This window comes from Notolepis coatsorum, assembly GCF_963971535.1.
Source record: "Notolepis coatsorum genome assembly, chromosome: 2".
In the NCBI taxonomy this organism is placed as follows: domain Eukaryota; kingdom Metazoa; phylum Chordata; class Actinopteri; order Aulopiformes; family Paralepididae; genus Notolepis; species Notolepis coatsorum.
The window spans coordinates 223,933,417-224,040,029 of record NC_140166.1 but is presented as its reverse complement, the minus strand read 5'-3'; the positions used below and the strand labels follow the sequence as shown (position 1 = coordinate 224,040,029).

General features: G+C 42.4%; 4 protein-coding genes and 1 pseudogene across 5 annotated transcripts; all 5 read right to left on the bottom strand.

Annotated features, from left to right (window-relative positions):
- Positions 1-21,889: 21,889 nt before the first annotated feature.
- On the bottom strand, positions 21,890-32,812 carry LOC311223814 (uncharacterized protein; the record flags this gene model as incomplete). The annotated part of the gene is made up of 2 exons (XM_084308579.1): positions 21,890-23,917; positions 31,159-32,812. The coding sequence occupies 2 exons, from the start codon at positions 32,810-32,812 to the stop codon at positions 22,203-22,205; spliced, it is 3,369 nt and encodes a 1,122-aa protein (XP_084164705.1). The 3' UTR covers positions 21,890-22,202.
- Positions 32,813-46,356: 13,544 nt separating this feature from the next.
- LOC311223813 (tripartite motif-containing protein 16-like) lies at positions 46,357-48,030 on the bottom strand (the record flags this gene model as incomplete). The annotated part of the gene is made up of 1 exon (XM_084308578.1): positions 46,357-48,030. The coding sequence occupies one exon, from the start codon at positions 48,028-48,030 to the stop codon at positions 46,357-46,359; it is 1,674 nt and encodes a 557-aa protein (XP_084164704.1).
- Positions 48,031-55,403: 7,373 nt separating this feature from the next.
- On the bottom strand, positions 55,404-84,344 carry LOC311223812 (annotated as a pseudogene). The gene is made up of 2 exons: positions 82,663-84,344; positions 55,404-57,897 (listed from the first exon to the last, which is right to left on the bottom strand). The product of its transcript is annotated as an uncharacterized misc_RNA (transcript).
- Positions 70,115-72,157, bottom strand: LOC311224067 (tripartite motif-containing protein 16-like; the record flags this gene model as incomplete). The annotated part of the gene is made up of 1 exon (XM_084308882.1): positions 70,115-72,157. The coding sequence occupies one exon, from the start codon at positions 72,155-72,157 to the stop codon at positions 70,475-70,477; it is 1,683 nt and encodes a 560-aa protein (XP_084165008.1). The 3' UTR covers positions 70,115-70,474.
- Positions 84,345-93,610: 9,266 nt separating the features above from the next.
- Positions 93,611-95,582, bottom strand: LOC311224070 (tripartite motif-containing protein 16-like; the record flags this gene model as incomplete). The annotated part of the gene is made up of 1 exon (XM_084308884.1): positions 93,611-95,582. One exon carries the CDS (start codon positions 95,580-95,582, stop codon positions 93,912-93,914), a length of 1,671 nt encoding a protein of 556 aa, XP_084165010.1. The 3' UTR covers positions 93,611-93,911.
- Between the last annotated feature and the right edge of the window lie 11,031 nt (positions 95,583-106,613).

Genomic DNA, 106,613 nt, shown 5'->3' with positions numbered 1-106,613 from the left:
ACAATACAAAATCTCTTTCCATTTCTCTCTCTCTCTCGCTCTATATATACACACTGTCACACATCATTTACTGTCACTCTCTCCTCTCTTGCTTTCTTTCTCTCTCACACTTTCTCCTCTCTCTCTCTCTCTCTCTCACACACACACTTTCTCCCTCTCTCTCTCGCATTTACTCTCATTCTCTCCTCTCTTGCTTTCTCTTTCTCTCACACTCACTATTCTCTCTTGCTCTCTCTCTCTCTGTCTCTCGCTCTTTCACTGATTTGATTTACTGATTTGTTTGGAGGCTGGTTTCTTACCAGTTTCCTTTATGTCTCAGAAAGAACCCGACCTCATTGCTGGGCATTGGTGTCAAAGTAAATCTGCAGTAGTTCTCATTTCATGAGCAAAGTTATGTATATATATAATTATGAGACCCATGATTACAGTTGTTAAAAGGATATCTAGATAATAACTTGATGTTACCAAATATGCACTAGTAGGTACAGTAACTGTATGTAGCACACTCTCAGGGGCTCATACAGAAACAAGCATTTCATTATAAAGTATTCTGTATTTTGTTGTGACAAATAATAAACAAACTTGAACTTGAAAGAAAGTAGAGAACCCAGGGGAGGAAAGAAAGTACTTTTACTCTTGTATTTAAATACAGTTTTTAGGATACTTTACTTGAGTATTTCCAGTTTAGGGATCTCAGATTCAGATTCAGATTACTTTATTCGCCATTTATGTAAACACAATGGAACGTGCTACGACAGTACAGTGCATAATCTTTTTTAACAAATAAGAATAATAATCACAACAATACATTTTACTATGTACACTTCAAAGGAAGTTTCCTAATTTATTTTCCTCTACCACATTTATACAAACCCTGCCAGTTACTGTACTTTCTTTTAATCCAAAATATGTGATCAGATGGAAAACATAACATTTAATGTTTAAGTCTGTCGATGTCAAAAGGAAGGAATCACAACCAGCATAACTGGATGAACAACCAGTTTGACGTCACACAGAGGTTGATGCATTGAGAATTTAGGAGCTCCCAAGCATTATAATCCTGTAGACCACCATACAGAATGTGTATTTACTTTAGTCACTTACATTCAATATTTACTTTTATGCTATTACTTTAGTAGAATTTTTAATAGAGTCCTTTTACGTTTATCAGAGTACTATTCTATCAAATGGGGTAAAGTTGGTTTTGATATTGGATATTCACATAATCCATTTCTCTCTTCAGCACCTCTGTCACTTTGCCTGTGGGGAAGTCCACATCTTTATTTTCATAATCAACAATCAACAACCTTTTTTCATATGTATTCACCTTTTTAATTACTATTGAAATTCAATAGCGTTAGAATCAAACAAGTTAGAGTTCCAAAAGAATGCTGCTTTTAGTCTAGATATATATTACCATTGAAATGAAATAGTGTTACATTTAAATGACTTAGTGTTTGAAATCCAATGCTGGTTTAAATCTAGATATCATCCCTCAAATAATTACTTTCTAAATTGATACCATTGAAATTCAATACCGTTACCTATGCTGTTTGTTACAAAGGATCAGATTAAACCGAATATATATATTTATTTATTGATATATATTGCATAGTATTTGTATATCGTTTGATATCCCTTGTATATTCCTTGTACATATACACGGAATGTCCCTTTAGCCTAGACCAGACCATAATATTTCATTCTCCTATTGGACAGCGGTCCACCGGTGCCAGGGACCGGCCTCCGGAGCCAGGTTCAAAGTCACCGACACGACATGTCTGTGCATGCCCGGCCTTGCCCAGGGATACGGCGACAGAAATGAGATTGGCACTAGTTTGTTCACCGGGCATATAAATATAGCGCAGGTGAATACAGAAGCACTTAGCAACTAAAAGTGAAGCCTCACCCACGATACAACGTGCGGTGAAGTATGGCCTGTTTGGCCCCAGAATAGCATTGAGACCGCGTGCGAATTGATAACTGAATTGTCAGAGTTTGGCGCTATACCGTCGAGTGCGACATATTTCTATTAAGTCAATAATAGTCTATTTGTGTATAGTGTATCGTGCGGTTAGAGTTCTACAGTGACCAGTATCTCCAACGCTTCCTCGTATTAGCTAGAGTTCTTATCCAGGCTGGGCTGACCACATGGCGCTTTCACCCGAGGAGACCTAGACGAGAACCGTGTGGACATGTACACTGGATTAATCTACCCGACGACTACATAGCCCTTTGCGGCTGGAATATATTTGCTTTGGTCCTGTGATTTATGGAGCGGATAATCGCCGACGCCTGCACGTGTTGGATTTCCCCCGCGAGGAGTCAAGTCGAGTCGGCGCCTCAGAGAGTCTGAGGCCGACTAGCTTTCTTCACTGTGGAGCTACAGTCTACAGAGAACAGCTGTATTCGTCTGTGGATCAAGAGGCTATCGCACCGTCTCCTGTACTCGGAGTCTCTTTAGTCATCGTTGACCAGACGTTCTACTACCGACAGACCCCCCACCCCTGCCGGCTTACTACCGGGGGGACCCTTCCAGTACCTCCCGCTATATTACTAGTGTACCATAGATATAATTCCCTAAGATTCAGGTTGTAATTACCTCCTGCGTAACCAGAGAATGGACGTTCATTGTTGATTTGCCTACGCACATTCCTTTGCCTTACAAGTGCATTCAAAGTATAATATAAAGTGTATGATGTACCTTTTGCTCCATTAAATACTTAATAATTACTTTGTGTGGAACCGATTTCATTGTGGAAAGTGTTCATCATATTCAGATATCATGTACTGTATGGCCAGTAATTAAAGTACATAAAGCGGTAGTGGTTTAATGATACCATACTTATCAATACAGTCAGGGAATTGTACCCCTCAGTTACAATTGGTCCTTCGAGCCGGAGGGTAACTAGTGTAATATTAATATAGTGGTATTAATATTGACATGGCCTATGATGAACACTCCACAAAACGGTCCTCCTAAAGTAGATCGCCCGCAGCGTAGACGGCAGACACCTCAGTACTTAGAGGATTACGTTGCCAGTATACTACCTAGCCTTCTACAGACGGTAAACGCGGAAAAAGTAGAAAGTAAAATTATGTCCGACCCTATCAACCAGGCTACCCCGCCAACAGAGGCCCTAGTGGGTTCTAATGTAACTGACCAAGCTCACGGTAGGGACCAGGAGGGACCTGACACGACTTTACCCCCCGCCAAGACCGAAGAAGTAGTCCCCGGAGAGCTCCAGGAGAAAGACAGCCCTCCAGGGATGGAACTCTACCCGCAGCAAGAAGAGGAGAGCACCCCGGAGATGGATCTCCAGGACTCCCCACAGGAGAACAGATCTCCAACGAGTACTGCCAGGAGCGGATCACCTCAACCAGCGTCTTCCCCCAGCAAGGCGGACAAGATGCTGGCACAGGCATTCCTCGCCAGCCTAGCAGCCTCAACAGAGCGCGATCGACTCCAAGCACAGACGCTTAGTGAGCGCGAACATTCTTCCATGGAAAGAGAACGCCTTCAAGCGCAGCAACGGAGCGACGAAGATCGTATACGTCTAGAGATTAGACGCCTTCAGAGGGAAGAGAATATGGTAAGGGACCGCGCCGAAGCCCAGCGCGCCGCTGCCGGTGCCCAAAGAGAAGCCCAGCGCGCCGCAGCCGAAGCCCAGCGCGCCGCTGCCGGTGCCCAGAGAGAATCAGAGCGCGACCTCGCTCTCACCAAGCGCGAAGCCGAGCGCGACCGATTACAAGCGCAGCTAATGGAGCAGCTGATCGCCAGGGCAACACCCCCTCCCTCCGCACGGGGTTCCAGGGCCTCGTCAAGACACGGGTCAAGGGCACCCTCCCCTACCCGATCAAGCGACCCTGAGCCCGACCACCAGAGAGAGTCTATACCCCCCTCCGAACTCCTTCCCCGACCGGTCCAAGTGAGACCCAGCTACAGGGAAGAAACGGTATACACCGCGGAGAGGCTAAATAGACGACTACAGGATCTAGAGGACCTGCCAGAGGAAGAAGAAGAGGGAGAGGAGGAGAGTCAAGCCCGACAGCAGCACAGTACTCCACAGGACCAGGAGGTCCAGTACAGCCCAGGCTCTACCCCCGCGGCTCTGCGCTACAGACCCCCGACTCAATTCACGGGTGAGCTTGACGCACGACCAGCCCCGAGGAATAGCACCTGGATACGCGGGTCATGGTACCCCGCCGGTACCAGCCCACCAAGAGGCGTAAGAGGAGACTCGCCTAGCAGGCCTCTCTTCCAACGCTCACCGATGTGCCAGCCATCCACGGCATCATACATTGGCACACCGACGTTTCCGGACTTCACCCATGAGAACAGAGCACAGTACACGGAGCTACGAATGTGCTTAGAGACAATGATGGCCGATGTAGCTGATGAACGCCACAAGTATGCTATCCTATTGAAGCACCTCAAGGTGCCCCGAGCGCACAATATAGCGCTGGCCTATGCCACCTCTACTACCCCATACACAGCGGCTCTAGCAGCACTCGACCAAAGATATGGACGCATATGGGACTACGTAATACAAGAGATAAGGCATATTGACCGCCTACCCCCAGCCACAGACAATCGCTCACTAGATGACCTGTCTATCAAGGTACAATCCCTGGTAGGGATGCTGGGGGCGCAAAGAGAAAAGGGTATGCACGAACTGTACGCAAACTCTAATGTCGAGAGGATTTTAGAGAAGCTTCCGCCCGCCCGACAAGAGCGCTTCAGGCGGCAAAGAGACCACCGTGATCCTAACGGTCCCGAGCCATCCCTCCTAGACCTAGCCGACTTCCTAGCGAGAGAAGTCAACAGCCTACGGTTGGATACGTTCATGCGGAGCACACCAAGCTCCAGAGAGGGACCTAGGAGAGCAAACGATGGCAGAAGATTGGTGACTGTCATGCACCAATCAGAATCAGTACCGAGCAGCAAGAACCACAGTACCCCCTCGATGAAAGAGAAGCGGAAGATGGTGTGCCCGTACTGCGAAAAGGAACACTGGTTGTCACAATGTGACATGTTCAAGAAGATGACCGCCGACGAGGTGAGTCAATGGATAAAGTCCAACCGACGCTGTTACCGATGTGCGCGCAGTCACATGGCAGCCGATTGCCGCTTAAAGAAGAGGTGTAGTCGGTGTGACGGAGCCCACCTAGATGTCCTACACGACAGTAACAGAAGAAAGCCTGCACCCTCAAGCAGCACAAAGGCAAGTGTTATGTACATTGACCCCGCCAGCAGCGGGGGCGCCCAGGTGCTCTTAAAGGTGGTCCGCGTAACACTGAGTTACCAAGATAAGGTCATGGACACTTACGCCGTCCTTGACGACGGGTCAGAGAAGACCCTTCTCCTCGCGTCCGCTGCGGCCCAGCTGGGGCTGCGGGGGAGCGAAAACCAGATGACGATTCGGACAATAAGAAGAGATCTAAAGACGATAAAGGGCGAGAATGTCTCCTTCACTATCGCAGCAAGCGGGCAGCCAGAGAGACGGTATAGGATTACTAATGCTTTCACCAGCCAAGAAATAGGTCTGTCGCAGTACACCTACCCCATCGCCAAGCTGATGGATAAATATGTGCACCTGCGTCAACTACCTATCCCGCTCATAGACGGTGCTACCCCGACCCTGCTGATAGGCTCCGACCATGCAGACCTCATAGTCCCGATAGACCGGGTCCACACAGGACCCAGAGGCTGTCCTGCAGCAGTCGAGACCCGCCTAGGATGGACATTACAAGGCCCCCTCGCTAAGTCTCTTAACCGAACAGCAGCCACTAGCTGCCTCCACTCCAGAGTGACAGAAGAAGACACCACCCTCCTACAGCATGTCGAGAGGCTATGGACACTAGAGACAATGCCCTTTAAGAACGAAAAGAAAGACATTCGTTCCAAGGAAGACATTTACGCTATAGCCCTCCTCGAGCAAGGGACAAAGAGAGTCAAAGTCAACGGAGTGATGAGATATGCAACTCCACTTCTGAGGCGAGAGGGTATGCCTACCTTCCACGCCCCAAAAGAAGCGACGGAGCGGTATCTATTGAACACAGAGCGGCGCCTAGCCAGAGACCCCGCTCAAGAGACTGTGTACCGCGCTGAGATTAACAAGCTAATCACAGCGGGACACATAAAGAAAATTGACATTAAAGAGGCCGATCAGACGACCGAATCATGGTACGTGCCGCACCACAAAGTCCACCACAACGGCAAGGATCGTATTGTGTTCAACTGCAGCTACCAGATCGGATCACAAAATCTGAATAAAGAGCTCTTGCCCGGCCCAACACTCGGCCCCTCTCTACTAGGCGTGTTACTACGTTTCCGCCAGGACAAGGTGGCCATCAGCGGCGACATCAAAGGGATGTTCCTGCAGGTGAGACTAGTGGAGGAGGACAAGCCCCTGCTGCGGTTCCTATGGAGAGAGAGGATCGGGGATGAGCAACCAGCCATCTATCAATGGGAAGTCCTCCCTTTCGGAACCACATGCAGCCCATGCTGTGCTACGTTTGCACTGCAAAAACACGTCGCAGAGGACCCAGCAGCAGATGAAGAGGTCCGACAAAGTGTAGGAAATTGTTTCTACGTGGACAACTGTCTGCAAAGCGTCTCGACGCCAGAAGAAGCCGAGGCTCTTCTACTCAAGCTCCGCGCCTCCCTGATCAAAGGCGGCTTTGATCTCAGGCAGTGGGCCAGCAGCGACCCGCAAGTATTGCGCAGCCTCTCCCCCGAGGACAAGGCAGCAAGCAGCGAGACCTGGATGGCGACCATCCCAGGAGAAGCCCAAGAAATGACACTAGGACTGGTCTGGCGCTTCAAAACAGACTCGCTCCATTATAAACACACACCCCTGACCAAGGAGCAGGGAAGGTCGACTGCACTACCGACCACCAGACGGAGTGTATACAGAACACTCGCCAGACAATATGACCCGTTGGGATGTATTCTACCTTACACCACCAGGGCAAAGATGATTGTAAGAGCGTTATGGGACAAGGACCAGGGCTGGGACGACCCCATACCCGAACACCTTGCATCCACATGGAGAGAGTGGGAGACGGAACTCAGCTCACTCCCAGGTGTCAACATACGCCGCAGCTACTTCCCACCCACAGTGAGGCCGGAGACATGCCAGATGGACCTGCACGTCTTCAGCGACGCCTCCGAAGTAGCCTACGGTTCGGTGGCCTACTTGCGTGCCCGAGAGGAGGGAGGAGAAATACATACTGCTTTCATCCTGGCTCGCTCAAGAATAGCCCCACGAAAGCAACAATCTATCCCGCGTCTAGAGCTCTGCGCAGCCCTAGCAGGAGCGCAGCTCGCCACGTTAATCCAACGTGAACTCACCATTCCGGTGCAAAGAACAATCTTGTGGTCAGACTCCACGACAGTACTCACATGGATCCGGTCTGATTCGTGCAGATACAAGGTCTTCGTGGGAGTCAGAGTCACAGAGATTCAAGAGCTAACAGAAGTAGCAAGCTGGAGGTATGTGGACACAAAACACAACCCAGCTGACGTCATCACCCGGGGAATGTCCCTGGATGACCTCACCCGTCACAACCTATACAGTGACGGGCCAGAGTTCCTCAAGCTCCCGGAAGAAGAGTGGCCTACACCCACCCCACGGGAGGCGAGTAAAGAGGAGGCCGAAAACAAGAAATCTATGTTCTGTGGATTGAACACACTCGTCTCCACAGACCCCGACATAGACGATTGCCTCACCCTAGAGAGTGCGCAGCTAAAGACATTCCTGTGGCACCACCCAGAGGTTCAGCCCACTACTGACATTACAGCAGCTGACTACGAAGAAGCAGAACTTCTTCTACTACAACGAGCCCAGAGAGACTCGTTCCCCGATGAGCTAGACTGTCTACAGGGAGCAAAGCCCGTCCCATCAGACAGCAGACTGCTCCACCTAGCCCCCGAGAGCGACGCCCATAGTCTCATCAGAGTGGGTGGTCGTCTGCGGAGAGCTCCAGACTTACCGGATGACGTCAAGTACCCGATAGTCTTAAACAGCCGACACAAGGTCACAGAGCTGATCATAAAGAAATACGACGAGGATGTGCACCACGCAGGGGCAGAGAGAGTCTTCGCGGAGATCAGACGTCGTTATTGGATACTGCAAGGGAGAGAAGCAGTGCGGCGCTTCCAGCGAACCTGTCTAGACTGTCGTAAGTGGCGAGCGCAGCCCAGTATACCCCGGATGGCTGACCTACCTCCCTGTCGCCTCCGACTCGGCGACAAGCCTTTTCACTCCACCGGTATGGACTGTTTTTCGGCCCGCTGTATATAAAGAAAGGAAGAGGAACCGAGAAGCGGTGGGGTATTGTATTCAAATGCATGACCACCCGAGCGATGCATATAGAACTCCTTCCAACCATGAGCACAGACTCATTCCTTTTTTTTTTTTTTTTTAATTTTTTTTATTATTGCAAAACAAAACTTATTAAAAGTCAGTACTCAACACACAATGTATAATGAAACTTTCAGTAAAGGTGGTTAAAATATATGCAAGTACAGAAACAGGATAAAACAAAAATAGTCAATAATAACATTTTAACCGTATACAGTGTATATCCAGCGAAGTTACAATTATATAAATGTTAGTATATAATATACCCCTAATACCTATTTTCTAAAACCCTACACACATATGCTCCAGCTCAAACCCCCCCCTCCCGGACCCCCTCTTGGATAGTACCTCCATTATCCCTCACTCCTAACCAGACATCACCATTATAGGCTAGCTTTTATTCTCTCCACCACTTCTAACCACATTGACATTTTGGATTCATTGAGCCCCAGAATTCTTGCTGTAGATATTTCTTGATATATCACATCGAGATATGTAAGAAACCACACTTTCCGGCACATTTTTTCCGGTTGAAACCAACGTGATGCGATCAGTTTTTTAGCTACTGTGATACCCGATAAAACCAATCTTTTTAGTTGTGGATTCACTGCAAACTCAAAAACATCATTCAATAGCAATACCGCGGGGTGTACAGGTATATTCCAAAATACGAGTATTGATAATTGTTGGGACACATCTTTCCAGAATGCCTTAACTGGTGGGCAGTCCCAATACATGTGCATAAATGTTCCTTCGTCCCCATTTGTACATTGGGAGCATTTGGAGTCTTGTATAAGCCCCATTTTGCACAGCCTTATAGGAGTCAAGTATGTCCTGTGAATATAGTTCAGATTGATTTGTTGATGATCCGGGTTCCTTGATGTAAGTCGGACATTTGCCCAGGCTCCTTGCCAATCAAAGTCATTTTCCAGGTCTGGTATATCCCTCCTCCAGACATTGTCTAGTTGAAGGGTTTCATACGAGGACGTTAGTAATTGGTAATAAAAACCTGATACAAAACCTCCCAATGTATCTCTTTCATAGAAAAATTTGTGGTATCTGTGGTGTTCAATTGGTATGTGTAATGGAACACCGTGAGATCTCATACAAAGTCGTAACTGTATGTAAAAAATCCATGTGGACTCGGTGAGGTTAAACTTTATGCATATTTCGACATAACTACAGAGGCCCTTGTTATTAAAAATATCCCCTAATGAGTGTATGCCTCTTTCTTCCCATATAGGGAATCTTATAGGTCGTTTTCCCATTAAGAGAGCATTGTTATTGAATATGGGAGTGTGATTATGCCATACTTGAGGGTTAGGAAATTTCCTTTGTGTTTCCCGCCATGTCCTGATTGCATGGGTTATTATTGTGCCAAATTCTCGCTCACAATGCTTGATTGAAAGTTTAGTGTATGCTATGTCTTTCAATCTCTGTGGGGCTACTATGTTTTCTTCTAATTTTCTCCAAGATACCAAAGCCTCGGGGTCAAACCATATCTTCTTCAATGGTCTTAATGTGAAGGCATTAAAATATTGTAAAAAATCTGGGACTGCCATGCCACCGTCTGCTTTATTTCTCTGTGCGGTGGATCTTTTTATGCGAGGTGGTTTGTTATTCCAAATAAATTTGTATGTGGAGGTTTGTAATCTTTTCCAGTAGCCCTCTGGAGGAGGTAACGGAAGCATTGAGCTGAAGAAATTGATTCTTGGTAATACATCCATCTTAACTATTGATACCCTTGCCTGTACTGAGTTTTTAAGTTTTGCCCACCTGTCCAGGTCGTCCTTGATTTTGTTCTGTATTTTTGTGTAATTGTGCTTCACCGTTTGTCTTATGGTGGGAAATATTTCCACACCCAAGCATCTGAAATGTTTGACCATGGGTATCGCACCTGGGAGGGTTGTCTCTTTTTTTGCACTGGTGTTAAGAGGAAGAAAAGCCGACTTAGGCCAATTTATTTTAAATCCCGATAAATCACCAAAGTTCTCTATCAACTTGAGTATAAGCGGCAATGTGTTGTTGGGGTTTTGCATGAACAATATTACGTTGTCCGCATATAAACTAATTTTATGATGTGTGCCCTTGATTACTATTGGTTCTATGTGTTGGGATTGTCTTATAAATTGTGCTAAAGGTTCTAATGATAGATCGAATAGTCCGGGACTAAGAGGGCAACCTTGTCTGGCTGAGCGTGATACCGGAAAGATATCGGAGATGAATGTGCCTGTTGTAATCCTGGCCGATGGGTCCTTGTATAGTACTTTAATCATATCAATGAAACCTTTTCCTAACCCCATCCTTTCCAATACTGCCCATAGAAACGACCATTCCAACCTGTCAAATGCTTTCATAGCATCCAGGGATAGTATCGCCTTAGGTGTGATGTCCTCTTTGTCTGTATCTAGTACGTGCAGTATTCGCCTTATGTTATCATTGATCAGGCGACCTTTTATGAAGCCTGTTTGGTCCGGATGAACTAAAGACGTCATATGCTTTTGCAATCTGATGGCTAATATCTTAGAGTACAGTTTGACATCGGTTCCGAGGAGGCTTAAAGGACGGTAACTACCGCATTCAGTGGGGTCTTTGTCTTTTTTGTGAAGAACTGAAATGAGTGCGGTATTTTGGTGTTCAATGAAGCTTCCCTCTTTGACTGAGTATAAGATCATATTTAGTAATAAGGGTCCAAATATGTCCCAGCAAGAAATGTACATTTCTGATGGGATACCGTCAATTCCCGGAGCTTTGCCGTTTTTCATTCCGGATATGGCCTTCTTGAGTTCTTCTAATGTGATCGGTACTTCTAACTGTTTAGCGTCTTCATCCGTAAGTTTAGGGAGAGTAATTTGATTAAGATATGTGTCTAATTTGTCTTGATCAAAGGTCGTTTCTGAGTTATATAAATCGGAGTAGAATTCTTTGAATGTATCGTTTATTATTTTGGGTTCTGTTACTAGAGCTTGTTGTTTCCTAATGGCAGTTATATCTGCAAATTTTGCATTAATTCTTAGTCGCATGGCTAATAGGTGACTAGGTTTAGAACCTTGGAAGTACTGCTGTTGTCTAGTGCTGCGTATTTGCAATTCCGATTTTTGTCTGTACATTGCTTTGATCTCTGTCTTTAGAATGTTAACTTGGTTATCTAGTCTAGTAGAGTTGTTGTATTTTAAAGAATTAAAAAGCGTTGAGTAAAGCGTTTCCATTTCAGACAGTTTTGTGTTTTGATTTTTGCGCAATATGGAGGTAAATCTATCCGAGAAATCCTTGATCATATTCTTTACCGACATCCATAATATTCTGGGATCTTGCACCGAGTTAGCATTATCTTGTAGGAATACTGTGAGAGCTTCTTTAATTTGTGTAATGAATTCCTTGTTGTTAAGCAGCATCGAATTAAAACGCCATCTTGGGGCCCGGGTAGATAGTGTACCAAATGTTGCTTTCAGGATTAAGTAGCAGTGATCTGATAGCGCATTGGGTGTCATTTCCACTTCATATTTATCAAATATTCTCGGGGATGCAAAGACGTAATCAATTCTGGATAGTGTGTTGTGTCTCGCCGAACGACAGGAGTACTTGCGGGTCATGGGGTTAAGTGAACGCCATAAATCAGTTACTCCTGTTGATTTCGACCAATCTTTTAATGCTTTAGATGAATTCTTTTGTTCGCTGGAGAAGGAAAGGTAAGTTTTGTCCATCCTTGGGTTCCAAATGGCATTAAAATCCGCACCTATTATATATGAGTACTCGGGATGGTTTAACATTTCTCCTGTTAGTGAAGTGAAGAAACCCACTTCGTACAAATTCGGGGCATATACCGCTGCCAATGCAATTTTCCTGTTATTGTGTATAATCCTAGCTATAGTTATGCGCCCCTCAGCATCCGACCATACCCCTTTCAATTCGATATTTAATTTGCGTCTGACGACTATGGCTACCCCTCTAGTTCTCGTAGCAAAAGAAGAGTGACTAATATTATGGTATATGTTATCCGCTAACGTATTTATGTCTCCCTCTAAAATGTGCGTTTCGCTTAATAGAGCCACGTCCACATGTTCTTTTTTCATCAGTGTAAGCACGCTTTTGCGCTTGTGTTGTTTGTTTATCCCACCGGTGTTCCATACCATTATATTCAAACTAGCCATAGTCTATGCATGTTTTCGTGTAGTTTTTGGTAATGTTTCTGGAGTATGAAGCTACAATAGATGCACATCCAATTAATGAGGTCCCGTTGAGAGCTGAGCTTAAAAACATATATATATACAAATAAAAATCCCCTATTTTCCCCTCACCCAGAAAGTCGAACATGCCTGTGTTCCAAGAACACATCCTCCGCAATTGACTTTCTCCCATGGTCCACCGGATTGCCCAAACTGAGCATTGTAATCCTAATTTTCCTATGCTCATTGCCATAGGATCTAACATTTCCATTCTATTGCAATAGAATGTCGCTTTTGGTCTTGCACCTTCCCTTACTGTAATGAAGTATTGTGATAAATAACCTAAAGATAAAAATAAAAAATAAAATAAAAAAAAGAGAATAAACCTTTATCGACATATTCCTTTGAACCCTCCTCCAACGTGTGAGGGAAAAAAAAGGAAAAGCATGTAGAGCAATATTGACACCTTAATGTGAAGAACATTGGAAAAGAATAATGTAAGTTAAAATATATTTAAAAAATATAGAGTAATATTGACACCTTAATGTGAAGAACATTGGAAAAGAACAATGTAAGTTAAAATATATTTAAAAAATATAGAGTAATGAGAAGAAAAAATTAAATAAAATAAAAATCAATGGAAAGATATAGATAAGGAATAAGAGATAAATAATTATCAACGTGGAGAAGCCTCTAGAACCGATTTAACTGATTAGATAAGATAGAAAAGCAGCGCCTTTTAGCGCTTCAATGTGCCTTTAATGGAGTGATTACTTAAATTGTTAGAATAACCTTGCTGTGCTCATACGTTTATGTGTGGTTAATTTTAAAGTATTATTAAGGACTGATTGCACTTCATTTAATTTATAATCTGCTATGTGTATGCACACCGAATGTTATTGTTAGAGTTGTATGCTTCGTTGTCATGGTGCCTTATATTCTAGAAGGTTGTAGAATATACTAGTGCCTAGACTATTTTACATTCCAGAATGATCTAAGAGACCCAGGGCATTTGAGCGATAAACCCAGAATATTCCAGATAGATCTTTTTGCATTGATATTTATTTGTCCCCTCAGAGACCAGAGACTGAAATTATAATGTATTATGAATCGTATTATACACAGTACACTTTGTTATAGACGACTTGCATATCGTTTGCTACTTTGATGAACACAACAATGTCATTCCAACACTGGTGGAATGACCTCATTGATGAACACAATAAAGTCATTCCAACACTGGTATATATTTAGAGAGAGGCTTAACTGATTCCGGCATTTTCGTCATGCTTTGGGTTATTTGCTGCATTTTGATTCAGGAAATCCTCAGCTTCAAAGGGTGTAAATGGACCTGACCTGCGGCCGTTATTGCCCAAGAATGATAACAGCGCCGGATATGCTAGCCTTGGCTTGTAGCCGGCTTTGTACAGCTTTTGCATCACATCTTTGTATGGTTGACGTCGGATGATGGCCTCTCTGCTCAAATCTTCGTAGATAAATATTGGTTTATCACCATACTTCAGCTTCCCACGTTGGTTGCGAGCATATTTGATGATGTCATCCCTTGTTGTAGTTTTCCGCAGAGTGACAATGATGACTCTCGGCCCGTTGATACTTTGCCCCTGGGAACCAATTCTGTAAACTTGTTCCACTTCTGGCACTTTGTTTGGATCGGAGTTTTCCAAAATCGTTGATAACTCTTTTGGAAAGTTGATGTCTTCGCAGTTCACTGCTTCATCAAGCCCCACAATGCGGATGTTATTCCGCCTGTGGTAACGATGGGTTTCTAGTTGCCTCTCCATCACTTCGTTTTTAAGCAATTTTATTTCCCTCCGATATTCCTCTTTAGCTCTTTCCATCTCTTCTCCCATCTCTGTCAAGCCACCTTCGTTCGCTTTGATTGCTTTTGTGTTTTCTGTCACCGAAATCTCCACTGTCGTGATTCGCTCGGACTGCAAAGCGATCGCTCTCATAACCTCTTCGAATTTAGTATCGATGTGTTCAGCGTGTGCGACCAACTGTTCTTCTACGTGTGCTTTGAAAGCGACCATTTGTTGTTTTATCAGGATAGTCAGAGAGTTGAAGTCGGGCTGTGCAACTGAACTGCTTGTGTCAGTTGATGTTATCGGAGCAGTGAGGGATCCGATGGATGTTTTTGCTATTATCTTCTCAAAATCGCCTGCTTTTTCCTTCACGGTACTTTTTTCTGATGTTCCTGTTATGTTGTCATCTATTGTCTCCATCTCGGGGCCAGTTGTCCTTGGTCCCTGTGTATTCTCCTCTATATTCCCCGCGTCGGGGCTTGTCCCCAACGGATCTGCCACAGCGTCGCCTGTTATTTTCTTTGAGCGTGTTTCAATCGGCGCCGTTAGAATTGCTGTCTTGTTTCCTTCCACCCTTTCTCTTATCCTTATCCATGTTGTCTTTTTGATATAGTTAGTAGAGGGTCTTATCAATACATACGATGTGGTCTAATCTCTTTTGGTATTGTCCAAATAAGGTTTTTAAACTAAATTAACGATAACGGGAGCGGAGCTGTAACCAATTGCGTGCGCTACATATTGCAGCTAAACCGGAAGTCTATACAGACTCATTCCTTATGGCCTTCCGAAGATTCACATCGCGGAAAGGCAAACCGTCTATATTATTGTCTGATCACGGGACAAACTTCAAAGGCGGAGAAAGAGAGCTGAGAGAGAGCTTCCAAGCTATGGGCCCAGAACTTAAGACCCACCTCGCTCCATCCCAGATTGACTTCCAGTTTAATCCCCCGAACGCACCTCACTTCGGTGGAACTTGGGAACGAGAAGTACGTTCAATAAAGACAGCCCTGTACGCCGTGCTTGGGGCCCAGACCGTGGCGGAAGAAGTCTTAATGACAGTCCTCACAGAGATCGAGGGAGTATTGAACTCAAAGCCCCTCGGTTACGTCTTAAGTGATGTAGCAGATGTCGACCCAGTCACCCCCAACACACTCTTGATGGAGCGGCTGGACCCCGCGCTACCCCAGACAATGTACAGGCCTGAAGAAGCGAACGGCCGAAGAATGTGGAGGTACAGTCAAGTATTAGCTGACAAGTTTTGGAACAGCTTCCTACTCCACTACCTACCGTCTCTACAGACCCGCCAGAAATGGGTGAAAGAGAGAGACAATTTGACAGAAGGAACAGTCGTCATGATTATCGACCAGTCACTACCCCGAGCGATGTGGCCGGCTGGCCGCGTAAGCAAAGTGATCACCGGTGCCGACGGAAAGGTCCGAGCAGCCGAAGTGCTCGTCCAAGGGCGGATCTACACCCGACCCGTGGCGAGGCTAATAGAACTGCCAAGGCTCCCCGATACTATCGATGACGACCATGACCCCATGACTTTGTGAACTGACCGACCCTCACAACAGACATTGAGTAGTGGACAGTGCGGTTAATCTGTCTCTGCTTAGCTAATTAGGTGGGACTAATTAGGGGGCGGCTGTTACAAAGGATCAGATTAAACCGAATATATATATTTATTTATTGATATATATTGCATAGTATTTGTATATCGTTTGATATCCCTTGTATATTCCTTGTACATATACACGGAATGTCCCTTTAGCCTAGTCCAGACCATAATATTTCATTCTCCTATTGGACAGCGGTCCACCGGCGCCAGGGACCGGCCTCCGGAGCCAGGTTCAAAGTCACCGACACGACATGTCTGTGCATGCCCGGCCTTGCCCAGGGATACGGCGACAGAAATGAGATTGGCACTAGTTTGTTCACCGGGCATATAAATATAGCGCAGGTGAATACAGAAGCACTTAGCAACTAAAAGTGAAGCCTCACCCACGATACAACGTGCGGTGAAGTATGGCCTGTTTGGCCCCAGAATAGCATTGAGACCGCGTGCGAATTGATAACTGAATTGTCAGAGTTTGGCGCTATACCGTCGAGTGCGACATATTTCTATTAAGTCAATAATAGTCTATTTGTGTATAGTGTATCGTGCGGTTAGAGTTCTACAGTGACCAGTATCTCCAACGCTTCCTCGTATTAGCTAGAGTTCTTATCCAGGCTGGGCTGACCACATGGCGCTTTCACCCGAGGAGACCTAGACGAGAACCGTGTGGACATGTACACTGGATTAATCTACCCGACGACTACATAGCCCTTTGCGGCTGGAATATATTTGCTTTGGTCCTGTGATTTATGGAGCGGATAATCGCCGACGCCTGCACGTGTTGGATTTACCCCGCGAGGAGTCAAGTCGAGTCGGCGCCTCAGAGAGTCTGAGGCCGACTAGCTTTCTTCACTGTGGAGCTACAGTCTACAGAGAACAGCTGTATTCGTCTGTGGATCAAGAGGCTATCGCACCGTCTCCTGTACTCGGAGTCTCTTTAGTCATCGTTGACCAGACGTTCTACTACCGACAGACCCCCCACCCCTGCCGGCTTACTACCGGGGGGACCCTTCCAGTACCTCCCGCTATATTACTAGTGTACCATAGATATAATTCCCTAAGATTCAGGTTGTAATTACCTCCTGCGTAACCAGAGAATGGACGTTCATTGTTGATTTGCCTACGCACATTCCTTTGCCTTACAAGTGCATTCAAAGTATAATATAAAGTGTATGATGTACCTTTTGCTCCATTAAATACTTAATAATTACTTTGTGTGGAACCGATTTCATTGTGGAAAGTGTTCATCATATTCAGATATCATGTACTGTATGGCCAGTAATTAAAGTACATAAAGCGGTAGTGGTTTAATGATACCATACTTATCAATACAGTCAGGGAATTGTACCCCTCAGTTACACTGTTTACTTACTGTTTACTACTTACTGTTTACTATTCCAATATCAATGCTGGTTTAAGTATAGATATCATCCCTCCAATTAGCAGCAATTAGCTTGTCAAATATCTGTTCCAAATCTTTAAGGAAGAATATGAAACGGTCATGAATTACCATTGAAATTCAATAGCGTTAAATGAAAAGGACGAGTTCCAAAAACAATGCTGAAGTCTGCAGGTGGGAGGAGCTCCGAGAGTCTCAGTTCTGAGTCCATTTATGAACCACATGAGAGAAAAGCTAGAGGTCACACTGGCTTTAGGACAGCTGCCTGGTGTTTATTCTTTTGCTGGTTTCTTTCTTTTCTTCTTGATGTTTTTATTAAAAGAAGACTTGCAGAATCTATAATAAATTGTTTATAAAAAAAACATTTGAAACAATAACTTCTATGAGCAAGGCTCAATTATCATTTAATTGAGCTGTGATTAACACAACACAATTATTCAGTGTCCCCGACGACATTACTGGTTGCCATATTCAAACTAATTTACTCTCAATAGCTGTCAAACTAAATTAATATTTGCAAAACTTTGCACAAGTTTTTGGATGTGTGTGAGGTTATTTGTAAAAATAAATTGCCCCTGTTTTTTGGTGAAGTGCCCCTTCAGGAGACTCAGGTCCTTCAACGTGTGCAATAGACTGCTGCAGTCATTCTATCAGTCTGTAGTGTCCAGCGTCCTCTTCTATGCTGTGGCATGCTGGGGAGGCTACATCAACTCAAGGGACACCAACAAGCTCAAGAAGGCTAGCTCCGTGGTGGGAGTCGAGCTACCTAGACTAGAGGTGATGGCAGAGAGGGGGATGAGAAGGAAGCTGGCTGCCATCCTGGCGAACCCCTCCCACCCTCTCTACGATGAGCTAGTCAAGATGAGAAGCACGTTCAGCCACAGACTCATACCCCCCCGACACTCAACTAACCGCCTCGGACAGTGCTTGTATACCAGCGGCCATCAGGCTCCACAACAGTGGGCAGCGACTGCTGCCAGACATTGACCTAGAACTAATAGGAACCCAAGGAGGACAATAACACTACCTTAGGCATACTGCACCTTATGTGGATACTGTGATACTGTGAACAATGTATATTTCAGTTAGTTAGATAGTCAATTATAACACTACCTTATGCATACTGCACCTTATGTGACACTGTGAATACTGTGAATATATATTTCAGTTAGTTAGATAGTAAATTATATTGATCTATTTGTTTACACTGCTTGTGTTGTTTTTACTACCTGTACCCCCCCCCCCTCCCCCATGCTGCTATGATGCCTGAATTTCCCCAAGGGGATCAATAAAGGAATATCTTATCTTAACCTAATCAGATGGCAGCATTCCAGCTAATTTTGCAATGTAAAATACCTGCATCATGTCATTATGTCTTTACCAGCACAGCACCAGGTGTACTGGGACCACATTGGAAAGGTGCAAATGAAGGCAAGCTAGAGTCTAATGATTGTATGGTGAATAGCGCCATCTTGTGTCCATGATAATCTGCCACCAGTTTATACTGTAAATCAGTGAGAGTTGCCATTTGTTACAAAGGCCCGTCCAGATATCTTGTCATTGTATTGACTATAGAGCTAAAACCACTACACCTTGTATTCAAGATCCTTATATTTAATAGTTATCGTGTGCAGTATCACAATTAACACGACACAACAATAACACACCATTTGCCAGGCCAATATACAGATTACAGAACATACATTAAAAACTAAAAATCTATAGAAAATCTATTACATTTACAAACCAATGAGCTTCTATAGACAGTAGAACAGATATGCAGCCAGTATGAGCTTCTAGATACAGTAGAAAAGATATGCAGCCAGTATGAGCTTCTAGATACAGTAGAAAAGATATGCAGCCAGTATGAGCTTCTATAGACAGTAGAAAAGATATGCAGCCAGTATGAGCTTCTAGATAAGACGGTAGAAAATATATACAGCCAGTATGAGATTGTTGCATACTCATGTTAGCATTAGTGCAGAATTTTACTAGAACTGTCTCATAGGGACGAATGCTGGAATGGCATTTTGAATGGCGGCCTAGTTAGACATAAGAAAGCTCTCATCGACAGACAGATTGCTAGTTATTCATAATGGCATTGAAAGACTGTCCAAATTACCTGAGCTCTGACAACAGTTTACCCCATTATGCGTCTGTCTTCTTTCCATTGACTCCATAGGTAATTCTACCCTTGCTCAGCAGACACACGACAGAGTAGAGCAGTCGTCTGGTAATCCAGAGGTTCACGGTTCGATTCCCGCTCCTCCCGGGCAACGTGTCGAAGTGTCCTTGAGCAAGACACTTAACCCCTAATTGCTCCCGATGAGCAGGTTGGCACCTTGCATGGTCGCCTCCGCCGTCGGTGTGTGAATGTGTGAGTGAATGGGTAAATGTGAGGAACAAATTGTAAAGCGCTTTGGATAAAAGTGCTAGTATATAAATGCAGCCATTTACCATTTACCATTTACATGCAGCTCTATGATGGGATCCCGAGGTTGAAGAGGTGGGTTAGAATGTTAACCCTGGTGACGGCCTTTCCAAATCTGCAGTGAACCATAATGTAACATGTTTCTGTAAATGTTACTACAGGGAGTGATTAAGCAATAGAACACAAGAGTAAATAACATCACATCTAAAGTATTTCCATCATCTCAGCCGCGACTCTATTTACTAGATTTACTACAACGCACAGCCTTTAGTGTTCTGTTGCTTTTATACAACAGATTTTATGCAGTATCTGATTTCACATTGTGAATAAAACACTTAGCTATAACGTTTTGATGAAGAGTTAATTCAGCTCAGTATACAATATACACTAAACTACTCCTAGCAGTGTTGTTATATCATTTCAATTTCAAAGTGCAGCCATAATCAGCCTTTGTGTCCGTTTGAAGATTAGTTCTATAGATAATATACAAAATATTGTTTTGTTGTCCAACTGTAACAGTCCTATTTATTATGGATTATTAATTTTATATGTGGAACAAGATATGGTCCAAGGACAAAGCTGGAAGATTTTGCACAACCTTTGACCTTCACAACATGTTGTTATTTTGTCAGCAAAGATACAATATCTTCAGTGAACTGAAATAGAGTGCGGGTGTGTTGCATAACTTGTCTCTCATCATCACCACTGTACAAACGTTTATGTAAAGTCCTGTTGGACACTTAAATCAATATACATTTTGAATAAACTATGAACTTGTGAAAGTGTTGTTACTTTTATATATGTTTTTACACACTATACATTGCCCTTCATATTTTATGGGTAATTATTTTATACTAAATGTTTATATGAAGACATGTACAGTCACCTTATACAGTTATTATACAAAGGGGAAAGTGATCATATCCAAATGTGTGCATTTTTAATTGGCTAGATTGAATATGTTAAAGGTAATTGATCCAAACATACATGAATGTGTAGCTCCACCACCAGACATAAGAATGGAGCCCTGTTTTCATAGCCTGCTGACTGACACCAGACAACGCTGCTTGTATTTGTTCTGTGGCTGAAACACTTTGGGTATGTTGGCAATGTTTGCAAACATTGTAGTAAAACTGATCTATATTACATTTTACAATAGGTTCAGAAAGTTCCAAATATCTTATATTCCATGTACAGATCAAGGTAGACTTAGTATGGAGTACTATATATACACAGGATATACTTATATTTATAATTATAGTTACAGCATATATATTGTACCGGGAGTAGACATAAGATAGAGTTAGCTATATGTGTACCAGGGGTAGACTTAGCATAGTTATTTGTATATTTATAACAGGTTGGGCTGTACATGTACACACATATTTGTATTATTGATACTGTAGAGTATAGACTTATGTCTCTTCTATGAACTCTAACTCGTTTCATTTGAACAGTATTGAATTTCAATGTGTTAGATTTAGACTGAAGTTCTCATGTAGCACATCATGGAAATAGTGAGTTCAAGTGAATTCCTTCGCGTTGTGTTCAAAGTTCTATATTGAGGTTCAGTCTGTGAAACGGCAAGTTTCAAGCAAATATCCACTCGGGTCCTTCTGGGTTTAGATATGTCCACGTTTATTTAGTAAGAATACAAGAACAAAAGACAAAATGCACAATATTCAATGAATGGTCATTCTTCCTAAACCAGCTCCTATCTAGGTCTGTCTCCCTCAAAGTCGGCCACCAGAAGAACATCTCTCTCTCTCTCTCTTTTGATAACGCAGATGGGTCTGTTCTAAAACAAAATCGTTGCATTTACGACTGACCCATGCCCCACACATCCTGGCTGTGGGTTCAACAGAAGGCCTTGAAGATACAGTGTCCCGTATGAAGTGTCCCGGCTGCCCAGAGACAAGAGGTGAGGGAGAAGGTTATAGGCTGAATCAACCCCCCCATGGAGGTCTGGCCCCCACATTGTTACCAACCCCCCCCGCCCCCCCTGGAACAGAGAGAGGAGACTGACCCAAATCCCACAGTAATTCAAAATGACCAAAGGTGATCAAACACAAATACAACGGTTGCATATTGTTGTCCAGCCTACCCTGAGTATGGAAATAAAGATTTTGACTTCCCCACATGCAAAGGGACAGAGGTATTGAAGATGGGAATCAAATATGTGAATATGTAAATAATCCAATCAAACAAACTTTACCCTGGTAGGCTAGAAACTAGAAACAAAGCTAAACATAGTGTGTGTGTGTGTGTGTCCCTCAGAACAATGATAGAGTGACTGAGTGAATGTAACGCCTAATTACCTCATCTTTCACAACTCAGCTTCTTCAAGATCAATTTAAATCCAAAACCCTGGGTAGAGGAGCTGTGAATGTCACTGATCTCTACTTCAGCTCACAGAACTCAGCAGCCTCCCCAGAGTAACATATCCTAAGTCCAGGATAGAGAGGCTGAGTGAATGTGGTGTTGACTCTGTGCAGGAGGGTCATGGTGTCAGAGACGCTGTAGAAGCACAGAGTACCTGCCCTGTGATCCAGGTACACTCCTATTCTGGAGGACCGGGGGCCCGGTACTGTTATGAGCTTGTTATTGTGGGTGAAGATGTAATTACTTGGTCTGCACTCTAAATCCCAGGATTTGGAATTGAATCCAAACACACAGTCCTCCTCAGTGCCTGTTCTACTAATGTCTTTGTAGGAGGCTGCTAAAGAAACCCCTCCACTCCACTCCACCTCCCAGTAACAGCGTCCAGTCAGACCTTCTCTACCCAGAACCTGAGACCACCATCCAATAAATCGTTCTGGGTGAACAGGATATAACTGCTCTTGCTGCATCAGTGTTGCTTTTCTGTTCCCCTCAGACAAAGACAGATATCTGTGTGTTGTGTTTGGGTCCAGTGTGATCTGAGAGGAATGTTGTAAGAAGTCAGCTCTGGTCTTGGGCTCTGGTGGTGGCAGTAAAATATTAACTGCATTCACTGTTGTTGAGATTCTGGGCCACTGCTCTTTCAGAACATCCTGTAGTTTGTCTCTCAGCTTAGACACGACCTCAGTCACGTCTGCAAAGTACAGGAGAGCAAGGACACTGATGCTGGGTAAGTCTGTAGACTCACTGGGAACGGAGAGGGGGGGGTAACTCTGTAGAAAGTGGATGTGGTCCTCTGTGTGTGAGAGCTGCTCCAGCTCAGTGTCTCTCCTCCTCAGGTCCGCTATCTCCTGCTCCAGTCTCTTCTGCAGTTCTTCAGCCTGAGTCACTGTGGTCCTCTGTTGGGCTCTGATGACCTTCTTCAGCTCAGAACGCCGCGTCTCCAAGGAGCGTATCAGCTCAGTAAAGATTCTCTCACCGTCCTCCACTGCTTTATCAGCAGAGCGATTGAGAGAATCAACAGCCTGTTGGGCCTCTTTGAGTCGCTTCTCTCTCTCTTGGACTCTCTGGTGGACTTTCTGCTGACTCATGCCAAGCTCTTTCTGTCTCTCCGTCCTTTCTGCTGCAGCTGAGACTGTATCATGGCCTTTATGTTCATCCATGGAACACAAATAACAGATACACTGCTGATCAGTACGACAGAAAACATCCAGAATCCTGTCATGACGAGTGCAGGTGTTCTCCTGAAGCCGTGTGGAGGCTTTGACCAGCTTGTGTTTCTTTAACGGAGCCACAGTATGATGAGGCTGGAGGTGAGTTTCACAGTAAGAAGCCAGACATACCAGGCAGGACTCGAGGGCTTTCCGCTTTCTCCCAGGGCAGAAATCACAGGCCACATCTGCAGGTCCAGCATAACAGTGATCAGGAGGAGCAGCTTGGAGTCCTGTCTTCATTAGTTGTTCGCCTTCTATCACTTCAGCCAGCATGTTGTTTTTCCTCAGAGCAAGCCTCGGAGTAATAAGTCTCCCTGCACAGTGGGGACATGTGTAGATCCCCCTCTGATCATCTCGATCCCAGCAGTCTTTAACACAGCCCATACAGTAGTTGTGTCCACAGGGAATAGTTACCGGATCCTTCAGTAGATCCAGACAGATAGAACAGCAGAACTGGTCCCGGTACAGATCAACTCCTTGCTGCGCCATTTCAAGTTTTGTTTTCTCAGGAAGAGTGAAATCTGATCACGCGGGTGGCGTGCTTCACTGCTTCCTGGTTGTAGGGTAAACTCTGATTGTGTGTGACGCGTTTTGGTGGGAGGTGCTTCCTGGTTATAGTTGTACAGGGGAGGAGTCACTTTAAAGAGACAGTGTCTATTTTACTGTGATTCATAGATAGATGTTTTTACATAGTTCAGACTTTCTCTCGCCATCAACTACCTCTAATGTGTTTACTTTGTCAAGGAAACCCCACTAAAACTCATAAGCACAAAGAGAGAAAGAGGTATACATACTCAATACAATTGATTGATTGATTGATTGAAAGGTTTATTAACAGATTGCAGAATGGGTACAGTATAGTACAGCTCAATACATACAATTGTTAAGAGGATGCAGACCTGAGAAAGACTTTCGTCTTGTTTCCATCAGGGTCCTCCATTTTCAATTCATCATATGACACACACGACATACAGATAGACAGTACTGCTACATTTATGACATTTATGACATACCAGATTTTCAAATACAGTACTGTTTGTGATACTAAAAAAATCCAGAAAAAGAGTGTATATACATTTGACATAGAAACTGTGCATTGGGGGAGGTTGGGTAGGTGGGGTGGGGCTGTACATTGGAGGTGTGGGGGGGGGCGGGTGGGTAGGGGGGACACACACTGTACATTGGAATACTGACCTACATTTGACATAGAAACTGTACATTGGAGGAGGTTGGGTAGGTGGGGTGGGGTTGGGTGGGGCTGTACATTGGAGGTGGGGGGGGGGGGTACAATACAAAATCTCTTTCCATTTCTCTCTCTCTCTATCTCTCATACACACTCTCACACATCATTTACTGTCTTACTGTCACTCTCTCCTCTCTTGCTTTCTTTTTCTCTCACACTTTCTCCTCTCTCTCTCTCTCTCACACACACACACACACACACACTTTCTCCCTCTCTCTCTCTCTCGCATTTACTCTCATTCTCTCCTCTCTTGCTTTCTCTTTCTCTCACACTCACTATTCTCTCTTGCTCTCTCTCTCTGTCTTTCGCTCTATCACTGATTTGATTTACTGATTTGTTTGGAGGCTGGTTTCTTACCAGTTTCCTTTATGTCTCAGAAAGAACCCGACTTCATTGCTGGGCATTGGTGTCAAAGTAAATCTGCAGTAGTTCTCATTTCATGAGCAAAGTTATGTATATATATAATTATGAGACCCATGATTACAGTTGTTAAAAGCATATCTAGAGAATAACTTGATGTTACCAAATATGCACTAGTAGGTACAGTAACTGTATGTAGCACACTCTCAGGGGCTCATACAGAAACAAACATTTCATTATAAAGTATTCTGTATTTTGTTGTGACAAATAATAAACAAACTTGAACTTGAAAGAAAGTAGAGAACCCAGGGGAGGATAGAAAGTACTTTTACTCTTGTATTTAAATACAGTTTTTAGGATACTTTACTTGAGTATTTCCAGTTTAGGGATCTCAGATTCAGATTCAGATTACTTTATTCGCCATTTATGTAAACACAATGGAACGTGCTACGACAGTACAGTGCATAATCTTTTTTAACAAATAAGAATAATAATCACAACAATACATTTTACTATGTACACTTCAAAGGAAGTTTCCTAATTTATTTTCCTCAACCACATTTATACAAACCCTGCCAGTTACTGTACTTTCTTTTAATCCAAAATATGTGATCAGATGGAAAACATAACATTTAATGTTTAAGTCTGTCGATGTCAAAAGGAAGGAATCACAACCAGCATAACTGGATGTACAACCAGTTTGACGTCACACAGAGGTTGATGCATTGAGAATTTAGGAGCTCCCAAGCATTATAATCCTGTAGTACACCATACAGAATGTGTATTTACTTTAGTCACTTACATTCAATATTTACTTTTATGCTATTACTTTAATAGAATTTTTAATAGAGTCCTTTTACGTTTATCAGAGTACTATTCTATCAAATGGGGTAAAGTTGGTTTTGATATTGGATATTCACATAAATCCATTTCTCTCTTCAGCACCTCTGTCCCTTTGCCTGTGGGGAAGTCCACATCTTTATTTTCATAATCAACAATCAACAACCTTTTTTCATATGTATTCACCTTTTTAATTACTATTGAAATTCAATAGCGTTAGAATCAAACAAGTTAGAGTTCCAAAAGAATGCTGCTTTTAGTCTAGATATATATTACCATTGAAATGAAATAGCGTTACATTTAAATGACTTAGTGTTTGAAATCCAATGCTGGTTTAAATCTAGATATCCTCCCTAAAATAATTACTTTCTAAATTGATACCATTGAAATTCAATACTGTTACCTATGGCTGTTTACTTACTGTTTACTACTTACTGTTTACTATTCCAATATCAATGCTGGTTTAAGTATAGATATCATCCCTCCAATTAGCAGCAATTAGCTTGTCAAATATCTGTTCCAAATCTTTAAGGAAGAATATGAAACGGTCATGAATTACCATTGAAATTCAATAGCGTTAAATGAAAATGACGAGTTCCAAAAACAATGCTGGACTATGGGGGTACATTTCTATCAAAAATTCTACTTTACGATTGTGGATTCTACTTTTGCGTTTGTTTATTTTTGATAGAAATCTACCCCCATAGTAGTCTGCAGGTGGGAGGAGCTCCGAGAGTCTCAGTTCTGAGTCCTGAACCACATGAGAGAAAAGCTAGAGGTCACACAGGCTTTTAGACAGCTGCCTGGTGTTTATTCTTTTGCTAGTTTCTTTCTTTTCTTCTTGATGTTTTTATTAAAAGAAGACTTGCAGAATCTATAATAAATGGTTTATAAAAAAAAAAATTGAAACAATAACTTCTATGAGCAAGGCTCAATTATCATTTAATTCAGCTGTGATTAACACAACACAAGGATTCAGTGTCCCCGACGACATTACTGGTTGCCATATTCAAACTAATTTACTCTCAATAGCTGTCAAACTAAAATAATATTTGCAAAACTGTTTGTTTTTGGATGTGTGTGAGATTATTTGTAAAATAAATTTCCACTGTTGTTTTGGTGAAGTGCCCCTTTAACCTAATCAGATAGCAGCATTCCAGCTCATTTTGCAATGTAAAAACCATACCTGCATCATGTCATTGTGTCTTTACCACCACAGCACCAGGTGTACTGGGACCACATTGGAAAGGTGCCTGCAAATGAAGGCAAGCCAAAGGTCAGTGAATACCACGATCACAACACCAGAGGGAGCTCCACAAATCATGTTAAACCCAGATTCGGCTCAAACAAGGGATTAACACGTTTCGCAATTATGCCACATCAATGTGGAACGCCCTACCCACAGCTGTAAAGGAATGTGAATCACTACCCACTTTCAAAAACACTCTCAAAAAACACCTACGGGAGACTGCAATTCGAAACTGGCTCCTACAAATGTCCTAACCCAGTTGCACAGTAAATGACCAAGTATGGCTTTGTCAGTATTCCAATGTACCCCCCCCCACCTCCAATGTACAGCCCCCACCCACCCACCCAACCCCACCCCACCCACCCAACCTCCTCCAATGTACAGTTTCTACGTCAAATGTATATACACTCTTTTTCTTGACTCTTTTTGTATCACAAACAGTACTGTATTTGCAAATCTGATATGTCATAAATGTATAGATGTAGCAGTACTGTCTATCTGTATGTCATGTATGTCATATATGTTATGATGAATTGAAAATGGGGGACCCTGATGTAAACAAGACTGGTCTGCATCCCCTTAACAATTGTATGTATTGAGCTGTACTGTACTGTACCCATTCTGCAATCTGTTAATAAACTTTTTAATCAATCAATCAATCAAGCTATGTCGAATGATTGTATGGTGAATAGCGCCATCTTGTGTCCATGATAATCTGCCACCAGTTTATACTGTAAATCAGTGGGAGTTGCCCAGTGTTACAATGGCCCGTCCAGATCTCTTGTCATTGTATTGACTATAGAGCTTAAACCACTACACCTTGTATTCAAGATCCTTATATTTAATGGTTATCGTGATCGTGTGCAGTATCACAATTAATACAACAATAACACACCATTTGCCAGGCCAATATACAGATTACAGAACATACATTAAAAACTAAAAATCTATAGAAAATCTATTACATTTACAAACCAATGAGCTTCTATAGACAGTAGAACAGATATGCAGCCAGTATGAGCTTCTAGATACAGTAGAAAATATATGCAGCCAGTATGAGCTTCTAGACAGTAGAAAATATATGCAGCCAGTATGAGCTTCTAGATACAGTAGAAAAGATATGCAGCCAGTATGAGCTTCTAGATAAGACAGTAGAAAATATATGCAGCCAGTATGAGATTGTTGCATATACTCATGTTAGCATTAGTGCAGAATTTGACTAGAACTGTCTCATAGGGACGAATGCTGGAATGGCATTTTGAATGGCAGGCATAGTTAGACATAAGAAAGCTCTCATCGACAGACAGATTGCTAGTTATTCATAATGGCTGTCCAAATTACCTGAGTTCTACGGTTTACCCCATTATGCGTCTGTCTTCTTTCCATTGACTCCATAGGTAATTCTACCCTTGCTCAGCAGACACACGACAGAGTAGAGCAGTCGTCTGGTAATCCAGAGGTTCATGGTTCGATTCCCGCTCCTCCCGGGCAACGTGTCGAAGTGTCCTTGAGCAAGATACTTAACCCCTAATTGCTCCCGATGAGCAGGTTGGCATTCATTCGGTGTGTGAATGTGTGAGTGAATGGGTATAATGTGAGGAACAAATTGTAAAGCGCTTTGGATAAAAGTGCTAGTATATAAATGCAGCCATTTACCATTTATTATTTACATGCAGCTCTATGATGGGATCCCGAGGTTGAAGAGGTGGGTTAAAATGTTAACCCTGGTGACGGCCTTTCCAAATCTGCAGTGAACCATAATGTAACATGTTTCTGTAAATGTTACTACAGGAAGTGATTAAGCAATAGAACACAAGAGTAAATAACATCACATCTAAAGTATTTCAATCATCTCAGCCGCGACTCTATTTACTAGATTTACTACAACGCACAGCCTTTAGTGTTCTGTTGCTTTTATACAACAGATTTTATGCAATATCTGATTTCCCATTGTGAATAAAACACTTAGCTATAACGTTTTGATGAAGAGTTAATTCAGCGCAGTATACAATATACACTAAACTACTCCTAGCAGTGTTGCTATAGCAAACAACATACAGTGACATGTTATATCATTTCAATTTCAAAGTGCAGCCATAATCAGCCTTTGTGTCCGTTTGAAGATTAGTTCTATAGATAATATACAAAATATTGTTTTGTTGTCCAACTGTAACAGTCCTATTTATTATGGATTATTAATTTCATATGTGGAACAAGATATGGTCCAAGGACAAAGCTGGAAGATTTTGCACAACCTTTGACCTTCATAACATGCTGTTATTTTGTCAGCAAAGATACGATATCTCCAGTGAACTGAAATAGAGTGCAGGTGTTGCATAACTTGTCTCTCATCATCACCACTGTACAAATGTTTATGTAAAGTCCTGTTGGACACTTAAATCAATATATATTTTGAATAAACTATGAACTTGTGTGAAAGTGTTGTTATTTTTATATATGTTTTTACACACTATACATTGCCCTTCATATTTTATGGGTAATTATTTTATACTAAATGTTTATATGAAGACAATTGTACAGTCACCTTATACAGTTATTATACAAAGGGAAAAGTGATCATATCCAAATGTGTGCATTATTAATTGGCTAGATTGAATATGTTAAAGGTAATTGATCCAAACATACATGAATGTGTAGCTCCACCACCAGACATAAGAATGGAGCCCTGTTTTCATAGCCTGCTGACTGACACCAGACAACGCTGCTTGTATTTGTTCTGTGGCTGAAACACTTTGGGTATGTTGGCAATGTTTGCAAACATTGTAGTAAAACTGATCTATATTACATTTTACAATAGGTTCAGAAAGTTCCAAATATCTTATATTCCATGTACAGATCAAGGTAGACTTAGTATGGAGTACTATATATACACAGGATATACTTATATTTATAATTATAGTTACAGTATATATTGTACCGGGAGTAGACATAAGATAGAGTTAGCTATATTTGTACCAGGGGTAGACTTAGCATAGTTATTTGTATATTTATAACAGGTTGGGCTGTACATGTACACACATATTTGTATTATTGATACTGTAGAGTATAGACTTATGTTTCTATGAACTCTAACTCATTTCATTTGAACAGTATTGAATTTCAATGGTAATGTTAGATTTAGACTGAAGTTCTCATGTAGCACATCATGGAAATAGTGAGTTCAAGTCAATTCCTTTGCGTTGTGTTCAAAGTTCTATATTGAGGTTCAGTCAGTGAAACGGCAAGTTTCAAGCAAATATCCACTCGGGTCCTTCTGGGTTTAGATGTCCACGTTTATTTAGTAAGAATACAAGAACAAAAGACAAAATGCACAATATTCAATAAATGGTCATTCTTCCTAAACCAGCTCCTATCTAGGTCTGTCTCCCTCAAAGTCGGCCACCAGAAGAACAACTCTCTCTCTCTCTCCTTGAGCTCTTTTGATAACGCAGATGGGTCTGTTCTAAAACAAAATCGTTGCATTTACGACTGACCCATGCCCCACTCATCCTGGCTGTGGGTTCAACAGAAGGCCTTGAAAATAGAGTGTCCCGTATGAAGTGTCCCGGCTGCCCAGAGACAAGAGGTGAGGGAGAAGGTTATAGGCTGAATCAACCTCCTCCATGGAGGTCCGGCCCCCACATTGTTACCAACCCCCCCCTGGAACAGAGAGAGGAGAGACAGACCCAAATCCCACAGTAATTCAAAATGACCAAAGGTGTTCAAACACAAATACAACGGTTGCATATTGTTGTCCAGCCTACCCAGAGTATGGAAATAAAGATTTTGACTTCCCCACATGCAAAGGGACAGAGGTATTGAAGATGGGAATCAATTATGTGAATATGTAAATATCCAATCAAACAAACTTTACCCCGGTAGGCTAGAAACTAGAAACAAAGATAAACATAGTGTATGTGTGTGTGTCCTTCAGAACAATGATAGAGTGACTGCGTGAATGTAACGCCTAATTACCTCATCTTTCACAACTCAGCTTCTTCAAGATCAATTTAAATCCAAAACCCTGCGTAGAGGAGCTGTGAATGTCACTGATCTCTACTTCAGCTCACAGAACTCAGCCTTCGCAGGGTATAAGTAAAACCTAAGTCCAGGATAGAGAGGCTGAGTGAATGTGGTGTTGACTCTGTGCAGGAGGGTCATTGTGTCAGAGACACTGTAGAAGCACAGAGTCTCTGCCCTGTGATCCAGGTACACTCCTATTCTGGAGGACCGGGGGCCCGGTACTGCTATGTACTTGTTATTGTGTCTGAAGAAGTAATGACTTGGTGTGCAATCTAAAGTCCAGGATTTGGAATTTAATCCAAACGCACTGTCCTCCCCGGTGCCTGTTCTACTAATGTCTTTGTAGGAGGCTGCTACAGAAACCCCTTCACTCCACTCCACCTCCCAGTAACAGCGTCCAGTCAGACCTTCTCTACCCAGAACCTGCCACCATCCAATAAATCGTTCTGGGTGATTAGGATATGACTGCTCTTGCTGCATTAGTGTTGCTTTTCTGTTCTCCTCAGACAAAGACAGATATCTGTGTGTTGTGTTTGGGTCCAGTGTGATCGGAGAGGAATATTGTAAGAAGTCAGCTCTGGTTTTGGGCTCTGGTGGCAGTAAAACATTAACTGCATTCACTGTTGTTGAGATTCTGGGCCACTGCTCTTCCAGAACGTCCTCTAGTTTGTCTCTCAGCTTAGACACGACCTCAGTCACATCTGCAAAGTACAGGAGAGGAAGGACACTGATGCTGGGTGAGTCTGTAGACTCACTGGGACTGGAGAGGGGGGGGTAACTCTGTAGAAAGTGGATGTGGTCCTCTGTGTGTGAGAGCTGCTCCAGCTCAGTGTCTCTCCTCCTCAGGTCCGCTATCTCCTGCTCCAGTCTCTTCTGCACTTCTTCAGCCTGAGTCACTGTGGTCCTCTGTTGGGCTCTGATGACCTTCTTCAGCTCAGAGCACCTCGTCTCCAAGCAGCGTATCAGCTCAGTAAAGATTCTCTCACCGTCCCCCACTGCTTTATCAGCAGAGCGATTGAGAGAATCAACAGCCTGTTGGGCCTTTTTGAGTCGCTTCTCTCTCTCCTGGACTCTCTGGTGGACTTTCTGCTGACTCATGCCAAGCTCTTTCTGTCTCTCCGTCCTTTCTGCTGCAGCTGAGACTGTATCATGGCCTTTATGTTCATCCATGGAACACAAATAACAGATACACTGCTGATCAGTACGACAGAAAACATCCAGAATCCTGTCATGACGAGTGCAGGTGTTCTCCTGAAGCCGTGTGGAGGCTATGACCAGCTTATGCTTCTTAAAGGTATCAGATTGATAGTGAGGCTGGAGGTGAGTTTCACAGTAAGAAGCCAGACATACCAGGCAGGACTTGAGGGCTTTCTGCTTTCTCCCAGTGCAGACATCACAGGCCACGTCTCCAGGTCCAGCATAACAGTGATCAGGAGGAGCAGCTTGGAGTCCTGTCTTCATTAGTTGTTCTATCACTTCAGCCAGCATGTTGTTTTTCTTCAGAGCAGGCCTCGGAGTAATAGTCTCCCTGCACTGGGGACATGTGTAGATCCCCTTCTGATCATCTCGATCCCAGCAGTCTGTAATACAGCCCATACAGTAGCTGTGTCCACAGGGAATAGTTACCGGATCCTTCAGTAGATCCAGACAGATAGAACAGCAGAACTGGTCCCGGTACAGATCAACTCCTTGCTGCGCCATTTCAAGTTTTGTTTTCTCAGGAAGATCGTGTGGGTGGAAGGTGCTTCCTGGTGGTTGTAGAGTAAACTCTGATTGTGTGTTTGGTGGGAGGTGCTTCCTGGTTATAGTTGTCCAGGGGAGGAGTCACTTTAAAGAGACAGTGTCTATTTTACTGTGATTCATAGATAGATGTTTTTTTACATAGTTCAGACTTTCTCTCGTCATCAACTACCTCTAATGTGTTTACTTTGTCAAGGAAAACCCACTAAAACTCATAAGCACAAAGAGAGAAAGAGGTATACATACTCAATACAACACAATACAAAATCTCTTTCCATTTCTCTCTCTCTCTCTCTCTCTCTCTCTCGCTCTATCTCTCATACACACTCTCACACATCATTTACTGTCACTCTCCTCTCTTGCTTTCTTTCTCTCTCACACTTTCTCCTCTCTCTCTCTCACACACACACTTTCTCCCTCTCTCTCTCGCATTTACTCTAATTCTCTCCTCTCTTGCTTTCTCTTTATCTCACTTCTCTCTTGCTCTCTCTCTCTGTCTCTCGCTCTTTCACTGATTTGATTTACTGATTTGTTTGGAGGCTGGTTTCTTACCAGTTTCCTTTATGTCTCAGAAAGAACCCGACTTCATTGCTGGGCATTGGTGTCAAAGTAAATCTGCAGTAGTTCTCATTTCATGAGCAAAGTTATGTATATATATAATTATGAGACCCATGATTACAGTTGTTAAAAGTATATCTAGAGAATAACTTGATGTTACCAAATATGCATTAGTAGGTACAGTAACTGTATGTAGCACACTCTCAGGGGCTCATACAGAAACAAGCATTTCATTATAAAGTATTCTGTATTTTGTTGTGACAAATAATAAACAAACTTGAACTTGAAAGACAGTAGAGAACCCAGGGGAGGAAAGAAAGTACTTTTACTCTTGTATTTAAATACAGTTTTTAGGATACTTTACTTGAGTATTTCCAGTTTAGGGATCTCAGATTCAGATTACTTTATTCGCCATTTATGTAAACACAATGGAACGTGCTACGACAGTACAGTGCATAATCTTTTTTAACAAATAAGAATAATAATCACAACAATACATTTTACTATGTACACTTCAAAGGAAGTTTCCTAATTTATTTTCCTCAACCACATTTATACAAACCCTGACAGTTACTGTACTTTATTTTAATCCAAAATATGTGATCAGATGGAAAACATAACATTTAATGTTTAAGTCTGTCGATGTCAAAAGGAAGGAATCACAACCAGCATAACTGGATGAACAACCAGTTTGACGTCACACAGAGGCTGATGCATTGAGAATTTAGGAGCTCCCAAGCATTATAATCCTGTAGTACACCATACAGAGTGTGTATTTACTTTAGTCACTTACATTCAATATTTACTTTTATGCTATTACTTTAGTAGAATTTTTAATAGAGTCCTTTTACGTTTATCAGAGTACTATTCTATCAAATGGGGTAAAGTTGGTTTTGATATTGGATATTCACATAATCCATTTCTCTCTTCAGCACCTCTGTCCCTTTGCCTGTGGGGAAGTCCACATCTTTATTTTCATACTCAACAATCAACAACCTTTTTTCATATGTATTCACCGTTTTAATTACTATTGAAATTCAATAGCGTTAGAATCAAACAAGTTAGAGTTCCAAAAGAATGCTGCTTTTAGTCTAGATATATATTACCATTGAAATGAAATAGTGTTACATTTAAATGACTTAGTGTTTGAAATCCAATGCTGGTTTAAATCTAGATATCATCCCTCAAATAATTACTTTCTAAATTGATACCATTGAAATTCAATACCGTTACCTATGCTGTTTACTTACTGTTTACTACTTACTGTTTACTATTCCAATATCAATGCTGGTTTAAGTATAGATATCATCCCTCCAATTAGCAGCAATTAGCTTGTCAAATATCTGTTCCAAATCTTTAAGGAAGAATATGAAACGGTCATGAATTACCATTGAAATTCAATAGCGTTAAATGAAAATGACGAGTTCCAAAAACAATGCTTAAGTGTGCAGGTGGGAGGAGCGCCGAGACTCTCAGTTCTGAGTCCATTTATGAACCACATGAGAGAAAAGCTAGAGGTCACACAGGCTTTAGGACAGCTGCCTGGTGTTTATTCTTTTGCTGGTTTCTTTCTTTTCTTCTTGATGTTTTTATTAAAAGAAGACTTGCAGAATCTATAATAAATTGTTTATAAAAAAAACATTTGAAACAATAACTTCTATGAGCAAGGCTCAATTATCATTTAATTGAGCTGTGATTAACACAACACAATTATTCAGTGTCCCCGACGACATTACTGGTTGCCATATTCAAACTAATTTACTCTCAATAGCTGTCAAACTAAATTAATATTTGCAAAACTTTGCACAAGTTTTTGGATGTGTGTGAGGTTATTTGTAAAAATAAATTGCCCCTGTTTTTTGGTGAAGTGCCCCTTCAGGAGACTCAGGTCCTTCAACGTGTGCAATAGACTGCTGCAGTCATTCTATCAGTCTGTAGTGTCCAGCGTCCTCTTCTATGCTGTGGCATGCTGGGGAGGCTACATCAACTCAAGGGACACCAACAAGCTCAAGAAGGCTAGCTCCGTGGTGGGAGTCGAGCTACCTAGACTAGAGGTGATGGCAGAGAGGGGGATGAGAAGGAAGCTGGCTGCCATCCTGGAGAACCCCTCCCACCCTCTCTACGACGAGCTAGTCAAGATGAGAAGCACGTTCAGCCACAGACTCATACCCCCCCCGACACTCAACTAACCGCCTCGGACAGTGCTTGTATACCAGCGGCCATCAGGCTCCACAACAGTGGGCAGCGACTGCTGCCAGACATTGACCTAGAACTAATAGGAACCCAAGGAGGACAATAACACTACCTTAGGCATACTGCACCTTATGTGGATACTGTGATACTGTGAATAATGTATATTTCAGTTAGTTAGATAGTCAATTATAACACTACCTTATGCATACTGCACCTTATGTGACACTGTGAATACTGTGAATATATATTTCAGTTAGTTAGATAGTAAATTATATTGACCTATTTGTTTACACTGCTTGTGTTGTTTTTACTACCTGTACCCCCCCCCTCCCCCATGCTGCTATGATGCCTGAATTTCCCCAAGGGGATCAATAAAGGAATATCTTATCTTAACCTAATCTGATGGCAGCATTCCAGCTAATTTTGCAATGTAAAATATCTGCATCATGTCATTGTGCCTTTACCAGCACAGCACCAGGTGTACTGGGACCACATTGGAAATGGAAAGGTGCCTGCAAATGAAGGCAAGCTATGTCAAATGATTGTATGGTGAATAGCGCCATCTTGTGTCCATGATAATCTGCCACCAGTTTATACTGTAAATCAGTGAGAGTTGCCAAGTGTTACAAAGGCCCGTCCAGATATCTTGTCATTGTATTGACTATAGAGCTAAAACCACTACACCTTGTATTCAAGATCCTTATATTTAATAGTTATCGTGTGCAGTATCACAATTAACACGACACAACAATAACACACCATTTGCCAGGCCAATATACAGATTACAGAACATACATTAAAAACTAAAAATCTATAGAAAATCTATTACATTTACAAACCAATGAGCTTCTATAGACAGTAGAACAGATATGCAGCCAGTATGAGCTTCTAGATACAGTAGAAAAGATATGCAGCCAGTATGAGCTTCTAGATACAGTAGAAAACATATGCAGCCAGTATGAGCTTCTATAGACAGTAGAAAAGATATGCAGCCAGTATGAGCTTCTAGATACAGTAGAAAAGATATGCAGCCAGTATGAGCTTCTAGATACAGTAGAAAACATATGCAGCCAGCAGTGGCGGACTGGGACACAAATTCAGCCCGGGACATTCAGACGCACCAGCCCACACACCGGCCCACGCACCGGCCCCGAAACCGGCCCACACAACGGCCGTTATGAAACACTTGTCCAGTATTAAACAACCCAAGGCTGTGGCTAAGGAGTCAACATCAGGGAGACCAAATCTACACACCGCCCCTAGATGTGCACTCATGCACAGTGCACACACACACACACACACAGAGACACACACATACATATACCGTTACTTCCTGTCATTGGCATATGTTTTTTTTTTTTACTAACATCTTAGTGCCTCATTAGCCTAGGGATTAAGGATACATGAAGTATTAACTACACCATAATAATATTGAGGTTTTGATCCATAGAAAAGGTCTGTGCTACACAATTTCAGTTAGATTGGATTTATTGTCCTTTAATTTGGCACTCATGACATTAGTTGCTTGCCGTTTAATCAACATCGAAAGACCCCCCACTTCCTCCCAGACACCCATTCCAAGAGCTTGTTTTCTCTCTCTCTCTCTCTCTCTCTCTCTCTCTCTCTCTCTCTCTCTCTCTCTCTCTCTCTCTCTCTCTCTCTCTGTGTATGTGTCTCTCTGTGTGTGTGTGTGTGTGTGTGTGTGTGTGTGTGTGTGTGTCTCTCTCTCTCTGTGTCTCTCCCTCTCTCTGTGTGTCTCTCTCTGTGTCTCTCTCTCTGTGTCTCTCTCTCTCTTTCTCTCTCTGTGTGTCTGTCTGTCTGTCTGTCTGGACTGGGCTCTCTCTCTCCCCTCAGGGTCAGCTGTGCTGGACTGGGCACTCTCTCTCCCCTCAGGGTCAGCTGTGCTGGACTGGGCGCTCTCTCTTTCCTCAGAGTCAACTGCATAAGAAGAACATCAGCAATCAATAATAATGGCTTGAATTCATACAGCGTTTTTCAGCCTTTTGAAAACACCCAAAGTAGTAGTAGTAGTAGTAGTAGTAGTAGTAGTAGTAGTAGTAGTAGTAGTAGTAGTAGTAGTAGTAGTAGTAGTAGTTTATTCAGTCATCATCTCACACAATACAATATACACCATCATTTAACAATATTTGATTTTACAGTGACTGAGAAGGTACAGACTGAAGCAATGCTTATATAGCCTATGCCTGTCCTATATTCTTAACAAAAATAAAAAAAATTAAGACTCCAAAACAGTATTCTAAAAGAAAATAGTAATAATATAGAAAAACAGTATTATTCACCCTTGTAGTTTTCAAAAATAGCTTTACAAACCATTTTCTTAAAAACCAAAAGCGAATTACTCATTCTTAACTGTATATCAGCATTGTTCCACAAAGCGCTTCACAGAAACCATCAAGCATTCACACTCACACAGTCATACGCTACTGGTGGTCGAGAGCAGCATCAGCAAACACAGCTTCCCTGTGGCAGACTGACGGAATCATGTCTGCTATTCAGCGCCAACCACCATCAACAACCTTCATAAATACATTCAACATTAATGGAATAGGCTAACTACCAACTTAGCTGTAGCAGTTAGCTGTTATATGCAATCACATTTGTTTAACTACGGGGTAGTAGTTGACCTAGTTGTTAGCTTAAGCTAGTTAGCTGTGGTTATCTACAAACATGTAGATGAGACTAATCGAGAACATGGCTAACTGTTGGGAATTCTAAGGTACATCTTATTTAAGCATGTAAAATGGCAACTAATCAATTCAATCAATTAGATTACCAATATTATATCAACATGAAAATGTGAAAGGGAACATAATAGTATTTTATTTGAGTATTTACTATTATAATATTAGTAGCCAATTAATTTGCAGCACGTCCTAGGTTCTGATTGGCTCTCTAGGTTAGCACTTTAGCTTCTGATGCTGTGGTGGGCACTAGTCCTAACATTGCTAACTAAACTTTTAGTCAGAGAAAAAACGTCACGAGTCACGACTATTTACGTCCACGTGCTGTAAGGAATCAGGAATACGGAAAGCACATTGTCTTGTAATAGAATGACTGAAATCACTGCAAGAACTAGTATAGGCTAGCTAGCCCTCATGAACCGGCACACACCAACAGTAGAATATGCACTAGGCTACTGCACGCACCTGTCATGTTACTGTTGGTTCCTTCCACTTGAACTTCATCATCATTAGCAGCAGCAGCTACTCTAACGCCAGCCCTTCCTCTACTAAACATGTCTGTAATTTTAGAACATTGTTCTGCGTCTTTTACTAGCAATTCTAGCTTTTTCAGCTCCACCCTTTCTTTTTTTGCATTCTCCATTTCTGCGCTTCTAGGCCTACTCGCGGTTGGGAGGAAACGTGAATCTCATTCACTGATGTCTCATGTCTCATTCAAGACTGGCTAACAAAAGCATGTCTTTCACTTAACACCAAGAAAACAGTGTGTATGATGTTCACAAAGTCCCCAGTAGAGGTCACTCACTCTAATGTGTTTCTGGGAGAGGCGGAGCTGGACATTGTACATTAATTCAAGTATCTTGGGGTCACATTGGACTCTACATTGACCTTCAAAAAGTAATGTGAAGAAAGTGACAAACACAGTCAAGTTTAACATTGAAAACTTCAGGCAGATCAGGCCCTGCCTGCCAGTTAATGCTGCAAGGATGTTTCTGCATTCAATGTTGATCACACATCGAGTACTGTTTTATCAACTGGTCTCTTTCATATGTCACTACTCTTACACCAATAGAATTACTCTACAAAAAAGCCATAAAAGTATTTGATAGGAAACCAATTTCATTTCATCACTGTAATGTTTTAGAAAAACATAACATGCTAAGTTTCGAGAATTTCCAAGTTTTCAAATATACTTGCTTCATGTACAAGGTTCTGCATAGACTTGCCCCTCCCCCATTGAATGAGTTCATCCAACAGAAAGCAGACACTGGCATTACCACCAGGGCCATCAGTTGAGGGGACTGTAAGGTGCCTTTTCGGTATACTACCATTGCAAAAACTGTGTTCTCTGTTAAAAGTGGTAACTACTGGAATAGCCTACCAGTTGTGATTAGAGAGTGCCCTACATACTCCATGTTCAAGACCCATCTTAAACTGCATCTTAAGGCAAACCAGAACTGTGATCATTTTTAATCTGATTTAGTTTATGCAACTTGTTTATTGTTTTATTGCCGGCCCACACACTGGCCCACACACCGGCCCACATAATGGCCCACACACCGGCCCACATATGGCCCACACACTGGCCCACACACTACACCGGCCCACACACTACACCGGCCCACACACTGGCCCACACACTGGCCCACACACCGGCCCACACACTGGCCCACACACCGGCCCACACACCGGCCCACACACCGGCCCACATACTGGCCCACACACTGGCCCACACACCGGCCCACAGACTGGCCCACATTAGTGGCCCACACACCGACTCACACACCGGCCCACACACTGGCCCACACACCGGCCCACAGACTGGCCCACATACTGGCCCACACACCGGCCCACACACCGTCCCACATACTGGCCCACACACCGGCCCACACACTGGCCCACATTAGTGGCCCACACACCGACTCACACACCGGCCCACACACTGGCCCACATTAGTGGCCCACACACTGGCCCACACACTGGCCCACACACCGGCCCACATTAGTGGCCCACACACTGGCCCCAAAAAAAAGTTAAAAAAAAAAAAATTAAAAAAAAAGTTAAAAAAAAAGTATAAAAAAAAAGATTTTTTTTTTATTTATTTTTTGACCAGCCCACTTTGGTTCCGGCCCATCGGGATTCGTCCCGAACGTCCCGATGGCCAGTCCGCCACTGGCAGCCAGTATGAGCTTCTAGATACAGTAGAAAAGATATGCAGCCAGTATGAGCTTCTAGATAGACAGTAGAAGAGATATGCAGCCAGTATGAGCTTCTAGATAAGACGGTAGAAAATATATGCAGCCAGTATGAGATTGTTGCATACTCATGTTAGCATTAGTGCAGAATTTGACTAGAACTGTCTCATAGGGACGAATGCTGGAATGGCATTTTGAATGGCGGGCTATAGTTAGACATAAATGAAAGCTCTCATCGACAGACAGATTGCTAGTTATTCATAATGGCATTGAAAGACTGTCCAAATTAGCTGAGTTCTGACAACGGTTTACCCCATTATGCGTCTGTCTTCTTTCCATTGACTCCATAGGTAATTCTACCCTTGCTCAGCAGACACACGACAGAGTAGAACAAATTGTAAAGCGCTTTGGATAAAAGTGCTAGTATATAAATGCAGCCATTTACCATTTACCATTTACATGCAGCTCTATGATGGGATCCCGAGGTTGAAGAGGTGGGTTGAATGAATGAATGAATGAAAACTTTATTTAACAGATTGCAGAATGGGTACAATACAGTACGGCTCAAATACATACAATTGTTAAGGGGATGCAGACCTGAGAAAGACGTTTGTCTTGTTTCCATCAGGGTCCCCCATTTTCAATTCATATAGACATTTATGACATACACAACATACATGACATTTATTGCATAGGGACATATAGGTATTTAGTACTGATACATTTGTGACATAACGGTATTCAAATATACAGTACTGTTAGTGTTACCCCTAGATCCTGACAGAGTATATACATATGATGGGGAGGGGACTGTACATTAGGAGGGGGTGGGTGGGTGGGAGGGAAATATACATACGGCGGGGAGGGAATATATACATGCGGTGGTGAGGAGACTGTCTATTAGGAGGTGGTGGGGGTTTTGGGCATTTACGGTGGCCAGTTTCGAATTGCAGCCTCCCGTAGGTGCTCTTTAAGAGCGGTTTTGAATGTGGGCAGGGATTCACATTCCTTTACAGCTTTGGGTAGGGCGTTCCACATTGTTGTGGCATAATTGCGAAACGTGTTTAGTCCCTTGTTTGAGCCGAATCTGGGTTTAACATGATTTGTTGAGCTTCCTCTGGTGTAGTGGTTGTGGTATTCACTGACCTTTGGGAAGTATTTTGACATGTACATGGGCACCCCGGTCGTATAGTGTATCTTGTAGACCAGGCCCATTGCAAGTTGCTGTACTCTGTCGTCTACTCTAAGCCATCCTAGGTTGGCAAAGTGGGCAGGGGTGAGGTGGGTTCTGGGGTTCAGGTCAAGTAGTAGTCTGACCAGTTTGTTTTGTGATGTTTGTAATTTTGTTTTAAGCGCCTTTGAGGTGCTTTGGTACCATGAAGTGCACGCATAGTCATAGTACCCTTGAATGAGTGCTCCTGCCAGAGTCTTCAGGGTATTCTTGTTTACCAGAGAGGAGATCCGGTACAAGAATCTAGTTCGTTGGTTGACTTTTTTTATTACATTGGATGCCATTTTGTCACAGGAAAGATTTGCCTCTAGGATGGAACCCAGGTAGGTAATTTCGTCTTTCCTTGTGACAATATTGTCACCCACTGTAACTGAGAATCCGTCTGTCTTGCTGAGTTTGTTATTTGAACCGAAGAGAATGGACTCTGTTTTGCCCATGTGTAATGATAGTTTGTTATCAGCGAGCCATATGCAGATTTTGCCTAGTTCCGTGCTGAGGGTTTTTTCAACCTGTAACTTGTTCTTGTCAGAGACCAGCAGGGCTGAGTCGTCCGCAAACAGGAACAAGTTGCAGTCACAGGCTGACGACATGTCATTTAGACAGGTTAGAATGTTAACCCTGGTGACGGCCTTTCCAAATCTGCAGTGAACCATAATGTAACATGTTTCTGTAAATGTTACTACAGGAAGTGATTAAGCAATAGAACACAAGAGTAAATAACATCACATCTAAAGTATTTCCATCATCTCAGCCGCGACTCTATTTACTAGATTTACTACAACGCACAGCCTTTAGTGTTCTGTTGCTTTTATACAACAGATTTTATGCAATATCTTTTTTTCCCATTGTGAATAAAACACTTAGCTATAACATTTTGATGAAGAGTTAATTCAGCTCAGTATACAATATACACTAAACTACTCCTAGCAGTGTTGTTATATCATTTCAATTTCAAAGTGCAGCCATAATCAGCCTTTGTGTCCGTTTGAAGATTAGTTCTATAGATAATATACAAAATATTGTTTTGTTGTCCATCTGTAACAGTCCTATTTATTATCATTTACATTTACATTTAGTCATTTAGCTGACGCTTTTATCCAAAGCGACTTACAAGTTCTGTACGACAAGCCATCAGGAAGAGCACAACTCTATCAGCTGAGTAACAATGTTCATCAAAGTGTTGAGTGCTACAGTGTAGGTTAGTTTATTAGGACAAGTGCATGACAGTATGGTTAGTTAGGGTTAGATTTTTTTTTTTTTTTTTTTTTTTTTTTTTTTAAATTCAGATAATGGTTGAAGAAGTGAGTCTTTAGTCGACGGCGAAAGATTGGACGTGTTTCGGCTGTCCTAACTGGGGTGGGTAGTTCATTCCACCATTGTGGGGCAAGGACTGAGAATAGGCGACTTCTCTTTGATGACCCTCCCGGAGCTTGGATAGGAGTAGGTCTGAGGCGGCCAGAAGATGCAGAGCGTAGGGGTCTTGAGGGTGTGTAGTTAGAGACCATTGACCGGAGGTAGGCGGGAGCAGTTCCCTTTGCCGCACGGTATGCTAGGTCAAGGGCCTTGAAGCGGATTCGTGCAGCAATGGGGAGCCAGTGCAGGTCCCTAAGAAGTGGGGTGACATGGGCCGACTTCGGTAGGTTTGAGATCAGGCGGGCCGCTGCGTTCTGAATGAGTTGAAGAGGCTTAGTGGCAGTGGCCGGGAGGCCAGCGAGCAGTGCGTTGCAGTAGTCGAGGCGGGAGATGACTGTTGATTGGACGAGGAGTTGGGTGGCTTCTTTTGTCAGGAAGGGGCGTATCCTTCTGACGTTGCTCAGGAGGAATCGGCAGGTTCTGGTTGTCGCTGCGATGTGAGCAGAGAAGTTCAACTGGTCGTCGAGGACAACACCAAGGTTCTTGGCGGTCGGGGACGCGGTCACAGCTGCATTCTCGACTGTGATGGAAAGGTCGGTCAGGGGGGAGGATTTGGCCGGCAGGTGGAGCAATTCTGTTTTGCTTAGGTTCAGTTTGAGGTGGTTGGTCGTCATCCAGGCGGAGATGTCGGACAGACAGGCCGAGATCCGCTCAGAGACGTGGATATCTGAGGGAGGGAAGGAGAGGAAGAGTTGAGTATCGTCGGCATAACAGTGGTAGGAGAAGCCATGAGACGTGATAATGTTACCCAGTGATTTAGTGTAGAGGGAGAAGAGAAGGGGTCCTAAAACCGAGCCCTGGGGGACACCCGTCCGCAGGGGGCGGGTGGCCGACAGGGTCCCTCTCCATGACACTTGGTAGGAGCGGTCATTGAGGTATGATGACAACCATGTCAGCGCAGAGCCAGCCACTCCCATTCCTGCGAGGGCCGCGAGGAGGATCTGGTGGTTGACTGTGTCGAAGGCTGCAGATAGATCTAGGAGAATCAGGACAGAGGAGAGGCCTTTCGCTTTTGCTAAGTGAAGTGCCTCTGTGACCGCAATGAGGGCTGTCTCTGTGGAGTGACCAGTCCTGAAGCCTGACTGATTAGGGTCTAGGAGGTCATTCTGTAAGAGATAAGCAGTAAGTTGGTTGGATACAGCACGTTCAAGTGTTTTAGAAAGGAAGGAGAGAAGAGAGACAGGACGGTAGTTGCCTATGACGAATTATTATGAATTATTAATTTTATATGTGGAACAAGATATGGTCCAAGGAGGGCGGCTAGGTGGTGTAGTGGTCTAAGGCACTCGCCACCAGTGTGGAGACGCTAGGATTCGCGTGTTCGAATCCAGCTCTCCACATTGTTTTTCAGTTTGGCTGGTCGTCCGCAGTAATACACATTGGCCGTATTACGGGGAGGGAAAAAACTGAAGGGTGGGGATCGAACGTTGTGAACAAGCGACTCCTACAAGTCGGTTGGTGCGCCTGCGCAGTAGAATCAGGAAGTGTCGGGGGCAGCGTGAGCCTCCCACGCGTTACTCCTCGACACTAAGAGATCGAGCTGCGCAGGTGAAAAGATGCGACTGCTGTTACCTCAAGTACCGGAGGGGACTTGTGCTATGTATGACTTAGTCCTCACTGCAGCCGGCTTGTGGGAGGCAAGAAACAGCGTTCGTGACAGGGGAGGGTTGAATTGGATGATACGAAATTGGGATGGGAGAAAATATAGAAAAATGGGAGAAAAAGTGGATCAAAAAAAAAAGATATGGTCCAAGGACATATGAAGACATGTACAGTCACCTTATACAGTTATTATACAAAGGGAAAAGTGATCATATCCAAATGTGTGCATTTTTTAATTGGCTAGATTGAATATGTTAAAGGTAATTGATCCAAACATACATGAATGTGTAGCTCCACCACCAGACATAAGAATGGAGCCCTGTTTTCATAGCCTGCTGACTGACACCAGACAACGCTGCTTGTATTTGTTCTGTGGCTGAAACACTTTGGGTATGTTGGCAATGTTTGCAAACATTGTAGTAAAACTGATCTATATTACATTTTACAATAGGTTCAGAAAGTTCCAAATATCTTATATTCCATGTACAGATCAAGGTAGACTTAGTATGGAGTACTACAGTATATATATATTGCACAGGATATACTTATATTTATAATTATAGTTACAGTATATATATTGTACCGGGAGTAGACATAACATAGTTAGGTATATTTGTACCAGGGGTAGACTTAGCATAGTTATTTGTATATTTATAACAGGTTGGGCTGTACATGTACACACATATTTGTATTATTGATACTGTAGAGTATAGACTTATGTTTCTATGAACTCTAACTCGTTTCATTTGAACAGTATTGAATTTCAATGGTAATGTTAGATTTAGACTGAATTTCTCATGTAGCACATCATGGAAATAGTGAGTTCAAGTGAATTCCTTTGCGTTGTGTTCAAAGTTCTATATTGAGGTTCAGTCGGTGAAACGGCAAGTTTCAAGCAAATATCCACACGGCTCCTTCTGGGTTTAGATATGTCCACGTTTATTTAGTGAGAATACAAGAACAAAAGACAAAATGCACAATATTCAATTAATGGTCATTCTTCCTAAGCCAGCTCCTCTCTAGGTCTGTCTCCCTCAAAGTCGGCCACCAGCGGAACAACTCTCTCTCTCTCTCTTTTGATAACGCAGATGAGTCTGTTCTAAAACTAAATCGTTGCATTTACGACTGACCCATGCCCCACACATCCTGGCTGTGGGTTCAACAGAAGGCCTTGAAGATAGAGTGTCCTGTATGAAGTGTCCCGGCTGCCCAGAGACAAGAGGTGAGGGAGAAGGTTATAGGCTGAATCAACCTCCTCCCACAGTAATTGACCAAAGGTGATCATACAAATACAACGGTTGCATATTGTTGTCCAGCCTACCCCGAGTATGAAAATACAGATTTTGACTCCCCTGCATGCAAAGGGACAGAGGTATTGAAGATGGGAATCAAATATGTGAATATGCAAATATCCAATCAAACAAACTTTACCTCGGTAGGCTAGAAACTAGAAACAAAGCTAAACATAGTGTATGTGTGTGTCCTTCAGAACAATGATAGAGTGACTGAGTGAATGTAACGCCTAATTACCTCATCTTTCACAACTCAGCTTCTTCAAGATCAATTTAAATCCAAAACCCTGGGTAGAGGAGCTGTGAATGTCACTGATCTCTACTTCAGCTCACAGAACTCGGCCTCCCCAGGGTATGAGTAAAACCTAAGTCCAGGATAGAGAGGCTGAGTGAATGTGGTGTTGACTCTGTGCAGGAGGGTCATGGTGTCAGAGACGCTGTAGAAGGACAGAGTCCCTGCCCTGTGATCCAGGTACACTCCTATTCTGGAGGACCGGGGGCCCGGTACTGTTATGTTCTTGTTATTGTGTCTGAAGAAGTAATGACTTTGTGTGCAATCTAAAGCCCAGGATTTGGAATTGTATCCAAACGCACAGTCCTCATGAGTGCCTGTTCTACTAATGTCTTTGTAGGAGGCTGCTACATAAACCCCTACACTCCACTCCACCTCCCAGTAACAGCGTCCAGTCAGACCTTCTCTACCCAGAACCTGAGGCCACCATCCAATAAATCGTTCTGGGTGATTAGGATATGACTGCTCTTGCTGCATCAGTGTTGCTTTTCTGTTCCCTTCCGACAAAGACAGACGTGTGTGTGTTGTGTTTGGGTCCAGTGTGATCTGAGAGGAATATTGTAAGAAGTCAGCTCTGGTTTTGGGCTCTGGTGGTGGCAGTAAAACATTAACTGCATTCACTGTTGTTGAGATTCTGGGCCACTGCTCTGTCAGAACGTCCTGTAGTTTGTCTCTCAGCTTAGACACGACCTCAGTTACATCTGCAAAGTACAGGAGAGGAAGGACACTGATGCTGGGTAAGTCTGTAGACTCACTGGGACTGGAGAGGGGGGGGTAACTCTGTAGAAAGTGGATGTGGTCCTCTGTGTGTGAGAGCTGCTCCAGCTCAGTGTCTCTCCTCCTCAGGTCCGCTATCTCCTGCTCCAGTCTCTTCTGCACTTCTTCAGCCTGAGTCACTGTGGTCCTCTGTTGGGCTCTGATGACCTTCTTCAGCTCAGAGCGCCTCGTCTTCAAGGAGCGTATCAGCTCAGTAAAGATTCTCTCACCGTCCTCCACTGCTTTATCAGCAGAGCGATTGAGAGAATCAACAGCCTGTTGGGCCTCTTTGAGTCGCTTCTCTCTCTCTTGGACTCTCTGGTGGACTTTCTGCTGACTCATGCCAAGCTCTTTCAGTCTCTCCGTCCTTTCTTCTGCAGCCGAGACTATATCATGGCCTTTATGTTCATCCATGGAACACAAATAACAGATACACTGCTGATCAGTACGACAGAACATCTTCATAGCTTCATCATGACGAGTGCAGGTGTTCTCCTGAAGCCGTGTGGAGGCTTTGACCAGCTTGTGTTTCTTTAACGGAGCCACAGTATGATGAGGCTGGAGGTGAGTTTCACAGAAAGAGGTCAGACATACCAGGCAGGACTCGAGGGCTTTCCGCTTTCTCCCAGTGCAGAAATCACAGGCCACGTCTCCAGGTCCAGCATAACAGTGATCAGGAGGAGCAGCTTGGAGTCCTGTCTTCATTAGTTGTTCTATCACTTCAGCCAGCATATTGTTTTTCTTCAGAGAAGGCCTCGGAGTAATAGTCTCCCTGCACTGGGGACATGTGTAGATCCCCCTCTGATCATCGTGATCCCAGCAGTCTGTAATACAGCCCATACAGTAGCTGTGTCCACAGGGAATAGTTACCGGATCCTTCAGTAGATCCAGACAGATAGCACAGCAGAACTGGTCCCGGTACAGATCAACTCCTTGCTGCGCCATTTTATTCTACAAAGAGACTGTTTCAAGAGGCACAATGAGATCTTCTGAGAGAATTGTTGAATATACTGGACACAAATGTTCTAGAATGTCCTATTATGACATCATACTGTGACATCACAAATGTTCTAGAATGTTCTAATATGACATCATACTGTGACATCACAAATGTTCTAGAGTGTTCTATTATGACATCGACAATTAGACAAATAGACAAGAAATAGACAATTCCTAATAACAACTCCTTGCTGCGCCATTTCAAGTTTTGTTTTCTCAGGAAGAGTGAAATCTGATCACGCGGGTGGCGTGCTTCACTGCTTCCTGGTTGTAGAGTAAACTCTGATTGTGTGTGACGCGTGTTTGGTGGGAGGTGCTTCCTGGTTATAGTTGTACAGGGGAGGAGTCACTTTAAAGAGACAGTGTCTATTTTACTGTGATTCATAGATAGATGTTTTTACATAGTTCAGACTTTCTCTCGCCATCAACTACCTCTAATGTGTTTACTTTGTCAAGGAAACCCCACTAAAACTCATAAGCACAAAGAGAGAAAGAGGTATACATACTCAATACAATTGATTGATTGATTGATTGATTGAAAAGTTTATTAACAGATTGCAGAATGGGTACAGTACAGTACAGCTCAATACATACAATTGTTAAGAGGATGCAGACCTGAGAAAGACTTTCGTCTTGTTTCCATCAGGGTCCTCCATTTTCAATTCATCATATGACACACACGACATACAGATAGACAGTACTGCTACATTTATGACATTTATGACATACCAGATTTTCAAATACAGTACTGTTTGTGATACTAAAAAAATCCAGAAAAAGAGTGTATATACATTTGACATAGAAACTGTGCATTGGGGGAGGTTGGGTAGGTGGGGTGGCCGGTGGGGCTGTACATTGGAGGTGGGGGGGGGGGGGGGGGGGGGGTTGGGTAGGGGGGGGGACACTGTACATTGGAATACTGACCTACATTTGACATAGAAACTGTACATTGGAGGAGGTTGGGTAGGTGGGGTGGGGTTGGGTGGGGCTGTACATTGGAGGTGGGGGGGGGGGTACAATACAAAATCTCTTTCCATTTCTCTCTCTCTCTATCTCTCATACACACTCTCACACATCATTTAATGTCTTACTGTCACTCTCTCCTCTCTTGCTTTCTTTTTCTCTCACACTTTCTCCTCTCTCTCTCTCACACACACACACACACACACACACACACACACTTTCTCCCTCTCTCTCTCGCGCATTTACTCTCATTCTCTCCTCTCTTGCTTTCTCTTTCTCTCACACTCACTATTCTCTCTTGCTCTCTCTCTCTGTCTCTCGCTCTATCACTGATTTGATTTACTGATTTGTTTGGAGGCTGGTTTCTTACCAGTTTCCTTTATGTCTCAGAAAGAACCCGACTTCATTGCTGGGCATTGGTGTCAAAGTAAATCTGCAGTAGTTCTCATTTCATGAGCAAAGTTATGTATATATATAATTATGAGACCCATGATTACAGTTGTTAAAAGCATATCTAGAGAATAACTTGATGTTACCAAATATGCACTAGTAGGTACAGTAACTGTATGTAGCACACTCTCAGGGGCTCATACAGAAACAAACATTTCATTATAAAGTATTCTGTATTTTGTTGTGACAAATAATAAACAAACTTGAACTTGAAAGAAAGTAGAGAACCCAGGGGAGGAAAGAAAGTACTTTTACTCTTGTATTTAAATACAGTTTTTAGGATACTTTACTTGAGTATTTCCAGTTTAGGGATCTCATATCAGATTACTTTATTCGCCATTTATGTAAACACAATGGAACGTGCTACGACAGTACAGTGCATAATCTTTTTTAACAAATAAGAATAATAATCACAACAATACATTTTACTATGTACACTTCAAAGGAAGTTTCCTAATTTATTTTCCTCAACCACATTTATACAAACCCTGCCAGTTACTGTACTTTCTTTTAATCCAAAATATGTGATCAGATGGAAAACATAACATTTAATGTTTAAGTCTGTCGATGTCAAAAGGAAGGAATCACAACCAGCATAACTGGATGTACAACCAGTTTGACGTCACACAGAGGTTGATGCATTGAGAATTTAGGAGCTCCCAAGCATTATAATCCTGTAGTACACCATACAGAATGTGTATTTACTTTAGTCACTTACATTCAATATTTACTTTTATGCTATTACTTTAATAGAATTTTTAATAGAGTCCTTTTACGTTTATCAGAGTACTATTCTATCAAATGGGGTAAAGTTGGTTTTGATATTGGATATTCACATAAATCCATTTCTCTCTTCAGCACCTCTGTCCCTTTGCCTGTGGGGAAGTCCACATCTTTATTTTCATAATCAACAATCAACAACCTTTTTTCATATATTCACCTTTTTAATTACTATTGAAATTCAATAGCGTTAGAATCAAACAAGTTAGAGTTCCAAAAGAATGCTGCTTTTAGTCTAGATATATATTACCATTGAAATGAAATAGCGTTACATTTAAATGACTTAGTGTTTGAAATCCAATGCTGGTTTAAATCTAGATATCCTCCCTAAAATAATTACTTTCTAAATTGATACCATTGAAATTCAATACTGTTACCTATGGCTGTTTACTTACTGTTTACTACTTACTGTTTACTATTCCAATATCAATGCTGGTTTAAGTATAGATATCATCCCTCCAATTAGCAGCAATTAGCTTGTCAAATATCTGTTCCAAATCTTTAAGGAAGAATATGAAACGGTCATGAATTACCATTGAAATTCAATAGCGTTAAATGAAAATGACGAGTTCCAAAAACAATGCTGGACTATGGGGGTACATTTCTATCAAAAATTCTACTTTACGATTGTGGATTCTACTTTTGCGTTTGTTTATTTTTGATAGAAATCTACCCCCATAGTAGTCTGCAGGTGGGAGGAGCTCCGAGAGTCTCAGTTCTGAGTCCTGAACCACATGAGAGAAAAGCTAGAGGTCACACAGGCTTTTAGACAGCTGCCTGGTGTTTATTCTTTTGCTAGTTTCTTTCTTTTCTTCTTGATGTTTTTATTAAAAGAAGACTTGCAGAATCTATAATAAATGGTTTATAAAAAAAAAATTTGAAACAATAACTTCTATGAGCAAGGCTCAATTATCATTTAATTGAGCTGTGATTAACACAACACAAGGATTCAGTGTCCCCGACGACATTACTGGTTGCCATATTCAAACTAATTTACTCTCAATAGCTGTCAAACTAAATTAATATTTGCAAAACTGTTTGTTTTTGGATGTGTGTGAGATTATTTGTAAAATAAATTTCCACTGTTGTTTTGGTGAAGTGCCCCTTTAACCTAATCAGATAGCAGCATTCCAGCTCATTTTGCAATGTAAAAACCATACCTGCATCATGTCATTGTGTCTTTACCACCACAGCGCCAGGTGTACTGGGACCACATTGGAAAGGTGCAAATGAAGGCAAGCCTAAGGTCAGTGAATACCACGATCACAACACCAGAGGGAGTTCCACAAATCATGTTAAACCCAGATTCGGCTCAAACAAGGGACTAAACACGTTTCGCAATTATGCCACATCAATGTGGAACGCCCTACCCACAGCTGTAAAGGAATGTGAATCACTACCCACTTTCAAAAACACTCTCAAAAAACACCTACGGGAGACTGCAATTCGAAACTGGCTCCTACAAATGTCCTAACCCAGTTGCACAGTAAATGACCAAGTATGGCTTTGTCAGTATTCCAATGTACAGTGTCGTCGTCGTCCCCTACCCGACCCCCCCCCCACCTCCAATGTACAGCCCCCACCCACCCACCCAACCCCACCCCACCCACCCAACCTCCTCCAATGTACAGTTTCTACGTCAAATGTATATACACTCTTTTTCTTGACTCTTTTTGTATCACAAACAGTACTGTATTTGCAAATCTGATATGTCATAAATGTATAGATGTAGCAGTACTGTCTATCTGTATGTCATGTATGTCATATATGTTATGATGGATTGAAAATGGGGGACCCTGATGTAAACAAGACTGGTCTGCATCCCCTTAACAATTGTATGTATTGAGCTGTACTGTACTGTACCCATTCTGCAATCTGTTAATAAACTTTTCAATCAATCAATCAATCAAGCTATGTCGAATGATTGTATGGTGAATAGCGCCATCTTGTGTCCATGATAATCTGCCACCAGTTTATACTGTAAATCAGTGAGAGTTGCCCAGTGTTACAATGGCCCGTCCAGATCTCTTGTCATTGTATTGACTATAGAGCTTAAACCACTACACCTTGTATTCAAGATCCTTATATTTAATGGTTATCGTGATCGTGTGCAGTATCACAATTAATACAACAATAACACACCATTTGCCAGGCCAATATACAGATTACAGAACATACATTAAAAACTAAAAATCTATAGAAAATCTATTACATTTACAAACCAATGAGCTTCTATAGACAGTAGAACAGATATGCAGCCAGTATGAGCTTCTAGATACAGTAGAAAATATATGCAGCCAGTATGAGCTTCTAGACAGTAGAAAATATATGCAGCCAGTATGAGCTTCTAGATACAGTAGAAAAGATATGCAGCCAGTATGAACTTCTAGATAAGACAGTAGAAAATATATGCAGCCAGTATGAGATTGTTGCATATACTCATGTTAGCATTAGTGCAGAATTTGACTAGAACTGTCTCATAGGGACGAATGCTGGAATGGCATTTTGAATGGCAGGCATAGTTAGACATAAGAAAGCTCTCATCGACAGACAGATTGCTAGTTATTCATAATGGCTGTCCAAATTACCTGAGTTCTACGGTTTACCCCATTATGCGTCTGTCTTCTTTCCATTGACTCCATAGGTAATTCTACCCTTGCTCAGCAGACACACGACAGAGTAGAGCAGTCGTCTGGTAATCCAGAGGTTCACGGTTCGATTCCTGCTCCTCCCGGGCAACGTGTCGAAGTGTCCTTGAGCAAGATACTTAACCCCTAATTGCTCCCGATGAGCAGGTTGGCATTCATTCGGTGTGTGAATGTGTGAGTGAATGGGTATAATGTGAGGAACAAATTGTAAAGCGCTTTGGATAAAAGTGCTAGTATATAAATGCAGCCATTTACCATTTATTATTTACATGCAGCTCTATGATGGGATCCCGAGGTTGAAGAGGTGGGTTAAAATGTTAACCCTGGTGACGGCCTTTCCAAATCTGCAGTGAACCATAATGTAACATGTTTCTGTAAATGTTACTACAGGAAGTGATTAAGCAATAGAACACAAGAGTAAATAACATCACATCTAAAGTATTTCCATCATCTCAGCCGCGACTCTATTTACTAGATTTACTACAACGCACTGCCTTTAGTGTTCTGTTGCTTTTATACAACAGATTTTATGCAATATCTGATTTCCCATTGTGAATAAAACACTTAGCTATAACGTTTTGATGAAGAGTTAATTCAGCGCAGTATACAATATACACTAAACTACTCCTAGCAGTGTTGTTATATCATTTCAATTTCAAAGTGCAGCCATAATCAGCCTTTGTGTCCGTTTGAAGATTAGTTCTATAGATAATATACAAAATATTGTTTTGTTGTCCATCTGTAACAGTCCTATTTATTATGAATTATTAATTTTATATGTGGAACAAGATATGGTCCAAGCCCAAGGACATATGAAGACATGTACAGTCACCTTATACAGTTATTATACAAAGGGAAAAGTGATCATATCCAAATGTGTGCATTTTTTAATTGGCTAGATTGAATATGTTAAAGGTAATTGATCCAAACATACATGAATGTGTAGCTCCACCACCAGACATAAGAATGGAGCCCTGTTTTCATAGCCTGCTGACTGACACCAGACAACGCTGCTTGTATTTGTTCTGTGGCTGAAACACTTTGGGTATGTTGGCAATGTTTGCAAACATTGTAGTAAAACTGATCTATATTACATTTTACAATAGGTTCAGAAAGTTCCAAATATCTTATATTCCATGTACAGATCAAGGTAGACTTAGTATGGAGTAGTTGGAGTACTATATATATATATTGCACAGGATATACTTATATTTTATAATTATAGTTACAGTATATATATTGTACCGGGAGTAGACATAACATAGTTAGTTATATTTGTACCAGGGGTAGACTTAGCATAGTTATTTGTATATTTATAAACAGGTTGGGCTGTACATGTACACACATATTTGTATTATTGATACTGTAGAGCAGGGGTCGGCAACATGCGGCCTCGAGGCGGCTCTTTAGCCAATCAGCTGTGGCTCCCTGGCCCAAAAAAAAAAAAAAAAAATGTCATTATTATTATGGAGATCGATGTCATACTGTGACACTGAAATGAAAAAATATTTCATCAACTAAGATATTTAGTCAACAAAAGGCTTACCTGTATGCCTGATATGTGGTGCGAAATTTACGAACAATGAAAAATGTACTTTTTATTTTATAGATTTTCCACAAATAAGGGAAGGACTCTAATAGAGCTGCATAGTTCAGGGTTTTATTTCAAAGTAGGTCTACAGATGCCAGTGTTTTTTCTCCTTTTCTGTGTTTTATTTCAAAGTAGGTCTACACATGGTATTCTTTTTTCAAAGTGGACTACTTTCTATTTTATAAATGTTCCACAAATAAGGGAAGGACTCAAATATACCTGAATAGTTCAGGGTTTTATTTCAAAGTCGGTCTACAGACACCAGTGTTTTGTCTCCTCTTCTGTGTTTTATTAAAAAATAGGTCTACACAGCCAGTATTTTTTCTCCTCTTCATAAGAGTGAGGTTTTCCTTTGTTATAACAGGTAAAACTAAAAACAGTAATTAAAAAGTCAATTTTTTTCTTTTTGTTGCTTTATAATCCCATTAATGCAACAAACTGTGTGCTATAAGTGTATAAAGTATAATAAATCGCAAATTACTTTGGGTATGCAATTGTCAGGCGTTTTATGCTAAATGTGGGGTATGCTTGGGGATATATAAAACGTTATACACTGTGTTATCTTCATTTTAAGGGTAAATAGGTTGTGCGGCGCCGGCTCCCTGAGCATTTTATTTTGTGGGACAGGGGAAAAGTGGCTCTTTTGATAGTAAAGGTTGCTGACCCCTGCTGTAGAATATAGACTTATGTTTCTTCTATGAACTCTAACTCGTTTCATTTGAACAGTATTGAATTTCAATGGTAATGTTAGATTTAGACTGAAGTTCTATATTGAGGTTCAGTCGGTGAAACGGCAAGTTTCAAGCAAATATCCACACGGGTCCTTCTGGGTTTAGATGTCCACGTTTATTTAGTAAGAACAAAAGAACAAAAGACAAAATGCACAATATTCAATAAATGGTAATTCTTCCTAAACCAGCTCCTATCTAGGTCTGTCTCCCTCAAAGTCGGCCACCAGAAGAACATCTCTCTCTCTCAGCTCTTTTGATAACGCAGATGGGTCTGTTTTGAAACAAAATAGTTGCATTTACGACTGACCCATGCCCCACACATCCTGGCTGTGGGTTCAACAGAAGGCCTTGAAGATAGAGTGTCCCGTATGAAGTGTCCCGGCTGCCCAGAGATAAGAGGTGAGGGAGAAGGTTATAGGCAGAATCAACCTCCCCATGGAGGTCTGGCCACCACATTGTTACCAACCCCCCCTGGAACAGAGAGAGGAGAGACGGACCCAAATCCCACAGTAATTCAAAATGACCAAAGGTGATCAAACACAAATACAACAGTTGCATATTGTTGTCCAACCTACCCAGAGTATGAAAATACAGATTTCGACTCCCCTGCATGCAAAGGGGCAGAGGTACTGAAGATGGGAATCAAATATGTGAATATGTAAATATCCAATCAAACAAACTTTAGCCGGGTAGGCTAGAAACTAGAAACAAAGCTAAACATAGTGTGTGTGTCCCTCAGAACAGTGATAAGAGTGACTGTCAGTGAATGTAACGCCTAATTACCTCATCTTTCACAACTCAGCTTCTTCAAGATCAATTTAAATCCAAAACCCTGCGTAGAGGAGCTGTGAATGTCACTGATCTCTACTTCAGCTCACAGAACTCAGCCTTCGCAGGGTATGAGTAAAACCTAAGTCCAGGATAGAGAGGCTGAGTGAATGTGGTGTTGACTCTGTGCAGGAGGGTCATGGTGTCAGAGACGCTGTAGAAGCACAGAGTCCCTGCCCTGTGATCCAGGTACACTCCTATTCTGGAGGACCGGGGGCCCCATATTCTTATTCTCTCGTTATCGTGGCAGAAGAAGTAATGACTTGGTGTGCACTCTAAAGCCCAGGATTTGGAATTGTATCCAAATCCACAGTTCTCCACCCCGGTGCCTGTTCTACTAATGTCTTTGTAGGAGGCTGCTACAGAAACCACTCCAGGTCCACTCCACTCCACCTCCCAGTAACAGCGTCCAGTCAGACCTTCTCTACCCAGAACCTGCCACCTTTCAATAAATCGTTCTGGGTGATTAGGATATGACTGCTCTTGATGCTGCATCAGTGTTGCTTTGTTGTTCCCCTCAGACAAAGACAGACGTGTGTGTGTTGTGTTTGGGTCCAGTGTGATCTGAGAGGAATATTGTAAGAAGTCAGCTCTGGTCTTGGGCTCTGGTGGTGGCAGTAAAACATTAACTGCATTCACTGTTGTTGAGATTCTGGGCCACTGCTCTTTCAGAACGTCCTCTAGTTTCACTCTCAGCTCAGACACGACCTCAGTCACATCTGCAAAGTACAGGAGAGGAAGGACACTGATGCTGGGTAAGTCTGTAGACTCACTGGGACTGGAGAGGGGGGGGTAACTCTGTAGAAAGTGGATGTGGTCCTCTGTGTGTGAGAGCTGCTCCAGCTCAGTGTCTCTCCTCCTCAGGTCCGCCATCTCCTGCTCCAGTCTCTTCTGCACTTCTTCAGCCTGAGTCACTGTGGTCCTCTGTTGGGCTCTGATGACCTTCTTCAGCTCAGAGCGCCTCGTCTCCAAGCAGCGTATCAGCTCAGTAAAGATTCTCTCACCGTCCTCCACTGCTTTATCAGCAGAGCGATTGAGAGAATCAACAGCCTGTTGGGCCTCTTTGAGTCGCTTCTCCCTCTCCTGGACTCTCTGGTGGACTTTCTGCTGACTCATGCCAAGCTCTTTCTGTCTCTCCGTCCTTTCTGCTGCAGCTGAGACTGTATCATGGCCTTTATGTTCATCCATGGAACACAAATAACAGATACACTGCTGATCAGTACAACAGAAAACATCCAGAATCCTGTTGTGACGAGTGCAGGTGTTCTCCTGAAGCCGTGTGGAGGCTATGACCAGCTTATGCTTCTTAAAGGTATCAGATTGATAGTGAGGCTGGAGGTGAGTTTCACAGTAAGAAGCCAGACATACCAGGCAGGACTTGAGGGCTTTCTGCTTTCTCCCAGTGCAGACATCACAGGCCACGTCTCCAGGTCCAGCATAACAGTGATCAGGAGGAGCAGCTTGGAGTCCTGTCTTCATTAGTTGTTCCATCACTTCAGCCAGCATGTTGTTTTTCTTCAGAGCAAGCCTCGGAGTAATAGTCTCCCTGCACTGGGGACATGTGTAGATCCCCCTCTGATCATCTCGATCCCAGCCGTCTTTAATACAGCCCATACAGTAGCTGTGTCCACAGGGAATAGTTACCGGATCCTTCAGTAGATCCAGACAGATAGAACAGCAGAACTGGTCCCGGTACAGATCAACTCCTTGCTGCGCCATTTCAAGTTTTGTTTTCTCAGGAAGATCGTGTGGGTGGAAGGTGCTTCCTGGTTGTAGAGTAAACTCGGATTGTGTGTGACGCGTGTTTGGTGGGAGGTGCTTCCTGGTTATAGTTGTACAGGGGAGGAGTCACTTTAAAGAGACAGTGTCTATTTTACTGTGATTCATAGATAGATGTTTTTACATAGTTCAGACTTTCTCTCGCCATCAACTACCTCTAATGTGTTTGCTTTGTCAAGGAAACCCCACTAAAACTCATAAGCACAAAGAGAGAAAGAGGTATACATGTAACGGTTGTGACAACGTCACCTTAAACTTCGATGCCTCGAGTGGGAGTTGAACCCCGGTCTCCCGCACGGGGGCCGACATCACAAACCGCTGCGCCAAGAAAGGATATGATAATACAACACAATACAATATCTCTTTCTCCTATCTCTCTCTCACACACACACTTTCTCCCTCTCTCTCTCGCATTTACTCTCATTCTCTCCTTTCTTGCTTTCTCTCACACTCACTATTCTCTCTTGCTCTCTCTCTGTCTCTCGCTCTATCACTGATTTGATTTACTGATTTGCACATAGGGCTGACCCACCCCCCCCTCCCCCACAACGGAGGGCCTCCAGACACATCTGAGGACAGCAACCAGCCCCCCCCCCCCCCACCTACCGCCACAATATCAACCACACACCACAGTGGAAAATCACTTCGAACTAGAAGACATTAATGAAATAACAAACTCAAATGGACTTCACATATTTCAGGCTCGAAAGTCATGGAAAAAATAGTATACGAACAGGTCGAAAAGTACCTTGCGGATAAAAATCTAATCTACGAATTCCAATCTGGCTTCAGAACATCCCACTCCACTGACACATGCCTTCTCTATTTGAACGACCACATCAAGCAAGAGGTGGACGCGGGCAAATACTGCGGCATGGTCATGCTAGACCTACAAAAGGCCTTCGACACTGTCAATCACACCATTCTGATTGACAAGCTAAAAGCAATTGGTTTTGATAGTTTATCAGTGAGCTGGATACAATCCTACCTGGAGGGGAGAGAACAGATGGTGGAGGTAAACGGTACCCTATCCCCCCCCTCACAGTGAACTGTGGTGTTCCACAAGGAAGCATACTAGGACCACTACTGTTCCTAATTTATGCAAATGACATGTCGTCAGCTTGTGACTGCAACTTGTTCCTGTTTGCGGACGACTCAGCCCTGCTGGTCTCTGACAAGAACAAGTTACAGGTTGAAAAAACCCTCAGCTCGGAACTAGGCAAAATCTGCATATGGCTCGCCGACAACAAACTATCATTACACATGGGCAAAACAGAGTCCATTCTCTTCGGTTCAAATAACAAACTCAGCAAGACCGACGGCTTCTCAGTTACAGTGGGTGACTGACAATATTGTCACAAGGAAAGATGAAATTACCTACCTGGGTTCCATCCTAGAGGCTAATCTTTCCTGTGACAAAATGGCATCCAATGTAATAAAAAAAAGTCAATCAACAAACTCGATTCTTGTACCGGATCTCCTCCCTGGTAAACAAGAATACCCTGAAGACTCTGGCAGGAGCACTCATTCAAGGGTACTATGACTATGCTTGCACCTCATGGTACCAAAGCACCTCAAAGGCACTAAAAACCAAATTACAAACATCTCAAAACAAACTAGTCAGACTACTGCTTGACCTGACTCCTAGAACCCACGTACCTCACCCCTGCACACTTTGCCAACCTAGGATGGCTTAGAGTAGACGACAGAGTACAGCAACTTGCAATGGGCCTGGTCTACAAGATACACTACACGACCAAGGTACCCATGTACATGTCAAAATACTTCCCAAAGGTCAGTGAATACCACGATCACAACACCAGAGGGAGCTCCACAAATCATGTAAAACCCAGATTCGGCTCAAACAAGGGACTAAACACGTTTCGCAATTATGCCACAACAATGTGGAACGCCCTACCCAAAGCTGTAAAGGAATGTGAATCACTACCCACCTTCAAAAACACTCTCAAAGAACACCTACGGGAGACTGCAATTCAAAACTGGCCCCTACAAATGTCCTAACCCAGTTGTACAATAAAGACCAAGCATGGCTTTGTCAGTATTCCAATGTACAGCCCCACCCAACCCCACCCCACCTACCCAACCTCCTCCAATGTACAGTTTCTATGTCAAATGTATGTCAGTATTCCAATGTACAGTCCCCCCCCCCCTTACCCAACCCCCCCCCCCCCCCCCACACCTCCAATATACAGCCCCACCCCACCTACCCAACCTCCCCCAATGCACAGTTTCTATGTCAAATGTATATACACTCGTTTTCTGGATTTTTTTAGTATCACAAACAGTACTGTATTTGAAAATCTGGTACGTCATAAATGTATAGATGTAGCAGTACTGTCTATCTGTATGTCGTGTGTGTCATATGATGAATTGAAAATGGGGGACCCTGATGGAAACAAGACGAAAGTCTTTCTCAGGTCTGCATCCTCTTAACAATTGTATGTATTGAGCTGTACTGTACTGTACCCATTCTGCAATCTGTTAATAAACTTTTCAATCAATCAATTCAATCAATTCAATTCAATCAATGGTTTCTTACCAGTTTCCTTTATGTCTCAGAAAGAACTCGACTTCATTGCTGGGCATTTGGTGTCAAAGTAAATCTGCAGTAGTTCTCATTTCATGAGCAAAGTTATGTATATATATATAATTATGAGACCCATGATTACAGTTGTTAAAAGGATATCTAGATTCTAGAGAATAACTTGATGTTACCAAATATGCATTAGTAAATAGGTACAGTAACTGTATGTAGCACACTCAGGGGCTCATACAGAAACAAGCATTTCATTATAAAGTGTTCTGTATTTTGTTGTGACAAATAATAAACAAACTTGAACTTGAAAGAAAGTAGAGAACCCAGGGGAGGAAAGAAAGTACTTTTACTCTTGTATTTAAATACAGTTTGTAGGATACTTTACTTGAGTATTTCCAGTTTAGGGATCTCAGATTCAGATTACTTTATTCACCATTTATGTAAACACAATGGAACGTGCTACGACAGTACAGTGCATAATCTTTTTTAACAAATAAGAATAATAATCACAACAATACATTTTACTATGTACACTTCAAAGGAAGTTTCCTAATTTATTTTCCTCGACCACATTTATACAAACCCTGCCAGTTACTGTACTTTCTTTTAATCCAAAATATGTGATCAGATGGAAAACATAACATTTAATGTTTAAGTCTGTCGATGTCAAAAGGAAGGAATCACAACCAGCATATACAACCAGTTTGACGTCACACAGAGGTTGATGCATTGAGAATTTAGGAGCTCCCAAGCATTATAATCCTGTAGTACACCATACAGAATGTGTATTTACTTTAGTCACTTACATTCAATATTTACTTTTATGCTATTACTTTAGTAGAATTTTTAATAGAGTCCTTTTACGTTTATCAGAGTACTATTCTATCAAATGGGGTAAAGTTGGTTTGATATTGGACATTCACATAATCCATTTCTCTCTTCAGCACCTCTGTCCCTTTGCCTGTGGGGAAGTCCACATCTTTATTTTCATACTCAACAATCAACAACCTTTTTTCATATGTATTCACCTTTTTAATTACTATTGAAATTCAATAGCGTTAGAATCAAACAAGTTAGAGTTCCAAAAGAATGCTGCTTTTAGTCTAGATATATATTACCATTGAAATGAAATAGCGTTACATTTATTTTATTTATTTATTTTATTAACATTTATTAGGTTCGCTGAGAGGATGCTCTTTTTCAGGAACGCCCTGCTTCACATTCACACAGTTCCATTCACACCTGGGAGCTGCCCAATACAACCACAGTCTGACACCGTTGGCCACTGAGCAACTCCACTGGAGCAGTTGGGGGTTAAGTGCCTTGCTCAAGGACACTTCAGCGGTTGGTGTTAAGGGGATAGGAGAGTTATTTAAATGACTTAGTGTTTGAAATCCAATGCTGGTTTAAATCTAGATATCATCCCTCAAATAATTACTTTCTAAATTGATACCATTGAAATTCAATACCGTTACCTATGCTGTTTACTTACTGTTTACTACTTACTGTTTACTATTCCAATATCAATGCTGGTTTAAGTATAGATATCATCCCTCCAATCAGCAGCAATTAGCTTGTCAAATATCTGTTCCAAATCTTTAAGGAAGAATATGAAACGGTCATGAATTACCATTGAAATTCAATAGCGTTAAATGAAAATGACGAGTTCCAAAAACAATGCTGAAGTCTGCAGGTGGGAGGAGCTCCGAGAGTCATCACACACATAATAAACCTCTCCATAAAACAGGGACACGTCCCCAAGGACTTCAAAATTGCGAGAGTAACACCCCTGCACAAAAAGGGCAGCAAATTAGACCCGGGTAACTACCGCCCTGTTTCTATCCTTACATCCATCTCGAAAGTCATGGAAAAAATAGTATACGAACAGATCGAAAAGTACCTCGCGGAAAAAAATCTAATCTACGAATTCCAATCTGGCTTCAGAACATCCCACTCCACTGACACATGCCTTCTCTACTTGAACGACCACATCAAACAAGAGGTGGACGCGGGCAAATACTGCGGCATGGTCATGCTGGACCTACAAAAGGCCTTCGACACTGTCAATCACACCATTCTGATTGACAAGCTAAAAGCAATTGGTTTTGATAGTTTATCAGTGAGCTGGATACAATCCTACCTGGAGGGGAGGGAACAGATGGTGGAAGTAAACGGTACACTATCCCCCCCCCTCACAGTGAGCTGTGGTGTTCCACAAGGAAGCATACTAGGACCGCTACTATTCCTAATTTATGCAAATGACATGTCGTCAGCTTGTGACTGCAACTTGTTCCTGTTTGCGGACGACTCAGCCCTGCTGGTCTCTGACAAGAACAAGTTACAGGTTGAAAAAGCCCTCAGCTCGGAACTAGGCAAAATCTGCATATGGCTGCCGACAACAAACTATCATTACACATGGGCAAAACAGAGTCCATTCTCTTCGGTTCAAATAACAAACTCAGCAAGACCGACGGCTTCTCGGTTATAGTGGGTGACAATATTATCACAAGGAAAGATGAAATTACCTACCTGGGTTCCATCCTAGAGGCTAATCTTTCCTGTGACAAAATGGCATCCAATGTAATAAAAAAAGTCAACCAACGAACGCGATTCTTGTACCGGATCTCCTCTCTGGTAAACAAGAATACCCTGAAGACTCTAGCAGGAGCACTCATTCAAGGGTACTACGACTATGCTTGCACCTCATGGTACCAAAGCACCTCAAAGGCACTAAAAAACAAATTACAAACATCTCAAAACAAGCTAGTCAGACTACTACTTGACCTGACTCCTAGAACCCACCTCACCCCTGCCCACTTTGACAACCTAGGATGGCTTAGAGTAGACGACAGAGTACAGCAACTTGCAATGGGCCTGGTCTACAAGATACACTACGCGACCAAGGTACCCATGTACATGTCAAAATACTTCCCAAAGGTCAGTGAATACCACGATCACAACACCAGAGGGAGCTCCACAAATCATGTAAAACCCAGATTCGGATCAAACAAGGGACTAAACACGTTTCGCAATTATGCCACATCAATGTGGAACGCCCTGCCTAAAGCTGTAAAGGAATGTGAATCACTACCCACCTTCAAAAACACTCTCAAAAAACACCTACGTGAGACTGCAATTCGAAACTGGCCCCTACAAATGTCCTAACCTAGTTGTACAGTAAATGACCAAGTAAGGCTTTGTCAATATTCAAATGTACAGTGTAAAATGTGTGTGTGTCCCCTTCCCAACCCCCCCCCCCCCCCCCCCCACCTCCAATGTACAGCCCTCACCCAACCCACCCAACCCCACCCCACCCAACCAACCTCCTCCAATGTACAGTTTCTATGCCAAATGTATATACACTCCTTTTCTGGACACTTTTGTATCACAAACAGTACTGTATTTGCAAATCTGATATGTCATAAATGTATAGATGTAGCAGTACTGTCTATCTGTATGTCATGTATGTCATATATGTTATGATGAATTGAAAATGGGGGACCCTGATGTAAACAAGTCGAAAGTCTTTCTCTGGTCTGCATCCCCTTAACAATTGTATGTATTGAGCTGTACTGTACTGTACCCATTCTGCAATCTGTTAATAAACTTTTCAATCAATCAATCAATTCAGTCTGCAGGTGGGAGGAGCTCCGAGAGTCTGCAGGTGGGAGGAGCTCCGAGAGTCTCAGTTCTGAGTCCATTTATGAACCACATGAGAGAAAAGCTAGAGGTCACACAGGCTTTTAGACAGCTGCCTGGTGTTTATTCTTTTGCTGGTTTCTTTCTTTTCTTCTTGATGTTTTTATTAAAAGAAGACTTGCAGAATCTATAATAAATGGTTTATAAAAAAAAACATTTGAAACAATAACTTCTATGAGCAAGGCTCAATTATTATTTAATTGAGCTGTGATTAACACAACACAATTATTCAGTGTCCCCGACGACATTACTGGTTGCCATATTCAAACTAATTTACTCTCAATAGCTGTCAAACTAAATTAATATTTGCAAAACTTTGCACACGTTTTTGGATGTGTGTGAGGTTATTTGTAAAAATAAATTGCCCCTGTTTTTTGGTGAAGTGCCCCTTCAGGAGACTCAGGTCCTTCAACGTGTGCAATAGACTGCTGCAGTCATTCTATCAGTCTGTAGTGTCCAGCGTCCTCTTCTATGCTGTGGCATGCTGGGGAGGCTACATCAACTCAAGGGACACTAACAAGCTCAAGAAGGCTAGCTCCGTGGTGGGAGTCGAGCTACCTAGACTAGAGGTGATGGCAGAGAGGGGGATGAGAAGGAAGCTGGCTGCCATCCTGGAGAACCCCTCCCACCCTCTCTACGACGAGCTAGTCAGATTCAGATTCAGATTACTTTATTCACCATATTGTACAGGTACAAATGGAACGTGATTTGACATTTCAATGCATGATTATTCACAAATAGGAACAACAAAATAATAATAATGATAAATAAATAAGTGCAAAACAGGACAGAACAGTGAGACAACAATAAGACAGTAAAGTGCAGTGGTAGTGGTAGGGGACATGGATACAGTGCAGCATAGTTCAAGTCCAGAAGTCCAGCCCTAGCAGCTCGCCATAGAGGGGGGATGGAGCAGGGGGACACCTGACTCGTTAACCAGGCGAGCCGCTGAGGGGAAGAAACTCAGTCTGTGGCGGGACTTTAGTGTCTTGGGCAGCCGTAGCCGCCTGCCGTGGGGGAGCATGTTGAAGAGGTTGTGACCCGGGTGGGCGGGGTCTGCCATGATCTTCCTCGCCCTCCTCAAGGCCCTGGTGGAATGTAGGGACTCGAGGGAGGGAAGGGGGCAGCCGATCACCCTCTCCGCCGAGCGTATCACCCGCTGCAGCTTGGCCTTGTCCCTGACCGTGGCTGCAGGGAACCAGGTGATGATGGAGAGGGTGAGGATGGACTGGATGATGGCGGTGTAAAACTGGACCATCATGGTCCTCGGCAGCCTGAACTTCCTCAGCTGACGTAGGAAGTACATCCTCTTCCGGGCCTTTTTATTGAGAGCGATGGTGTTCAGCTCCCATTTTAGGTCCCGGGAGAGTGTCATGCCGAGGAAGCGGCAGGACTCCACAGAGGCCACCGGGGTGCCTCCCAGAATGATCGGGGTGGGGGGGGCTGCCTTCCGCCTGAAGTCCACTACCATCTCCACTGTTTTCTGGGCGTTGAGGTCCAGGTTGTTGCAGCTGCACCAGCTCAGCAGCCTCTCGATCTCCCTCCTGTAGGCGGACTCGTCCCCCCTGGATATGAGACCCACCAGGGTGGTGTCGTCCGCAAATTTCAGGAGTTTGACCGAGGGGTGCAGAGAGACGCAGCTGTTGGTGTACATGGAGAATAGTAGTGGGGACAGAACACAGCCCTGTGGGGAGCCAGTGCTGATGGACTTGGGATCGGAGATGTTGATTCCCAACTTCACCCGCTGAGTCCTGTTAGTCAGGAAGTCCGTGATCCACCTGCAGGTAGAGTCCGGCACCTGCAGCAGGGACATCTGGTGCTCCAGGATGTGCGGGAGTATGGTGTTGAAGGCCGAGCTGAAGTCCACTAACAGAATCCTGGCGTAGGTCCCTGCAGTGTCCAGGTGTTCCAGGACATAATGCAGAGCCATGTTCACAGCATCGTCCGTGGAACGGTTGGCTCTGTATGCAAACTGCAGGGGGTCCAGGAGAGGGTCTGTGGTGGACTTCAGGTGGGCCAGGACAAGGCGCTCAAAGACCTTCATGACCACAGACGTCAGGGCGACCGGTCTGTAGTCGTTAAGGCCTGTGACCTTGGCCTTCTTGGGGACGGGGATGATGGTCGAGGCCTTAAAACATGCTGGGACCCGACACAGCTCCAGTGAGGTGTTAAAAATGTTAGTGAACACTGGGGACAGCTGGTCGGCACAGTGCTTCAGGGTGGCGGGTGAGATAGAGTCAGGACCGGCTGCCTTCCGGGGGTTTTGGCTCTTAAACAGGCGGTTCACCTCTCTTTCTGTGACAGAGAGGGGGGGGGGGGGGGGAGGAGGAGGGGGGGAGGGGTGGCGGGAGAGGGGAAGGGGAATGGGGGGTGGGTGGGGGGGGGGGGGGTCGTGGTAGGGGAGACAGGGTTACCACTGGGGACCGGGGGGGTGATTGTGGTCTGGGGGTGTGAGGAAAGGGGGCTGGGGGTTCCCTGTCAAACCGGCAGTAAAACTCATTGAGCTCATTTGCCAGTAGAAGGTTGTCAGACGTCTATGAGTCAAGATGAGAAGCACGTTCAGCCACAGACTCATACCCCCCCGACACTCAACTAACCGCCTCGGACAGTCCTTGTATACCAGCGGCCATCAGGCTCCACAACAGTGGGCAGCGACTGCTGCCAGACATTGACCTAGAACTAATAGGAACCCAAGGAGGACAATAACACTACCTTAGGCATACTGCACCTTATATTATCTGGTATGTCATAAATGTATAGATGTAGCAGTACTGTCTATCTGTATGTCGTGTGTGTCATATGATTAATTGAAAATGGAGGACCCTGATGGAAACAAGACGAAAGTCTTTCTCAGGTCTGCATCCTCTTAACAATTGTATGTATTGAGCTGTACTGTACTGTACCCATTCTGCAATCTGTTAATAAACTTTTCAATCAATCAATCAATCAATCAATCATGTGGATACTGTGATACTGTGAATAATGTATATTTCCGTTAGTTAGATAGTAAATTATAACACTACCTTATGCATACTGCACCTTATGTGACACTGTGAATATATATTTCAGTTAGTTAGATAGTAAATTATATTGACCTATTTGTTTACACTGCTTGTGTTGTTTTTACTACCTGTACCCCCCCCCCTCCCCCATGCTGCTATGATGCCTGAATTTCCCCAAGGGGATCAATAAAGAAATATCTTATCTTAACCTAATCAGATGGCAGCATTCCAGCTAATTTTGCAATGTAAAATATCTGCATCTTGTCATTGTGTCTTTACCAGCACAGCACCTGGTGTACTGGGACAACATTGGAAAGGTGCAAATGAAGGCAAGCTAGAGTCTAATGATTGTATGGTGAATAGCGCCATCTTGTGTCCATGATAATCTGCCACCAGTTTATACTGTAAATCAGTGAGAGTTGCCAAGTGTTACAATGGCCCGTCCAGATCTCTTGTCATTGTATTGACTATAGAGCTAAAACCACTACACCTTGTATTCAAGATCCTTATATTTAATGGTTATCGTGTGCAGTATCATAATTAATACAACAATAACACACCATTTGCCAGGCCAATATACAGATTACAGAACATACATTAAAAACTAAAAATCTATAGAAAATCTATTACATTTACAAACCAATGAGCTTCTATAGACAGTAGAACAGATATGCAGCCAGTATGAGCTTCTAGATACAGTAGAAAATATATGCAGCCAGTATGAGCTTCTAGATACAGTAGAAAATATATGCAGCCAGTATGAGATTGTTACATACTCATGTTAGCATTAGTGCAGAATTTGACTAGAACTGTCTCATAGGGACGAATGCTGGAATGGCATTTTGAATGGCAGGCATAGTTAGACATAAGAAAGCTCTCATCGACAGACAGATTGCTAGTTATTCATAATGGCATTGAAAGACTGTCCAAATTACCGTCGGTGTGTGAATGTGTGAGTGAATGGGTATAATGTGAGGAACAAATTGTAAAGCGCTTTGGATAAAAGTGCTAGTATATAAATGCAGCCATTTACCATTTACATGCAGCTCTATGCTGGGATCGCGAGGTTGAAGAGGTGGGTTAGAATGTTAACCCTGGTGACGGCCTTTCCAAATCTGCAGTGAACCATAATGTAACATGTTTCTGTAAATGTTACTACAGGAAGTGATTAAGCAATAGAACACAAGAGTAAATAACATCACATCTAAAGTATTTCCATCATCTCAGCCGCGACTCTATTTACTAGATTTACTACAACGCACAGCCTTTAGTGTTCTGTTGCTTTTATACAACAGATTTTATGCAATATCTGATTTCCCATTGTGAATAAAACACTTAGCTATAACGTTTTGATGAAGAGTTAATTCAGCTCAGTATACAATATACACTAAACTACTCCTAGCAGTGTTGCTATAGCAACTAACATACAGTGACATGTTATATCATTTCAATTTCAAAGTGCAGCCATAATCAGCCTTTGTTCTATAGATAATATACAAAATATTGTTTTGTTGTCCAACTGTAACAGTCCTATTTATTATGGATTATTAATTTCATATGTGGAACAAGATATGGTCCAAGGACAAAGCTGGAAGATTTTGCACAACCTTTGACCTTCATAACATGCTGTTATTTTGTCAGCAAAGATAAGATATCTCCAGTGAACTGAAATAGAGTGCGGGTGTGTTGCATAACTTGTCTCTCATCATCACCACTGTACAAATGTTTATGTAAAGTCCTGTTGGATACTTAAATCAATATATATTTTGAATAAACTATGAACTTGTGAAAGTATGGTTATTTTTATATATGTTTTTACACACTATACATTGCCCTTCATATTTTATGGGTAATTATTTTATACTAAATGTTTATATGAAGACATGTACAGTCACCTTATACAGTTATTATACAAAGGGGAAAGTGATCATATCCAAATGTGTGCATTTTTAATTGGCTAGATTGAATATGTTAAAGGTAATTGATCCAAACATACATGAATGTGTAGCTCCACCACCAGACATAAGAATGGAGCCCTGTTTTCATAGCCTGCTGACTGACACCAGACAACGCTGCTTGTATTTGTTCTGTGGCTGAAACACTTTGGGTATGTTGGCAATGTTTGCAAACATTGTAGTAAAACTGATCTATATTACATTTTACAATAGGTTCAGAAAGTTCCAAATATCTTATATTCCATGTACAGATCAAGGTAGACTTAGTATGGAGCACTATATATATTGCACAGGATATACTTATATTTATAATTATAGTTACAGTATATATATTGTACCGGGAGTAGACATAACATAGTTAGTTATATTTGTACCAGGGGTAGACTTAGCATAGTTATTTGTATATTTATAACAGGTTGGGCTGTACATGTACACACATATTTGTATTATTGATACTGTAGAGTATAGACTTATGTTTCTATGAACTCTAACTCGTTTCATTTGAACAGTATTGAATTTCAATGGTAATGTTAGATTTAGACTGAAGTTCTATATTGAGGTTCAGTCGGTGAAACGGCAAGTTTCAAGCAAATATCCACACGGGTCCTTCTGGGTTTAGATATGTCCACGTTTATTTAGTAAGAATACAAGAACAAAAGACAAAATGCACAATATTCAATAAATGGTCATTCTTCCTAAACCAGCTCCTCTCTAGGTCTGTCTCCCTCAAAGTCGGCCACCAGAAGAACATCTCTCTCTCTCTCTCTCTCCTTGAGCTCTTTTGATAACGCAGATGGGTCTGTTCTGAAACAAAATAGTTGCATTTACGACTGACCCATGCCCCACACATCCTGGCTGTGGGTTCAACAGAAGGCCTTGAAGATAGAGTGTCCCGTATGAAGTGTCCCGGCTGCCCAGAGACAAGAGGTGAGGGAGAAGGTTATAGGCTGAATCAACCTCCTCCATGGAGGTCTGGCCACCACATTGTTACCAACCCCCCCGCCCCCCCCTTGGAACAGAGAGAGGAGACAGACCCAAATCCCACAGTAATTCAAAATGACCAAAGGTGATCAAACACAAATACAACGGTTGCATATTGTTGTCCAGCCTACCCAGAGTATGGAAATAAAGATTTTGACTTCCCCACATGCAAAGGGACAGAGGTATTGAAGATGGGAATCAAATATGTGAATATGTAAATAATCCAATCAAACAAACTTTACCCTGGTAGGCTAGAAACTAGAAACAAAGCTAAACATAGTGTGTGTGTGTGTGTGTCCCTCAGAACAATGATAGAGTGACTGAGTGAATGTAACGCCTAATTACCTCATCTTTCACAACTCAGCTTCTTCAAGATCAATTTAAATCCAAAACCCTGGGTAGAGGAGCTGTGAATGTCACTGATCTCTACTTCAGCTCACAGAACTCAGCAGCCTCCCCAGAATAACATATCCTAAGTCCAGGATAGAGAGGCTGAGTGAATGTGGTGTTGACTCTGTGCAGGAGGGTCATGGTGTCAGAGACGCTGTAGAAGCACAGAGTACCTGCCCTGTGATCCAGGTACACTCCTATTCTGGAGGACCGGGGGCCCGGTACTGTTATGAGCTTGTTATTGTGGGTGAAGATGTAATTACTTGGTCTGCACTCTAAATCCCAGGATTTGGAATTGAATCCAAACACACAGTCCTCCTCAGTGCCTGTTCTACTAATGTCTTTGTAGGAGGCTGCTAAAGAAACCCCTCCACTCCACTCCACCTCCCAGTAACAGCGTCCAGTCAGACCTTCTCTACCCAGAACCTGAGACCACCATCCAATAAATCGTTCTGGGTGAACAGGATATAACTGCTCTTGCTGCATCAGTGTTGCTTTTCTGTTCCCCTCAGACAAAGACAGATATCTGTGTGTTGTGTTTGGGTCCAGTGTGATCTGAGAGGAATGTTGTAAGAAGTCAGCTCTGGTCTTGGGCTCTGGTGGTGGCAGTAAAATATTAACTGCATTCACTGTTGTTGAGATTCTGGGCCACTGCTCTTTCAGAACATCCTGTAGTTTGTCTCTCAGCTTAGACACGACCTCAGTCACGTCTGCAAAGTACAGGAGAGCAAGGACACTGATGCTGGGTAAGTCTGTAGACTCACTGGGAACGGAGAGGGGGGGGTAACTCTGTAGAAAGTGGATGTGGTCCTCTGTGTGTGAGAGCTGCTCCAGCTCAGTGTCTCTCCTCCTCAGGTCCGCTATCTCCTGCTCCAGTCTCTTCTGCAGTTCTTCAGCCTGAGTCACTGTGGTCCTCTGTTGGGCTCTGATGACCTTCTTCAGCTCAGAGCGCCGCGTCTCCAAGGAGCGTATCAGCTCAGTAAAGATTCTCTCACCGTCCTCCACTGCTTTATCAGCAGAGCGATTGAGAGAATCAACAGCCTGTTGGGCCTCTTTGAGTCGCTTCTCTCTCTCCTGGACTCTCTGGTGGACTTTCTGCTGACTCATGCCAAGCTCCTTCTGTCTCTCCGTCCTTTCTGCTGCAGCCGAGACTGTATCATGGCCTTTATGTTCATCCATGGAACACAAATAACAGATACACTGCTGATCAGTACGACAGAAAACATCCAGAATCCTGTCATGACGAGTGCAGGTGTTCTCCTGAAGCCGTGTGGAGGCTTTGACCAGCTTGTGTTTCTTTAACGGAGCCACAGTATGATGAGGCTGGAGGTGAGTTTCACAGTAAGAAGCCAGACATACCAGGCAGGACTCGAGGGCTTTCCGCTTTCTCCCAGGGCAGAAATCACAGGCCACGTCTGCAGGTCCAGCATAACAGTGATCAGGAGGAGCAGCTTGGAGTCCTGTCTTCATTAGTTGTTCGCCTTCTATCACTTCAGCCAGCATGTTGTTTTTCCTCAGAGAAGGCCTCGGAGTAATAAGTCTCCCTGCACAGTGGGGACATGTGTAGATCCCCCTCTGATGATCTCGATCCCAGCAGTCTTTAATACAGCCCATACAGTAGCTGTGTCCACAGGGAATAGTGACCGGATCCTTCAGTAGATCCAGACAGATAGAACAGCAGAACTGGTCCCGGTACAGATCAACTCCTTGCTGCGCCATTTCAAGTTTTGTTTTCTCAGGAAGAGTGAAATCTGATCACGCGGGTGGCGTGCTTCACTGCTTCCTGGTTGTAGAGTAAACTCTGATTGTGTGTGACGCGTTTTGGTGGGAGGTGCTTCCTGGTTATAGTTGTACAGGGGAGGAGTCACTTTAAAGAGACAGTGTCTATTTTACTGTGATTCATAGATAGATGTTTTTACATAGTTCAGACTTTCTCTCGCCATCAACTACCTCTAATGTGTTTACTTTGTCAAGGAAACCCCACTAAAACTCATAAGCACAAAGAGAGAAAGAGGTATACATACTCAATACAATTGATTGATTGATTGATTGAAAAGTTTATTAACAGATTGCAGAATGGGTACAGTATAGTACAGCTCAATACATACAATTGTTAAGAGGATGCAGACCTGAGAAAGACTTTCGTCTTGTTTCCATCAGGGTCCTCCATTTTCAATTCATCATATGACACACACGACATACAGATAGACAGTACTGCTACATTTATGACATTTATGACATACCAGATTTTCAAATACAGTACTGTTTGTGATACTAAAAAAATCCAGAAAAAGAGTGTATATACATTTGACATAGAAACTGTGCATTGGGGGAGGTTGGGTAGGTGGGGTGGGGCTGTACATTGGAGGTGTGGGGGGGGGGCGGGTGGGTAGGGGGGGGGACACACTGTACATTGGAATACTGACCTACATTTGACATAGAAACTGTACATTGGAGGAGGTTGGGTAGGTGGGGTGGGGTTGGGTGGGGCTGTACATTGGAGGTGGGGGGGGGGGGGGGGGGGGGTACAATACAAAATCTCTTTCCATTTCTCTCTCTCTCTATCTCTCATACACACTCTCACACATCATTTACTGTCTTACTGTCACTCTCTCCTCTCTTGCTTTCTTTTTCTCTCACACTTTCTCCTCTCTCTCTCTCTCACACACACACACACACACTTTCTCCCTCTCTCTCTCTCTCGCATTTACTCTCATTCTCTCCTCTCTTGCTTTCTCTTTCTCTCACACTCACTATTCTCTCTTGCTCTCTCTCTCTCTGTCTCTCGCTCTATCACTGATTTGATTTACTGATTTGTTTGGAGGCTGGTTTCTTACCAGTTTCCTTTATGTCTCAGAAAGAACCCGACTTCATTGCTGGGCATTGGTGTCAAAGTAAATCTGCAGTAGTTCTCATTTCATGAGCAAAGTTATGTATATATATAATTATGAGACCCATGATTACAGTTGTTAAAAGCATATCTAGAGAATAACTTGATGTTACCAAATATGCACTAGTAGGTACAGTAACTGTATGTAGCACACTCTCAGGGGCTCATACAGAAACAAGCATTTCATTATAAAGTATTCTGTATTTTGTTGTGACAAATAATAAACAAACTTGAACTTGAAAGAAAGTAGAGAACCCAGGGGAGGAAAGAAAGTACTTTTACTCTTGTATTTAAATACAGTTTGTAGGATACTTTACTTGAGTATTTCCAGTTTAGGGATCTCAGATTCAGATTACTTTATTCACCATTTATGTAAACACAATGGAACGTGCTACGACAGTACAGTGCATAATCTTTTTTAACAAATAAGAATAATAATCACAACAATACATTTTACTATGTACACTTCAAAAGAAGTTTCCTAATTTATTTTCCTCTACCACATTCATTTTATACAAACCCTGCCAGTTACTGTACTTTCTTTTAATCCAAAATATGGGATCATATGGGAAACATAACATTTAATGTGTAAGTCTGTCGATGTCAAAAGGAAGGAATCACAACCAGCATAACTGGATGAACAACCAGTTTGACGTCACACAGAGGCTGATGCATTGAGAATTTAGGAGCTCCCAAGCATTATAATCCTGTAGTACACCATACAGAATGTGTATTTACTTTAGTCACTTACATTCAATATTTACTTTTATGCTATTACTTTAGTCGAATTTTTAATAGAGTCCTTTTACGTTTATCAGAGTACTATTCTATCAAATGGGGTAAAGTTGGTTTGATATTGGATATTCACATAATCCATTTCTATCTTCAGCACCTCTGTCCCTTTGCCTGTGGGGAAGTCCACATCTTTATTTTCATACTCAACAATCAACAACCTTTTTTCATGTGTATTCACCTTTTTAATTACTATTGAAATTCAATAGCGTTAAAATCAAACAAGTTAGAGTTCCAAAAGAATGCTGCTTTTAGTCTAGATATATATTACCATTTAAATGAAATAGCGTTACATTTAAATTACTTAGTGTTTGAAATCCAATGCTGGTTTAAGTCTAGATATCCTCCCTCAAATAATTACTTTCTAAATTGATACCATTGAAATTCAATACCATTACCTATGCTGTTTACTTACTGTTTACTACTTACTGTTTACTATTCCAATATCAATGCTGGTTTAAGTCTAGATATCATCCCTCCAATTAGCAGCAATTAGCTTGTCAAATATCTGTTCCAAATCTTTAAGGAAGAATATGAAACGGTCATGAATTACCATTGAAATTCAATAGCGTTAAATGAAAATGACGAGTTCCAAGAACAATGCTGAAGTCTGCAGGTGGGAGGAGCTCCGAGAGTCTGCAGGTGGGAGGAGCTCCGAGAGTCTGCAGGTGGGAGGAGCTCCGATAGTCTGCAGGTGGGAGGAGCTCCGAGAGTCTGCAGGTTGGAGGAGCTCCGAGACTCTCAGTTCTGAGTCCATTTATGAACCACATGAGAGGTGGGAAATCTGCGTATGGCTCGCTGATAACAAACTATCATTACACATGGGCAAAACAGAGTCCATTCTCTTCGGTTCAAATAACAAACTCAGCAAGACCGACGGCTTCTCAGTTACAGTGGGTGACAATATTGTCACAAGGAAAGAAGATATTACCTACCTGGGCTCCATCCTAGAGGCAAATCTTTCCTGTGACAAAATGGCATCCAATGTAATAAAAAAAGTCAACCAACGAACTCGATTCTTGTACCGGATCTCCTCACTGGTAAACAAGAATACCCTGAAGACTCTGGCAGGAGCACTCATTCAAGGGTACTACGACTATGCTTGCACCTCATGGTACCAAAGCACCTCAAAGGCGCTAAAAACAAAATTACAAACATCTCAAAACAAACTGGTCAGACTACTGCTTGACCTTACTCCTAGAACCCACCTCACCCCTGCCCACTTTGACAACATAGGATGGCTTAGAGTAGACGACAGAGTACAGCAACTTGCAATGGGCCTGGTCTACAAGATACACTACACGACTAAGGTACCCATGTACATGTCAAAATACTTCCCAAAGGTCAGTGAATACCACGATCACAACACCAGAGGGAGCTCCACAAATCATGTTAAACCCAGATTCGGCTCAAACAAGGGACTAAACACGTTTCGCAATTATGCCACATCAATGTGGAACGCCCTACCCAAAGCTGTAAAGGAATGTGAATCACTACCCACTTTCAAAAACACTCTCAAAAAACACCTAAGGGAGACTGCAATTCGAAACTGGCCCCTGTAAATGTCCGAACAACCCCCTCCAATGTACAGTAAATTACCAAGTATGGTCTTGTCAATATTCCAATGTACAGTTTTGTTTGTACAGTTGTACAGTGTCCCCCACCCACCCCTCCTACCCAACCCCCCCCCCCCCCACTCCTACCCCCCCCCCCCCCCCCAACCACCTCCAATGTACAGTCCCCCCCCACCTACCCAATCCAATGTACAGTTTCTACGTCAAATGTATATACTCTTTTTTCTGGACTCTTTTTGTATCACAAACAGTACTGTATTTGCAAATCTGGTATGTCATAAATGTATAGATGTAGCAGTACTGTCTATCTGTATGTCATGTATGTCATATATGTTACGATGAATTGAAAATGGGGGACCTTGATGTAAACAAGACGAAAGTCTTTCTCTGGTCTGCATCCCCTTAACAATTGTATGTATTGAGCTGTACTGTACTGTACCCATTCTGCAATCTGTTAATAAAGTTTTCAATCAATCAATCAATCAGAGAAAAGCTAGAGGTCACACAGGCTTTTAGACCGCTGCCTGGTGTTTATTCTTTTGCTGGTTTCTTTCTTTTCTTCTTGATGTTTTTATTAAAAGAAGACTTGCAGAATCTATAATAAATGGTTTATAAAAAAAACATTTGAAACAATAACTTCTATGAGCAAGGCTCAATTATCATTTAATTGAGCTGTGATTAACACAACACAATTATTCAGTGTCCCCGACGACATTACTGGTTGCCATATTCAAACTAATTTACTCTCAATAGCTGTCAAACTAAATTAATATTTGCAAAACTTTGCACACGTTTTTGGATGTGTGTGAGGTTATTTGTCAAATAAATTGCCCCTGTTTTTTGGTGAAGTGCCCCTTCAGGAGACTCGGGTCCTTCAACGTGTGCAATAGACTGCTGCAGTCATTCTATCAGTCTGTAGTGTCCAGCGTCCTCTTCTATGCTGTGGCATGCTGGGGAGGCTACATCAACTCAAGGGACACCAACAAGCTCAAGAAGGCTAGCTCCGTGGTGGGAGTCGAGCTACCTAGACTAGAGGTGATGGCAGAGAGGGGGATGAGAAGGAAGCTGGCTGCCATCCTGGAGAACCCCTCCCACCCTCTCTACGACGAGCTAGTCAAGATGAGAAGCACGTTCAGCCACAGACTCATACCCCCCCGACACTCAACTAACCGCCTCGGACAGTGCTTGTATACCAGCGGCCATCAGGCTCCACAACAGTGGGCAGCGACTGCTGCCAGACATTGACCTAGAACTAATAGGAACCCAAGGAGGACAATAACACTACCTTATGCATACTGCACCTTATGTGGATACTGTGATACTGTGAATAATGTATATTTCAGTTAGTTAGATAGTCAATTATAACACTACCTTATGCATACTGCACCTTATGTGACACTGTGAATACTGTGAATATATATTTCAGTTAGTTAGATAGTAAATTATATTGACCTATTTGTTTACACTGCTTGTGTTGTTCTTACTACGCTGTACCCCCCCCCCCCTCCCCCATGCTGCTATGATGCCTGAATTTCCCCAAGGGGATCAATAAAGGAATATCTTATCTTAACCTAATCAGATGGCAGCATTCCAGCTAATTTTGCAATGTAAAATACCTGCATCATGTCATTATGTCTTTACCAGCACAGCACCAGGTGTACTGGGACCACATTGGAAAGGTGCAAATGAAGGCAAGCTAGAGTCTAATGATTGTATGGTGAATAGCGCCATCTTGTGTCCATGATAATCTGCCACCAGTTTATACTGTAAATCAGTGAGAGTTGCCAAGTGTTACAAAGGCCCGTCCAGATATCTTGTCATTGTATTGACTATAGAGCTAAAACCACTACACCTTGTATTCAAGATCCTTATATTTAATAGTTATCGTGTGCAGTATCACAATTAACACGACACAACAATAACACACCATTTGCCAGGCCAATATACAGATTACAGAACATACATTAAAAACTAAAAATCTATAGAAAATCTATTACATTTACAAACCAATGAGCTTCTATAGACAGTAGAACAGATATGCAGCCAGTATGAGCTTCTAGATACAGTAGAAAAGATATGCAGCCAGTATGAGCTTCTAGATACAGTAGAAAACATATGCAGCCAGTATGAGCTTCTATAGACAGTAGAAAAGATATGCAGCCAGTATGAGCTTCTAGATACAGTAGAAAAGATATGCAGCCAGTATGAGCTTCTAGATACAGTAGAAAACATATGCAGCCAGTATGAGCTTCTAGATACAGTAGAAAAGATATGCAGCCAGTATGAGCTTCTAGATAGACAGTAGAAGAGATATGCAGCCAGTATGAGCTTCTAGATAAGACGGTAGAAAATATATGCAGCCAGTATGAGATTGTTGCATACTCATGTTAGCATTAGTGCAGAATTTGACTAGAACTGTCTCATAGGGACGAATGCTGGAATGGCATTTTGAATGGCGGGCTATAGTTAGACATAAATGAAAGCTCTCATCGACAGACAGATTGCTAGTTATTCATAATGGCATTGAAAGACTGTCCAAATTAGCTGAGTTCTGACAACGGTTTACCCCATTATGCGTCTGTCTTCTTTCCATTGACTCCATAGGTAATTCTACCCTTGCTCAGCAGACACACGACAGAGTAGAACAAATTGTAAAGCGCTTTGGATAAAAGTGCTAGTATATAAATGCAGCCATTTACCATTTACCATTTACATGCAGCTCTATGATGGGATCCCGAGGTTGAAGAGGTGGGTTGAATGAATGAATGAATGAAAACTTTATTTAACAGATTGCAGAATGGGTACAATACAGTACGGCTCAAATACATACAATTGTTAAGGGGATGCAGACCTGAGAAAGACGTTTGTCTTGTTTCCATCAGGGTCCCCCATTTTCAATTCATATAGACATTTATGACATACACAACATACATGACATTTATTGCATAGGGACATATAGGTATTTAGTACTGATACATTTGTGACATAACGGTATTCAAATATACAGTACTGTTAGTGTTACCCCTAGATCCTGACAGAGTATATACATATGATGGGGAGGGGACTGTACATTAGGAGGGGGTGGGTGGGTGGGAGGGAAATATACATACGGCGGGGAGGGAATATATACATGCGGTGGTGAGGAGACTGTCTATTAGGAGGTGGTGGGGGTTTTGGGCATTTACGGTGGCCAGTTTCGAATTGCAGCCTCCCGTAGGTGCTCTTTAAGAGCGGTTTTGAATGTGGGCAGGGATTCACATTCCTTTACAGCTTTGGGTAGGGCGTTCCACATTGTTGTGGCATAATTGCGAAACGTGTTTAGTCCCTTGTTTGAGCCGAATCTGGGTTTAACATGATTTGTTGAGCTTCCTCTGGTGTAGTGGTTGTGGTATTCACTGACCTTTGGGAAGTATTTTGACATGTACATGGGCACCCCGGTCGTATAGTGTATCTTGTAGACCAGGCCCATTGCAAGTTGCTGTACTCTGTCGTCTACTCTAAGCCATCCTAGGTTGGCAAAGTGGGCAGGGGTGAGGTGGGTTCTGGGGTTCAGGTCAAGTAGTAGTCTGACCAGTTTGTTTTGTGATGTTTGTAATTTTGTTTTAAGCGCCTTTGAGGTGCTTTGGTACCATGAGGTGCACGCATAGTCATAGTACCCTTGAATGAGTGCTCCTGCCAGAGTCTTCAGGGTATTCTTGTTTACCAGAGAGGAGATCCGGTACAAGAATCTAGTTCGTTGGTTGACTTTTTTTTATTACATTGGATGCCATTTTGTCACAGGAAAGATTTGCCTCTAGGATGGAACCCAGGTAGGTAATTTCGTCTTTCCTTGTGACAATATTGTCACCCACTGTAACTGAGAATCCGTCGGTCTTGCTGAGTTTGTTATTTGAACCGAAGAGAATGGACTCTGTTTTGCCCATGTGTAATGATAGTTTGTTATCAGCGAGCCATATGCAGATTTTGCCTAGTTCCGTGCTGAGGGTTTTTTCAACCTGCAATTTGTTCTTGTCAGAGATCAGCAGGGCTGAGTCGTCCGCAAACAGGAACAAGTTGCAGTCACAGGCTGACGACATGTAATTTAGACAGGTTAGAATGTTAACCCTGGTGACGGCCTTTCCAAATCTGCAGTGAACCATAATGTAACATGTTTCTGTAAATGTTACTACAGGAAGTGATTAAGCAATAGAACACAAGAGTAAATAACATCACATCTAAAGTATTTCCATCATCTCAGCCGCGACTCTATTTACTAGATTTACTACAACGCACAGCCTTTAGTGTTCTGTTGCTTTTATACAACAGATTTTATGCAGTATCTGATTTCACATTGTGAATAAAACACTTAGCTATAACATTTTGATGAAGAGTTAATTCAGCTCAGTATACAATATACACTAAACTACTCCTAGCAGTGTTGTTATATCATTTCAATTTCAAAGTGCAGCCATAATCAGCCTTTGTGTCCGTTTGAAGATTAGTTCTATAGATAATATACAAAATATTGTTTTGTTGTCCATCTGTAACAGTCCTATTTATTATGAATTATTAATTTTATATGTGGAACAAGATATGGTCCAAGGACATATGAAGACATGTACAGTCACCTTATACAGTTATTATACAAAGGGAAAAGTGATCATATCCAAATGTGTGCATTTTTTAATTGGCTAGATTGAATATGTTAAAGGTAATTGATCCAAACATACATGAATGTGTAGCTCCACCACCAGACATAAGAATGGAGCCCTGTTTTCATAGCCTGCTGACTGACACCAGACAACGCTGCTTGTATTTGTTCTGTGGCTGAAACACTTTGGGTATGTTGGCAATGTTTGCAAACATTGTAGTAAAACTGATCTATATTACATTTTACAATAGGTTCAGAAAGTTCCAAATATCTTATATTCCATGTACAGATCAAGGTAGACTTAGTATGGAGTAGTTGGAGTACTATATATATATTGCACAGGATATACTTATATTTTATAATTATAGTTACAGTATATATATTGTACCGGGAGTAGACATAACATAGTTAGTTATATTTGTACCAGGGGTAGACTTAGCATAGTTATTTGTATATTTATAAACAGGTTGGGCTGTACATGTACACACATATTTGTATTATTGATACTGTAGAGCAGGGGTCGGCAACCTGCGGCCTCGAGGCCGCATGCGGCTCTTTAGCCAATCAGCTGTGGCTCCCTGGCCCAAAAAAAAAAAAAAAAAATGTCATTATTATTATGGAGATCGATGTCATACTGTGACACTGAAATGAAAAAATATTTCATCAACTAAGATATTTAGTCAACAAAAGGCTTACCTGTATGCCTGATATGTGGTGCGAAATTTACGAACAATGAAAAATGTACTTTTTATTTTATAGATTTTGCACAAATAAGGGAAGGACTCTAATAGAGCTGCATAGTTCAGGGTTTTATTTCAAAGTAGGTCTACAGATGCCAGTGTTTTTTCTCCTTTTCTGTGTTTTATTTCAAAGTAGGTCTACACATGGTATTCTTTTTTCAAAGTGGACTACTTTCTATTTTATAAATGTTCCACAAATAAGGGAAGGACTCAAATATACCTGAATAGTTCAGGGTTTTATTTCAAAGTCGGTCTACAGACACCAGTGTTGTCTCCTCTTCTGTGTTTTATTAAAAAATAGGTCTACACAGCCAGTATTTTTTCTCCTCTTCATAAGAGTGAGGTTTTCCTTTGTTATAACAGGTAAAACTAAAAACAGTAATTAAAAAGTCAATTTTTTTCTTTTTGTTGCTTTATAATCCCATTAATGCAACAAACTGTGTGCTATAAGTGTATAAAGTATAATAAATCGCAAATTACTTTGGGTATGCAATTGTCAGGCGTTTTATGCTAAATGTGGGGTATGCTTGGGGATATATAAAACGTTATACACTGTGTTATCTTCATTTTAAGGGTAAATAGGTTGTGCGGCGCCGGCTCCCTGAGCATTTTATTTTGTGGGACAGGGGAAAAGTGGCTCTTTTGATAGTAAAGGTTGCTGACCCCTGCTGTAGAGTATAGACTTATGTTTCTTCTATGAACTCTAACTCGTTTCATTTGAACAGTATTGAATTTCAATGGTAATGTTAGATTTAGACTGAAGTTCTATATTGAGGTTCAGTCGGTGAAACGGCAAGTTTCAAGCAAATATCCACACGGGTCCTTCTGGGTTTAGATGTCCACGTTTATTTAGTAAGAACAAAAGAACAAAAGACAAAATGCACAATATTCAATAAATGGTAATTCTTCCTAAACCAGCTCCTATCTAGGTCTGTCTCCCTCAAAGTCGGCCACCAGAAGAACATCTCTCTCTCTCAGCTCTTTTGATAACGCAGATGGGTCTGTTTTGAAACAAAATAGTTGCATTTACGACTGACCCATGCCCCACACATCCTGGCTGTGGGTTCAACAGAAGGCCTTGAAGATAGAGTGTCCCGTATGAAGTGTCCCGGCTGCCCAGAGATAAGAGGTGAGGGAGAAGGTTATAGGCAGAATCAACCTCCCCATGGAGGTCTGGCCACCACATTGTTACCAACCCCCCCTGGAACAGAGAGAGGAGAGACGGACCCAAATCCCACAGTAATTCAAAATGACCAAAGGTGATCAAACACAAATACAACAGTTGCATATTGTTGTCCAACCTACCCAGAGTATGAAAATACAGATTTCGACTCCCCTGCATGCAAAGGGGCAGAGGTACTGAAGATGGGAATCAAATATGTGAATATGTAAATATCCAATCAAACAAACTTTAGCCGGGTAGGCTAGAAACTAGAAACAAAGCTAAACATAGTGTGTGTGTCCCTCAGAACAGTGATAAGAGTGACTGTCAGTGAATGTAACGCCTAATTACCTCATCTTTCACAACTCAGCTTCTTCAAGATCAATTTAAATCCAAAACCCTGCGTAGAGGAGCTGTGAATGTCACTGATCTCTACTTCAGCTCACAGAACTCAGCCTTCGCAGGGTATGAGTGAAGCCAAAGTCCAGGATAGAGAGGCTGAGTGAATGTGGTGTTGACTCTGTGCAGGAGGGTCATGGTGTTAGAGACGCTGTAGAAGCACAGAGTCCCTGCCCTGTGATCCAGGTACACTCCTATTCTGGAGGACCGGGGGCCCCATATTCTTATTCTCTCGTTATCGTGGCAGAAGAAGTAATGACTTGGTGTGCACTCTAAAGCCCAGGATTTGGAATTGTATCCAAATCCACAGTTCTCCACCCCGGTGCCTGTTCTACTAATGTCTTTGTAGGAGGCTGCTACAGAAACCACTCCAGGTCCACTCTACTCCACCTCCCAGTAACAGCGTCCAGTCAGACCTTCTCTACCCAGAACCTGCCACCTTTCAATAAATCGTTCTGGGTGATTAGGATATGACTGCTCTTGATGCTGCATCAGTGTTGCTTTGTTGTTCCCCTCAGACAAAGACAGACGTGTGTGTGTTGTGTTTGGGTCCAGTGTGATCTGAGAGGAATATTGTAAGAAGTCAGCTCTGGTCTTGGGCTCTGGTGGTGGCAGTAAAACATTAACTGCATTCACTGTTGTTGAGATTCTGGGCCACTGCTCTTTCAGAACGTCCTCTAGTTTCACTCTCAGCTCAGACACGACCTCAGTCACATCTGCAAAGTACAGGAGAGGAAGGACACTGATGCTGGGTAAGTCTGTAGACTCACTGGGACTGGAGAGGGGGGGGTAACTCTGTAGAAAGTGGATGTGGTCCTCTGTGTGTGAGAGCTGCTCCAGCTCAGTGTCTCTCCTCCTCAGGTCCGCTATCTCCTGCTCCAGTCTCTTCTGCACTTCTTCAGCCTGAGTCACTGTGGTCCTCTGTTGGGCTCTGATGACCTTCTTCTGCTCAGAGCGCCTCGTCTCCAAGGAGCGTATCAGCTCAGTAAAGATGCTCTCACTGTCCTCCACTGCTTTATCAGCAGAGCGATTGAGAGAATCAACAGCCTGTTGGGCCTCTTTGAGTCGCTTCTCTCTCTCCTGGACTCTCTGGTGGACTTTCTGCCGACTCATGCCAAGCTCTTTCTGTCTCTCTGTCCTTTCTGCTGCAGCTGAGACTGTATCATGGCCTTTATGTTCATCCATGGAACACAAATAACAGATACACTGCTGATCAGTACGACAGAAAACATCCAGAATCCTGTCGTGACGAGTGCAGGTGTTCTCCTGAAGCCGTGTGGAGGCTATGACCAGCTTATGCTTCTTAAAGGTATCAGATTGATAGTGAGGCTGGAGGTGAGTTTCACAGTAAGAAGCCAGACATACCAGGCAGGACTTGAGGGCTTTCTGCTTTCTCCCAGTGCAGACATCACAGGCCACGTCTCCAGGTCCAGCATAACAGTGATCAGGAGGAGCAGCTTGGAGTCCTGTCTTCATTAGTTGTTCTATCACTTCAGCCAGCATGTTGTTTTTCTTCAGAGCAGGCCTCGGAGTAATAGTCTCCCTGCACTGGGGACATGATGTGTAGATCCCCCTCTGATCATCTCGATCCCAGCAGTCTTTAATACAGCCCATACAGTAGCTGTGTCCACAGGGAATAGTTACCGGATCCTTCAGTAGATCCAGACAGATAGAACAGCAGAACTGGTCCCGGTATAGATCAACTCCTTGCTGCGCCATTTCAAGTTTTGTTTTCTCAGGAAGATCGTGTGTGGGTGGAAGGTGCTTCCTGGTTGTAGAGTAAACTCGGATTGTGTGTGACGCGTTTTGGTGGGAGGTGCTTCCTGGTTATAGTTGTCCAGGGGAGGAGTCACTTTAAAGAGACAGTGTAGTGATTGTTAATGGTACATAATTCACCCACGGAACTATTGTTAGGAACAAGAGTTCCGCCCGGACATTATATGAGGTGGCACTGCCTGCCACCACGAGTCAGTCGTTCTGCACGCAACGGAGCAGTAGCTTGTTGTATTTTGTGTATTGAATAAAAGCTGTTCGCTCTACCGAGCTACCGTCTCCGACTCCCATCTCTCGGCACTACACTGGTGACCCCGACATTGGTCTCGCTGAAGTATCAGGGACCGGACCGAACATGGCAAACAATGCCGTTATTATTCGATTGCCGGAGTTTTGGGAGCATTCTGCGGCGGCGTGGTTCGCGCAGGCAGAGGCGCAGTTCGCCCTACGAGGGGTTGACGACGACGCCGCGAGATATTACCACGTCGTCTCGAGCCTCGGGAGCACGACAGCGGCGAGGACGGTAGGCTTCATAACAGCTCCGCCTGCCCGGTATAAATATGAGGCGTTTAAGACGCACCTACTCAGGATTTTTGAGTTGTCACCGTCTGAGCGGGCCCGACGCTTGCTGGATATACGTGGCTTGGGAGACAGCAAGCCGTCGGCGCATATGGAGATGATGCTGAACCTGCTGGGCGCCGAGCAGCCGAACTTTTTATTTAAAGAGCTGTTCCTCAGGCACATGCCGCCACGGGTACAGACGGCACTGGCCAATACGAACATTGTGGATCCCCGTGCTCTGGCAGAGGAGGCAGATCGCTTCTACCTGGCCACTCGACACTTTGCCCCGGGGCTAATAGCCTCGACATGCGGTTACACGCCGCAGGGGGGAGGGGCGAGGAAGATCAGGAGCAGCGCTGCCGCAGGCCGGTGTTATTACCACGCACGTTTCGGCGCGAGGGCGACGAGATGCCGTTCCCCTTGCACTTTCGGCATAACGCGTAAACGCAGACACCTGCGCCCAGTAGCAGCGGTGAGCGCAGGTATGTCGAACCGGCTGCTTTTCATTAGAGACACACTCTCCGGTTGCAAATTCCTCTGCGACACCGGAGCTCAGAGGAGCGTCCTGCCAGCTACGAGAGAGGACATCGCCGGCGATGATAGAGGTCCACGCCTGACTACCGCCAACGATACCCCTATCCGCACCTACGGTACAAGGACCGTGGAACTGTGTTTTGGGGGCCAGCGGTTCACGTGGGACTGCATCACGGCCGACATTTCGTTCCCACTACTGGGGGCAGATTTCCTGGGTGCACACGGTCTCCTCGTGGACATTAGACATGGCCGCCTAATAAACGCACAGACACGGGCTTCGTTGGCATGTGTCCGCGATGAGGCGACATACGGCGGCCTTCTTACAGCCTTCACCGACCACGAACCCCTCACGTTTTCTGAGTCAAGACACGTCGCCGAGAGGCCCAACGTCGTCATCGGAGCTGTACAGCCGGACCTCGACTACGTCAACAGGGGCTCGGAACAGGCCTCCGACCACGACATCCAGGCCCTCGGGACTGCAGATTCCAGGCTACGCCTGGAGGACGTCGCGATTGGTCACGCGGGTCCGACGCTGCTGGGTGACCTGTCCACCGGACACCCTAGCCCACAGGCCCCTGAGGACTGGCGAAGGCTCGCCTTTGAGGTGGGGTACAACCACCACAAGGTTGAACCCGCCCACGTAGGCATTTCCCAGCCCTTGGAGCTGGCCCTCTCCCCCCGCCGAGGCCGTCCGCCGCTACCCCGGGACCCGCCAACGACGGAGCCGCCGTTGGCCTCGTCGACGTCTGTGCCCCCGGGTGTCGGGGAGGACACGGGCGCTTGCGCCGCCCCTACCTCCCCGACCCTGGCTTTCCGCACTCACCGTGGCCGGTTCATGCCCCCGGGCGCCGTGGAGGGCGCAATCGCTTGCACCGCGCCCCGGGTTGTCCGCTCACGCCGCGGCCGGGTCGTGGTCTCTCCCCGCCGTGGAGATTTTGACCATGGTTGAATTCTGGGGGGGCTTGTGTAGTGATTGTTAATGGTACATAATTCACCCACGGAACTATTGTTAGGAACAAGAGTTCCGCCCGGACATTATATGAGGTGGCACTGCCTGCCACCACGAGTCAGTCGTTCTGCACGCAACGGAGCAGTAGCTTGTTGTATTTTGTGTATTGAATAAAAGCTGTTCGCTCTACCGAGCTACCGTCTCCGACTCCCATCTCTCGGCACTACAACAGTGTCTATTTTACTGTGATTCATAGATAGATGTTTTTACATAGTTCAGACTTTCTCTCGCCATCAACTACCTCTAATGTGTTTACTTTGTCAAGGAAACCCCACTAAAACTCATAAGCACAAAGAGAGAAAGAGGTATACATACTCAATACAATTGATTGATTGATTGATTGATTGATTGATTGATTGATTGATTGAAAAGTTTATTAACAGATTGCAGAATGGGTACAGTATAGTACAGCTCAATACATACAATTGTTAAGAGGATGCAGACCTGAGAAAGACTTTCGTCTTGTTTCCATCAGGGTCCTCCATTTTCAATTCATCATATGACACACACGACATACAGATAGACAGTACTGCTACATTTATGACATTTATGACATACCAGATTTTCAAATACAGTACTGTTTGTGATACTAAAAAAATCCAGAAAAAAAGTGTATATACATTTGACATAGAAACTGTGCATTGGGGGAGGTTGGGTAGGTGGGGTGGCCGGTGGGGCTGTACATTGGAGGTGGGGGGGGGGGGGGGGGGGGGGGGGGTTGGGTAGGGGGGGGGACACTGTACATTGGAATACTGACCTACATTTGACATAGAAACTGTACATTGGAGGAGGTTGGGTAGGTGGGGTGGGGTTGGGTGGGGCTGTACATTGGAGGTGGGGGGGGGGGGGGTACAATACAAAATCTCTTTCCATTTCTCTCTCTTTCTATCTCTCATACACACTCTCACACATCATTTAATGTCTTACTGTCACTCTCTCCTCTCTTGCTTTCTTTTTCTCTCACACTTTCTCCTCTCTCTCTCTCTCACACACACACACACACACACACACACACACACACACTTTCTCCCTCTCTCTCTCGCGCATTTACTCTCATTCTCTCCTCTCTTGCTTTCTCTTTCTCTCACACTCACTATTCTCTCTTGCTCTCTCTCTCTGTCTCTCGCTCTATCACTGATTTGATTTACTGATTTGTTTGGAGGCTGGTTTCTTACCAGTTTCCTTTATGTCTCAGAAAGAACCCGACTTCATTGCTGGGCATTGGTGTCAAAGTAAATCTGCAGTAGTTCTCATTTCATGAGCAAAGTTATGTATATATATAATTATGAGACCCATGATTACAGTTGTTAAAAGCATATCTAGAGAATAACTTGATGTTACCAAATATGCACTAGTAGGTACAGTAACTGTATGTAGCACACTCTCAGGGGCTCATACAGAAACAAACATTTCATTATAAAGTATTCTGTATTTTGTTGTGACAAATAATAAACAAACTTGAACTTGAAAGAAAGTAGAGAACCCAGGGGAGGAAAGAAAGTACTTTTACTCTTGTATTTAAATACAGTTTTTAGGATACTTTACTTGAGTATTTCCAGTTTAGGGATCTCATATCAGATTACTTTATTCGCCATTTATGTAAACACAATGGAACGTGCTACGACAGTACAGTGCATAATCTTTTTTAACAAATAAGAATAATAATCACAACAATACATTTTACTATGTACACTTCAAAGGAAGTTTCCTAATTTATTTTCCTCAACCACATTTATACAAACCCTGCCAGTTACTATACTTTCTTTTAATCCAAAATATGTGATCAGATGGAAAACATAACATTTAATGTTTAAGTCTGTCGATGTCAAAAGGAAGGAATCACAACCAGCATAACTGGATGTACAACCAGTTTGACGTCACACAGAGGTTGATGCATTGAGAATTTAGGAGCTCCCAAGCATTATAATCCTGTAGTACACCATACAGAATGTGTATTTACTTTAGTCACTTACATTCAATATTTACTTTTATGCTATTACTTTAATAGAATTTTTAATAGAGTCCTTTTACGTTTATCAGAGTACTATTCTATCAAATGGGGTAAAGTTGGTTTTGATATTGGATATTCACATAAATCCATTTCTCTCTTCAGCACCTCTGTCCCTTTGCCTGTGGGGAAGTCCACATCTTTATTTTCATAATCAACAATCAACAACCTTTTTTCATATGTATTCACCTTTTTAATTACTATTGAAATTCAATAGCGTTAGAATCAAACAAGTTAGAGTTCCAAAAGAATGCTGCTTTTAGTCTAGATATATATTACCATTGAAATGAAATAGCGTTACATTTAAATGACTTAGTGTTTGAAATCCAATGCTGGTTTAAATCTAGATATCCTCCCTCAAATAATTACTTTCTAAATTGATACCATTGAAATTCAATACTGTTACCTATGGCTGTTTACTTACTGTTTACTACTTACTGTTTACTATTCCAATATCAATGCTGGTTTAAGTCTAGATATCATCCCTCCAATTAGCAGCAATTAGCTTGTCAAATATCTGTTCCAAATCTTTAAGGAAGAATATGAAACGGTCATGAATTACCATTGAAATTCAATAGCGTTAAATGAAAATGACGAGTTCCAAAAACAATGCTGGACTATGGGGGTACATTTCTATCAAAAATTCTACTTTACGATTGTGGATTCTACTTTTGCGTTTGTTTATTTTTGATAGAAATCTACCCCCATAGTAGTCTGCAGGTGGGAGGAGCTCCGAGAGTCTCAGTTCTGAGTCCTGAACCACATGAGAGAAAAGCTAGAGGTCACACAGGCTTTTAGACAGCTGCCTGGTGTTTATTCTTTTGCTAGTTTCTTTCTTTTCTTCTTGATGTTTTTATTAAAAGAAGACTTGCAGAATCTATAATAAATGGTTTATAAAAAAAACATTTGAAACAATAACTTCTATGAGCAAGGCTCAATTATCATTTAATTGAGCTGTGATTAACACAACACAAGGATTCAGTGTCCCCGACGACATTACTGGTTGCCATATTCAAACTAATTTACTCTCAATAGCTGTCAAACTAAATTAATATTTGCAAAACTGTTTGTTTTTGGATGTGTGTGAGATTATTTGTAAAATAAATTGCCACTGTTGTTTTGGTGAAGTGCCCCTTTAACCCAATCAGATAGCAGCATTCCAGCTCATTTTGCAATGTAAAAACCATACCTGCATCATGTCATTGTGTCTTTACCACCACAGCACCAGGTGTACTGGGACAACATTGGAAAGGTGCAAATGAAGGCAAGCCAAAGGTCAGTGAATACCACGATCACAACACCAGAGGGAGCTCCACAAATCATGTTAAACCCAGATTCGGCTCAAACAAGGGACTAAACACGTTTCGCAATTATGCCACATCAATGTGGAACGCCCTACCCACAGCTGTAAAGGAATGTGAATCACTACCCACTTTCAAAAACACTCTCAAAAAACACCTACGGGAGACTGCAATTCGAAACTGGCTCCTACAAATGTCCTAACCCAGTTGCACAGTAAATGACCAAGTATGGCTTTGTCAGTATTCCAATGTACAGTGTACAGTGTCGTCGTCCCCCCCTACCCGACCCCCCCCCCACCTCCAATGTACAGCCCCCACCCACCCACCCAACCCCACCCACCCAACCTCCTCCAATGTACAGTTTCTACGTCAAATGTATATACACTCTTTTTCTTGACTCTTTTTGTATCACAAACAGTACTGTATTTGCAAATCTGATATGTCATAAATGTATAGATGTAGCAGTACTGTCTATCTGTATGTCATGTATGTCATATATGTTATGATGAATTGAAAATGGGGGACCCTGATGTAAACAAGACTGGTCTGCATCCCCTTAACAATTGTATGTATTGAGCTGTACTGTACTGTACCCATTCTGCAATCTGTTAATAAACTTTTCAATCAATCAATCAATCAAGCTATGTCGAATGATTGTATGGTGAATAGCGGCATCTTGTGTCCATGATAATCTGCCACCAGTTTATACTGTAAATCAGTGAGAGTTGCCCAGTGTTACAATGGCCCGTCCAGATCTCTTGTCATTGTATTGACTATAGGGCTTAAACCACTACACCTTGTATTCAAGATCCTTATATTTAATGGTTATCGTGATCGTGTGCAGTATCACAATTAATACAACAATAACACACCATTTGCCAGGCCAATATACAGATTACAGAACATACATTAAAAACTAAAAATCTATAGAAAATCTATTACATTTACAAACCAATGAGCTTCTATAGACATTAGAACAGATATGCAGCCAGTATGAGCTTCTAGATAGACAGTAGAACAGATATGCAGCCAGTATGAGCTTCTGAATCTAGACAGTAGAAAATATATGCAGCCAGTATGAGCTTCTAGATACAGTAGAAAAGATATGCAGCCAGTATAAGCTTCTAGATACAGTAGAAAAGATATGCAGCCAGTATGAGCTTCTAGATAAGACAGTAGAAAATATATGCAGCCAGTATGAGATTGTTGCATATACTCATGTTAGCATTAGTGCAGAATTTGACTAGAACTGTCTCATAGGGACGAATGCTGGAATGGCATTTTGAATGGCAGGCATAGTTAGACATAAGAAAGCTCTCATCGACAGACAGATTGCTAGTTATTCATAATGGCTGTCCAAATTACCTGAGTTCTACGGTTTACCCCATTATGCGTCTGTCTTCTTTCCATTGACTCCATAGGTAATTCTACCCTTGCTCAGCAGACACACGACAGAGTAGAGCAGTCGTCTGGTAATCCAGAGGTTCACGGTTCGATTCCTGCTCCTCCCGGGCAACGTGTCGAAGTGTCCTTGAGCAAGATACTTAACCCCTAATTGCTCCCGATGAGCAGGTTGGCACCTTGCATGGTCGCCTCCACCGTCGGTGTGTGAATGTGTGAGTGAATGGGTCTAATGTGAGGAACAAATTGTAAAGCGCTTTGGATAAAAGTGCTAGTATATAAATGCAGCCATTTACCATTTATTATTTACATGCAGCTCTATGATGGGATCCCGAGGTTGAAGAGGTGGGTTAAAATGTTAACCCTGGTGACGGCCTTTCCAAATCTGCAGTGAACCATAATGTAACATGTTTCTGTAAATGGTACTACAGGAAGTGACTAAGCAATAGAACACAAGAGTAAATAACATCACATCTAAAGTATTTCCATCATCTCAGTATTAAATCTATTTACTAGATTTACTACAACGCACAGCCTTTAGTGTTCTGTTGCTTTTATACAACAGATTTTATGCAATATCTGATTTCCCATTGTGAATAAAACACTTAGCTATAACGTTTTGATGAAGAGTTAATTCAGCTCAGTATACAATATACACTAAACTACTCGTAGCAGTGTTGCTATAGCAAACAACATACAGTGACATGTTATATCATTTCAATTTCAAAGTGCTATAATCAGCCTTTGTGTCCGTTTGAAGATTAGTTCTATAGATAATATACAAAATATTGTTTTGTTGTCCAACTGTAACAGTCCTATTTATTATGGATTATTAATTTCACATGTGGAACAAGATATGGTCCAAGGACAAAGCTGGAAGATTTTGCACAACCTTTGACCTTCATAACATGCTGTTATTTTGTCAGCAAAGATACAATATCTTCAGTGAACTGAAATAGAGTGCGGGTGTGTTGCATAACTCGTCTCTCATCACCACTGTACAAATGTTTATGTAAAGTCCTGTTGGATACTTAAATCAATATATATTTTGAATAAACTATGAACTTGTGAAAGTGTTGTTATTTTTATATATGTTTTTACACACTATACATTGCCCTTCATATTTTATAGGTAATTATTTTATACTAAATGTTTATATGAAGACATGTACAGTCACCTTATACAGTTATTATACAAAGGGAAACGTGATCATATCCAAATGTGTGCATTTTTAATTGGCTAGATTGAATATGTTAAAGGTAATTGATCCAAACATGCATGAATGTGTAGCTCCACCACCAGACATAAGAATGGAGCCCTGTTTTCATAGCCTGCTGACCGACACCAGACAACGCTGCTTGTATTTGTTCTGTGGCTGAAACACTTTGGGTATGTTGGCAATGTTTGCAAACATTGTAGTAAAACTGATCTATATTACATTTTACAATAGGTTCAGAAAGTTCCAAATATCTTATATTCCATGTACAGATCAAGGTAGACTTAGTATGGAGTACTATATATATTGCACAGGATATACTTATATTTATAATTATAGTTACAGTATATATATTGTACCGGGAGTAGACATAAGATAGAGTTAGGTATATTTGTACCAGGGGTAGACTTAGCATAGTTATTTGTATATTTATAACAGGTTGGGCTGTACATGTACACACATATTTGTATTATTGATACTGTAGAGTATAGACTTATGTTTCTATGAACTCTAACTCATTTCTTTTGAACAGTATTGAATTTCAATGGTAATGTTAGATTTAGACTGAAGTTCTCATGTAGCACATCATGGAAATAGTGAGTTCAAGTGAAATCCTTCACGTTGTGTTCAAAGTTCTATATTGAGGTTCAGTCGGTGAAACGGCAAGTTTCAAGCAAATATCCACTCGGGTCCTTCTGGGTTTAGATATGTCCACGTTTATTTAGTAAGAATACAAGAACAAAAGACAAAATGCACAATATTCAATTAATGGTCATTCTTCCTAAGCCAGCTCCTCTCTAGGTCTGTCTCCCTCAAAGTCGGCCACCAGCGGAACAACTCTCTCTCTCTCTCTTTTGATAACGCAGATGAGTCTGTTCTAAAACTAAATAGTTGCATTTACGACTGACCCATGCCCCACACATCCTGGCTGTGGGTTCAACAGAAGGCCTTGAAGATAGAGTGTCCCGTATGAAGTGTCCCGGCTGCCCAGAGACAAGAGGTGAGGGAGAAGGTTATAGGCAGAATCAACCTCCCCATGGAGGTCCGGCCCCCACATTGTTACCACCCCCCCCCCCCCCCCCCCCTTGGAACAGAGAGAGGAGAGACAGACCCAAATCCCACAGTAATTCAAAATGACCAAAGGTGATCAAATACAAATACAACAGTTGCATATTGTTGTCCAGCCTACCCTGAGTATGAAAATACAGATTTTGACTTCCCCACATGCAAAGGGACAGAGGTATTGAAGATGGGAATCAAATATGTGAATATGCAAATATCCAATCAAACAAACTTTACCTCGGTAGGTTAGAAACTAGAAACAAAGATAAACATAGTGTGTCTGTGTGTGTGTCCTTCAGAACAATGATAGAGTGACTGAGTGAATGTAACGCCTAATTACCTCATCTTTCACAACTCAGCTTCTTCAAGATCAATTTAAATCCAAAACCCTGGGTAGAGGAGCTGTGAATGTCACTGATCTCTACTTCAGCTCACAGAACTCAGCCTCCGCAGAGATAAATACCCTAAGTCCAGGATAGAGAGGCTGAGTGAATGTGGTGTTGACTCTGTGCAGGAGGGTCATTGTGTCAGAGACGCTGTAGAAGCACAGAGTCCCTGCCCTGTGATCCAGGTACACTCCTATTCTGGAGGACCGGGGGCCCGGTACTGTTATGCTCTCGTTATTGTGTCTGAAGAGGTAATTACAAGGTGTGCACTCTAAAGCCCAGGATTTGGAATTTAATCCAAACACACAGTCCTCCTGAGTGCCTGTTCTACTAATGTCTTTGTAGGAGGCTGCTACAGAAACCCCTTCACTCCACTCCACCTCCCAGTAACAGCGTCCAGTCAGACCTTCTCTACCCAGAACCTGAGGCCACCATCCAATAAATCGTTCTGGGTGATTAGGATATGACTGCTCTTGCTGCATACGTGTTGCTTTTCTGTTCCTTTCAGACAAAGACAGACGTGTGTTTGTTGTGTTTGGGTCCAGTGTGATCCGAGAGTAATATTGTAAGAAGCCAGTTCTGGTCTTGGGCTCTGGTGGTGGCAGTAAAACATTAACTGCATTCACTGTTGTTGAGATTCTGGGCCACTGCTCTTTCAGAACGTCCTGTAGTTTGTCTCTCAGCTTAGACACGACCTCAGTCACGTCTGCAAAGTACAGGAGAGGAAGGACACTGATGCTGGGTGAGTCTGTAGACTCACTGGGACTGGAGAGAGGGGGGTAACTCTGTAGAAAGTGGATGTTGTCCTCTGTGTGTGAGAGCTGCTCCAGCTCAGTGTCTCTCCTCCTCAGGTCCGCTATCTCCTGCTCCAGTCTCTTCTGCACTTCTTCAGCCTGAGTCACTGTGGTCCTCTGTTGGGCTCTGATGACCTTCTTCAGCTCAGAGCGCCGCGTCTCCAAGGAGCGTATCAGCTCAGTAAAGATTCTCTCACCGTCCCCCACTGCTTTATCAGCAGAGCGATTGAGAGAATCAACAGCCTGTTGGGCCTCTTTGAGTCGCTTCTCTCTCTCCTGGACTCTCTGGTGGATTTTCTGCTGACTCATGCCAAGCTCTTTCTGTCTCTCTGTCCTTTCTGCTGCAGCTGAGACTGTATCATGGCCTTTATGTTCATCCATGGAACACAAATAACAGATACACTGCTGATCAGTACGACAGAAAACATCCAGAATCCTGTCATGACGAGTGCAGGTGTTCTCCTGAAGCCGTGTGGAGGCTATGACCAGCTTATGCTTCTTAAAGGTATCAGATTGATAGTGAGGCTGGAGGTGAGTTTCACAGTAAGAAGCCAGACATACCAGGCAGGACTTGAGGGCTTTCCGCTTTCTCCCAGTGCAGACATCACAGGCCACGTCTCCAGGTCCAGCATAACAGTGATCAGGAGGAGCAGCTTGGAGTCCTGTCTTCATTAGTCGTTCCATCACTTCAGAAATTATATTGTTTTTCTTCAGAGTAGGCCTCGGAGTAATAGTCTCCCTGCACTGGGGACATGTGTAGATCCCCCTCTGATCATCGCGATCCCACCAGTCTTTAATACAGCCCATACAGTAGCTGTGTCCACAGGGAATAGTGACCGGATCCTTCAGTAGATCCAGACAGATAGAACAGCAGAACTGGTCCCGGTACAGATCAACTCCTTGCTGCGCCATTTCAAGTTTTGTTTTCTCAGGAAGAGTGAAATCTGATCACGCGGGTGGCGTGCGTCACTGCTTCCTGGTTGTAGAGTAAACTCCGATTGTGTGTGACGCGTTTTGGTGGGAGGTGCTTCCTGGTTATAGTTGTACAGGGGAGGAGTCACTTTAAAGAGACAGTGTCTATTTTACTGTGATTCATAGATAGATGTTTTTACATAGTTCAGACTTTCTCTCGCCATCAACTACCTCTAATGTGTTTACTTTGTCAAGGAAAACCCACTAAAACTCATAAGCACAAAGAGAGAAAGAGGTATACATACTCAATACAACACAATACAAAATCTCTTTCCATTTCTCTCTCTCTCTCGCTCTATCTCTCATACACACTCTCACACATCATTTACTGTCACTCTCTCCTCTCTTGCTTTCTTTCTCTCTCACACTTTCTCCCCTCTCTCTCTCTCACACACTTTCTCCCTCTCTCTCTCGCATTTACTCTCATTCTCTCCTCTCTTGCTTTCTCTTTCTCTCACACTCACTATTCTCTCTTGCTCTCTCTCTCTGTCTCTCGCTCTTTCACTGATTTGATTTACTGATTTGTTTGGAGGCTGGTTTCTTACCAGTTTCCTTTATGTCTTGACTTAAAGAACCCGACCTCATTGCTGGGCATTGGTGTCAAAGTAAATCTGCATTCTGCAGTAGTTCTCATTTCATGAGCAAAGTTATATAATTATGAGACCCATGATTACAGTTGTTAAAAGGATATCTAGAGAATAACTTGATGTTACCAAATATGTATTAGTAGGTACAGTAACTGTATGTAGCACACTCTCAGGGGCTCATACAGAAACAAGCATTTCATTATAAAGTATTCTGTATTTTGTTGTGACAAATAATAAACAAACTTGAACTTGAAAGAAAGTAGAGAACCCAGGGGAGGAAAGAAAGTACTTTTACTCTTGTATTTAAATACAGTTTTTAGGATACTTATACTTGAGTATTTCCAGTTTAGGGATCTCAGATTCAGATTCAGATTACTTTACTCGCCATTTATGTAAACACAATGGAACGTGCTACGACAGTACAGTGCATAATCTTTTTTAACAAATAATAATAATAATCACAACAATACATTTTACTATGTACACTTCAAAGGAAGTTTCCTAATTTATTTTCCTCGACCACATTTATACAAACCCTGCCAGTTACTGTACTTTCTTTTAATCCAAAATATGTGATCATATGGAAAACATAACATTTAATGTTTAAGTCTGTCGATGTCAAAAGGAAGGAATCACAACCAGCATAACTGGATGTACAACCAGTTTGACGTCACACAGAGGTTGATGCATTGAGAATTTAGGAGCTCCCAAGCATTATAATCCTGTAGTACACCATACAGAATGTGTATTTACTTTAGTCACTTACATTCAATATTTACTTTTATGCTATTACTTTAGTAGAATTTTTAATAGAGTCCTTTTACGTTTATCAGAGTACTATTCTATCAAATGGGGTAAAGTTGGTTTTGATATTGGATATTCACATAATCCATTTCTCTCTTCAGCACCTCTGTCCCTTTGCCTGTGGGGAAGTCCACATCTTTATTTTCATACTCAACAATCAACAACCTTTTTTCATATGTATTCACCTTTTTAATTACTATTGAAATTCAATAGCGTTAGAATCAAACAAGTTAGAGTTCCAAAAGAATGCTGCTTTTAGTCTAGATATATATTACTATTGAAATGAAATAGCGTTACATTTAAATGACTTAGTGTTTGAAATCCAATGCTGGTTTAAGTCTAGATATCCTCCCTCAAATAATTACTTTCTAAATTGATACCATTGAAATTCAATACCGTTACCTATGCTGTTTACTTACTGTTTACTACTTACTGTTTACTATTCCAATATCAATGCTGGTTTAAGTCTAGATATCATCCCTCCAATTAGCAGCAATTACCTTGTCAAATATCTGTTCCAAATCTTTAAGGAAGAATATGAAACGGTCATGAATTACCATTGAAATTCAATAGCGTTAAATGAAAATGACGAGTTCCAAAAACAATGCTTAAGTCTGCAGGTGGGAGGAGCTCCGAGACTCAGTTCTGAGTCCATTTATGAACCACTTGAGAGAAAAGCTAGAGGTCACACAGGCTTTTAGACAGCTGCCTGGTGTTTATTCTTTTGCTGGTTTCTTTCTTTTCTTCTTTTTTTTTTTTTTATATTTTTTTTATTATTGCAAAACAAAAATTATTAAAAGTCAGTACTCAACACATAATGCATAATGAAACTTTCAGTCAAGGTGGTTAAAATTACATGCAAGTACAGAAACAAGATAAAACAAAAATAGTCTATAATAACATTTTAAACGTATACAGTGTATATCCAGCGAAATTACAATTATATAAATGTTAGTATAGAACATACCCCTAATACCTATTTTCTAAAACCCTACACACATATGCTCCAGCTCGAACCCCCCCCTCCCGGACCCCCCCTTGGATAGTACCTCCATTATCCCTCACTCCTAACCAGACACTACCATTATAAGCTAGCTTTTATTCTCTCCACCACTTCTACCCACATTGACATTTTGGATTCATTGAGACCCAGAATTCTTGCTGTAGATATTTCTTGATATATCACATCGAGATATGTAAGAAACCAAACTTTCCGGCACATTTTTTCCGGTTGAAACCAGCGTGATGCGATCAGCTTTTTAGCTACTGTGATACCCGATAAAACCAATCTCTTTAGCTGTGGATTCACTGCAAACTCAAAAACATCATTCAATAGTAATACCGAGGGGTGTACAGGTATATTCCAAGATACGAGTTTTGATAATTGTTGGGACACATCTTTCCAGAATGCCTTAACTGGTGGGCAGTCCCAATACATGTGCATAAATGTTCCTTCGTCCCCATTTGTACATTGGGAGCATTTGGAGTCTTGTTTAAGCCCCATTCTGCACAGTCTTATAGGAGTCAAGTATGTCCTGTGAATATAGTTCAGATTGATTTGTTGATGATCCGGGTTCCTTGATGTAAGTCGGACATTTGCCCAGGCTCCTTGCCAATCAAAGTCATTTTCCAGGTCTGGTATATCCCTCCTCCAGACAGTGTCTAGTTGAAGGGTTTCATACGAGGACGTTAGTAATTGATAATAAAAACCTGATACAAAACCTCCCAATGTTTCTCTTTCATAGAAAAATTTGTGGTATCTGTGGTGTTCAATTGGTATGAGTAATGGAACACCGTGAGACCTCAGACATAGTCGTAACTGTATGTAAAAAAGCCATGTGGACTCGGTGAGGTTAAACTTTGTGCATATTTCGCCATAACTACAGAAGCCCTGGTTATTAAAAATATCCCCTAATGAGTGTATGCCTTGCTCTTCCCATATAGGGAATCTTATAGGGCGTTTTCCCATTGTTATTGAATATGGGAGTGTGATTATGCCATTTTTGAGGGTTAGGATATTTTTTTTGTGTTTCCCGCCATGTTCTGATTGCATGGGTAATTATGGGGCCAAATTCCCGCTCACAATGCTTGATTGAAAGTTTAGTGTGTGCTAAGTCTTTCAGTCTCTGTGGGGCTACTATGTTTTCTTCCAATTCTCTCCAAGATACCAAAGCCTGGGGATCAAACCATATTTTCAATGGTCTTAATGTGAAAGCCTTAAAATATTGTAAAAAATCTGGAACTGCCATGCCACCGTCTGCTTTATTTCTCTGTGCGGTGGATCTTTTTATGCGAGGTGGTTTGTTATTCCAAATAAATTTGTATGTGGAGGATTGTAATCTTTTCCAGTAGCCCTCTGGAGGAGGTAACGGTAGCATTGAGCTGATGAAGTTGATTCTTGGTAATACATCCATCTTAACTATTGATACCCTTGCCTGTACTGAGTTTTTAAGTTTTGCCCACCTGTCCAGGTCGTCTTTGATTTTGTTCTGTATTTTTGTGTAATTGTGCTTCACCGTTTGTCTTATGGTGGGAAATATTTCCACACCCAAGCATCTAAAATGTTTAACCATGGGTATCGCACCTGGGAGGGTTGTGTCTTTTTTTGCACGGATGTTAAGAGGAAGGAAAGCCGACTTCGGCCAATTTATTTTAAATCCCGATAAATCACCAAAGTTCTCTATCAACTTGAGTAGATGCGGCAATGTGGTGTTGGGGTTTTGCATGAACAATATTACGTCGTCCGCATATAAACTAATTTTATGTTGTGTGCCCTTGATTACGATTGGTTCTATGTGTTGGGATTGTCTTATAAATTGTGCTAAAGGCTCTAATGATAGATTGAATAGTCCGGGACTAAGAGGGCAACCCTGTCTGGCTGAGCGTGATACCGGAAAGATTTCGGAGATGAATGTGCCTGTTGTAATCATGGCCGATGGGTCCTTGTATAGTACTTTAATCATATCAATGAATCCTTTTCCTAACCCCATCCTTTCTAATACTGCCCATAGAAACGACCATTCCAGCCTGTCAAATGCTTTCATAGCATCCAGGGATAGCATCGCCTTAGGTGTGGTGTCCTCTTTGTCTGCATCTAGTACGTGCAGTATTCGCCTTATGTTATCATTGATCAGGCGACCTCTTATGAAGCCAGTTTGGTCCGGATGAACTAAAGACGTCATATGCTTTTGCAATCTGATGGCTAATATCTTAGAGTACAGTTTGACATCGGTTCCGAGGAGGCTTAAAGGTCGGTAACTACCGCACTCAGTGGGGTCTTTGTCTTTTTTGAGAAGGACTGAAATGAGTGCGATATTGTGGTGTTTATGGAAGCTCCCCTCCTTGACTGAGTATAAGATCATATTTAGTAATAAGGGTCCAAATATGTCCCAGCAAGAAAGGTACATTTCTGATGGGATACCGTCTTTTCCCGGAGCCTTACCGTTTTTCATTCCGGATATGGCCTTCTTGAGTTCTTCTAATGTGATCGGTGCTTCTAACTGTTTAGCGTCGTCCTCCGAAAGTTTAGGGAGAGTAATTTGATTAAGATATGTGTCTAATTTGTTTTGATCAAAGGTCGTTTCTGAATTATACAAGTCGGAGTAGAATTCTTTGAATGTATCGTTTATTATTTTGGGGTCTGTTACAAGTACTTGTTGTTTTCTAATGGCAGTTATATCTGCAAATTTTGCATTAATTCTTAATCGCATGGCTAATAGGTGACTAGGTTTAGAACCTTGGAAATACTGCTGTTGTCTTGTGCTGCGTATTTGCATTTCCGATTTTTGTCTGTATATTGCTTTGATCTCTGTCTTTAGAATGTTAACTTGGTTTTCTAGTCTAGTAGAGTTGTTGTATTTTAAAGAATTAAAAAGCGTTGAGTAAAGCGTTTCCATTTCAGACAGTTTTGTGCATTGATTTTTGCGCAATATGGAGGAAAATCTATCCGTGAAATCCTTGATCATACCCTTTACCGACATCCATAATATTCTGGGGTCTTGCTCCGCGTTTGCATTATCCCGTAGGAATACTGTGAGAGCTTCTTTAATTTGTGTAATGGATTCCTTGTTGTTAAGCAGCATAGTATTAAAACGCCATCTTGGGGCCCGGGAAGATAGTGTACCAAATGTTGCTTTCAGGATTAAGTAACAGTGATCTGATAGCGCATTGGGTATCATTTCCACTTCATATTTATCAAATATTCTCGGGGATGCAAAGACGTAATCAATTCTGGATAATGTGTTGTGTCTCGCCGAACGACAGGAGTACTTACGGGTCATGGGATTAAGTGAACGCCATAAATCAATTACCCCTGTAGTCTTTGACCAATCTTTTAATGCTTTAGATGAATTTTTTTGTTCGCTGGAAAAGGCAAGGTAAGATTTGTCCATCCTTGGATTCCAAATGGCATTAAAATCCGCACCTATTATATATGAGTACTCGGGATGGTTTAACATTTCTCCGGTTAGTGAAGTGAAGAAACCCACTTCGTACAAATTTGGGGCATATACCGCTGCCAACGCAATTTTCCTGTTATTATGTACAATCCTAGCTATAGTTATACGCCCCTCAGCATCCGACCATACCCCTTTCAATTCGATATTTAATTTACGTCTGACGACTATGGCTACACCTCTAGTTCTCGTACCAAAAGAAGAGTGACTAATATTATGGTATATGTTATCCGCTAACGTATTTATGTCTTCCTCTAAAATGTGCGTTTCGCTTAATAGAGCCACGTCCACATGTTCTTTTTTCATCAGTGTGAGCACGCTTTTGCGTTTGTGTTGTTTGTTTATCCCACCGGTGTTCCATACCATTATATTCAAACTAGCCATAATCTATGCATGTTTTTGTGTAGTTTTTGGTAATGCTTCTGGAGTGCGAAGCTACAATAGATGTACATCCAATTAATGAGGTCCCGTTGAGAGCCGAGCTTAAAAACATATATATATACAAATAAAAATCCCCTATTTTCCCCTCGCCCAGAGAGTCGTACAGGCCTGTGTTCCAAAAACACATCCTCCGCGAATGACTCTCTCCCTTAGTCCACCGGATTGCCCAAACTGAGCATTGTAATCCTAATCTTTATGCTAATTACCATAGGATCTAACATTTTCATTCTAATGCAATAGAATGTCGCTTTTGGTCTTGCACCTTCCCTTACTGTAATGAAATATTGTGATAAATGAAAAAAAAAAAAAAAAAAAAAAAACTTTCATCGACATATTCATTTGAACCCTCTACTAACATGTAGGAAAGTCAGGAAAAAGGAAAAGATTGTAGAGAAATATTGACACCTTAATGTGAAGAACAATGGAAAAGAACAATGTAAGTTAAAAGATAGAGATAAAAAATAGAATAATAAAAAAAAAAAAAAAAAAAAAAAAAAAGGAAAGATATAGATAAGGAATGAGAGATAGAATAATAATCAACGTGGAGAAGCCACTAGAACCGAATTAACTGATTAGATAAAATAGAAAAGCAGAGCCTTTTAGAGCTTCAATGTGCCAGTCACTTCATCAGTGGAGTGATTACTTAAATTGTTAGAATAACCTTGTTGTGTTCATACGTTTAGGTGTGGTTGATTTTTAAAGTATTATTAAGGACTGATTGAACTTCATTCAATTGATTATCTGCTATGTATATACACACCGGATGTTTAATGTTAGAATTGTAGGCCTTCGTTGTCATGGTGCATTATATTCTAGAAGGTTGTAGAATATACTAGTGCCAATAGACTGTTGTTATGTTCCAGAATGATCTAAGAGACCCAGGGCATTCGAGCGATAAACCCAGAATATTCCAGATTGATCTTTTTGCCAATGATATGTATTTGTCTCCCCGGAGACCAGAGTCTGAAATTATAATGTATTACGGGTCGTATTATACACAGTACGCATTGGTATAGACGGCCTGCATATCGTCTGCTACCTTGATGAACACAATAAAGTCATTCTAATACTGATATACACTGAGAAAGCGGGAGATGAATCGGCTTATCTGTTTTCAGACATTGTCGTCCTGCCTTGGGGTATCTGCTCCATGTCGATTCCAATAATCCTCAGCATCTTTAGGTGTGTATAATCCAAACCTGCGGCCGTCACTGCCCACGATCGATAACAGCGCCGGGTATGCTAGCCTTGGCTTGTGACCAGATTTGAACAATTTTTGCATCACCTCCTTGTATGGTAGACGTCGAGCGATGGCGTCTTTGCTTAGATCTTCGTAGATAAATATTGAATTATCGCCATATTTCAGATTCCCACGTTGGATGCGAGCAATTTTGATGATGTCATCTCTTATTGATGTCTTCCGCAGAGTAACAATGATGACTCTTGGCCCGTTGTTTCTTTGCCCCCGAGGACCGATTCTGTAAACTTGGTCCACTTTCGGCACTGTGTTTGGAGGGTTGTTACCCAAAATCGCTGATAGCACTGTTGGAAAGTTGGCGTCTTCGCAATTTACTGCTTCATCAAGCCCTACAATGCGGATGTTATTTTGCCTGTGGTAGCGTTGGGATTCGAGTAGCCTCTCCCTCGCTTCGTCTTTAACCTCTTGTATTTCCCTCCGGCATGCTTCTTTCACACTTTCTATCTCTTTTGCCATTTCTGTCATGCCACCTTCGTTCGCTTTGACTGCCCGTGTAATATCTGTCACCGTATTCTCCACTGACGTGATTAGCTCGGACTGTGCAGCGATCGCTTTCTTGACTTCTTCTAATTTATCATCGACGCGATCGAATTTAGCATCGACGTGTGCTTTGAGCTCCTCGATGTTTGTAATCTGTTCTTTCATCAGGTTAGTCTGTTCTTTCATCAGGTTAGTCAGTGTGTTGAAATCGGGTGGAGTGGTTGTACTGCTTGTTTCAGTTGGTGATATAGGTACAGTGACGGTGACGATGGATTTGTTTGCTATTATCTTATCCAGATCAGCTGCTATCTCTCACGGAGCTTGTTCCTGTCGCTCCTGTTATGTTGACATCTTTCTTTTCTTCTTGATGTTTTTATTAAAAGAAGACTTGCAGAATCTATAATAAATGGTTTATAAAAAAAACATTTGAAACAATAACTTCTATGAGCAAGGCTCAATTATCATTTAATTGAGCTGTGATTAACACAACACAATTATTCAGTGTCCCCGACGACATTACTGGTTGCCATATTCAAACTAATTTACTCTCAATAGCTGTCAAACTAAATTAATATTTGCAAAACTTTGCACACGTTTTTGGATGTGTGTGAGGTTATTTGTAAAAATAAATTGCACCTGTTTTTTGGTGAAGTGCCCCTTCAGGAGACTCGGGTCCTTCAACGTGAGCAATAGACTGCTGCGTCCATTCTATCAGTCTGTAGTGTCCAGCGTCCTCTTCTATGCTGTGGCATGCTGGGGAGGCTACATCAACTCAAGGGACACTAACAAGCTCAAGAAGGCTAGCTCCGTGGTGGGAGTCGAGCTACCTAGACTAGAGGTGATGGCAGAGAGGGGGATGAGAAGGAAGCTGGCTGCCATCCTGGAGAACCCCTCCCACCCTCTCTACGACGAGCTAGTCAAGATGAGAAGCACGTTCAGCCACAGACTCATACCCCCCCGACACTCAACTAACCGCCTCGGACAGTGCTTGTATACCAGCGGCCATCAGGCTCCACAACAGTGGGCAGCGACTAGCGGCCTCCAGGCTCCACAACAGTGGGCAGCGACTGCTGCCAGACATTGACCTAGAACTAATAGGAACCCAAGGAGGACAATAACACTACCTTAGGCATACTGCACCTTATGTGCATACTGTGATACTGTGTGAATAATGTATATTTCAGTTAGTTAGATAGTAAATTATAACACTACCTTATGCATACTGCACCTTATGTGACACTGTGAATACATATTTCAGTTAGTTAGATAGTAAATTATATTGACCTATTTGTTTACACTGCTTGTGTTGTTTTTACTACCTGTACCCCCCCCCCTCCCCATGCTGCTATGATGCCTGAATTTCCCCAAGGGGATCAATAAAGGAATATCTTATCTTAACCTAATCAGATGGCAGCATTCCAGCTAATTTTGCAATGTAAAATACCTGCATCTTGTCATTGTGTCTTTACCAGCACAGCACCAGGGCCCTGTTTCATGTACGTGGTTCAACTAAGTCGATCAACATGTCCATTATCCAGCTTCAGTTAACCCGATGTTCAAAGCCGGGATTTTCCTGTTTCACAAAGGAGGATTCAGTCTCGTTAACTCAAGCCAGACTTGAGAGTCAGGCTCAAGTCAGGCTAGATGCGCGCTCCCGTTTTAGGTGGAAAGCCAGCACGTATCGATGGCAGAGACCCTGATTCTCAACGGCATTGATTGATTAATTGATTTAAGACTTTATTGACAGATTGCAATAGGCTCAATCGCCTCGCCGACAAGTTAAATGCGTTATCTATAGGCTAATTCTAAGTCCCTCATTACCTCAATCAATCAGATTATATTTCTTTAAACTTGCCTGCTGGATTGAATAATCAAATGAGATCTTGCTAGCGAAAATAACTAGTTAACTGTTATACAGAATTACGAGACGGCTTTCTTGCCCATTGATTGATGTATAGTCAATATTTAACTTATCTCCAATGTGGTCCAACGGGTTGTTCTTTTGACTTCCACACGGACGACCGGGGTTCAAGACCGGGGTCCTTCTTTTTGCAATATAGGAATAATTCAATTTGGTGCACGTTGAAAGCTATATAAAGAATGACATCCTCAATGCATGTAGATTTATAATATTTTAACTTAAAACCAGGCTACTTTGGCGTATAATCATTAATATTATATTCAAAAAAATCATATTGGAAACACGGGGATTTGAACCCCGGTCGGTGGATTGGGAGGCTTGAGCACTACCGCTGGGCCACTGGGCCAGATGGGATAAATTCATTGTTTATACATTAATGAACGAGAGACCCGTGTTTAGAATATCCTTTGTTTTGAATGAAGTTTATCTCTTTATCCTCATTCATTAATGTGACGTCAACGGCTCATTCAATTTCTCAAATCCGTCAAACAGCGCATCTCATCAGACATCTTAATCCCAGTTACAATTAAAATAACCACATCATGTGTACATCGCACGAGCGAGCGCCACCGTCGCCACGGTATATATAACGTGCATTATTTAGGACAAAGTGAATTTAATATCAGCATTTTGGGTCTATTTTACATTTCAAAAGCCCCCTCTGGAAGAATGGAGCACAAAAACGTAATTCAGAATGGTATAATGCAGATCGTAGACTGTGGGAATAGTTTCAGGAAACGGGCTGTCACTTCTTTGCGGGGGCGTGGCGATAGTTCAGGCTAACTTGAACTTGAACTCTGCTTTCGACCAGGCTCAAACTTTTGGATATGTTGTCATGGTGATTTGGAAAATCCAGGTACATGAAATCGGAAAGTCAGGCTAACCCAGTTATCCAGCTAAAGTTATCCGGCTAACTCGGTTATCCCGGTACATGGAACGGGGCCCAGGTGTACTGGGACCACATTGGAAAGGTGCAAATGAAGGCAAGCTAGAGTCTAATGATTGTATGGTGAATAGCGCCATCTT